We start from the raw sequence: 118,328 nt of genomic DNA on the forward strand, positions 1-118,328 counted from the left end.
GGTACCTGTCTGTGAGGTTTACTTACTATTCTATACAATTTATCCACTAGATCAGGACATAATAAATCTGTATCAGTATTTATTAATTCATCTTTGCTTCCTAATTACATTTATTGTAACCTGGAAGTGTTATTTCATAATGTAGGCATTTTTAGGCAGTCTATGATGTTTTGACAGAAACTGAAACTGACTTTACACAAAAAAGTAAAAAAAAATCTCATTGTCTTCAGTTTCTTACGGAATATGGGTGGTGAGTCAAGCCACTTGAGGAAAAACATCATTACAGCTATTTTTGAAGAAAAAAAAAATTCTTAAACTTGAGACCATAAACCATTAAAAGGGAACCTTATTTTATTCCTAACTGGGCAAATACCAGGGGAGTTAGTTAGATGGTTAGCAAGTGAGGCTGGACAGACCCAAGACACTTCAGAGATACTGTCCTCGATTTAAGAGCCCAAAGATTGGGGTTGATAATGAGTCATACTGGGTGTGTGTGTGTGTGTGTGTGTGTGTGTGTGTGTGTGCGTGTGTGCGTGCGTGCATGTGTGCGGGATGCACCACGGGTGAAGATCCAGGAGGAGTTAATTCCATCACATCTGGTCATATCATACATCCCCTGAGATATCAGCCAAACAGAGAGCCCTAAGAAGGGGAGGGATGGGAGTCTAGGCGATGCACAAGGGAAAGAGGGAGAGTCATGTGGAGAAGGCAATAAGGAGACGAAGAGGAGAGGAGGACCAAACAAAATCTCGACAAGTGAGCAGAGCGATGGAGGGCTGAGGAGTGAAGAGTGAGCTGAAGGGACAGTCTCTTATGAAAGCTCACAGAGAAGCTGAGTAAGGAGAGGAAGGATAGGAAGCTGAAGAGGAGAGGAGAGGAGAGGAGAGGAGAGGAGAGGAGAGGAGAGGAGAGGAGAGGAGAGGAGAGGAGAGTGAGAGAGAGGAGGGAGAGTGATGTAGCAGTTGTTCATTAGTGGGGATGTGTTAAGGACTGGAAGACTGGAGTGAGAGGAGAGACGGTGGAATGGTGAGTTTCACGGACACTGACTAATGAGAGGAGAAGAGGTGGAGGAGAGTCAAGGAGGAAGAGGAAGAGGGAGGGGAGGAGGCTGGAGGTGAGCAGAGCGAAACTGCCACACTGTGTCACTGTAGGGGGAGGGTGGGGGGAGGGGAAGCCAAGAATTTGCACGTACACACACACACACACACCCACACACATGCATGCATGCACGCACACACACACGCAGCTGAAATTGAAGGCGACGTGACAGAGACCGCAAGACAGAAAAGAAGAGACTGAGAGACACACACATGCACAGGAGGAGGGGTGAGGATGGAGATGAAGATGAGGAAGGAGGAAGAGTCATCATTGAGGAAGTGGGGTGAGGGGGGCTCGGGGAGGGAGTGAGGGGAGAGGGAAGGAAAGGGAAAAGGAAATAGGCTTTAGGGGATAGGAGGGAGGTAGGGGGAGAAGTGGAGGAGGAAGGAGAGACAAAAAAAAATCAAGCACAGACAGAGGAGATGAGAGAGGAGACGAGAAAGAAAATGAAGAAGAGAGGAGAGGAAAGGGGGGAGAAGAGAGGAGAGTGGAGGAGGGGAGTGGGGGGAGAGGAAAGGAGGGGGAAGTGAAAGGCAAGGGGGGAAGGATAGAGGGAAGGAGAAGAGAAGAGAAGAGAAGAGAAGAGAAGAGAAGAGAAGAGAAGAGAAGAGAAGAGGAAAATTAGGGCGGATATTAAAGGAGGTGGATGGAGCGATGGGGAGAAATTACTGGAGGAGGAGAGGTGAGGGGAGTCAGGGAAATTACATGAATAATAGAAATGGAGGAGGCTCAGGCAGAAGGAGGAGAATATACATAGCAAGCTGGGAATGGTGGGAATAAAGAGGAGCTGGGAATCAGAGGAGGTGATGATGCCACAGGGAAAGTAAAGAGAAAGCTCTCTGGGTCTGCTACTAGTCAGCAGTCACTTGTGAAGGTAAAGGCAGCGTGTGTTCGTGTGTGTGTGTGTGTGTGCGCTTGTGTGCGTCTGTCTGCGTGAGCGCAAGGCATGGGGCTTGTGGTCATTGCCAGCATCAGGTGTGTGAAACCAGTGAAACGTTTCTTATTCTGCTCACACACACACACACACACACACACACACACACACACACACACACACACACACACACACACACACACACACACACACACACACAACGCGGGCGGGCGCACACATACACACACACACACACACACACACATCCACCTGTACAGCTACAAAAAATGCGCACACGACGACACAACTCTCTCCCAAACAGTTGAAATAAAATAAAACTACACCGATGGAGGTTCATATGAGTGGGTTGGTGCACAAAGTCACGCACGTCCATCGTGGACACACACACTCACCCTTCATGCAATTGTGCCCCACTCTCCTGCCCTTTTCTCCACCATGCATACATCAGTACAAGTCTGGACAGCCTGCCTCAGCACAGAGATGCACAGTTGACGAATCCCTCCGCTGACACACTGGCAAGTAGTCCTTAATTTATTGGATTTTGATAGATAGCAGATTAAGAGAGTAAAATCAATATTACGTGCCTGATCAAGTCTAGGTTTATCCTCGGGGATATGATTCCAACGGAATTCATTGTTGAAGAACACCCGGGGAGGGTTGAAAATGTAGGTTTTTACGTGCTGGTTCCCCGCAAAAGTCTTTTGGATGGACTTGGTGGTTAAAAAGCCAGCTGACTAGGCCATTTGTCAAATAAAATTCATTGCGATGGAGAAGAAAATTCTGGAGAATAGTCAATAGTTTAGGGGGACTACTTTTCGTCAATCCAAACGGCTCTCTGGTTGGGAGAGGCGAACGCATCGCAGCGGATGTCCACCACACTTCTCTCTGGGTGTTGTCCGTCTCTCCGGCACACACACACACTCACACACACATACACACACACACACGGCTGCTTCCATCTATCCATGCTGCTCACTTCATTGTACTGACCGAGCTCATCAATTAGACAGGGATAAAGCCGCTTTGGATGCAGTAATTGTATTTCGGCTCTCGGAAGAGGACCCTTAAACGCTGACAGAGGCGCGGATAAGTTTTGAGTTCGGACCGGTGGCGAGGAACGGAACACGCAGGTACGGCGCGAATGTTATCTCGACTTTCAACTATTGACGTTACTAAATGTAACGCGAGGGTACTAGCCGCAAGCTAACCGGCTAACGTTAGCATCCCAACGTTCAACTAGGGGTCGACTTCCAATAGCGCTCCGTCGCGGGGGTTTGGGAGGGGGGGGGCAAGAGGTCGTTACGGTTTGCTCTCGCCCGGCGCCCAGAAACCGCTTCGGCCGTTGAAACCGCAACCGTTTGGTCTACAATTGTCCCGAGTGGAGTTCTTGAACCCGGAGAGCGAGTTTCTTACTCCTTTCTTAGTCCTTGCCTGCAGCAGCCGCAGCGTCTGGAGTAACAGCAACGTAAGCGAGGAGAAAACAAAAGGACTTTTGAGTCTGACACATCACACAGATCACTACTGGGGAAACTGTTGGAAATTATACTTTATCTTTTAAGAGTGGCTGCAGGAGTGGTGGTAGTGGTGGTGTGGGGGGAAATGCCCGCCTCCCCACGCGTCTGACTTTTAATATTGGACTAATTAACATAATGATTCCCCACTTAAAGAAAATAAAGGATCACAAAGGGTCACTTCGCGAAAGTCTTGATGTCTGTTTGGTTTCCCAGTGTGTCCCATCGGCCGACAAAAATAGAGAAATAATATAGAGGCTGATTAGTAACTGATCATTGTGTAAAATAGACATTTCGTTTTAAAAATGCGACCCAGAAACCCCAGCGAAGAGAGTTGGATCAGACTATGAATTAAAAATGCACACACAACGCCCAATGGATACATTAGAAAGCAGTATAACGGGGTTGCATTAATAACAGATAGCGTCGGAAGGGTTAAACCATGACCGACGTTATCTAATAATAGTGTTTTAGGAGCTAAAAAGTTGTTTCTTGTTGTAAGGGGTGAATATGGGTTACTAAGTGGATGATTGAAGAACAATTCCTGCAACAGCAGTGCCTGCCAAGTTGGATAAATAAGTGATGTGCCCGTATTTTGCATAATAGGCGTTTAAAGAATCGGCTGAGACCGAGGCTACCCCGGCGGCGTCAGAGGCTACCACCTCCTCCCGAACTCTTCCTCGGAAGTGAGTCGGGCGGCATCGAAGCCTGTGCGGCTCGTCCTCCTTTGTTTGCCACTTATCCGCTCTTTAACTGACGAGAAACCGCGAAGGATGGAAGCGACGCGCCGGAGGCTCGGACGGCGCCGGTTTGCGTAAAAAGTGCGTAAAAAGAGGGGTCGTCGGGTGGAGGGGGGGGTGTGCCGGTGACAGACAAAGACCCCCAGGGAGCCTCGGACACTCACATTGTCCGCCGGAATTGTTAGGAACGGTCGTGCCACTTGTGTGCGTGGGGGGTGGGGGGGGTGTCCCGTCGACACCCCCCCACCCCCCAGATCCCCCCCCCGCGGCCAAACGGGAGATCTGTAACGGGCGCAGCCGGCGGAGAGAAGTTGGAGGCGCCCGCCTGTCACAGCACATCCCTCCGCGTCACCGCTTTGTTCGAGAGGGGACTCTGGGAAAGTGAGTCAAGTCGCAGCCGGGACACGGCGGGTGTGCGCATGCGCCCCGCACAGGTGTCTTTGTTTGGGGACCGCGACGCCTCCGTGGAAGAGAAAGTGAGGGGTCCTTGTTCCTGCTGAGAGGAGCCCTGTGTCCTTGGCTGACCGTCTCGTCTTTTGTGCTGCTGTGGTACTCACTGACCGACTAGAGAGTACGTGTGTGTATGATAGAGTCTTGTCTGTATAATAACATAGCAAAAAAGTAAAAAAAAAAATGAAATGAGAGGCTAGGCGCTCCTGTCATCCAATGCCGCTTCATCCTGTGCGGGAGCCGAGGGGCAGGTCCTTTGCATTTTGTAAAAGACAGAAGCTGCCAAGTTCTCGAGAGAACCTTGATAGAATGGATGCTTTACCACTGGGGATTGTTGAGGCCATTGCCGTTATTGAATCTGTTTACCTGTTGAAGCCCCTATTGATCCCCGATTAGTTGCCGGAGTGGCAAAGAATAGGTCTGCACACGTTTTTGCCATCGGTGCAAGTGTGGGTTATCCCCTGACGGGACTTCTGAGGTCTGATAACGCTTATTGGATCGGCGACTCTGGTTTCCCCCGACGGAGTACATTTGTCATTGTGGTTAGTGTGCAATAAAAAAAAAGACTAAATAGTTTGAGTTCATACTACAGCAACGCTGTTCCTGTTAAAACAGGATTCCAAACAGTTCAAAATTTAAAACAGGTAAAAGCACTGAAGAGGGCACTGAAGAAAGAAGTTTAAGGAGTGCGGGTTTGCAAACAGCAAGGTGACAAAAATGATATATGGAACCGTACAAATACTTGATATGTGATCAGATACCACACAACATCCCATAATTCAGTCCAGATGGTAACTTTGGCCTTTCATTTTTCAATGACAAAATGCAAAGTAAGGCTGACCAGTTCTGGATTATTGGGACTGCACCAAACTGCAAAGAAACCCAATATATTGTGCTTTGGGAAGGATATTGCTTGAGACCAAGGTGAATACTACAGATGGAATAGAAGTGATGACAAAAGTGTATTTCGAGCATAATTGATTATCTTGTCCCAGCAGATACGTCAGTCGACGGACAGCTTTTAGAGAAACATACTGTGTTGGGAAGCAAGTCACCTGGAACCAGCCTGCTCGGAAGTCTTATATGACGGTTGTGCAATAAGTCCTTCCTTCAAGAGGGTCGCATCGTACTTTCTTTATTGAAATGGTGTTTATTCATTTCAATGCTCACCTTTTTTAATGCTGGACAGGGTCAGTGGGAGAAGTGGCTCCAACATTTCACAATTCAATTTTTAGGCAAATGAACAACAAAGCTGTTACTGCAGTCACAAAATCTGACATCATATTAAAGCACCATTGGAAACATTGATAATAATATTCCAATGTCTTCCTCCTTTAATGATTTTGGATTCATACTATAATGTTTGATGATGGTGGTGACATATTTGGAAGATCCCGAGTGATTATTTCCTGGGGGCAATGATCAAGATGTTGGAAGTGTTTGTGAGTTGGTGGTAAATACAAAATCTTGCAGTTTGAATGATAAAGGCTATTGAAGACAATAATTAGGGGGTGTGTTATGACATCTTTCTCACCTTATCTCTAACCGAGCCGCTACCAATGCAAGATTATTTTGGTCTGCAGGATGAGATGATGCCGGGATAATGAGTAGGTCAGGGAGTGTGTCTTCAAGTGTGAACGAGTTCTCCTACAGTAAACCTGTGTTTGAACTGAGCTCAGTGGAAAATAATAATGGGAATTCTTCCAAAGCAGCAGCATAATGAGCTAGTCTACTTTTTACTAGAGCGTATAGGGCTCATAAGGTTTCAAGTGAAACCTAATTGCAGTCAACTTATTATTGATAGTTTTCACCAATTTCATTCACAGTTGTATTTGAAATTCTGCTAGTTCCGAGGCTGACACAAGAGCAAATTGTTCACGGGTGCGGTTGCATGAGAAATCTTATATTCAATGTGTGTGTGTGTGTGTGTGTGTGTGTGTGTGTGTGTGTGTGTGTGTGTGTGTGTGTGTGTGTGTGTGTGTGTGTGTGTGTGTGTTTTAGCCATGCCCTCAGTGATGGAGCGCTCGGGGGCCGGGGTCCTGTCCAGGAGCAGAGCCAAGACTGTAACCAATGGCAACAGCCAACCACATTCTGAGGAAGAGAGCAGTGATGAAGAGCATGCTCATGGTATTCACACACAAACCAACATACACTTTCTTTAATGGGGAAATTAATGTATTTGTTTTGGCCAGACACTTTCACCTTCTATCTCAACTAACTGATCCTGACTGCTACCCTAACCTCAAAACTGAGTCTTTATCCTCAAACGTATAAACTCATGGACATTCAACACTTTGGCATCAAAATCTCCATCAGTCCCTACAAGTGCAGAGGACTTCGACACACAAACACTGTTCATTACTTAAAAGGACCTTACACTAATGCTTGGTACTGGACCAGAGGCCGTTTTCGGGACAGATTTGGCCCTAGCGAAGGGGGTGGGGGGGACGATTCAAGGCTGGTCTGAGCAGATTATTGCCAAAATGGCCCAGACGTGTGATGGCTTTATACAAATAACTTAATGTCACTGGCTGGAACAGAGATGCCTCGTAATAATGAGCAAAAACCTGCATCAGCCACAGAGAACATGATGACACCAACCGAATGTGCTTTGTTTCCCAACATGTTGGAGACACAGATGTTCATTTCATCCTGCCTCTCTGTTGTGCAAAAGTGTAAAAACCAAGCTAATCGCGTCTTCTTGGTCATGATTTTGTTCCTGATTTCACTACCACACATAGCGGTGGGAGCGGGGGAGGGCTCCTGCAAGATAAAAAGTGGACAGAAGGTTCACTCCAAAACCATGACTAGTTTAGTGCTGTTCTCTCGACTACATGTCCTCTAACCGCTCACCGATGATGATATTTTTTTCCAAATTAATTGTATTGTACCCCCTTCTGCAGGCTTGTCTTTAAACCAGGCCACACCCCCATATGTAATAGCTCCATATATCTGGGTTGGCTGCTCAGACATCCGACCTGCAAAGTGAACTCAGTGTACATGCACCAACTGTGTGGGGACTTCGCAGCAGCTGCTCTAGGAGCATTCATTGCACTGCTGCAGTGCTTCCTTATTTCCTGCATCACCCCCTCCCTTGTTCCTCCATCCCCTTCCCACACTCTTCCATCTTTGTCATCCTCTGCCCACATTCATGAGGTTCACTTTCAACAAGCCAACCTTATGAACAACCCATCATTTTCATCTCCATCTCTTTTCACTCCTCCAGTCGTCACTCCATGTTTTTCATCCATCTATCTGATTTTGTGTTTTAGCAAGTGTCTAACATGCCTCCTTTTTGCCATCCAATTTTCTGTTCTTTTGCTGTTCCACTTCCTGTCTCTCTCCACCCCATGTCTTACCATCTTCTCCAGTTTCTATCATCCTCCTCTCCTCCCTTCCTGTCCTCTGTCCCTGAGGAAACCGTAATCTGTCTCTCCCTCCTCCTCCTCCTCTTCCTCATTTGCCCTCCTCCTCATCTCATTCCTCCACTCTTCACTGTTTGCCGTCGTACCTTGTACACGCTTTTATCTTTCTGTCTTTTATATAGTAATTATTTAATGTCTGGCATCCGTGATTGCACTTCTTTCTGTCTGTTTGTGATGTAAAAAATGCTACCCTGATAAAGTCATCTGCATAATTATATGTAAACGCTATTTTTGTTGAATCTCTGTTTAAAAAAAAAAAAAAAAGTTACTGGTTGTTTGCTTTGATAATACGATTTATAATGTCCTGGATCGACCAAATTAAAAAATCCCTAAATGTTTACAACCAGGATACGAACCCCATGGAGGTTTTGTTCCCCGGCTCGTTTTATACAAATGACCAGGTACCGCCTGTGTTTCAGGAGAATGGCACTGTTTGGAGATTTTGCTGATGGATCAATAAACAGCAGTTGCCCGCAGAGGCAGGAAGAATATGTTTGATAGCAATTTAGTCAACAGTGTCAGCACTATGTTTCAGTGAAACCCCGTTGTTTGACATCAAGGACACATGTTTTTTTTTTTTAAACGACATAATCGCAAGTAGTAGTTGGCCAAAAAAAAAAAAAAAAATCCACAGTCTATAGGTTATAATCGACCAAGTAAGACAGTCAACGGTCATTGGCCTGTTAAATCCTTTGAATGCTACAACTGTGTGGCAATTAGCTAAACATCTGGTTACATTCTTTGACCTGGGCACGCTGCAGGCCGCCTCTCCCCCGGTCGACGGGAAGAGCAGATGATTGTCTACGTTGTTATACTGATCACATCTCATGGGTTGCCCTGTAACATCCGTGCCGAGAGGGTTCCTACCTATGCAAATATCAGCGTTAGTGAAACACTGTATTTGGCCGAGTTTCCCAAAACCATGTGCTGTGTTTCCGCATATAAAGGCTCTTGGTAGAAAAGTTGTTTACATATGAGGATAGTTCTGATCAATATGTGTAGACTATGAGTGGACCCGCAAAGGCGCCATGACACGACAAGATATTGCTGTGTGAGGAAAAACCCACTTAGTGTGCAGCACTTGTTTACCAATTGTTAATGGAAAAGGAGAAACTTCTGTCAATATCAACTATTTAGCATGATAATGCCTTTTTTTGTGAAAATGCTGATTATTTGTCTTTCCATATCTCACTATTGACGACGTTGTCCAAATCCTTACATCTATATTCGTCCATGCAGTTCTGCAGCTTGAAATAGTGACCCCACCCAGCCCCCTCCATCTATCCCTTTAGGAAATTAAAACCCTTGTTTGTCTTGTGTCTGTCTCCTCAGATAGCATGATCCGAGTGGGAGGAGACTATCAAGCCCAGATCCCGGAGTTCAAACCAGGTAAGCGGGTGGGGGTTGGGGGACAGAAAAGCGGAAGAGGTTGAATGCTGGAAAACCAAGGTCTCTGCTCTCGACATCAATATGATTGAGAAAAAGACACGGGGCAAACATTTCACTGCCCATGATCGTCATTGATGAGATGAGCAGGGCAGCAGAAATGAAAGGCAGGAGAGATTTTCTGGGAGGCCAGAATTCCCTGTCAAACTAAAGCTAGATGTTTCGTGATGAATAATTTGTGCTGATGCTGTGACCCCTTTTCACCGTGCTGACACATCTTCAGTTTGGTGTCAAGACATCGTTGAAAAAAGCCCTAAAATATTTAAACCCCTTTATTTTATTTATCACAACAGCTTTAATAAATACCTCCCAATAATTTCACTTTGAATATTCCTAGTTTGACATGGTATGTCAGATCAGAAACAGCCAGCTTGCCAGAAGCATTTTTTTTCTGTCCTCCCAGTAGTTTGGTTTTAAGAGGTATAAAGATTCTGAAGTGTGGTTTAGTTATAACTTTTCACTTTTCCTAACCTCACACTGTGCTGGGGCCTAGTTTGGGAATGGCTTTTTTCCCTTCTTCTTCCCCCTTGTTCTCCTTGTTCTCCTTTCGTTTTCTTGAAATTTCCCCAGTGTGGGACGATTAAAGGAATATTCAATTCAATCCAATCACAGCCTCTCCTGTTATCTCTTCCCTCAGACAGTCCTGCCCGCCACAGTGAGAAGGACCAGAGGAGCATGTTGGTCTGGTGTCCCAACAATCAACTCTCGGATGCAATGCGTAAGCCGCACGCACACACACTCACACACACAGACATAAACACCAGGTCGGCCAACGTGGCGGTTCGATTCTCGGTTTTTTGGTTCAGCCCGTCGACGCCCCATTTGCTCCCCATGGTCTGATTGGCGCCTTTGCATAGCAGCTCTGCCACCATCGGTGTGTGAGCACGTGTGTGTGTGAGCGTGTGAAATCTAGAGCAAAGTGCTTTAAAAGCACCTCTGTGAGTGGAGACCGTTTTCCATTTCCACACATCCAGCTCTCATCCTTGAACCTGAACTTCTCTCTCCCTTTTTCTTTTTGGTTCTTTCAATGGATCCGCCTGTCCTGCCCTCCCAGTGGATGAGTACATCTTGATGGCGAAAGAGAAACACGGATACAACATGGAGCAGGTACAGGAGGCGGCAGCTGGTATTGTTGTCCCGACACTTTCCCGATGTAGATATTAACACTTGAACTTCAGCCTCTTAGAGTCAGTTGGCCAAACCTAGAAAGAGCAGGAAAGATACAAGGACCGCGGCCTCATTAAACCGTCAAAATTATGTAAGAAATAATCGAAGTTGTGGAATCTGCCTGCTCCTTTTCAACCACCTCTAATTGAGCGGGGTGAACACAACTTTTTATGTTTTTTTCAATTAATTGTAGTATTACTTTTCCTCACCGGTTGCCATCATTCAAACCCATATTTGCTTACATCTAGGCTCTGGGGATGCTTTTGTGGCACAAACACGATGTGGAGCGTTCGCTGGCAGACCTGGCTAACTTCACTCCCTTCCCGGACGAATGGACCGTCGAGGACAAGGTGCTATTTGAGCAAGCCTTCAGCTTCCACGGCAAGAGCTTCCATCGCATTCAGCAGATGGTGAGGGGCGGGACGCACCCGAACACGCACATTATGGTTTACATGTTCAATAACAAGCACGAGACTGCTCTTGTGTTTCTGTGAAGCTTCCCGACAAACTGATCTCCAGTCTGGTGAAGTACTACTACAGCTGGAAGAAAACCAGAACCAGGACCTCGGTCATGGATCGACAGGCCAGGAGGTTAGTCAGCAAGAGAGAGAAAGATGACAGGTATGAAGAGACCCCAGCGGCAGATGGTGAACTTTGAAGGGAGGGAACACTTTAACCTGAACTGCTCTGGTTTCCACCTGCAGTAACGATGAGATTGAGGAGGGAGACCCAGGCAGTGATAGTGACTTTGAGCTGGACGCCAAGAAAGAGGTGAGCAAGATCAAACTCTGAAGGGGTGGTTTTCAATGAAAGGAGCATCTAATTATTGTTATACATGCGAAAAGAATGATGGCGTGTCTGGGTCCCGACAGGCCGTGAAGCAGAACCCGAGCAGCACTAGCTCTGACAAGGTGACCCCCGGTCGCTCGGGGCCGGTGAAGAAGGAAAATATCGGCGCTCAGTACCGCCACCACCCGCTCCGCGCACGCCGCCGACCCCCCAAAGGCATGCACCTCGACCAGGGCGACATCACATCCCTGTCTGCCTCTCACGATTCCGGAGTGCTGACGATAAGGCAGCTGGACACACAGCTGGTGTCACTCAAGCGGCAGGTACCGTCCCCCCCCCCCCTCCCTCCCTGCAGCTAGGAGCATCTTCCCTCCCCAGAACATGCACATCCTGGGACTGTGTGTTTTGAGGCGCTCAGCCGCTCCCCGATCATTAGGTCAACCCGACTGACTGCGTCCTGCAGAGGGCCAGTGTGACCAGCCGCTCAGTAAACACTCCGCCCTCCTCCCATCTCTCTCAGGTCCAGAGTCTGAAGCAGAATAACAGTAGTGTGAAACATGGCCTGAACGAAGGTGTCGACACTCTGAGACCCACCGAGGTAACTTTGTTGCTCTTTTGTGCGCGACCTCCATCCTTTCCTCCTAGATCTCACTTCTTCACTACCCTGACTTCATCCCATCTTTCTCTGGACTGTATTTTCTATTCGGTGTCATATCCAAAGAGGTCATCAACAATGCTTTGAGTGTGTGAACTCGTACTTTCATCGACGTTAATTTTTGCAGTTATTAGCCAACGTATTTTTGCTATCGTCTGAATGTTACATTTCATTCCTTTTCACGAAAAGTGCTCCTTGTTATTCAGATCAAATGAAATGATTGACATATCAGGTGCCGCAGGAAAGGTGTGCGTGCGTGTTTTGTCTGGCCACAAACCTAAAGGGTGAGCTGACAAGGCTATTGACAGGCAGAAGCCACCTCAACAGACAATCACAGCTCATTTTATTTCTCTATTAGCCAGCGAGAAAGAAATATCGAGCTTCATCCAATATTAAAAATATTCACATTGAAACTCTGACAGTGAAAACATGTAGCTACATGTAGACCTAATGAATCAAGAGACCAAAAAAAAAAAAAAACAGCAACCACAACAGGCCTGAGAGCACCCTCGGGAAGCAATGGGTTGAAGCTGTTTCCAGCCAGATGACGCCGGAAACCGAGCGAGGAAACTCAGCTGCATCATCCTGCATCCCGTTGCAGTGTGGACGGCATCAGGCCCGCAGGACGGCTTTCCAACTGAAAGCGCGTGTCCGTGTTGCTGCGGCAGGAGTGTGTGCGCAAGGCCAAGCGTTGCAAAGGCATTCGGGCTAAGTGTTAGAGTTCAGCGCTTCTTAAAATACTTCTCCCGAGGTTGACGGTTCTGCGCATTGTCACTGTCACCTTTCTCACCCCCCTTCCTCTTTTCTTCCCACATAACTCTCACTAATCCCCCTCCTTCAGCCCGCCCCCAAGATGAACTCCCGCTGGACCACAGAGGAGCAGCTCCTCGCTGTGCAGGGTGAGCGACATCTTTATCCCTCCTCCCTCCCGCTCTGCCTCCTCCCATCCCCGCCCCCACCTCTGCTCTCCCCTGCAGGGCTGTCGGCGGAGCAGGATGCTCCAACGCCATTTTACTGGCCAGATACTTTAAATGAATGGCTGACGAGTGAGTGAGTGAGAATGTGATGGAGGTCCGAAGATGTAGCGCGTCTTTTAAAAAGTCCAGCTCCCAGAGCCTTCCTCACAGGATGCAGCAGAAACCAGATATCAAATGGGCTGGAAAACCAGCGAAAGAAAAGCTGTTTTTTTCTTATCTAATCAAGGAAAATTTCCCCGTCAAGGAGGCATTTAGTTCCTGTTGCTAAGGATGCAGATGTCCTGTTATGACCAACACATTTTGCTGTAATTTCAGTTTCAATCTTTTCGCGGGTCAGCTGGTGTTATCAAGTGTCACACGCATGAAAGGCGCTTCTCCGATTGACCAAAAACAGAGATGGTTTAAGAGCTCTTGGAGTGACGCTGCTCACCGGGGTCACTCCGGCGTGATCCGTGTGCTGTCCTCAGAGCGACTCTAAAAACTCGTTTGCCAGTTTAAATCAGGGCAAGCCCACCGAGCACCGACTCCCCAACTTCTGAAGGTCATCTGACCGTGGAGACTAACCGCATCGTGTTCTTCGCCCGCAGCTATCCGACGCTACGGGAAAGACTTCGCTGCCATCGCTGAGGTGATCGGGACCAAGACACCTGCACAAGTAAAGAGTGTGTGTGTGTGTGCGTGTGCGTGTGCGTGTTAGACCTCTGTGTGACCTTTACCCTCTCAGCGGCTCATTTCTCAGATTCCGTGTTGAACGACTTACCGTACGTCACTCTACAACCTCTCTTTCTCCAGCTCTCACATCTGTCCTGGAAAACAATACAACACTGTCTTTTCTAGCCCCCCCACAATCACACACACACACACACGACTACTTTATCCCACCGCTGACACACAAACTGAACGGAAAACCAAACCCCTCTCTCTCTCCCCCCCCGCCCGGTGCAGGTGAGCTCCTTCTTCGTGAGCTACCGCCGCAGGTTCAATCTGGACGAGATCCTGCGGGAGTGGGCGGCAGAGCAGGTGGCGTGCAGCCGCGACCAGAGGGACCCCAGGAGGAGCGAGGAGGTGACAGCCGCTGCCGAGGGAGGCGCTGAGGAAGACGAGGTGATCCTCCGCGGGGGGGTGCGCGTGTAGATCGGCGGGACCTCGGCAGCGGAGGGATGCCGAAAATGAATCCCAGCGGTCTCATGTATTGCGTCGGTGTGATGAAGCGGCAGAGTCTTCCTCTCCTAAATGGAGACAAATAAATGGCTGCCACCAGTGTCAGAATGTGTGTTGGTTAAACCGGTTCTGTCCCGGTTCCCTCACACCTGCCGGGGCTCGTCTAAAGGCAGCCAGCTGGTCTTGTTTCCCCCCCTGTTGCCAGGTAACCAGGTTAACAAGGCGCTAACCAACACGCCGCCAATTAGAACGTGTCAGTGACCTGATGGGTGGTTGAACCGGTCGGAGCCGGTTGCCGCGGAGGTCCAAACTCAACTGGAAGGGAGCCTCGCTTCCAAGGTTATCCACGTGTTCGATGACATCCCGGCTCATTTGCATGAAGTTGAGCGCCGCTCCGTCACGGCGTGACCGGCGCTCTTCACCAAATCCGCCGCTGTGAAACTGAAGATCCTGAGAGTCGATGGCTTGCCTTTGTTTGCCGCCGTTCGTGACGTGACCCAGGAGTGATCCAGGTGACTGGAGCAGATGAAATCTTCACATCCTCTTCGTCTTTCTCCCCCCCCCGCCCCCCTCCCCTTCAGGTCAAAATGGAGGACTCCCCTTCAGACGCTGCAGGCAGCTCCTCTCCCCCCTCCTCCACCCAGACTCCCTCCTCCCTCTCCCAGCCGCCGCCGCTGCTGCGCCCAGCGCCTCCCTCGGCCCCTCCCAGCCTGCTCCGCCAACCTCCCCCGCTGCAGACTCGCCCACTCCAGAATCGGACGCCCCACAATCACCCCCCTCCCCCGCTCATCCGGCCCGCCGTGACCTCCTCCTCCTCCTCCTCCTCCTCGGGAGGCAGCCTTCGAGCTTCCCCTCCTAGCTCCTCCTCCACCACCTCGCAGATGCCGCCGTCATTGGTGGGGCTCAAAGTAGAGCAGCCCACCCCGCACTGATACGCGCACACAGGTTTACATGCACACACACGCTTGCACACACACACACACACACACACACAAAAAAGCTTTCCCGGGACCATCACACATCACTCGACCTGTCCTGATCCCTCAACACACTCAGGTCCCGACCCTCAACAGTGACTTCACAGCTCCCAAAATATGTCAGGAAGAGTGTTTCACTCAAATATAGCTGTAGTCACACCTACCTCCAGAGACACGCACACACACACACGCACACACACACACACAGACACTACAAATAGTTAAGAACTTAAAACCAACACTAGCTGCACACACCCTCCCCAACAAACAAAAAAACAAACAAAAAGACACTGGATTTTCTGGCTGTTGAGGAACACTACAACCACAGAGAGCAGACCCACCTGCTCGTCTCCATAGCAACTGCTGAACATCTGGACTGCGGGAGGAATGTGGTGAAACACGCTCGCCCTGTGTATTTATGCTGTAGTTCCGCAGGGCAGGTACGGAGTCATCCAGACAGCCTGCAGAAAAATAAAGGAATGGAAGAAGAGACAGATGGAGGAGCTGCGAGCGGAGAGGCCGCTTCCTCATCCGCAGCTACGCTTTAGACCGGACACATGAAGAGCAGCCGGCCGCTGCTTTTGGCAGAGCGAGCGGCGAAGCTCGCTGCGGTTTTATTCGTTGAGGCCAAGGCCTCAGAACATGGACAAAAAATGGAATTAAAAGGAAAAGGGCAAGATTTTTACCCCCCCCCCTCTCCTGTCATAGCCATGTGTTCTAGTATAAATTGAAGTGGAGATTTCGTTTGGACTGGCCCCACGGAGGCCAGCTCTAGGGTAGGCAGGTAGCCGTAGTTTAGATTCTGTGTTCCTTCAGAGAAGAGGGGCCTTTTTAAAACCAATAACTGGACTGTTTTTTGTCTGTAGTCTGCTGAAGCGCCGCGGCCGGACGCCGACGCTGAAGCGGGGAGAATCTCCACAGAGCGGCTCAACCAAACTTTTTAAAACATGATTTTGCATAGTGAAAATATGACTCATGACTTTTTTTTTTTTTTTGCCAAAGTCATTGTTGCTTTAAAAGCACAGTTTCCACTGTTCCACACACTTCTGATGCAGGAAACTAAAAATAAGCTGTTTTCAGGTTATTTGTAGTAAATCTGAAGTGTTTCATTTGCCGGCATGTCAGTCGTTTTAAATATGTGACAGTGAGTTAAACTGAGAATCAGCCAGAGGAAGGGGTGAGAGGTTTTTTTTTGTTTTTTTTTTAAAAAAGGCGGTGGGGGAATCTGTATCTTTTTACCACATGAAATGCTGCATCAAGCCTCTAGGAGCAGGTTCCCTTCAGTTTTCAAATAAAAATCACTCCACCTCATGAACGCTTTGCTCTGCCGGACACTCGTTGCCTCAGGAGGGGGCAGATGCAGGATCAGTGCTTTGAACGGAGGTGACGTCAGCACTTCGCGGCAGCCTGCCTTTTTGACTTTGCTTGGACTTTTGTTTTTGTTTGGAGAATGTATTCCTCCAAAACCTGCTCGTGTGTCCTGTATGTGAGAAGTTGTTTACATTGTGGAAAGTTGTTTTTCTTTGAATTTTTTTTTTTTTTTTAGAATAAAGACATGACCAAATAGCATCTTACTTATTCAATAGGGAGTATGGATCTTTTCATTTCAGAGCCCAGGATGTGAGACTTGAGTAGCTATGAAATATTGAGCAGAGCGACAGACAAGAAGCCCCCCTCACCGAGCATCAGCTGCTCCCGTACGTAGAGAGGTTTGAAAACACCATCTGGTGAATCCCAACAGTTAGGATCACCTGCAGACCCCACATTCGACCAACTTGACTATGAACTGAGAACAAGACCTTCTTACCTGGGACCCGAGGAGAAAGCCATATCAGAATGATTAAACTGCCTGAGACCACAGTAAAATAAAGTTTAAAACATAACAGCTTGCATCTTGAAACCAAGACGTTTACAGCGGTAAATGAGTCCATCGAGAAGTTGGGCGACCACCTTTGACCTCATCTTCATCGTCAACCTCCCTGCTCGAGACGTCACGACGACACCAACGAGACAAAGCTCTGCGTGCTGAAAGGGAACAACCGAGAGAATATGATATTTAGGACACTTTAGAACAGACATGCTTCCACCAGCACTGTCGGTCTGATGAAATGAAAGTTTGACTGCTGAGCAAACAGCAGGAAAATGGATGAAATGAAATTAGTTAATTCGCAGACGGTATTTCTTGGCTAAATGAACTGCTAATCTCGTTAGCAAGGAGTGGGAGGTAATAGAGCATATATACTGTTAATAGTTCTATAGATGTGAAAATCCATGCATGCACCCATGTACATGTACACACACTCAAAATCATTTCATATCTCATGATGAAAAACCTGAACTGCTGAAAGCCATGCGATTTTGTTAAAACTTTTTTTTTTTTTTTGCTTTTATTCACGAGGCGGACTTTCATTATATCATTGTTTTTATTACTATCATTGTAATTTTTCATCATTTTGTCTTTGCACAAAAAAAAACAAAAACATACATTTTCAGGAGTTGCTGACCCCCTCCCGACCCCAAACCCACCACTACAGTTACAGTTTGCTCAAAACACATTTAAAATCAATGTAAATTACAGCAATGTTAAACAAAATAACGTAAGATAAAATCAACCCTGAAAGAGAGAATATAACAGCAACAGCCAGAATAATAATTAGAATCCGATACCCAGCACCTGAATACAATGATCAACTCGGAAAGGAAAATCTGACGTATTAAAAACTGAAAGAAAATAAAAATAAAAACGACAGTGTGTCATTGTGAAAGAAAGAAACGTGTTAACCAGCAGACATTTTGCCAACCCTTTTCTCTGACCCCAGTGTGTGTATGTGTATGTTGTATGTGTGTGCGCATGTGTGTTTTGCGTTGACAAACTGGAGCATCACGAAAGAGAGAAGAAAGGAGGCATCTTCTGGTTTGTGGTTTTGGGGTTGTCGTAGTTTTGTTTTTGAACGTGTGCTCTGCTGGGAGACCCGACAAGTTCGTCTCTTGTCTCGTCGTCTGTTGCTGCTTCAAGCCGCCCTCGCATCGGTAAGGCTGTTTCAAATAAAATTAAAAGAATTAATAAAAAGAAAAAAAAAACGAACAGACGATAAAAACAACAAAAAAAAAAGGCCAAAAATAAAGGAGCAGTAGTCGTCACCACCACCATCAACATCATTAAATACACCAACAACTCCTCCACTTGGGGACTCTGTGTGTGTGTTTGTGTGTGTGTGTTTTTGAGTGTGTGTGAGTGTGTGTGCGCGTGCGCACGAGAAAGGTGCACTACACCAAAAAGGCAGCAATGATATGATCCAACATGCTCCTCCCACTCCCCCAATCTACAAAAACAAAATCCCCTGTTCTTCACAAACCTGATGTCGGGGAAAAAAAATGACAAAAATACATTGTCAAATCGAAGAGAAAAATACTTCGCCATTCGTTGTCGTCGATTCTAGTTTGTTTATTTTTTCCTTTTTAATTAATTTTTCTCTCCCTTTTCAGTGAACTTTCAGGCAACATACGCACACGGATGTGTTGCCACACCTCGGCTGTGTGTCCACTCTTTGGGAACATGGTTACCGGTTGAGGACGTGGGGGATGTGAGGGAGGAGAGCGTGGGTCTGGGGTTGACACGTGGAAGGTGAAGGCGCCATGGCAACCGAGAAACCCCGGAAGGAGGAAGGGGAGAAAGAAAAAAAAATAAAACACTTGTGTGCTGACGTGTGCGACAACTCTGAAGAAAAGGCAACATCAAATCAAACCCCCCACCCACCCACCCACACACACACAACACACACACCTCTCCGTCCCACAGTCGCTCCTGCGCTCTGACACGCCCCCCCACTCTAGTGCACGACTCTTTAAAAGCCATAAAACCAGAGAAAAGGAAACTGGTTTGTTACAAAGGTCGAGTCTCACTGGGCCTCCAACTGGGCAGCCAGAAGAGAACGAAAATGAAGAAACGACGAAAGAAAGGAAAGGAGTGAGGAGGGGAGGAACGATGGATGTGTTTGTGCTGAGTTCATCTGTGGCAGGAGGAGGATGGGCAAGGGGTGGTGTGCATAAAGAGGTGGTTAGTGAGTGTGTGTGTGTGTGTGTGTGTGCGCGTGTGTGTGTGTGTGTGTGTGTGAGAGAGGAGGAGAAAAATATGTGCGCGTTTGTGTTTGTGAGGAGGAAGGACTTGGTGCATCTAGGTGCAAGTTCATCTCAGGAGAGAGAGGGCGGGTGGAGGCGGCAGGTGGAGAAGGCGTCCTTTACTGACAGGGTTCCACATCTGTCTGTAGTGTGCGTGTGTGTGTGTGTGTGTGTGTGTGTGTGTGTGTGTGTGTGTGTGTGTGTGTGTGTGTGTGTATCTGGGAACCAAGGCTCTGGCTCAGTTGGGAGTCCATTCAGTTTGGGAGGAGAATCAGAACAATTCAATTCAAAACTCCATTGACTTTTCCAGCAAAATAAGGCTCCACATTCGGTTTCTGTCCGTCAATGACGAGTTTCTTTCCCTCCATCTCCGTCTCCTTCCCCCCTCTCTCTCTGTCTCTCTCTCCGACTCACTTTCCCTCCGTCCCGAAGGAGCTGGCAGCAGAACTGTGCGCAGAAAAGGAATAAATAGCGAGGGAGTGCCGGGAGTGGTCAGAGGGTGTGACTCCAACGGAGCAGAGTGGGTCAGACATGCAGAAGAGTGGAACGTCTAGGGAGAAGGTGAGAAAACGAGAGAGGGGGAGGAGGGTCGGGGGGGAGAAAAAGAAAAAGAAAAAAAGAAAGGAGGAACCCCTGGAGGGAGAGAGAAGACCTTCGGAGTTTAGGAACTGCAGGAACAAAAACCTCAAAAGGAAAGGTCTAGTCTCTTAGCCCTACTTCAAATCTTTGTCCGGAACAAATCGAGATTTCCAACGTGATCCCGCCCCCCCGTCCGCTTTTACCGTCCCGCTCTTGCCCTCCTCACCCCTCGCCGCCTCGCCTCTCCGCCACCGCCGCGCTCACAGCTTGAGCTCGTTGGCGATTTTCGAGGCAATGTTCTTGAAGGCGATGGACGTGCCCGAGATCCGCTTGAAGCGCACGCCGTTGAGGGAGAGCCGCGGCAGCTTGCACACCTCCATCTCCCACTGGACGAAGTCGTCGCGGCCCGGGCTGCCCGACACGCACAGCAGCATGTAGCGCTCCCGCAGCTCGTACTCGCAGCCGTTGGAGTCGAGCACCTTGCGGATCTCCCGCATCATCTCCAGGGGCTCCATGGACGACGTGGTCTTCATGGACCAGGTGAAGCGCAGCGAGCGTGGCTTGGCCGACTCCTTCTGGCCAGCGATGGCGGGGGGCGTGCCGGTGCCTCCTGGTGGCCACAGAGAAAGAGGATTCTTTTATTATGAAATGAGACGGCTTCAATGAAGTGGTCCCGTGAAATCCAGCACGGTGAACAAACGAAAAGGAGAGACGGTTAGCAAATCAAAACAAAGATGAGACTGGATTTGTTGGTGTATCAAACATGAAAATGATTATTTGCGATCAGTACTGTCTATGGAGCTACTCGGTCATCCAGGTGGTTGTTCATCCTGGTCAAGATCTGTTTTGTGGCAACTGGACTTGAATTTCTTTCACGGATGATGTTTTCGCCTCTCGTCCAAGGTTTCTTCCCTCTGACTAAGTAGTTGAGAAAACTAAGGTGTGAGGGGACTGAAGAAGCCTCGGACAAGAGGTGAAGAAAGGGAAGAAAAACATTTTTGAATCTCCATACCATCAAATATTTTGTTTTGAAAGGCCGGGTCCAAAAAGATGGCAGACGCCACACTGATATCCAGCTATTTATGCAAAAACCTTGACTTTGCAGCCAATCTGGAAAAGGACAGATAACCGACCCCCCCCTCCTTACATCTCCCCAGAAACAGACCAGACGAGAGCGTGCGCATCCTGGTGTCACAGACCCAAAGGGTCACACCGATCGTCTGCATTGCCAGATAAGACTGACTGTTTTCCGGCCAATCGCAACTTCAAACCCGCACTGTCACTCAAAAATTGCTCCCAATTTTTCTAAAAAAAACAAACAAAAAAACAAAAAAAAACCACAGAGTGTTCAACAAGCAGCCCAACGCGGCAACGCCACCCGGCTTCGGCTACGTGTTCCAACTGCCGGGACATACCCGTGTTGCCAGATCCCGGCGACGAGTTGTTCTCGTCGTTGTTGGAGGAGGACGAGAGGACGCCCCCGGACGTCTTCTCAGACTTGTCCACCGTGCTGCTCAGCATGGACCTGGGTGGGCGGGGGTGTGAGGGTGGAGCGGGAGAAATGTGGACACGAGAGACAGGTGAGTGGAGGGGGGGAGGGGGGAGAAAAGGAATTAATCAGAGGTTGGACAAAAAGACAGGAAGAGGAGGGAGGATGGATTGAGAGGAAGAGCGAGATGAGATGATGAGTGTGGAGATGAATGAAGACACATACACACAAATAAATTAGGTACCCCTGTGTGTGTTTGTGTGTGTGTACACCTTTCAAAAGTCAATTTTGTACATGTCTGTGTGTGTGTCTGTGTGTTATGCAATAGGTTTTATGTCTACTCGCACACAAAGACACATTTGGGTACAAATAAAATCTGATTTTGCCACTCGCTCTCTCTCTCTCTCTCTCTCTCTCACGCTCACACTCTCTCTCAAACACTCACACACGCACGCACAGACGGACGCATACACACACACCACATGCACTGATCTCTGCACCAGGATTCTCCGGGATGCTACCATTCACTGCTTCTCTCCCCACCTGATTGATCAAGCTGTTATCACCATCACCAATCACATCCCAACTCGCCTTCCCTCCCCCTCCCCAGCATGTCACAACAAGCTCGACTACTGATTGGCTCCAGCTACTGATTGGCAGGCGGTGCTTAGTAGTCTGGGCTCTGTATTTTTTTAAATTTTTTTTCCAGTCTGTTCTGTTTCTCACCTGCTCCCCTCATCCCGACCCTCTCCCTCATACGGACTCCTCGAGAAAAATCAACACAAGTTTAGTCTTTTTGGGGGGCTTGGGAGGACACACACACATACATACATACACACACACACACACACGCGCTCTCCGCTGACACGGACAGGAAATCGGATTTCGCCACGCCAGCATCGCAGTGCCAGCATCGCCACGTCCGGTCCCCACTATCAGCCTACATTTGCACTTCGTTCTATGGACTACAGAGCCCACAATGTAACAATGCATTGTGGGCTCTGTGAAATCAAATTCCGAAGGTGAAAACGTTTTCCTTTCTGGATTGGAAAGAACAGAAATGGGTGGTGAATGGCAAAAAAAAATTAACAAACAAAAACAAAAACATGCGACAGGACGGAACTTAAAGGAAATGGATTTCAACTGAACACAGAGGTGGAGGAGACCGGCGTGGGGCTGCTGGCACTGAGAGGGCGGGTCCTGCAGCTCAAGGAGGTTAGGAGCGGGCCGTGACCACAGCGCTGGGTTAAAACCGTTAACAGTAACACTGAGGCTTTATATGGATCTACACACACATACACATACACGCTGTTTAAGACATACATTCATCCTTGGGAGAACAAAAAGCAGTGACTACCACCTTGAAGACACAGAGATACGCCCTGCCATGCTAGCAGACAGGATGACACAAAGACACATGAACGGGCGCAGACAGGCAGACAGACGAACACAGACGGACGGACGATGACATCACAAGACGTGCAGACGATGAAGGGTAACGAAACGTCACATCGGGGCACATTCCGAATTTGCACGATTGATATTTACTGAAGTCAATACCTCCTGCAAAAGAAAGATGGTTAAAAAAAAAATGATACATGGGGTTGGGGGGGTGGGCTTTGATTGGACATATAGTTGGAGGACGGGACAGTATTGTGAAAACCGTCGGTAGTTGGGGCGAAATGATCAAATGAACCAGAGCCATTTTGCATGTTGGGTGGGACTTTGTTGAACGTGATGGGATGCAAAATGGCTACATTAAGTGATCGTGTCCAAATCCATCGGACTTTGATGATGGGGCGGGCCTTGCCATCCTCACATTATGCTGGGAGTTATGAACACACAGCAGTTACATGTTGTGACCAGCAGGTGGCGCAATGACCCAGATAAAGAAGGGGCATCGCTTCTGTCTGCTGGTAAAACAAAATAGAAGCAGTCGACACATGGGGGGGCCATACACACCCACACACACACACCAGCCTTTTAACACCAGGGTGTGTGTGTGTGTGTGTGTGTGTGTGTTGAAAACGTTGAAATAAGTAAATAGAGACTTGTGTGGATACAAATGCACACACATACATACACACTTGCTTGCACACACGTACACGGATATGGGTTCCCACTTTACTCAAGAGTTTATTTTCCAGCAGTGGCCCAGCAGGACACTCCTGCTTCAGTCCTTACGTCAATTCAGAGGAAATATAATTTCCTTCTGAGTTATTTATTGAATTAGATATTATATAATGTTCAAATAAGCAGGTGGATTCTTCATTTAAAGATCATATTAAGAAATGCTGAGGTCAGTCAGATAAAAGAAATGTGGAGTTCCTCCTCCCTAAATGGAACAACTCTTATTTTCTTGAGATTGTCATCGCGGCCCTGTGGTTGAATATTCCGGGTTTGGCCCCGCCTTCTCGCAGAATGCCAATCAGGATTGGCTCCATCCCTTTCTCCCTCCCTCCCTCCTCAATTTTCAGTTTTAAATTATGATACAGTGCAGACTGGAGGAAAGTTTCCCAAGACTGGAAACTTGGTGAACCGCTTTCCAGGTTTTCCGGGACATTTGGGAACCCAGACACGTGAGGTGTCTTCCATTCCGCGCCTGCGTGTGCACGCCTGTGTGCGTGTGTGTGTGTGTGTGTGTGTGTGTGTTGTGTGTTGTGTGTGTGTGTGTGCGTGCGTGCGTCCGTCTGTGTGTGTGTGTGTTTGCGTTTGTACATGTGTTAATACAGGTATTTTTTTTTTCCAGCCAGACAGGGTCAAAGCCATCCAGTTGTGCAGCTGCTGCTGTTACAGAGCGATCAGAGAGGAAAAGTGCAGCCTCTGGAAAAGAAAGCAGCCTGAGAAACACGGCGGCCCTGTCCCTCATGGCTCCTCCCGTCCTCGCCACCTCCGATAGCGTCTACCGACTTCAGTCGGTTACATTTCCATCTACCCGCTGGGATCAATGGAAAGTACTTCCTCCTCTATGGCTAAGACAACTCGGGTCATTTACAGAGCAGAAGGGTGAGATGGGTGATGGTTTGGTGGGTGACGTTAGGCTGGTTAGGAACGTGGCTATTACTATGTCTTTTGAAAAAGTTAATTATAAGCTAATGATATAAGGAGACTGCAGTTCAGGACCATGGATTGGTAGATGTACTTGAATCTGATGTTCAGGAGGGTAAAGGGTTAGGAGTTGGGTAAAAGTAGTTTGATATATTAAGCGATTCAGTGTCACTCTAAGTCGGGGGGTTCAAGGGGGGGGCGTTCTCACACAAACTACCTGGCAAATAAGTGGAGGATGAGGGCGTGAGAATGGGAGGGAGGAGGAAGGAGGGGTGAGATTATTACTGTGTTGTGTGAGGATGGTGTGAGTTGAGTGAGTGGGTCAGTGAGGAGGAACGTTAGTAAAAAATAAAATAAAATTATATACGCATATATATACGCATGTGTGTGTATATATATATATATATATATATATATATATATATGGGGGGGAAATGGGCCAAAACACGGCACTCAAAACCAGGAGGCTCAAAAAAGGGGGCCAACCACAGAAAAGAGGAGGAGTAAAGATGAGGCTCAAGGCATGGGGTGGGGGAGGATTTCAACAAAAAAAGCTGCACGAAACACCATAAAGGAGGGAAATATATATACATATATATATAAATATATACATATCTATCTATATATATATGTATGCAAAATATATATGAATAAGAGAAAATACGAATATATAAACAAAGGGATTATATTCAATGTTGGGGATATTGCCTACCTTCTTGGAAACCTGAACGAGAGATTTCTACAAAAACAAAAGAGGGATAAAGAAAGAAAGAGAAAAAAAAACGTATGTATAAAACTTATATATCACTATTTCTTTGACCACCTTCCTGTAAAAGATATGATGCCCCTTTGCAGCAAAGCAGTCAGGAAAAAAACAAACAAACAAACAAACAAATCAGCCTGACGAGAGAAGCAGCAGGCACACTGGAAAAAAAACAAAACAAAAAAAAACGTTTAAAAAAAAAAAAAAAAAAAAAAAAAAAAAAAAAAAGAAGGAAAAATAAATAAATCAGCACCCCTGTCGCTTTGAATGCACATTCCGCTTCATTGTGGGAAATATTGGTGTGGATGTGTGAACAGACCGACACATGAAAGGGGCTTCCGTCAAGCCGAACACAGGTCACCCCCGAACCAAACCCCTCCTCCCCAACCCCAGAATGAGAAGAAGTTCTCCTCCTTCTCTCACAAACCTCTGCAGCCGGTCCTGGAAGGAAGCCTCTGACAGATGAACATTCACAAAATATACAGACACACACACACACACAGATGGATAAATATATGACATACACACATACATTCACATATATACACACACAGAGGAGCATTTCAGGGGAAAAAAAGGAAATCACAGGTTAATAAATACAAATATATTTCAACACACAAGGAGAAAGTGAATAAACACACGCACACACCCACGCACACACGAGTGTGAAGGACAGAGAAAACATCCCTCTCTCCGGATCAGGCAGGAAAACGCTGTTGTGAGGTTATGTGATACGCTAACGGAACACACAGTTTTGGTGCGCGGACGTTTGCATGTGAGTGCATGCACATACACACAGTAGAACTGTGCGAATGCAACACAATCCCCCCCCTACCCAACAACCTCAACTTCCTACCAGTATGACAACTTGAAATGTGTGTGTGTTGCTGTCTGCGTGTGTCAAGGTGTCCCCACTTGTGGTATTTATAGTTGTGGGGGGAGAAAGTGATATCTCCGGTGTAACCATGGATACTGTCGCCACGGAGTTACAGTATCTCTGAGTGGGAGGCCTGGAGAGTGGCTGCTCTTGTACTTCCACCTCCTACACAGGCAGGCACGCACCCATGCACGCGGCCATGAAACTTCATCATTCAATCCTTTAGAAACTAAAAATAAAGCATGTATTCCTGTGTTGTCCTGTGACCCCCATCCTGATTACCCCTCTGGTCAATGACAGCCGACCTGTCAGTCGCGGACCTCGGGGCTCTACATTCTTCCACTGCCCTCTTCTAACTCGCTCATTCCCGCCTCCAGGCCATCGCCTCCTGTCACTTCCTTCTCCCTCAAATCCAACTGCGGCTTTTTCTCCTTTTGCGTTCTCAACTTCGCTACAATGATCACTCTGTCAACCTTTACTGCCTTTTCGATTAAAACGAGACACGTCCCGAGAGGACATTTTTTGAAACGGAAGAGGGTTTTCGTCTCAGTCTATATGGGTCGACAAATTCTTAGGAGAATGTGTTTTCTGAGCAAGGAGCAACACTGCTTGTTACTAATCCATTACTGCCAACATCTGGATTAGATGACTTCACATAGTGTCCTGGTGTGTCTAAACTCTGGGAGTGGGCAAAAAGAGAAAACAAAATAAACTTGTCAGGTCTTCAAATAGATATACTACAATATAGTTGGTATTAGGTCGCTGTAACATAAGTGTTTTTAAACACCAAAGTCTTGCTCTTTTTTCATTCAATTCTGTATTTGCTGAAGGCGAAAATTTGCCATTATGAATGAACTTTTACAGCCTGGATATAAATACTGTGTCACAGAAAGAATGTTTCAATATCAGTCATTGATACCCATACTGATATGTGGCCCTAATAAATGTAAATATCGCTCCTTTTCTAGGAATGATTGTTGTTGACACTGTTTGCTCAGGCTTCCTGGAGCTAAGGGGAAAGAGAATCAACAGGGAGCAGTTTAAGAAACATAAACCCTGTTATTTCACCGTTGCGTCACTGTGAGTACACTGCGCACAAAAACTCTTATTTCGCTCTATTCAGTATGAACTTCCATAGGAAGAAATCCAGCCCATTCACAGAAGTAACACATCAACTCTGAATAAATAACTTCCCCTTCCAACAAAAACAAATGATAAAAAATATACATTAGGACTTTAAGAAGTTGAAAGAGCTTTGAGCACAACCAGGTACCCATGAGAGCAGTTCCACAACCGTCTGTAACAGAGGAAACCGGACCAAACGTGGTAGCGAAAACCAAAATTACTCCTCAGTCACCGCTGCAGCAAACAAAATTATAGAGCAGGCAGACTCTCTCCCTTCCTCTCCCTTTCTACTCTCAGCAGAGTTACAGATCAGCGAGAGTTTAGTGATAGGGGTGAGATGAGAACAGCCCCTTTAAAGGAATACTCGGAAACCAAGTGATGACATAGGCAAACAGTACAGTAGGTGGTTCCTGGGAGGAAATGAGTACATGAAATGACTTGTAACATAAACCTAGTTATTTTCTGCTCTGGCTGAAACCTCAATATTCAGAAAAAGCTTCAAACTGAACTGGAGTCGCTGCACAAGTTGCCATCCGGACGCCAGCCCCGGGCTGCCAGTCACTGTGCTTTTCCACATTTTATATTTTGAGCCTCTCTGTCATCCGCCTGTGTTCGCCATCACTCACCTGCGTACAAACTTTGATGTGAACTTGCTGAAAATGCCCGTGGCACCATGTGTCCTCCGGGCCTGGCTGTTTCCATGAGACAGTGACGGGGACGCTGGGCCGCCCGGGTAGGCAGAGCCCTGCTGGTCCCGGGCGCCTCGCTGCTGGCCGGCGTGGAACGTGCTGCGGATGCCCACCCCTCGGGAGAAGTTGGTCCGGTCCGACACCGCTGCGCTGCTGATGTTGTGTGCAGATGGGGAGGCACCAGGTGCCCGCTGAGGTGGAGCACTATGAGGGATGTGTGAAGGAAGGGAAGCGGAAAATGTAGGGGGTGAGGGGAGTGGAGGGGGTGATTCAGAGGACAGAAAGGTATTAAAACAGAGAAGAAAAAGTGAGGCAAGAAGAGATTGTAGAAGCGTGAGATGTTAAAGGGACAAGAGAGGCAGAGGAGGTGTAAATGAAAAGGGTGAAGGATATAGGAAAATGGAGGTGAGTGTGAGGGAGCAGATGAGAAGAGGAGGGGGAGATAAGAATGAAAAAGGAGTTGAGGGGAGGACACAAGAATTAGAGAACCCCTAAAGTATAAAACTTGTCCTGATTTGCCACCAATCTCAGTGCCAGGGTCACACAATCATCCATTTCTATTTGCTGTCTGTTCGCTCTGATGTTTCACATAATCCCACAAGTCAGTCGAGTCAATATTTCAGGCCTCATCTGGTCAGTGACATACACGCACACTTAATCCTCTTAATCTCAACTGGTGGGGGGGGGGGGGGCACGAAGCATTGCAAACTTCCAGCTTGCAGACACAAACAAAGACACAACTATTTGGGAGGGGTGGAGGGGGTTGAATCTTCTGTGGTACTAAGAGGTGCTAACCCACCTGTAGTGGGTGAACCCCCCCCCCAGACACACACACACACACACACACACGAAAAGACACGTAAAAGGAAGAGAAATGTTACAAAAATAAACTAAACAAAAACAGTTTATTGAAAGGGGCAGGACTGAGATCCTGAATAAGACACAATAGGTGTAGGAGGAACAAGGTACTGCTATACTAACATTATACTTTCTTGAGTGTGTACACAGGATGTGTGCTAGTACATCACTCAAAACACCTTCAGGCAAAATGTTTAAAAGCCTAAAGAACTTTCCTTTACCTCCTACTCTAAGCGCTTGCGACCTATTTTCCAAATATAATTCTTAACAATAAACTTTGCCTCATTTCAATTTTTTTTTTCTCTAAGTTACTATTTTTATTTTAAAAAAGCATTTTTGGCTTTTGATAGATTCTTGTTCTCCAATATTAACGTTATTCATCACTTTCTCGTTACTTTTCTTATTACAAGTAATGTCTTACATTTTTAATGGATTTTAAAGTTGATCTCGCCAAATTTTAGGGTCTTCCAAGGGTATTTCAATCAACTTTTAATCCATTCATCATGATTTGTTGTTTTTCAGGCCTTTGTTTAAGACCTTATTTCAAGATCAATTAGTCAGTCTCCAAATCAAGATTTAATCTTTCAGTTTCTGACCTGGGAATGCGAGGGTGTCTTTGCTTTTTGTAAAAGTTCGATGAGTTCCTCGTAAGTTTTCAACCAATGGCAAGGTGGTATGCAGTTTTTTCAGGTTTTCAGGGACTTGTCATGAGGAGTCTCCCATTTTGTCATGCTTCACATGACAGCATTTGATTTAATTGTTGACGGCAAATGTGAATAAAACAAAGGGACACTTTCTGTAATAAGGCATTATTAGTTTGAGGAAGACAGAAGTGACAATGTGGTCGTCACATCGTCAAATAATAGAAAGTTCTTGGATTAAAAAAAAATCCTTGCAGGTTAGTGAGTGTCATGGTGGGCGGTAAGATATGTGAATTCGTGAAAAAAAATCACAATAAACCATGAGGAAAACATCAGAACCAGGAGTTTCAGGCAACCCTTCAATGTGTGAAAATATTCCAACTGTGTAACTTAGCTTCATGCACACAGAAACACAGAACCGACTACCAGAGCAAAGGTCAGGGGAAGGCTGGAGGGTTCTTGGGGACTGGTTACATGAGGGTGAAACAATGAAATTACAAAATGAGTAAATAATCAGCTAAAATTTGAAGGAACCAAATAAAAGCTATCAAACGATATTAGCCTACTTTTGTTTAAATTTTAAACAACCAAATCGAAACGGTTTAAGCAGTTTAAAATCATGATATAGTACGGTTTTATGAAAGTGATTTTGGATATATGAGCCTATTAGAACTATAAAAAAAAGTCTGCTGGATGCTCCGAGTGTTAGAGATGCTTTGACTGAGTCGGATGGAAGGGAAACCAGGATTGTGCGGTTTCATGATGCAGTTGATGTGTCTCCATCACTGCACATGAAAACCCATTGCGTGGGAACACGGGTTGCTATTAGACAACACTTGAAGGGGAATGGCAACAAGGGGGACAGGCCTGATAATAAGAAAAAAAAAAACACAACAATGGATGGGACTATGTTCTGAGTAAAAGGTGCCTAGTCCTCACTCAGGGTACAGTCTACGTGTTGGAGTGGTACCTTCTCTCCAGCGTTCCCAACCAGGTTCTGAATGGCCCAAGCTCACTGCTGAACGACGCATGCAACAAAACGAGACTTAAACATGGAACAGACAAAACCACATACAGCCAGAGGGCCACCTTGACATTTGCTTGGTTGGAGGTTTAGTCTGACATTTGTAGCCCCCCCACCCCTGCATTAGCCAACTGCCACAAACCGGGTGGGGGCCTCTGTGCGAGTACTGTATCGTTTCGGCCTCACATACTGTTTGAGTTGCTATGATACAGTCCTGCTTGAGTGGGGTGGGGAGACTGGAACACAAGTTATCAAAGTGGCCCTTGAAACAGACAAATCTTGAGCAAGCAGAAAAGCTAGCCAACAGATCAACACACAAGAAAAAATGAAGAAAACAGAGGTTGGAAGACATGTCACTAGATGTTTGAGTCATGCGGTTAGTCCTTTTCATTCATCAGACACGGGGAGGGGGGTTAGTGGCTTATGGAAAGGCAGGGTTTTCCATGCAACATCACAACGAACACATTCCAGATGTATGAAAAGCACAAAAGCCATAAGAGACGTTGGACTGTGGAATGGAAGACCATCTAAAATTGACTACCAGGAGCCAGGAATCCTTCATAAACAAGATGGAGTACAATATAGAAATATCTGCAATGGAATGGGGGCATTTCATTCACAAATTTCCAAAGTAACATGCGGGGACAAACACTAGTATGCTTGGGTTTTTTCTGGTTCTCCCCAGGGCACCTGTGTCTGCAGAATCTACTGATTCTTCCATCATGCATTGCATGTCTCAGGTGGACAGCTAATTTAGGCTCAGATAGGGTAGACAACAGTTTAGTCACTTGGTCAATACACCAAATTAGGAAGGTACCTGTTAGACTATGAGCATATTGTTTCTAGGACAAGGCTTTATATTTTTATATAGTTTTATTCAAATGGTTTAATGAATCCCCCCAAAATAGACTTATAAACATTTTATTTAAAAGCAACACATAATTTAAAGGGGTGATGATGGTAATAGTCTCTCGAAGGTTTAAGAGAACGGCCTGCTGACTTACACAGTCAAGCAAGTTGAGGAGGATAAAACTGGTTTGTAAATTAGCATAAAATAAATATTCGGGGAAAAAACCCCAACAGATTTTTGTTTTTATATTTTGAAAATACACTCTTGACGTGATCAGTGATGATCACGATTTGTGAGACAATATTCTATGTGTATGGATTGATTATTTGTAAGTTAGATGTCAGGTTAAAGCAGCTAAACAGGATGAACACATTTGACATTCCAGGGTCTCCTAATTCAATTCAGCTTCTCAGCTAAATGCCAGAAGAAGATAAAGGGCTGAGTTGGTCTGTTGAAAAAATAACATAAATAATAAATTAAGAAACATAAAATAATATATAAATAAAAAATTAAATACAAAATAATTGAAAATTATTTTAAAAATGTCAATAAATGTGGGAAAAGAATTTAAGTCTGGCGTAGGTTTAAGTTCTTGCAGGTATACATTAACATGATAAAAATCTAACAAAACACCTAAACACACAAGATGCAACAGTTTCTGAGAAAGGTCAGTTTGAGCAACATGCTGAATTTTTAATTTTACTTATACTCCTCAATTTTTCATCAAAGACTGCTGAAGCACATCTTTCAAGCTCTCCAGGAAGTAGGCCTGGACGACTCGGGCAATTTCTTGCAGAGTCAAAACAACTTCTTGATGCTTTTCTTGCTGATTCTGGGGCAAATTTCTCAACAATTTTCAAGCATTGCTGGTAACGCCTAAACAAGTGTGAAGACAGTAAAGAGAAGTTGAAATGAGCAGAACAACTGAATCAATAAAATTAAACAAATAAATTAAAAAATAAAAAAGATTTGTCTGGTTTAGATCATGGTCTCATAGTAAAATGAAGGTTTAAAAGTATTTGATAGAAGAAAAACCACTGCATTATTGCAATTCAAAGCTTTTTGATATACCATCAATATCTTTGCCAGCCCTGGTAGGAAGCAGAGTTTACCTGTTTGGCAATTTAAGAACATGAGAGTTAAATCAATAAATATCTCTCCGAAAACTGGACAGGTTCCCGCTCATTGGACTTCTAGGGCCAAGCAAACCTGTTCTTCTTGTTCAGATGCTCACACTCCTCTGGACCTTGGGTTAATGGGAGGTTTGACAGTGACTGATTGAACGACGAGAATGTGTGTAAGCTTTGACACAAGGAGTGCTTGCCAGCACAGATTTTTTTTTCCAAGCTCTACTATCTACTTCCTGATTGTTGCTTAGTAACCAGCAAATCCATGACAGCTGGTCATGGACGGCTCACCATGGTGATGTGATAGTGGTGAACATTTACAGGTAAATGGCGCTGTAAAAATACCCTCAGTCTCTTCATTTGTAACCTGCAGATACAATAATATACCTTCACTTCCTGTTTCCAAGAAACTGAAGACCTGTTTGAAACTAAAATATGTACAGCTTAATAGTGCTTATACAAACAAATTATTTTGACATCAAAACTCAAATGTCATATCACAAGATGACTCAAAGACAACTATTGGTCACAATATTAATCCAGTTGTCTTTGCAGTGCTTGTGTTTAGAGAGTGGGAGGGAGGTACATGCACTGTCTCGAGAAGGCAGTGCTAACAAATCTAATCATCCTTTCTTCATCTCTCTTCTTTCCACTGAAATCTTACAGTAGGAAGTGTGTGCTTGGTGGCTGTGAGTATTTATCCGGTTGTGTTTGTACATCTGTGTGTGAGAGAGAGACTTGCCTTGGCCGTGGTGCATGCAGGTCAGAGGGGCATGGATGATTGGAGGAAGACAGGGACTTGTGGTGGCGGGGACGCGAAGAGGAGGAGGAGGAGAGGACGGCAGCGGCTGAGGCAGTGGAGGCTCGGGAGCCTGGAGTGTTTAGGCTGGGAGGGAGGAGGGGAACAAGAGGAGGGCCCCACCCGACACACCCACACGTGCACACAAGACATCACACGGGTACACGCACGAACACACACACACACACACACACACACACACACACACACACACACACACACACACACACACACACACACACACACACACACACACACACACACACACACACACACACACACACACACACACACACACACACACACACACACACACACACACGCAGCGGGCAGGGTTCGTGTGTGGGTGGGTAGGGAGTTGAGGTTGAGCATGTTAGAAGCAGCACTTATAAAACACCATGAGGGGGGCTTGGGGGTGGGATCGGGGAAGGGTATAGAGAAGATAGAGGAGCAAGAGGACAGAGGAACAACAGGAAGCAGATATGGAAAAGGGAAAGGTGGCCTTTCCTTCTCATCTCACCACGAAAGCCAATCGCAATCAATGCCTGGTCGCTGTCTCAACTTGCTTTCTTTTTATTTGTCACAAAAGGCATAACGATATTCTCTGCTTTAACACACTGAGCAGCTGAGGAATTAGCAGCTGAGGAATTCCAACTCAAGAGGACCAAGTCAACTTACTAACCTCACAGAATTAAACAAAGGCAAAATTTAGAAACTCTTTTCCTACATCTGCCTCCATCTAACCTTCTCCTCTGCTCCCTCTTCTCTCATGCCGACTAACTTAATATCCTCTTTCTCTCCATCCATAAATCTCCTTTTTAGTTTTCCTTGCCTTGCAGTTCCAACTACCTGGATTTTCACTTTCCCTCCGCTCTGCATGTCCAAACCATCCCAGTCTGACTATCTCCAGAACATCTAACATGTGCTGTACCCTCAGAGTCATTATTGAGCAAAATTTTGAAAATAATCATTGTAAATTTATCTGTTGGGTTTGATTGCTGAACTAAGAAAGTGACCAACAGCCATTGTACTTGAAATTTGAAAAACAGCAAAAGTGTTAATTAATTAGGAAATACGTACTAATCAAGCAAGGATGATTCTTGATGAGGAAAAATTAAAAAGATTTACTATTCAATTTTCAGAAACCAGACTTGAGATAATGATATACCACTTGGCCTCATTTTTGTCCGTCAATTTTCGATTTCTGAGTAATCATCCATCAAATGTGAAATGTAATATGTCTGCTGGTCACAGGGCGACCCCGGGCACTCCAAATCAGCACCAAAATAAGTCATGTGGTATTATCTTTCCAGCAAGAGCATGGGAGTTTTACAGGTCTGACCTGTGTGGTGAATCCTACTCAACACTTCCTCACTCAGCCTTCCTGTCCTCTACCGCAAAACGCACAACACTGCAAGATTTGGAGCACAGCACATGTTATTGAGTAACTTCCAACATCTACAGCCTTTTTCTGGATTCTCTTTCCATCTGTAAGGTGAACATGGATCATAAAGCTACTGGGCAACTAACTTACTGACTTTCCGCGAGCAGTGAGAGATGGCGGAAAGTGGTTCCAGACAACACAGAAGAGAGAGGGACAGCTCAAGTGAAAGCGGAGGAGCAATAAAAGAGAGCCATTAATAGAGGTCAACAAAACAGCTGCTTATTGCACAGAAAACCATCATGTAGCTCAGAAAATCTCTCTCTGTCTCTCTCTCTCTCTCAGGAATTTAAAGAACTAGTGATGGAAAAATAACCAGCGGACAAGCCATTCTGTGGCAAGAGTTGTGGAGCATGTGCGACATGCATGTTTAAGCTTGTGCCCGTCTCAACACATTCAAATGTGTATGGCCTCAGAGTGTAGTGTGGTGTGTGTGTGTGTGTGTGTGTGTGTGTGTGTGTGTGCGCACGCATACGTGCGTGGCTATTTTTGTGTACGTTTAAGCCTATTAAGAGGCCAGCACAGGGACTATATGGTGCCACTAAGAGTTAATATTCCATCACAAGTCACCTTAATCTCCTTAGAGAGAGGGTAGAAAATAAAGAAAAGAGCAGAAAGATTAATATAAAGACAAGGAGGAAAAGTGAAGCTGGAAAAAGAAAAGAAAAGAAAAAGGAGAGCGCCAGGAAAATCTTTTTAGATCCAGAGGGAGAAGAACTCAGACGCAGATAAAAAGAACACCAAACAGAGGAAATTAGGGAAGAAAATGGCAGAAAGAGGGAAAAAAAGGGTGGTTTGGGTGGGGGTGGGGGGTTGTAACAAGTAAAAAAGCCCAAACTTCAAAGCATTAATGATGATCAAGTAAAGTAACTTATAAATCAAAGCAGGTAATGACCACTATGTTAGCAGAGACCCACAGTACTTAAAAAAAAAAGGCAATGCTGTCCCAAATGACCACTTTGTTACCACGTTTGGCCCTCAGACAGGCGGACACATGAATACAGTTTAAAAACATGTGTATTCTATGCATTTATATTAAATCAAATAATTTATGGCAAAGTTATGGGAACAAGGGGGTCATTTAAGGCCATAATGAACAAGTTATAAAGCAGTAATGATAATGAACATCGTGTCACAGTGAGGATTATGGTTTGGCTTAATGTTTGATGGGAAAGTCACACAAAGCGTTTGCCTAGTAAGCATGAGTGAAAGGTTTGCGCGCAAGTACTGCGTCTTTGCAAAACCACCAGCATCAAAGCGTGGCTAAACTTGAAGACGTCGAGTGGTGATAAAATGTCCATCAACTACAACATGGAAGGCACACTGTTTTGTCTCGTTTTTTGAGGGATATGTTTCCCATTGGACTGTTATGACCTGGGGAAATATCCATATCCAATGAGAGGGAAAAAAAGGGATACTCAATTCCAAGCAAATTGAAGGAGTATGCTTCATTATTTTTGATGTTTTTAGGTCAAAAATAATGGCACTGTGAGGAGGTGGATGCCAAGCTGAGTGTGCGTGTGTGTCTGTGCGTGCGTGCGCGAATGTCCATCGGTCCTGCCTCTGCTCTGACTGGAAGCCCTCCATCAGACCATCTCGGGTAATCTGTAATCTACTGGATGTTTGGCCTAAATTCCCAGGAGAGCCTTATTTCCGTGTCCAGGAGGGCTCCCCCCACCCTGGGAGAGATCTACAGGCCTCCTTGCGCCAGCTGGCAACACTCTGGAGGGTACCAGCCAAGGTCTGGGGCTCAGTCACCAAGACAGCTGTGGGACAGCTTCATTCACAAACCATGGCGTGAGTGTGTCTGTATGACCGGTCTGTTAGTAAGGAAGCAGCACTGCAGTGCAGCTCCTTAAGTAGCCCATGCTGACAGATTGCGTGTCTGTGTGTGTGTGTGTGTGTGTGTGTGCATGTGCCTGTGAAATAAGTGTGCACTTGCACTTGTTGCTTCTTTTGAAAATCACACTCCTGTGAATGTGTGCGGATGTTTTGCGATTGTGTGTCGATGTACCTGTCCTTGCCGTTCTGGATGCCCTGGCCCAGCGTAGCTCTCTCGGTCAGAGGAGAGTTCCGACTACGACCCGTGCCAGTGGACAGGATGCTATTCTGAAATGAGACAAGCAAAGAAATGAAATAAATAAATATAAAAAGGAGGAAGACAGAGTTAGGAGCAGTGATTGCTCAATAATTGTTTTTACAAATATGTGATGGGTACAGATATTTTTCCAAAAACCATGACCATGATATTATACTCTCTCAACAACCCTGGAATTTGTTGGTGACAAATAAACAAATTAGTGACAAGTTACCAAAAGTGTCCAGGTTTTAATCCAGAAGGAATATTCAAAAGAGAAAAAAAAAAACTTATAAAAAATGGAAAGAAGAACAGAATTATAAGCAAATGTCTAAAAATGTGCCATTTATAAATGGAAAATGTATATCTAAAAAGTCAAATCAATAATATGGAGCCTGACACCCTTTATTGCCTATCACGCATATAATTACTCATACCTTAGTATATGTTTCTATCCCTGTATCTATATAATAAATATGAATTTTGAGTGTTTTTTTTCTTCAAACATCAAACTGTCCTCGACAGATTGACCATCACTTTCAACTGAAGTTAGGACTTGTTACGTAATGGAATCTGGCGTCAGCAAGAGCCATAGAAAAATAAAATGACAGAAGTCTGTCCGCCCTTTAAAGGTGTGACAGCGGCATGAGATAACTTTAACATCGTTTGTACTTGTAGGACAGGTCTTAACAGGCAACTGAAACACCACTGGAAGTTCAAGACAATTAACATATTACACAAAGGTCTGGGAAAATAACGTGTCAGATATTACAAATAAAAAGAGTTAAACCACAGTGTGACGAAGAACATTTTACCTCTAGTTTCATCTCAATCTGTTTGAGATATCCCTATATAACCTATCAGGAAGCCTTTCACAACCAGGCCAAAATTTATAGAGCATCACTGGCCAATCTTCTAAAAATCCAATCTCATAAATGATGATATTTGACATCTATCCATAAACTGCCCAGCCCAACTTCACACCATCGTAGATGGGCAGCATTTGCTAGTGGTTCAAAGTTAATAAAGAGATAAAACTATTTGATATCTTTTACAAATGTTAAAATAAAATGTACATTGTGACAAGTTTGGAAACAAGACACAGCTGCCTGAAAACAGTACAGATGGCCCAGCATGAGCTCATTAACAACCCTGTCATGGTTTTATGGCGTTCTATTCTAATTAATGAGCAACTTTTTGAGCTTTGGACTGCAACTCGAGATTTCCATGTGTCTTTTTCTGAAACTTTCGAGATGGTTATATATCTTCTGGGGACACAATATGTAATTTGTGTGTCGAAGATGAGGGAAGCGCGATCAACGGGCATGTGAGATTTGTGCAACTGTCGGAGCTAAAAGTGTGATAATGTGATCAATGGGGTGTTTGGTCTCACGGTGGAAGGAGTGGCGCTCTTCTTGCGGTCAGAGGAGACAAGAGGGCTGGCCGGGACCTTGGTTGTGGAGCTGCCTGATGAACCTTTCCTACCAGAATCCTCTGCCCCAATCCGGTTGTCTCCCTGACCCCCCCTCTTTGAGTAGGAGGAGCCTAAAAAAGGGATGAAAATTCATCAGACAGAGCATGGCTCACAGAACTTGAAAACTTTGACATCTCTATCACAGACTTCTCACAATGCACATCTTCTACTCCGCCTCACATTTTCCTATCATCACTGTAAATTTAAAATGGGAAAATTATCTTTCCTGCATCCGGGCCTTGATTTATCATTTCGCCGTTTAATGGTGACAGGCTTTACCATGACTTGATATTTAGTTTCAAATCCTTTCAATGGCGAGAATTTTTCAGATGTCAGATAACAAAAATCAGTTGTAATAGCTTCATTCCCATAATAAACTTTTTTTATTACGCTACAAATAATACTACAAATCTTGTAAGTATTGGATTCAAAATCAGCTTTCGATTTACCTTTTTGGATGAAAGACTTTGAGCATAGACATTATGACTGTAATGAATTTCATTTTTGATTTCTCCTTCCGCATCATTCAGCTTCTTCTTCCCTTTCTAATTAACACATGCATCATCAACCCCTTGAGCTTTTGCCCCAACACACACACCAATCTCACCCTGGTCAGTAGCTCTGCGGTTCTGAGGCTTCTGGTTGGATGACACACTGCGCTGTACCTTATAAAGAGCAGACGAGACACCGCAGTCATTGTGTGTTCTATTTGGGTTGACACACGTTGGGATAGCGAAGGGGGACATGTGTTCATGTCATTTGCTGATCTACGGCCCCTCTAAAACAGGCTGCTGACCACTAAAAAATTGTATGCATCACGGATGAGGCCACAGTAGCCAAAATGCACAAAAGTGCAAAAACATAGAAGTGATGTGATTCCCAGGGTGACTCTGCCAGCACACTCGTGTCTCTGGCTTTGGCCGAATTACATGAGCAGATCTGTGTTCTCATTGTACCTTATGGGGCGGGGAAGATGCGTTTATGTTGCTTACATCGCTTCCAGGTCGGGGCTTGATACAACCCTCATCCAGCTGAGGAGAAAGAGAGAAACAGAAAAGAAAAAAATATTATCAGATGGTTTCCATCTTTTGAACCTACAGACAAACTAAGTAAGAAACAGCTTAGACTAAAACACATTTTAATTGAAATGCTATTAGAATCCTGAATTGTTTTGAACAAAACAACCAGAAACTCATTAGATGCTGACATGCTTCAAAAACCAACTGAAGTGTTGCTGAGGAAAAAATGGTACAAAGTGGTTTATACAAACTTACCAAAGAACTGTCAAAAACAAACACTAAGATATTTCCATGACACTAATGAGTGTCTGACTGTAAAATCATGAATCCACATCCATACTGCCAATGGCTTTTAATCAAAACCTTTATAGTCAATGAAAAATGTGGCACGAAAGATGACAAATGTAAGCAAATGTGGTGTGTGTGTGTGTGTTCGAGTGTGTGTGTATTAAAAACAATGCATGAACCTCAGAGTTCTTGTAGTCCAGTAGCAGGTAGGTAGCCATCACATCATTGTACTTCTGGTGCACCAGCGAGTCCTGGATCTCCTCTTGAGAGAATCCCATCTGAAGCATGATGTCTACAGACACAGCAGATTTCCAGTTTATAACAGTGTTTTCCATACACTTGTACATGGAAAGTGTGGATAAGACAAATATGTTTTCATATTTTTGAGTGATTTTGTGCCCACCTGTCCTCCTGGGGTCCTTGTAATCTGGTTGTGGTTCGATGTAGGGTTTGAGCTCCTCCTCCTCATAGCCCACATTCATCCATCGGTCCCTCATTATCTGCTGCTAGGAGCAAGTTGGACCGGGAGAGGAGAGATTTCATATTCAGTACATATGAGAAGTGCACCGTGACTATGAAGTGTCACAAAAAGGCACTCAGATGAAGTGTGCAGGGTAAAGCTATAGGACAAATTGTATCTAGCGCTGGCTGCATAGATATGTTGGTCTCATTGCCTGGGAAAGAAGGGATGGAATGCAAGAGAAGCAGGTCTGAATGTTAACTACTACTCTTCCCTGAAGCAAATCATCTGTCTCCATCTAACTCTCTCCTCTACATCCATATCTGAATGCTGACACGAAACCCTAAGTGCACCTGTATTTTTAATGGGTTACTGAGCACTTAGAGGTAAAGAACACCTTGTTCATGCCTATTATACAGGGTTTTCATTTGAAGCCTGAGAATGCATTTGCAATGGGATCTCATCTGTCTGCTTTATAAACAAATGAACCAGTCCCTTTTTCCAGACCTTTACCTAAAGCTGTCCTCCTTGTGATGTATTTTAATGCCTGGTCTTACTAAAACAATGGCTACAGGTGGATTTACGAGTTGCTGTTGTATACATTTTGAGTACTCGGAATGATACAGACCAATAATTATTGGGACAACTCTGAATACAAACGAGGCAACTGGTTCGTGCCAAACTAACAGGTATGCTCTAGCCATTTTAAAAGCACTTCACGCAAGGACTACAAACTCTGTGTCTTGTACGTGCATATGAGTGTATTTGTGTAGAGGGTAGGGGTAGCAGAGTGGGTTCAGGCAGGGATTATGTAACAATTATCAGGTAAAGACTATCCTAGGGACATGAGAACCATGTAAATGACCTGATAAATGGCCACTTTATATAATAAAACATATTGATATTTTTAACCTTTTTTTTATTCCCATTGAGTAATCAGCTATTTGTTCCGCATTTGTTACTGTACCTCCAGGCTGCCTCTTTTGGAGGGGTTTAGGATGAGGAACTTCTTCAGCAAGTTCTCACAGTCAGTCGACATGTAGAAGGGAATCCTGTACTTGCCTCGCAAAACGCGCTCTCTAAGTTCCTGGGGATAGACAGCGGCATGGAAAAAAAAAAAAAAAAAAAATCAGCCCCATGCTCACAATACCTTGTTTCTTTAGATTCCATCACGCAGCAGTAACCCTTTAGAACTTGTTCCAGTTTTCCTAAAGCCTTACCAAACGCGGAGGGACAATGATTGATGAATTTAATAAGGACGGACTTGGATAGTTTTATTGACAGTGGTCTGTTTTACTTCAAGGATAAAGGAAAGTGTTCAGACACTTGCGCTGTCAAAGTTTACAATTCAGGTTTAAAAAAAAGGAAAAAAAAAAAAAAGTATATAATTGTGCGGAATAGCTGAAACCTATGTGCAGTTACTAAGTATTCTTCTCACCTCAATCCGCATCATCTAACCCAAATCTATTATTAGCCATTGTAGCAATTCAAAGTTTAAGGCTGATGTTTTGAAAGTCCCTGGGATTTTAAATTATGCTGACTCACTTTAATTTCTTTTTACAGAATGATAGGACACACAAGTGGTGAGAGGAGTCGTAGGTGCAACAAAGCTCTCAGACTGAGCTGATCTGTGGATGTTGTGGTTACATTATATGAGCATTAACCACTAAGCCACTGGGATGAACAACATTAAGTTTTAATGGCGTGTCACATAAATCATTAACCTCCACAATATCGGCCATTCGACTGGAAAGCTTATTAATTATAATCTACTCAGACATAGGGAGAATGGAACCCGTAGTGATAATATTTTATATAATAGTAGAGACAAACTTGGTGATCACAAAGCAGTCAGCATTACAATCATTCATCAAAATCCAGAAATAGCCAAATATTACTATTAAATAATCACTTCTCCAAAACGCTGGGAGTTGCGTGTTTGACATATTCAGAGGGCATCAATTTGACTGGCACAGGTGAAATGAAATAATAAAAAAAGGGAGAACAGCATAGGTCCAATCTGCTGCAGAAGTGACATGGGTGTTTAAAACCCTCAACTGAACGGATGCTTGTGAAAAGACACTCAATAAATCTCGATGCTTCACAGGAATTATAATATCAAGATGATCATATTCAATACCATGTCGCCCACCTAAAACGCGTCTGCACTTCCAGAGTGAGTCATGAGGGTTCTAACTAAAGGCAAGTGTGGTGTGAATAATTCAGAGGCAGCATTACACCTCTTGATTGAACACTGAATAGTTGGCAGGTTTGGATGCCTGTTGGTGAATCACACCAATGAAATCCTTCTTAAAAAGATACCACTGTTGGATTGGCCCACATTAAAATTGCTCTTTTTCCACATGGACTCTGCAATCTGTGCAGGACAAAAACCAGCAATGACTACCCACACAATACAGACAACTCTTCCCGTCGAGCCCCAAGCAAACAAACACATGCACACACACTCTCTGACCTTGAGATTCTGTCCATCGAATGGCAGAGAGCCGCTGACCAGTGTATAGAGGATAACCCCAAGGCTCCAGACATCCACCTCCGGCCCATCGTACTTCTTTCCCTGGAAGAGCTCGGGGGCAGCGTAGGGTGGGGAACCGCAGAATGTGTCCAGCTTGCTCCCCAGAGTAAACTCATTACTGAAACCAAAGTCTGCTATCTTGATGTTCATGTCGGCATCCAGAAGCAGATTCTCTGCCTGGAGACAGATAGAATGGAGGAAAAGCAAGGAAAGGACAAGAGAGGGAACAGGATTGCAATGCAGGGAGGTTGGGGAAAGAAATCAGAAGTTGGAAAGCCTGATTAAAAAAACAGTACTGAAATATGAGAATTTATATTTCCTTGATTAGCCTGCCAAGAAAGGAAACACAAGTACTTCAGATTCACTTTGATTGATGTGGTAATGGGACTTAGATTTCTTTTCCCTCACATGCAAAGTTTTTCCACGTTCTTCAACCTCACCACAATCCAACCCCCATCCCATCCAGCGCCAGCACCACCCTGAAAATGGTCTAAATGAATTTGTAGCCACTCTCAAGGCCCCCCAAGATAGAGGAATGCAACATTGAGGACACGATTCCAACTTGTTTGCCAGGGGAAAGACCTTGTCAGATAGGACAACAGGTTACAAAGTGACAGCCAGAGGCACAATGTGAAGATATGCACAACAGGCAAAGTGGGCTACCACAGTTTATTCTCTAGATGTATCCAAATCGAGCCTGTAAGTAAAGAGGCTGGGGTTGCTTAGGAACAGGTGCACTCTTCTTTCCACTTGCTCTAAATAGTCTGCGGCTTCCGTGTGTCGGAGCATCTAGAAAACTGACATCATCTGGAGGATCTGGCCTTGGTTGGCATGCTGGCCCCTCTATATTTCACAATCTATTGTGAATAAGCTCCCCCTTTAAATAGTCTGAAACAATTAAGCAAGACTTTTGATGACGTTTGCTTAATGAACTTTAAGGGAAAAAGAGGCATAACAATAGTAAACCTCAAACCACAACAGTTTTTCACCCTGGGAAATGAACAAAGAACTTAATTTTAGCCTTGTTGTGAAATGCCAGCTCATCAATATTTCTACTGCTTTAGAGGGCCCAGCAGAGTTAAGCCGGCGTGGGATTTTACTTTGAAATCCACCAACATGAAGTGATTAGGATAATACAGGATATAGGACAGTTCACAATACAATCATTAGTACAGCCTGTCCTGTAAAAAATTAATGAATCATTCTGCTACTCCTAAACGTCAAGCCCCTCCTTGCCTGTGGGTGTGAAAATGTTTCACAAAGAATCTTTCTGGAAGCAAAATTTGGCAGCAACTGTGAAAGTGAAGCATATTTGTTGTAAATTGCAATCATGATAATGTCCTCTCTCTAGGTCTGCCTGAGAGTGCGGTAAGAGGATTTAATCCCCTTCGTAATACCAACTACAACAGCAAAAAAAACTGACCTAGAGACACCGGATCAGCGTGTCGATAGTTTGGCATCGGTACCAATGAATGAGTTGGGCACCGAGCAAAGTAAATATACAACAAAAAAAAGAATTTGAGAAAAAAAAGAGGCACATGGTAAGTGTCCCCTTGTGTACAACCTCTGCAGCGCCCATTCATATGGATGTTTTATCTCAATTAGAGAGAGAGAGAGAGAGAGAAAGAGAGCGAGAGAGAGAGAGAGAGAGGGAGGAGCATCAGAACTGACACACTCACACGATGATGCACTTTGGCAATCAGTGTAAATCAATCTTGTGTGTGTGTGTGTGTGTGTGTGTGTGTGTGTGTGTGTGTCTGTCTGTTCTCACCTTGAGGTCTCTGTGTACTATACACTTCTGATGGCAATACTGCACCGCTGACACAATCTGGAGAGTAGGAAAAAGGAGGGAGGGCAAAAACCAGGGAAGGGTTGGAGGAGAGCGAGAGGGCCGAGAGATAAACAGGGTTAAACAAGTCAGACGAAGAGGATTCATCATTACAATTTAATTAGGAAGCAAACATTAAACCTGCGCTCCAGACCGCAACTATTTAGTCTCTAAATTTGGAGGCAGTGTGACTTAAATTTGAAACTAACAGCGCCGTGCAACCACCCGCTGTTGGAAGCCGTGGGATATAGAACCAGGCGCAGTATGTAAGTGCCCCCCCTCCTCCCCATGCTGTAATGAATGGAGAAAAAGTACTCTCACAGTCCTCTGTTGTACTCTGCTGTCAGGGATGTGCACTGTGTGCACTGATGTGCACTATGACTTCGACCACACACTGTTCGTTTCCTCATACATAACACGTGCAAACAAGGCACTGTTGATTTCAGAGCTTGGCGAGAAAAAAAAAAATTAATGATTCTGAAAAGGCCCTATTTTGCAGTCAAATTAGCGCTGACTTGTCAAAATCACAATTGTTGACGTCACAGCAAATCAATGATACCAATCCAATTTTCTTTGAAGCGTTGAAATATAAACAGATGACATACTTACCTTTAAGTCCACATTCAATCTGTTTATTACCTTAAAACATATTACAAACAGAAAAGTTTTGCCTTTGCAGTTGTATCTAATCACCCGAGTTGGCCTGTTTTCGCACAGTCTGTGGAAATTATTGCAATTAACAAAACTTTATAGAAAATGAAAACCTACAGCAGTGGTTTATGTGGAACCATATTCATTGCAGTTGCAGCTACATGAACAGGCCTACACACCCAAAAAGGACATTTCATCTGACACACACCTGTCTGAATTTGGCACGGGCTTCTTTCTCCTTCATTCTTCCATGGGCCACCAAGTAATCAAAGACCTCTCCTGGGAGAGGAGGGATGTAAAGAGGGCAGATTTAGGGTCGAAACCTGACACCGGTCTCCTTAAAAATCACAACATTGGGTCAAAGGGACATTAAATCATAAAACCGGAGTTGGTAGGGAAAAAACGAACAACACAAAGTCCTTTTAATATTGCCATCATTTTTATGTCTTCTTTTTATAGCCTTCGATTACACAGAAATTAAGTGTCATTGTCACATCACTTTGTTTCTAAAGTTGATGCAGAACTATAACAGACATTACTTTTACTCTGTTTTACCTTTGGCTCTTGCCAACAATGTACCGATAGCCACAGGGCCAAACCTGATTATGATGTCAAAAGGTTTCTTATACCTGCGGACTGTGGCAGTGAGCAAAAACCAAAAAAAGGCGGTATATTTTACTAACAGCTGATGGCTAGGGATTACATGGCCTGTGCTTGGAGTGAGAACCATTTGATCCTAAAATCCAGGAATGCCAAACCTCATGGGTAATTATTTCACCAGAACACACTTACCTCCACTCGCGTACTCCATTACCAGGTACAAAGTCTTCTCTGTTTCTATCACCTCAAAGAGCTTGACTGGAGGTGGAGAGAGACAAGTAAAGATGTGGGATTGGGGATGAAGCAAAGTGTGGTGTGATGGAGCAGGTGAGAGAATAAGTAGGGAATGGGGGAATGATGGCCAAATATGTAGCCAGGAAAGGAACAGTGACGCAAAAAATAAATAAAAAGGTGATTATTGTGGTTCAGTCTTTGAGCTTGACGTCTGTCTGTCTGTGTCTGTCTGTCTGTGTCTGTCTGTGTCTATCTGTCTGTGTCTGTCTGTGTCTGTCTGTCTGTGTCTGTCTGTGTCTGTCTGTGTCTGTCTGTCTGTAAGAGTTGAAACCAGAGAGTGTATAACAATATGAATTTGACATATGGATATTATTTATATGTCACACTCACCTATGTTGGGGTGATTCAGCATCTTCATGATCCTCACCTCACGGAAGAGCTGAGAAACGAGGTGCACACATGATCAACTCCTCATAGGTGGTGGTGTACTTAGGTTGCATGTTTTTTGGGCCTGGGACTTTGATGTAAATCATGATATCTACTTCAGCTTGTAAATTTTTGTAAAGAATGTCTCAAGAAAATAAAAATAAAAAAAACATTGTATTTAACATAACCTATCCTACCTTGGTAATTGTTAATCATTTGCTAGTAATCCCCAGGCCATTTCCTTGTAACTCCTGAACAAGAGTTCGTGCAGATTTCTACAAATTACTTTGATGATTGCTAAATCTTAAAAGGTTTCTTACTTATTTTCATCCGGTTTATAGATTTATTTTTAAGATACGTCTAGGTGACGTTACTCTAGGCTGGGAAATGTCAATAACAAAAACCAAGATTTTTTCTAAAAGATTATGTATGTCTGTAGAGATGAAATTACTTGCTTGATGAACATGTTTGGCATTATAAAAACTCATGATACTTTATAACAGAGGATATTTGATGTTTCCATGTTGACAAGGCACCTATGTTCTTATGCAATAGTGTTTGATTTTGCACATTCTGGCTGATACGTTCCTCTGGGCGCACAATAGCCCATGTCACTGCAAGGTTAAGAATTCATGATCAATATTTAGAGTATGTAGAAAACCTACAATCTACTACATTCTCATCCTGTCTAAAACCACGAGCATCCATTTAATAGGAGCACAAGTTCCACAAACACGCAGGGAGATCTAGCCCTGTGAGACTCCATATCCTTCTTCAGTGAAATTCTCAAGGTCAAAATGGGCTCAGTGAATATCGATGCTGACATGCAAACGAGACCGTTAAATATATACAGTATATGGAATCCAGACTCCAACTGAAGACATGCTTTGTGGATATTTTAATTTATTCACACTTGAATTCAAGTTTACTGCCATGAAACAATTTAGGGAGTGAGTGTTACTTTTGTCCATTATATTGTATGTGTTGACAAAAATTGTCAGTAAAGTATAAATTCATCCTGACTCTTTCAACAGTCAGTTATCCTCACTTTATTGACAGGGCTGAGATTTCCACCTTTGTGGAAATGTAAAAGACCGTATCTAATTCAACTCTGTCAGGGGGTGAGAGTGTTGACAGATATTGCTGGATTTATGTGGCAATCCTGTCAGGAGTTTTTGTAATTTGTCTGATGCAAGCATACATGGGTAAAGTGTGTGTCAGTGGACAGACCCCACCCTGCCACGATCAAAGGAAGTAATTGCAGCTTTTTTCCTGTAATTAAAACTCTCTAAAAACTAGACCACTTCAGAAAGATAGAGGGAGGGAAGAAAGGAGGAAGGGAAAGAACGACGAGTCTAAAAGTGAAAGGAGAAAGGATGCCATTTCAATGACCTCAAAGAAGTGGGATACATATGAATGAATTTGGAATTTTCTGTTGGTGTCAGTGTTTGTGCAAGGGAGAATTTGACCCACCTTCTGCAAACTGGAGGAGTTGAGCTGTGTCTTATCAATAATCTTTACAGCCACCTAGAAGTAAAACGAGACTTTATAGTTACATTTTTCTGCTTTTTTTGTATTTGATGCATCTCATATACACACACAAACATGCAGTATCAGGCCTGTCTATATTGTCAAATAAACACAATGTTGTCATTTTGAAAAAAAAAATTCACACACACACACACACACACACACACACACACACACACACACACACACACACACACACACACACACACACACACACACACACACACACACACACACACACACACACACACACACACACACACACACACAATGTTGGAGTCTTAGAGCAGTAAGTGAAATCACAATCACAGCAGGGAGCAGTTGCATAATAGGGCAGAGACACACACAAACAGCTGAGGCATGGCTTATACCAATGCTATATTGAATTCTATAATTCATAATCCAACAGTGGAGACCAGCATGGGAGAAGAATAGATAAGACTAAAAAGAAGGAGAAAGAGACAGGTGGCAGAAATAAGGAGGTGTGAAGTTGAGGAAGAAAATCATGTCGGTGAAAATGAATGGTCTCTTTCCGGGCAAAAGGAGAGGGAGGTTCCCTGGTCTCTCCTGTTTCTGTTTTTAAATGTCAACTGTTAAACAGCTTTCCACTCCTTTTTCTGGTTGTGCTTGTCTTCTGAGTCCTTCGTGCCCTCTGACTCTCCCTTGTTTTTGCTGTTTGTTTGTGTGCGTGTGCGCGTGTGTATGTGCGTGCGTGCAGGCATACACACACGCGCGTGCCAGCAAGTCACATGGAGTGTTATCAGGGTGTCAGGCACAGAGCTGTCACACATTGACAGAGCCCGCCCACCTCACTCCCTCAGACCAGGATTTGACTTGCCTGAGCTGAGGACCGGGCCCAGCATGGGCTCAGCGCAGATAAATCTTTTCCCTTAAAGGGCCAGACGGCTATGTTACATCACAACTGGAATTCAAACTAAGCAACAGACGTTTGGGCTTTTCTGTTCACGCAGACAATGGCGATCTAATCTTCCACAGCAGATGTACTGTCTTCCAAAGCCATGAGAGCCCCAAATCAGACCAAACCCGCTGCGTGTCACAGTATGAGCCCTACCAATCCTCATCAACAAGGAGGCCTGATTAACATTCAGAAATGAGAAACATTGGCAGTGGCTTTCAACTTATTGTGACTAATTAAAATAATTCAGGCTTCAAATATTGTCATCTGCAGATGTAAGACCATGGACAGAAAAGACATAGCCTTATAAATTCGATTGCTTGCCTAAAACAATGCTATGAACCCTCGGGGCAACATGGCCTGGGCGGTAAGAGCGGTCAACTTGGAACCAAGCAGTCCTGGTTTGATTCCCAAGCTCCTCTTTGTCTGAGTATTGAACCCCTGCCACCCCCAGCAATGCTGTGGCTGTCCACTGCTCATGGTTACTCCATGACGGGTTAAATGTGGCAATATATGGTAATGTTGATGCAAGCTGGTTCTCTGCTACTTGCTGTTGAGGCCCACTGAGATTTAGGTGCAAGAGTTACTATCTAGCAGAGCCCCCTAATGAACTTTTGAAAGAGCACATGTAAAAAACCCTCCGACGGCGGATGGATGGGCACTGCAGGAGAGTAGTTGAAGACACTTTAATAGATGTGAAGGCGACCTCCTTCTCTGTGCTTTTATTACACATGGTTTCAAAGGTAGGTCTTCAGTTTAGGTGAGTGCTGCAATGGTTTTAGAGGTAAGGCTGACACAAGTATGGCAATATGACTTTGCTGCATTGAAAATCATTAATGCAGACAAAATGAGCAGTCATAGCCAGCTACAGATTAATACTTATAATCAAAAAGACAGCATGTTTGCATTTATGCCTACCTCTTTTCCTGTGAGGACGTGTCGTGCCAGTTTGACCTTGGCGAAGTTGCCCTTGCCGATGGTTTTCAGCAACCGATAGTTACCAATATGTGGCTGGTCATCTGATGTGGTTGTGGCAACGGAGTTCCGACATCGTGGCATGCTGGAGCGGCCAGATGATGACTTGGAGTCCTACAGAAAAGAAAGGGCGACATTAGCATGAGGACGATTTACTTATAACCAGTAACTAAAACTAGAAAACATCACAGTGAAAACACAAAATCTTTCCAACGCATGACCAACAAATATTTTACAGCTAAGAGGAACTACATCTACTCAGTGACTTTAATTTGAACTCATTCTGGTGGTCTCATCAGAGCTGGACCCATTACTCAGTGATTATTCAGCATTCATGTAGAATGTATATAAACCAGAGTGGTTGTATGGAGTAACACTGCTGCATCTTATGCCAGACAGTAGGTCATTTGAGTCACACACACCCCCACAAAAAGAAAACAAAACCTTGCTGTGCTGGCAAGTTTTGCATGGTTGGCAATCGCTATTGGGTTTCAACTCCAGGAAAGGGTCACAACAATTTTGTGTGTGTGTGTGTGTGTGTGTGTGTGTGTGAGTGAGTGAGGTGAGTGAGTGAGTGTGTGAGAGAGTGAGAGAGAGAGATCTGAGAGGACAGGTGACAGGGATCAGGGTCAGGGCAGAGGACGACTGGCTCCAGGGTGATAAGACGCAAACACACACATGCAGACTGACACAACCACCAATGCATGGACACCAGCGTGCACACTCGTGCCCACCAACACGGCAGCAGGTAGACAAAAATGCATTACGGATACAGAACAGCACAAATCACACACACTGCTGAGATACTTGACACCTATGAGAGAGATGGGACAGAGAAATTCACACTGCTGGTGTGGAAAGAATAAGTTCCAACAAGTCATTTCTTTGTCTTGTTCTCTGCGTTCCACCCTCACTGGTAATTTTATTCACCCAGTTCTCTCTTGCTTCAACAAATACGAGGCTTGTCGGTCGATTTCCTTTTCCTTACTCTTACTGCCTCTTTTACATTACCTAAGTTCAAGGGAAATGGGGATAGCCACGATTATTTCATTGTTTCTGTTACTTGCTCTAAGTGGTATGATGTCTATATCTCAAAGACTTCCCATCCCCACACACACAGCCCCCATGCTGACGTGCGACATGTAATAGGGCCAGATTAAGATTTAAAATAGGTGGAGGAAGTGGGATTAAAATGTAATGACACTAGCATCAAATCATCCATACGTGGGGTGGAATAAATGGCTTTTATTTTTAGATCCTGTGGAAGAGAGGGAGACGGAAACATACAATGTCAAACATGGATGTGACACTGTTTAAGACACTGACTCGCGATGTGACTGTTCAGACAAGTTATTGGTCATCCAACTGCAACTGACATGTTGCGCTTTGGATTAATTGGGGGCTAATTCATTAATTGATTAATTAATTGGGGGGGCTTTCAAAGTACAAACTTGCATTGAACAAAAAAACTCTGAATCTTTATCAATCTTTCTCAGCAAATGATAACTCATATCGTGATTTTAGTTTGAATTTGGGTCACTCTATAAGCAATTCCTCACACCTCTACTTCTGTTATTACCTTGATGAATATAACATGAAGAGATTTTACCTCTGACTGAATTGTATCAATGGGATAAAGCACCCTTTAACAAAGTACCTTGGGCTTTAAAAAATAAATACTTTCCCTCTCTGCACCAGTTGTTGTTATTTTGCTGTTCATGTGAGACTTTCAACCTTCTTTATTAAGGTTCGGGATTAAGAGGCAGATTTCTGACAAACCTTAGTGGTCCAACTGCAGAACAGGGGAATTTAAAGGTGAAAGAATTAAGTGTCGCTGAGCAACAAAACCAAGAAAGTGCACATACACAATACAATTTCCAGTGTGATATTTCTTCATACACACTGGGAGAAAAAATCCACACTGCTTGTCCGCCTTCTAGACACTGACACACTTAGAAAACAGTTGTTCCCAAAACGGTGTATGTTGGGAAAAATCTCATTATTTCATTGCTGCACACACCTTAAATGAGCAGGAACTAACGCTGTATGGTCAACATTGTCTGGCTTCCTGCATGACCCAATTTCTAATGTATATGTAAAGGTACAGCTGCCCATGACAACAGAGACAATGACAACACAAATGGTCGCACCTTTCCGATCAAAAGGAAACTATAATGTGGGTCAGAAAAGAAAAAGACTCCTCCGGGATGTAACACAGGAGCTGAGTTGTGGTATAATATTGCTTGAAAAACTATCAAGGTTACAGAATCTAATAATCTAAGAAAACCATTTGTGGTTCCCAGTATCTCATACAGTGAAATGCGCTGCTTGCAAGAATACCAACCACTTCCACTGGTATGATGTCCATGATCTTGATACTGTTCTGAGATTTCTGTTAAGACAACACAGTACTCTTGTCCTCATTCCCATGCTTATATTGACAGACCACAGAAAAACTTAATGAGTCAAACAGAAACACTGCAGAATCATAGAACCAGGCTGATATTTGACATGAAATTCTGACCATTATAAGCCGCATTTATTAAATATTTTGTTCTTTTTTTTCCAATGGTCAGATGTAATGTGAAGTCTGGATCAGCTGTCACACTTCAGACAGACACCCTACATTTAGCAAACGATTGTTCTATGTCTGTGACTCTTATTACTTCATTCACTGCTGACATCTAACATGTGCCTTAAGGTAATTTATTTCACATTTTGTATGGTTTACTTGGATATGAAGCAGCAGAGAAAAATATTAAAATATTGAGTTCTGGGAAATAAGCCTATCATCACTGGCTAGCTGAATTTTGGGAGAACACTGTTGTCCAAGCATTCATTTAATGGACTGACAGAGCAGAACTAAAAATCTCTGGCAACAGCAGACAAGACAGGCCAATCAAAACACAACCGTAGCACTGAAAAAAGGCAAAGCGCTGTGGAGCTGATGAGTACAGTGCCATAAGAGCACCAGTGAAGGTGTAAGAAGCAAGATGCCGAGCGAGATGTGTCTTTGGGTAATGTTTAGGACTGAGCATGGTTATTACAGGGGCCCCTTCATTTCTAAAATACATATTAGGGGTACAAAGCTACCTGAAAACTAGCTACCTACTTGAAAACCATGCCAGTATGCCATCGTTAAAAGACATGCCCAGGAGCAATGTTGAGTGGTGGTATTGGTAGGTGGCAGAGCATAACAATTATTCATAGCGTATGGAACCTGACATTTAAAACATTTAAGTGTGACATAAACATGAGGGATTCACCTGTTCTTGTTTAAAAAAACAAACCAAAAAAAACATTGCTAGTGTTCACTTTAGGGCCATGAGTTGGTGCTATCAGGAAAAAAAAAGTTGATCATAAACAAAAGACTTAACAACTGGTCATTGAGTGGTAGCTGTCAGTCTCATAACAAGGGGAAAAGACAAAGTGCAATAACAGGATCTCTCAGCAATGATTCATGCTGCAATGTGGCCTTATTAAAGATTCTCTAGGTGTGGTCAATCTTTTAAAGATTCATATCTGTTCAGAAATGTTAACAGTACAAGTCTGACAATATTGATAGTGTTTTAAAGTGTTATCGCCGCGTACTGTCCAGACACCACATAAAGAGCACTGTGCAAAGTACAGTAAATAAGAATTCAAGTGTGCTGCCTCTTAGCTATTTCCCTCTTCCACAGTCCCCCGCTCTTTAAGCTTCCTTCTCTCCTATCCTCTTTCATGTCTGACTATTTTTGTCTTCTGATTCTTCCCTCATTTTTGGGCAGCTGCAGGCAAAGCAAAACTCCCTCCCCCAAGCACACATGCATGCACACGCACGCACGAAGGCACGCACGCACGCACACATGCACACACACACAGAACTACCTCTCCCCTTGGCCGCAATTTGAAACATGTTGGAAGACAAAAAAAGTGGCATTGTTTTGTTCCCACACTCAATGAGTCAGGGCTACTACCTCAGAAACAGCTTGTCTGGAGCTTAGCGCAGAATGAGAGCAACCAGCTAAAAAGGTGATCCCATTTTACATGTTCACATGAGTTTGAGAGAGGCTGTTGAGTTTCATGCTGAATGTTCATTTTATCTGATGTCTGCAAATGACATTCACACCAGATGAGGGGGAATTCTCATGGCAGATGAGATGGATGAGGTATAGGTAGCAAAGTGGAAACACGTGGCGTGAAAGACACAAATATAGCTCGTCACATGAGAACGTTTACTGCTTCCGATGACACCTAATTGGAGTGGTTTATGTAAAGAGCTCAACAGCCATTGTGAATGGAGTGAATCAGAGAACTTCAATAGCAGTTATTGTGGAAATGGTGCTGTTTATTCAAGATCACAGACTTGGTTATGAACAATTGAATAAGGAGCAAATTCTCTGCAGAGGTCTAAACATAACTTGTGTTTTCCTGGTGTAAATTTTTCCCTTTTTCATAAAGTATAATTTCAGATTGGATTTTGGAAGATGACGAGCCGGTTGCAGTATAAGCCTCTCTTTATCAGTCTTTGTGGTCTACGGTATGGGGAGTCCACTGGCATGCTCTAAGAAGCACATCCCCACTCACACATCCAAGAAAGTAACTCCCTGACAAGATGTTTGCTGCTAAGAGCCTTTGACTGCCAGGCTCAAAATACAATCATGTGCACAGAAGCAAAACATAACACAGCAAGGCATTAATGCTAATCCAACATTGCAAAGGCTATGTTTTGACTCCAGCCTCATTATCACTACCCTTTACTGGTCCTAGAGTCCTTGTAAGAAACTGCTGAGACTTCACCAAACGGACCTCTATATGGGGCATATCAGACACTATATTAGAAAAAAGATGAAAACAACCAAGGATAAACAAAATCACATTAAAATATAGAAAGAGAGTTTGGCAGTATTTCCTACATTTTCTATCCAATTTGATGGCCAGAAGAAATTATTATACTTTTTGCTACAAGAAAGACCTATCAAAATCAATGTTTACTAATCAGTATGTCTGCGTTATGTGTTTAACAATATGCACGTCTGTTCATTACGGGTTATAAAAACCCTGGGACAATCTATAATACAAAATTAAATGAAATAGCTTAATTTTCTGCTGTGAAATTAAACATTTTTAGTGATGGTTCAAGTGGTTTTGCAGATAATGACAATTTAAAATATGTCATTACCAATTAAATGTAATTACACAGTTTCTTTTCATTAGACATCATTATCTGCAAATTCACCATTCTATGGATTCATGTCTGATAACTTGAGCAGAAAGTTAAAAACAGAAGATAATTGCTGAAATATACTATGTGTGTGTGTGTGGGGGGGGGGGGGGGGGCAAGTAATTGATGAGACAAATATTGGGCTCGATATCAGCGTACGGATGGAGTGAGTGAGCTTACAACCAAAATAAAGGTATACATAGAAGCTAAAATTCTAGTTAATGTGAGGACAAATAGGACACCACTGCCAAATAACTATTGTGCTTCATAGCAAAGCAAATAGTGAAAAATGTACACTCAAGATTCAGTTTACATCAGGTGACTTCTAATTCTAACACAGCCAAAACAGCCATAAATCAGAGTGCATATCAGATGTGGAATAACTTCACTGTTTTCCCAAACAAGTGAATGTAATCTGATCTGAACATAATCAGGGAGCAACTGTCTACAAACGTAATTTACTCCAATGGGTTCACAGCTTTAACGGTAACCAAACATTAGGCTGTTTTGTGCAAGCTCGTTTTTATTTATCCTTTATTCCTGATCTTTGCCTTAGCTAATTATCAATTTACTGGTTATGGTCTTTAAATCAAGCAATTTGTGTAAGTGTTGTGGCTACTATCCTCTAATATCAATGATGTCCACGCTAATACAGTAAATAGTTAAAAGGTTATTCTGTGTGTTTTTAATAAAGACAAAAAGTGAAGAGCTTAGCATTATTCCTATTTCTGTATAACAGACCAGTCCCAACACATTTTAAGATGAGGAGAAATTAGGTGGCCCTTGCTTCCCAATTCGTTATCTTGTTTTGAACACAATGGGCGACGATGTTTCATGCCTGAAACAAATAGAAAAGTTCTTAAAAAAAAAAAAAACATACGTAAACAAAAAATATTTTTTCAAATGGGACTATTGGAACCATTCATGTCAAAGAAGGGTAGCTTGTGAAAAAAACATCAAGGTTGACTTTTTTTGATATGTCTTTCATGATATTTAAACTAACCACAGGGCAAAGGCTATGAAAATAATTCAAGTGTTCTTCAGTTAATTCGCCTAAACTTAAATTCTTTAGCTTTTACCTGATTATCCTCCATTGATACCGTTGTCTAAATGTGTCAAACACACAAGCTTGACTCACATTTAATCATCTTTTTTAAATTTACGCAACTTGTAACCAGAGCTGCTATAAAACCTATTAAAAATAAGACATAAATCAATTATCTTTATTAATCCCTGTGGGGAAATTCGGTCTCTGCAATTAACCCATCATGGATTACCATGAGCAGTAGGCTGCCGTCCATTAGCGCCAGGGGAGCAGTTAGGGGTTCAGGGTCTTGCTCGACAACACTTCAACAGACTAGGAGGAGCCGGGAATCGAACCAAGAACCGAACCAAGAAAGTTCAGTGACGATTGCTCTACCTCCTGCACCAACCAACCCCAAAGCATAATCTTCATCAGCAGTCACATACGAGCAGGGTTACACTCCTCGCCCCTCAACACACACTAATGCACTTACACTCGATAAGGGTCTGGAAAAACATCAGATCCTGGTGACAGGCCACTGATGCAAAACCAGCATTATTCATACTAGTTTCCATCCGTTTTGGAGCAGAAGTAATGGAGCCAACTCTTGTGCTAACGTGCCTCCACTAACACCGCCTTGATGTTGTCAGTCCTTTGTTCAGCTGGGCATCAATGCTGAGTTGAATTGTTTTTATTTCTATTATTGGAAATTTTACATTTTATAAGTTTGCTAATCTGCTAAAAGTAACCCCTAATGCCTGATTGGTTCTTCAACTACTGGTACATGTTGTGTATTTAAATATGTGTTTTTGTTCAACTGCTAGTATGAATGGCTAAGGGGTAAGACACTGGTACAGCATCTGCCAGCTTGCATATACTTTGCTATGCAAGACAATGCAAGACTATACTGTGCAATAGAATAATTATAAAACCTTTAACTGTATATACTTTGATCAGAAAACAGTTTGGAGATCAACAGCAAAAAATACAAATAAAAACTAACTTCAGTTACAGCACAGACATCAGGTTTCTTACCTTCAGTATTTATATCATAAGGGCAGCCTTTGGAAAAAATACTGAGCCAGCGACATCTGATTTATAGAGTTGTATTTTTCTTCCAGAGTCATCTCTTTCACTTGATATTTGAGGAGGACGACGCACTCATATGCTTTCAGCGTATTACAAAACAGTTTTTGCTTTGATGTGACTGTGAAGATCTCTTGTGCTGCCAAGTGTTTGCAACCCGTTGTCCTACATAACTTGCAGAATGAGGTTTTCTACCCATTGTGTGACTCTTGGAATCCAAACCACATCCATATAATGTTAGTTGGAGGTCAAGCCATATTGACATGTCTAACAGCTCATGCATAAAACAGACACTCTTGCATTTACATGCTATGTCTCTGTTCTTGTAGGACTAGAGCAGCATCACAACAGCGTTGAGTTTCTATGTCAACAAAACCTAACAACAGTAAGGTCATTGTTGTGGCAAAGTTGTGAAATCTTAGAGACTTCCATTGAGTGTAATCTGCTTTCCAAAAGGACATTTAAAGGATTCTCTGGTGTAGGCTGGTGACAACTAGACAACCTGGCCTAACCTGAGCTAACACAGTCAATAGTGTCAAATGCTACAGCTCAGACAATTTACACCAGTTATACCATCATGGATCCTTTCAATAAACATTATACACGAAGCAGTGCGCAACAGATGTGACCCCATTTAGGCCTTGAAATACAATATTCCAAACTACCAATATTTGATACAGAACACTCCAATGTTCAGAATACAATCACAATAGACCTTAATACACTTGAACAAGCAGGTTGGAGCTGGATATACAACAAATCCACATTTAATAGCTCCTGTATTTTACAGAAAATTGTGTGTGGGAGAGCACGCACACACCTCATTTGGTCGTGATGGCTGTGTTGCCATGGAGATTTGTCGCTTGCTGAATCCTGCCCCCTATTGCAATGTTAGTTTGCATTTCTTTCATCCCTTCATTTCCAACAGCTCCCTCCCTCCGCTCTGCCTCTTCTATTCATGTTTACGTTTCTATTTATAATTCACTTTAACACAGAGATGACTTTCCAGGAAAAATAAATAACAAAGGACATCGTTTGTTGTTCTGAGACAGGAGCATGTTGTGAACAGTAGCCAAGTCTTTAAATTAAGTTATTTATTACTGATTACCAGTTCCACATGATTAAAGTAACTACTGTTGAATACTCACAATATTTCTTTTGTTTAATCCATAAAAAAACATGTCACGTATCTAGCATAAAATAGATGGATAACAACGTTATCTATTTTACAATTTAAGTTTTACCATAATGTAATCCTGACATGGAAGCTGCAACAGCTCCTGTGGCTGCCTCTACAAACTGGAACAGCCTGCCAATTACAAAGTAATCCCTCCAAGAAATAACTACTGGAGAGCTCATGCAAAATAAACACTCTAATGAGAGGGAAAATTAAAAAAGGACCCATGTTTAGAACCCTGCCAAATGCCCGGCTGAAATGCTACTGCACCTGTTTGACAGTTTTCTAGTTCAAGTCAGAGAAAAAAGACAGAAGAATTGGACCAAGATCTGGTGTCTTTGTAATTATTACCCTGACACAGGATGCTATAAAATGAATATCAGTCCAACAGAGTATATTTCTTCACTCATCATCCTCATTTGAGTTGAAAAGGTTTCTTTCAAATGTATAAAATAGGCCCATTCTGGAACAATTTTGCTTGTACAACATTTACCTCTTTTGTGGAAAAAAAAACAAAAAAACACTGTATTCATACAAACGTGTGTACTTTGTATGTATGTACATACAAAGATTTGAGAAATTGTCTTAACCTAACAACTGGCATACATTGTGTGTAAGGGTCCATGTGTTAGTTTATGATGGTATTTCGTTGATGTATATCACTTTGACAACAGGACTGGATTCACAAAGCACAGGACATCAATTAAGTTGAAGCCCTATAAAATAATAGACTGGCAGTTGTAAAACTCCTTGGTAGAGACAAAGCAGAACTTCATTTCATCATGCCTTTGTTTCAATATTCCCTTATGTAACCTCACTGCACTTGTAATTTGAGAGTTGAAGTTCTTGAACTTTTTCTGGTTATCATTTACTTCAAGCAAAACAGCACAGAGAAAACCAAGGTTATCTGTTGATGGTATATTATAGCTGGACTAGAACTACATATGTCCCAGACTAAACATCTGTGCTATTTGTAATTTCTTCAAGTACTCACTATTGGCTTATTGCAGTGCTGTTTGGTTTCATAAAGCCACAACAACTACACAAGACAATAGCTTAGTGAATGCCTTCCTTGAACGCTCCTTCGTGAGCACTGTTCATCTCCTACAGGCTAAGGCCTAACTGGCTAGTGGGTAAATAAAATGCCCATGTGCTTGCTATAGAAATACACCAAATAGATATATTACACTTGAGAAAGGAACTTTATCACAGTGGTGCCATAGTGGGTTTACTGTCAACGCAGTGTTTTGAGTAATCTGCTGAACTGGATTACCCCAACTTCCTGTGTGTGTGTGTGTGTGTGTGTGTGTGGGGGGGGGGGGGGGGGGGGGCCAAAGTAATTCAGAGCCCCTCTTTATTCTGCTCATGGTGTCGCAGTTGGGACAAACAGCACAGCATTTCCTTGTGCGCCTTCATTCTGCTGCTATTCAAAACTGTGTGAGTGTGTGAGTATATGTTAAGAGGAAAGGCTGTGCACGTGAACTGCCAGAGTAAACAGGTCTGTGTAGCTTTTAGACAGCATTTGCTTTGACAAGCTGCTGCACACATTTACCAATGAAAGGATAGGCCACTTTGTCTGAAACAAAAATTGTGTGGCATAAAATGGTTCAGGCATAACATTTTCACCTGCCAACTAAACCAATAGAAATTGGATGAGCTACATAACGTTTGTTTTATTTCTAGATTTAATGTTATTGTGGTATCAGAAGTCTGGTATGCCCATTTGTAGAGGTTCAAAAGAAAATATTTCCGACACAGTAGAGAATGATAGCTCAAAATAAGATTGTGGTGCAGAGTAGAAACTCAAAATTGCATCTTTGTTCTATTTATGACACAGTGGTTTTTCTGATTGGGGTGTAATTAGCTCAAATTACAGCGAGCTCCTCCTTATAAATACAGAATTTACTTATTAAACAGTTTCTAAACTAAATCCAAATTATGAAACACCCGTTATAGCCAGAATTTAGAAATGTAACTGCATTGTGTTTTCTCCATCTCAAAGAGATAAAAGGACATTAACTGTCACTGACGTGTACCTGAAGTCCAATCTATGATTTTTTGTTTCTTCAGCTAATTACTTTTAGGGTACTCTTCTCTGTATTTCAGTATTTTTCTGACTGCTAAAGACTTGCAAATGATTCAGTAATTATCCTGTCATTTTGGAAACATTTAAATCTAGAATACATACTTCTGTAACTGATTAAGAAAAAACATAACTATTTTGACAGCTAACGACTCATTTAATTTTCTACACTCAAACGTAACAAAGTTACAATCATTTATACAATGATTTGCAATGATCATTAATACAAAATCAGAGCATTATTTAAGGTTTGTGACAGAAGAGTCCTCCGTCAAAGCTCCGACCCGGATGTTGTAAGACTCCATGTTTCCAAGGAGTGAGTGCTTTAGATTTCAGGAAATCCCAATGTATAGTGTCAGTGTTAGCTCTACAAACTAAAGGATGACAATCTTAGGGACAGGACCAGTCTCTCAGCAACTTATTATTACAGTTTCCTCTAGATAGTAAAATGTTAATAGTGTGGTCTTTAAAATCAAATACAATCAAGGGGCCAGTCTCAATCAAAAAGCCAATCCAAGCCACAGATAGATAAATTATGAAGAATGACACACAAGGAGACAATCAATTGAGTTGCCACATACAAGTCTCAAATAGCAGGAAGTGTGGGCTGACTGCTCCCATGTCATCTTGGGAGGTGCACAGTAGGGAGGAAGTTCAATTTAAGTTGTAAATAAATTCCACAGACCAAAATTTCCAAGATCAATAAAACATTTCTGAAAAATTTGCTCCACTAAAGCAAAAATTCAGCTAACAAGCAATATCAATAGCTTAAACTTTGGCGTCTTGTTAGATTTTCAATAGATTTTCAATCAACACATGAAAAATTCACACTAAGTGAAAACCACATGTCTGTCCACAGTCAAATATCCAATAGTGGGATCGGGAAAAGAAAGTGACTGAAATGTCTCATTTAACCCAATGAAAACACATGTACAATCGCTATATGAGCATTATTAAACAACTCATATTTCACATGTAACTGCTGCAAGTTCCCTGCTGCAGGATGAATCAAGAAAAACAAGCAATGTGAAAATTTCCCATAAAAAACCTCTCAAACCCTTCTTGGATTTTGCACATTTGATATCCGGAGCGAATCCACGCCGGGACGACAAGCTGAGTTGATGACAAAGCATTAAGACAAATCCATACTCCTGACACTTAAATGACATCAAGCTCTTGTAAAACACAGGTCGACAGTTAGTTGCCACACCTTTCACTCTGCTCAACTGGACTGGCTTGTTTCGGGCTGTTCTGTCAGACAATCCGACATACACAGACAAAGCCATGAACTTCCTTGCATTGTTGGCTAAACACCTGTTTGTCCTATATTGCAGTGTTTGATGGACCTCCAGGTCTATATGGCTAACAGAGCTCATTAAATCACACATTAGTCCCCGTCTGCTGTATACATATGAAGGTGAGGAGAAATGGATGTGATGGCGCGAGTAATCTAGTACGTGTTTGAGGCAGGTCCTCTGTTGCTAGGGCCCTGGCTTGCTTCGTCTTTCTCTTCTGCCTAGTGACTGCTCTGGTGAGACGAGAGGCATAATTTATGGTTTCCTGGGCGTAACGGCGCGCACATGCATGCATGAGTGTGTGATATAGATTTCAGCACAATGACTCATTCAAGGGGAGCATGAATTAAGGAATAAAAAAAAAGCTGAGTAGGAATGATTAAAATACATTTTCACCAACATACCTGTGTCAGTGTGAGTGTACATACGCACAGACACAGACACACACACACACACACATACATTCTCTCTTTGGTTTGGTTTATCACATATTTGCATTATTTCCATCTCAACATTTTGCGAAGAGGTTCTCTGCTAAAGGTCTCACACTTTACTGTGTCAAGTGAAATGCATCAAATCAAATAGTGCTCTTTGATTTAACTCCTTTTTCAAGCTACCTATTACAATTTTCTTGTTTTCAAATAGAGGTAGTAGTTTTTCCAAGAGCACTTTGGGAAAGAACAAGGTGAAAGATTTCATTTTGTCTACCATATGACCATACATAAACACACACTATCAAAATAAAACACATAATTAGTTTGCACATTACTATGCAGTTAAATTATGCCGCATGTTTTTTTTTTAATCACTTACAAATTAGGGCAATGTCGGCAAGAAACAATATAAGATTTTCATTCTTTGTGTAATACTCATGATGCCTAAGATATCGCCTTTACTGAAAAGATCATGCAAACACAAAAAGTGACCTTCAAGAGTGTCACCATGTGAATGTGATAATCTGATGTGTCCTCTAGAGTTTTCCACCAGGATGAGCCTGGTACACAAACAAGTATGAGTACAACCAGGCTGCTGTCTAAATGAACAATAAATAAGTAAAAACAACTATTTCTTCTGTCTTCCTCAGGATGACAGGAATGCTTTTGGAAAACATTTACATTTCCCTGTTTTATCAGCATTAATTTCTACATTGCAGTGACACCGGGAGTTTGATTTAGCAATCCAGCTTTAATGTACATCAGCCCAACACAAAAGACACAGAAGAGAGAAGGCCTCATCTGTTTGGCTGTTTACATTACAAAGAGTCAAGAACACACTTTGCTCAGTCAAAGCACATGATCAGAAAGCAGAAGAACAGCAGCATAAGCTCCTTTCACTCAACCTCGCCACTGACCACACACAACACCAAGGCTACAATGTCGAGATGGCATTGTTTAGTTTACAACTATACACACGTTTCATGAACCTCATTATGACTTCAATTCAATTTATTCCTTATCTTTGCTGCGTATCCAAAATTTTTTCCTCAGCAGCATGTGAATTTTTTCCGTTTCTCTCTGTAGATTTGCAAACTCTCCGACACAAACTCCCACCTTGAGTCAACTTGATTAAAATATGCTGTGCCACACAATAGCAAAAAGAAGGAAAAAAAAATCATAGCCTAGTTCATTCCAGGTTGCCAGTGAAAAGGGGGAAGGGAGAGACAAAGCTCTCAGATATAATAAGTTTTGTCAAAAACTGATTTTAAAATTTTGTTTTTTTAGGTATTGTAATATAATGAAGTTCTGTGAACTCATACGTACATCCTTCATGGATCTGCTACAATGGTTCAGCTAGCTAGCTGTTTGTTTAGTTTTTAGTTTTTTTATGGTGTGCCGATTAATTCAGCTCAGTGAACTGACCCAAAAAGTGCTTTCAGTCCATCAACACTACGTAATGTCACCATTAAAAATAAAAGAGCTCTGGGGTGGTTGTATTCTTTATGCGATTTCATCAGTGAGGTAAGGACCCACTGGGACTCAGTTTTACCATCATACCAGGTGCCTATCTTGTATGTAACTAACCAAACAATGAGAGTGAATGAAGTAACAAGTGTAGAGCCAGACCTGTATTTCTAGCCCCAGCAGCCTTTTCAGACATTGGCACTTCGATTTCCTGTTTTACAATGTTTCCTCATGATCCTCACACAATCAAGAGATCATGTCTGGGGAAGTGCACAAAGAGCACAAACAATAGAAAAGGTGAACTCCATTAATCAAAAAAATTTGCTACACTATCTGTTAGTAGCAACTGACAATAGCTATCCTTTTACCAGAGTGTTCGTGAAAAGCCCAAGACATATTGTGACAGAACTATACTGATAGTTAAGTTCCTTTTAAAAAAAAAGGAAGGAATAAAGACATTCAAAATATCCACCAGGATGTTGCTATACCACCATTCTCAAAGTACAGAAAACCTTAGTGTGTGTCTTGACGTAAAGTGATCATTTTTTTATTTTTTTCTCATTCTGTCACAGTCTATCAACTAGTAGGATTCTCTGAGCTATGATGCTACAAAATAAAACTTGATCTTTTCAGGCAACTTTTAATGAAATATTCCTAGACAGGCTATTAAGAGGTACATTATATTTGTGAAATGGAGATGTTAATATAACTGTTCCTGAAGCTGAGAACAGTTTCATGAATTTTTGAACTGCTTTTCCATATAAAGTTGCCATACCAAAGTGACCAAGACAATGTGAAAGGGAATATCCTTCACTACTTGTGTGGAAATAATAATAAAAGCCAAATAAATTATATACAATATGTTTCATTCACAAATTTTCAATTTTTATGATAAGATAATGATAATTTTCCTTGAATACAATTTATCAAACAGACTGGCCAGGCTTAAAAGAGAACATGCTCCTTTTTTGTTCACGGCAAGTCTGTGGTCTAGTCATACTTTACATGTAAAGTGTCATGAGAAAACTGTTTTGATATGACAAACATCTGACCTGAATTTATGTGGTCTGAAGAAAATATTTTTTTTATTTCAAATACTGGGGGTGGTCATCCTTATACATGGACAGCTACACATCTCCTTACAGATCAGAATTTCTATCACAAAGACTTTTTTATCATCACAACACAGCTTTGCAGCGAATGACAGCAGGTCCATAGTGTTGTTCTAAATCTAGAAGCTCTGAATAAAAGTATCCTGCACAAACAAAATTCATTAAATCTCTCCATCATTATAGTTAATTTCTAGACCAAGTATTATAGAAATCACCAAGGGAGCTCTTATTTAATGAAAAGCAAAGACATACAATAATCTCCAAAGGTAGCTAGACTTGGTTGACAGGGCTTTTTGTATTGTGACAGCCAGGGACATTTCCATCATAAATTCTTTGAAAGTTAACTTCCACTGCTGCTTGACATCCTCATATGGTTTAAGTGGATCAAGACATTGGTGTTGTTCCTTGGGGCCTAATAACAGAAAAACTGGCATGCTTTGCTTGTACGTTCCACATCCTTGTCTAACAACAGTGGACTGGGATGGATGCAGGCAGTGAGGCAGTGATGTGTTGCATACTGACATAAATGAGTCAAAAGTACAGCCTGGACCAGAAAAACAAGGTTTCTGGTGGTCAAGAAGCAATATTTTCTGTAGGACAGATTCACTCCAGTTGGAGTGGACTTTGGACTGTTCAACTTGGACATTTTATACAACCTAAAAAAAGCACACAAGAGGACAATAACAACAAAAGCAGCAGCAGAGGCAACCTCAATGGGGAAATATGGCCTCTGACAACCATTAACTAACATTTATGAGGACAGTCATGCACAGAAAAGCCAGCCAATCTGTCCAGCCAAGTTAATTAATTAACAATCAGGCTTATAGTACCTAAAATAGATTAGACATTTTATTCCAAAAGAGACTGAATATACCTGACAGAACAGAAAAATCTGATCAAAATGCACACTGGGATCTCAAATCCTCTTAGATCAACCCTCAGCCAGTCCTTATGTCCATTGCGGCTCTGTCCTGTCTCTTGAGACCTGACACCAAAGGCTCTCTATACATGGCATTTTAAACGGACTGTTTGTGTACAAGTATTCATCTGTGACCTTTTACCCACAAACCTCATTAATTAATTTGCCATGACCTCACACATTTCTTTTAAACTCCCGAGTTCTTACTGGGTGCTCAAGGATGAGCAAGTGAATATATATATATATATATATACATATATATATATATATATATATCGAGAGAGAGAGGGGGGGGGGCAAATAAACATATAAACATGCAATGGCTGAATGCGTAGGCCTATGCTGTTCATACTTGGGTACAAAAAGCAAAACAGGAAGCTCAAATTGCAAATTGAGGTTTATAAGACCACACTTTGCCTCCGTATAAAGGACAATATAACACAATATAAGTACCACGATACATGAGTAAAAAGTCAGCAATGTCAATCAATGTGAGTACATCTTTAACAGCACAACACTGCACACCACTGCAAGCACAAAATAGGGAATGAATTATGAGGATACAAGAGCAATTCCAAAGAATCACATCTGGGCACGTTCTATTGGATTGGCAATGGCCAAAAAAAAAAAAACGCTGATCCGTGTAAAATCCTACCAACACTCTATGGAGTGTTGTAGAACTCCACCTGCTGAAGCATCACTGTTCTTTTTAAGGATAACAGGTCTTTAGTGTGTATCCCATTCACAATGCACTAATTCTCTGAGCTCCTTCTCCCACAATCGCTTACAAGAATGAATTTTTACCTAAATCCTATCAATAACTTAGGCATCTGGATCGCTCAGGCAGAGTAAGTTGTATCACATAAAATAATCTACAGCTGTTACGTCCTCAGCAGTAATACTTAAAGATGACATCTAAGTGAACAGAAACATTGCATTTGATTTGCAATTGAAACTCGTACATTATCAACTTCATTGTCGCTGACCTCAGTCCCAAGTTCAGGTATAGCCATGTAAGGGTGTGTGTGTGTTAAAATGACTGTAACAACAGTCATCTACTAGCGTTTTCTTCAAGTAAGAAGCAAACAGACATACCAAATATATATATATATATATACATATATATTGAATCTTGAAAACATGGATGGATCTATTGAATTCAGCTACCGATAGGTTTTTCTTTTTGCAGCCAGGAGCAGATCTAAACAGTGGTCAGCTTTTGAAGCCCAGGTTGGACTGCAGGTGTTTCAGGCTGAAAGTTTGAAAGTTGGTATACATACATAAAAAATTAAAAAGGGGCAAAGATTTTGTGACAGTTCATTCTGGAATTACGTGTGATGTGCCATTACCTTACAGCAGAGTTGTGTTATCAGTTTTTTTTGTAACTGTACATTTGAACTTTATTCTTCCTCCTAATTTGGGCTATTTGAGTTGATACACTCAAAGAAGGATAAGGAACCAAAAACAAGCCCACATGCCAAATAATGACAGCAGCAGCATTCATGCACCTGACAAAGTAAGCCAACAAAAACATTTGCACATTTCCTGACATTATGCACTAGCTACAGAGTCAACATGTAAACACCTGTCAATGTTTAAGTACACAAATGCACATTTATTCAACAGATACTCATAACAAAATTGACACTGGAATAGGCTGTCCTGGTAGTAATAGTCAGGGTTGGAACAGGACAAACTTTATTCATGTGGTTAACTTGTAGGATCCTATGGTGACTGGGCATTATTCATAGTGGGTTGAGAACCCCTCTTGTCCCAGAATATGGGAAGAGCATGCATGGGTTCTTTTTTTTCTGAAGACCCTCACTCCATCAATGTAGCGAACCCAAACACAAACATTTCAGCCAAACATCTGTAAATACCAAGGGGAAACCATGGGAACCACAACAAAGGGCAACAACTTTAAATCCGCCATTGTGTCAGAGGTGGTCGTGAGTCCTTCTAATGATCAGAATTGTTCCTTGTGATAGTAAATAAGTAACTTGTGCATTTGTATGGAAGCCCTTTTAAATACATTGCAGGGATATACTAATTTGCAACAATAAAACCCCTTAGTGTTCAATCTGTTATATTCTCGGGAACCAATATTTTACTGTCTCATACTTAATTCTTATGGATGACAGATACAGCAAATCAATACGCCAAAGTCCCTCAGTGTGGTTGACCACAAGACATCGAGGGGTAACTTGTTGACATGTTTTATTTTGTACTGCAGAAGGTGAAAATGGTGAAATGTCATGTAGGAGGACATGCCTCTACACATAGACTAAATAGAACCCTAAATTTGTTTCTATTTTGCTAAGAGTGGGAAATCCAGTGAGTGCGTGGGCAACCTTGTGAATCACTGCTGTGTGGCAAAGAAAACATAGAGAAAAGACAGAGACCAGCGGACAGTTTGGAAGGCCAGACAAGGCCTCTCTCAAAAAAACAAAAGAGATGGCCACTAATGGAGAGCTAGAAGTCAGATGACATTTGTGGCAACATTTAAGAATGATACTAGTGTGTCTTACCTGCCCGGTCGAATTCTCAATTACTTGCACCAGAGGGGGCCTTGTTGACATTTTTGAAAGACGTGGGAGTTGCAAAAAATGGAGCGTTGAATCAGCAGCAACTCTTCAATGTCTTTTGTGCATTTATATTCGAGTAATGACGGCAATGAGGATGGGACAGGTCAATCTCCAAACAGCTGCCCAGTGCTAGCCAGCTAGCAACACGTCAGATAGCCCGTGAATCAACAAGTTGAATCCCACATCGGCGGCTAGCCAAGTTAGCTAGCTAGGAACTAGCTAGCAGTAATCGCACGTCCCATGTTGGCCAACAAGCACAAAATACGAAAAGGGTAAATGTCCTCTTTAGCTCCTGCGTTGGGGTGAAAACATTCAGTTTCCAGTTGTTACCATTCAGTAGCGTCGAATGCGACCAAGGAGCTAACAGCCTGATGCTTTGACGTATCGGCCAGCTCACGACTGTGGCTAGCTGGAAGAAAAGTTAGGCAATAGTTGTATTGAACAAGACAAGGTTCAATTAGGTGGCTAGCATGCTAACCAGCGAGACTGCTACGGTTGAATATTTTCCAACTGTAACCAAAATTGACATTAATTCGTCGTCCACTTGGGTGTTGTTTTTGTGGCGCGGTCCGTAGTCCTTTCCTTTCGCTTTTTTTATGACGAATATGTTTCCTTTCAGATTTGAAAGCAGGTCCGGGTGTAGAAACTTTCAGGCCAAAGTTATCCCCGGCGAGGATCCGACCTTTGCAACACGCTCAAAACTCTTCAAAATGTTCCTGGGGAGATATCCAAGTCAGGGTATCCAAAAAAATAAAAGCAGCCCCATGTAATGCGGTAACATGGCAGATGATTCTTAATGTGTGCGCTAGCTAACAGGCTGAGCGATATTAGCCCATGTAGCTAGCTAATTTAGGGTTTCTTTTCGAAGCCAAGCTAACGCGCTAGCCTGTGCCCCGGTGGCTGCAGCGGCACTGGCTGCCACTGGGCAGCCCACGAAACTCAAAATCCACGGAAATCACCGGCGCTCTTCCCTCTGTTGCGTGATTGGAATAAGGTCGTTCACCAGTGCTGCACTGCAGTGTGGCGATATACCACTCCGTCCTGTTGATACCGCGTCCCCGTCTATTCCAATGACCGGCCGACTGAAGAGGTTTTTATTCAACTTGTAAAATCCATCAACGGCGAACTGTTTTTTCGTTCGGAGGTGCCTGTCACGGGCGACGGGGGAGAGAGGCGAGGAGCTGCGCCCGATTGCAGTCTATGCGCACGATCCTGCCCTGATACCGGAACAAGCTCGCAGCAACATGGCTGCTTGCACCACGACTGAAAGAGGAGGGCTGGTTGGAGGGAGGGAGGGAGGGGGGGGTTCGTGCTCCTGTTCGGCTACACTCGGCCCTTTCCGGATCGTGAACTGGTGTCCGCCAATCCCCCAGGTATACGAACAGCAGGTGCATCGCTTGTATGGACGGGATGTTGTTTTTAATCATTATAGTTCACTGATGTCCAAGTCGGACATCGGACAATTCCATTCGGAGTTCGAATTTTATGACGCAAAATAATTTATCGAAAACTTTTGAGCGATTTAATCTTGCCGGGTTGATAAGTTTCTTACTCAACCCCAGGTGATGCCCTCATGAACTGGACCCTTAAAATGATTGCATTGCTTCTCAACACCGAGTCACCGAGGATGGTTCAAAATGTTTACTTTTCGTACGAATAAACAGCAATTTTGTATTTTGTCTCACAGTGATTAATAGAAAAGTCAACTATCAGATACATTGACATTGATGTCCAACTCAGTCACATCTGCATAACTGGAGCATAGACAACAAAACAAACAAAACAAAAAAACAACTACTTCCTTTTTTCATCACCCCTGCAGAGTCAGGTTACAAAATTAAGCATAATTTCTATCACAAGGTATCGTAATTTCCTGCAAACGAAGCAGGACTCCTTGTTTCTTTATCAAATTTTGCATTACCTCAAGATGAAACTCCTCATATGATTTTCATCCTACTTGAGACTGAGATATCACGCCACTCTCTGTAAATCATTATCAGCCTTGTTACTCTGTTTGATCTGGAGTTGAGTCATGATGCCATATAATTGTTCTTTCTTTTTCACTTTGACTCTTTGGCATCGTAGCTGTAAAATCATAAATATGAAAAGTGTGATTTGTAGTTCCATGCTATGTGAGATGCTGGCAGCTGGTCTGGACATTTTCAAGTTACTTAGCAACAGCCATTGACTTGGAGAGGGGAAAAAATATGGCTGCTGTTGGAAATACCAGTATCAGAATTCACGTCAGTTAATGTTCCCTATTTTACACAATGAGAGGATGTTATGGAGAGAATAAAATGAAATAAGGAAATGAAGAGTGTTTGCTGGTAATGGATGGGAATTTATCCAGCTGGCACGGTCTCCCAATGAATCAAGACCAAATCACATCAGTGAAGGTAAGAACAAACTCAAGATACAAACACCTCTGTTGGTACATAACAATATGTCCGTATTATTAATAGCCTTGTTTCTATACCGGACAACGAGAAACAAATGTGACTTATCAGGTCACACTTACACCAGTCTGAGTGACTTGGCAGGACATGGCCTCTCCTCCCCCCCCTCCACTGTTCTGGAGCAAGGCCAGCATGGTGGCGGACGGCCGAGGAGTGGATGTCACTCCGCTGTTTTACACCTTCTCTTTCAAGCCGGTCCTTACGGAAAGATGTCTCAATCAGTTGTGAAAATTTCCCATATGAAACAAACACAGATGAACTCGGTGACTCCACATTTCTGAGGAGGTTCTGTGGTTTCCCTAGGTCAGCGCAGGGCCTTCTGTGGAAAAGTCTGCTTTATAGCCTCATCTGCAGGATAGTTTCTAGTATTGCAGGCTCAGGAAAGGTGAGGTCGTTGGAGGCAGATGCACATGGAGAAACACTGAAAGAGGCCTTTTTTGAATGTAGTTGGTAGTGTTTATTTAGACCACCTGATGCTGAGCGTTGAATGAATAAATATGATAATGAGCTTGATCAAATTCAGACAGAGTCAAGGGATTTTCACTCGTGGTTCATATTATGAGTCTGTACGGTTAAAACTGCAATGTTATATTTGTGATACCGGTCACCACATTGTCCATCAGCCTTCTCTATCTCAGGTATTTTGTAATATCATAAGTGAATATTTTGCCCTCTGCATTATGAACCCATTATTTAGTGCAATTGCAGATATTTTAACATTCTCGTGCATCATAAGGCAGTAAATAAAAAACTTCCATTTACTTTCATTCACTCAATCAACCGGAAACTTGAATCCTTCCTCATTTCTCAATCCCAGGTGACCCAGCTCATTTTCTTTGGCTGGAACATGGCTTCAACATGTTTTATTTATTTTTTGGTGACCTCATCTTCCAATTTGGCTACTCCCCTCAAGGGTCCCCACAACCAATCTTCTTCCTCCATCCAACCCTCTCCTCTGCTTCCTTTTCTCTCACATCAACTAACCCCATGTACTCTTTCACTAAATCCATAAACCTTCCCTCTGGTCTTCCTCTAGTCCTCCTGCCTTGCAGCTCCAAACTCAGCATCCATCTTAGTAAGATCTTCACTATTCCTCTTCTGTCCATGTCCAATCAATCTCAGTTTGACTTTATCTTCAGAACATCTAACATGTGCTGTCCGTCTGATAGACTCATTCCTGATCCTTTCCATCCTCCTCACTCCCGTAAAGAACCTCTACAGCTTCGTCACTGCTGTCTCCAGCTCTGCCTCTGGTCTTTTCTTCAGTGTCTTTAAACTACACAACATGTCTGGTCTCACCAGAATCTTCCAAAACCTTTCCTTTCACCCTGTTCCCTTCAGGGGTCACCAAAGCGAATCAACTTTCTCCATCTAACCCTATTCTCTGTATCCTCCTCTCTCACACCAACTACCTTCATATCATCTCTCACTACGTACATAAATCTTCTCTTTGGTCTTCCTCTAGACCCCCTGCCTGGCAGCTCCAATTCCGGCATCCGTTGAACAATATATTCACAATCCCTCCTCTTTACATGACCAAGCCATCTCAGTCTGGCTTCTCTGACCTTTTCTCCAAGGCATCTTACATGCTGTTCCTCTGATAGACTCATTCTTGATCCTATCCATCGTGGTCACTCCCAAAGAGAACCATAGCATCTTCATCTTTGCGACTTATAGCTCTGCCTCTTGTCTTTTCGTCATTGTAACTGTTCCTAGGCCATACAGCATCGCTGGTCTCACCACTGTCTTGTCCACCTTTCTTTTTATTCTGGCTGATAGTCTTCTATCGCATAGCACCCCTGACACTATTCTCCACTTGTTCCAACCTCCTTGAACCCAACTCTTCACCTTTTTTACACACTCTCTGTTGCTCTTGATTGTTGACCCCAAGTACCTGAAATCCTCCAACTTCTTGATCTCCACTCCATCTGGGTTCCTCTTACTCTCACACATATACTTTGTCTTGCTGTGACTAACTTTCATTCCTCTCCTTTCCAGAGCATACCTCCACCTCTCTAGATTTCCTCAACCTGTTCTCTGCTCTCACCACAGATCACAATGTCATTACAAACATCATGGTCCATGGAGATCCCTGTCGAACCTCATCTGTCAGCCTGTCCTTCACCACTGCAAACAAGAAGGGACTCAGAGCTGATCCCTGATAAAGTCCCACCTCCACCTTGAACTTCTCTGTTACCCCTACAGCACACCTCACCCCTGTCTCACAGCTAGCATACATGTCCTGCACCAGTCTAACATACTTCTCTACAACTCTAGACTTCCTCATACAATACCAGAGTTCCTCTCTTGGCACCCTGTCATATGCTTTTTCTACACTTTACAAAAACGCAATGCAGCTCCCTCTGGGCTTCTCAGTACCTCTCTATTAGCATTCTCAAAGCAAATACTGCATCTGTAGTGCTCCTTCTAGGCATGATGCCATACTCCTGTTCACAAATGCTGACTTCTGCTCTCAGTCTAGCTTCCACTACTCTTTTCCATAACTTCATTGTATGGCTCATCAACTTTACCACTCTATAGTTTCTGCACTTCCCCCTTATTCTTAAGAGGGCACCATCACACTTCATCTCCATTCCTCATGCATCTTCTCACTCTCTAAGATCCTGTTGAATAATTGAGCCAGAAACTCTACCGCTACCTCTCCTAGACACTTACATACCTCCACAGGTATATCATTAGGACCCACTGCCTTTCCATTCTTCATCCTCTTCAATGCCTTTCTCACTTCACTTTTATTAATCTCTGCTACTTATGTGGCCTACAATAGTCACTTCTACTACCCTTGCCTCTATTTCATTTTCCTCATTCATCAGCTCTTCAGTGTACTCCTTCCATATTCCCATCACTCTTCTAGCATCTATCAGTACAATGCCCTCTCTATCCTTAATCACCCAGACCTGCTGTACATCCTTTCCATCTCTATCTCTCCATTTCACCAACCTGGATAGATCACTCTCTCCCTCCTTACTGTCCAACCGAGCAGACATTGTACGCCCTCTATTTTGCCTTTGCTACCTTTATCTTTACCTTACGTTGTATCTCCCTGTACTCCTGTCTGTTCTCTTCAGTCCTCTCAGTGTCCCACTTCACATTTGCTAACTGCTTTCTCTTTACACATTCCTGCACTTCCTCATTCCACCACCAAGTCTCCTTACCTACTATCCTTCCAGATGACACACCAAATACTCTCCTAACAGTCTCCATGATAACATTAGCTGTCATTGTCCAATGATCTGGAAGCTCTTCCTGACCATCCACAGCCTTCCTCAACTCCTCCCTGAAAACCATGCAGCACGCCTCCCTTTTCAGCTTCCACCACTTTGTCCTCTGCTCTGCCTTTGTCCGCTTGATCTTCCTTGTCACCAGAGTCATCCTACAAACCAGCATGCTATGCTGTCTGGCTACACTCACCTACAACTATTTCGCAGTCACTGATCTCTTTCAGGTTACCTTGTCTATACAAGATGTAGTCTACCTGCGTGCTCCTGCCTCCGCTCTTACAAGTTACCCTATGTTCCTGTCTTTCCTTGGAAAAAAGTGTTCACTACAGCCATTTCAATCCTTTTTGCAAAGTCTACCACCATCTGTCCCGTTGTGTTCCTATCCTGTGTACCAAATCTTGCCATCACTTCTTCATCCCCTCTATTGCCTGTACCAACATGCCCATTGAAGTCTGCACCAATTACCACTTTCTCGTCTCTGGGGATATTCTGCATCACTTCATCTAACTCATTTAAGAACTTCTCCTTCTCTAAGTCACATCCCACCTGCGGGGCATAGCCACTAACAACATTGAGCATCACACCTTCAATTTCGAGTTTCAGACTCATATGTCTATCGACATTATTTTCACCTCCAGAGCGTTCCTAACAAACTCCTCCTTCAAGATAACTCCTACTCCATTTCTCTTCCTGTCAGTACCATGATAGTCTACCTTGAAACCTAAGCTTCTAGCCTTACTACCTTTCCACCTGGTCTACTGGACACACAGTATATCCACCTTCCTTCTCTGCATCGTGTCGACAACTCTGCCTTTTCCTGTCATAGTCCCGATATTCAAAGTCCCTACTCTCGGTCCCAGACTCTTGCCTTTCCTCTTCTCTCTCTGCTTCCACATAGCCTTCCTCCTCTCCTTCTTCAACCCATGGTAGTCCCAATTTCCACTGGTACCCTGTAGGTCATCTGTACCAATGGCGGTCGTTGTTAACCCGGGCCTCGACCGATCCGGTATAAGGTTTTTAAGTTTTAATCGCATGTTTGGTTTTGGCTAAAAGTTTTACGCCAGATGCCCTTCCTGATGTAACCCTCTGCATTTATCCGGGCTTGGGACTGGCTCAGGAAGACACTGGGCTGTACTGCCCTGAGGCTGCATATCCTTAATTCTGTCTGATATTCTTTAATCACTCCTGACACATTTCTCCAACCTTTCCAACCTGCTGGCACATGTTTCTTCACCTCTTCTCAAACCTCTCAATTGCCCTGGACTGTTGACCCCGAGTTCTTCAAATCTTCCACCTTTATTATCTCCACTCCCTGTCACTTCACCGCTGCACTTGGATTCCTCTCATTCACACACAGATTCTGTCTTGCTTCAGCTAACCTTCATTCTGCTCCTCTCTCAAGACTTCTGCTCCCTGCTCTCACTGCAGATCACAATGTCATCTGCAAACATCACAGTCTATTGCGATTCCAGTCTAACCTCATCTGTCGGTTTGTCCATCACCACAACAAACAAAAAAGGGTGACTCTTACTCGGTAGTAGCTGGAGTCAAAATGACATTCTTCTCTGGTGACTGAGACTCAACACACTCCTCTTCAGTGATTCCCTCTCAACTTAAACTCCAGATAGATGGACTTTTACACACACCTGGTAACCCCATCTATGTCCCACCCAGCAAATGTGCTTTAATAAACTGTAATAAACTAAGTTGGGTGTAAATTGAATTGAAATCAGGTCTTAGATGTCAAATGTCTCTGTCTATCTCATAGTGAAGACACTGTAGACAAACAACCCAGATATTCAACAAATATGAATATGAATGTGAGTCCTTTAAATACTGTGGGGGGGAAAATATATAATTTAGCTGAAATACTCTGCGTTGGCAGAGAATTAACACACGAGTGGGAGGTTGTAATAGTGTTGCTGTTTAATTGTGGCTGACTTGAGGGTATTTTATATTACAGGAGATAAATAAACGTGTGGATCCTTTTATCTCGACTCCTCTCAGGAGCCGGAGAGACTGTGACAGACCGGTACTATTATTCTTGTCTTTACCTGCATTTTGGCCTTGGGTTTATTGCTTTGAAGCCTTGTTGTCATCTGAATGAATGGACACATGAAGGAGCCGGCTGTCAGACGCTGAAAAGTCCACAGAAAGACGCTCAGAGCGACACACATGCATGTGAAAGCACACATAGGTGACAAGGAAACATCTACTGAAAAAATATTTCATTCTTTATTATCAACACATTGCAGAGTCTCTTCAGAAAATTGGAATACTTGAAAGGCATTTAATTTTTTTGGTTTCAAAGTTGATTATCTTCTATGTAAAGTAAGCGTTCATGCTCAGTAAGGCGATCTTTCACAAAAGAAATCCATTGAACTGATCACAGTTTGGTGGTACAATAATTAATGCGGCCACCTCACAGGAAGAGGATCCTGGTTCAATTCCGGCAGGGGAAATTGCTGTGTTGAGTCTCCACTCCATGTTCCCCCTGTGTCTGCATATGTTTCCTCCCACAGTCCAAAATCATTCAGGAGATCCATTAGAGACCCTACATTGCCACTGTGAATTAGACAGTGAACGGTTGTATGCCTCTATAGGATGTAAAAATTTGAAGGTGAATGGATGTCAATAGGATGTGTGAGAGAGTGAGTCTCAATGTATTGCATCTGTGCAGTGATCTGCGCATCATACTTGGCAGATTTTCCAGTTCAAGATAGAAACATGCATTAAAAAGAATTTTAGCATCTTGGTCAGGGAAAACATCTGGTTGATGGTTAAACTTCCGTTTCATAAGCAGTAGCTGTTGTTGGCTACAGCCACGCCACACGAGCCTGCAATACAACTAATTGTTCCCACTCAATTCCAGGTAGAAAATAAAAATAAAATTCCTTGCACCCCAAACCACACCCACAAAAAACCCCACCAAACCCCAAAATCATACAGAAAACAAGCATCAACATAAACCTCAACAGTCGTGAATCACTACAGTATTGATATATTTCATTACTTTTTGAAGCCTAGATTTTTGTTTGTGAGAACAATTTCTCTTTACCGAGTTGGCTGGATAGACTGAAATGCAGCGTTATTTTTTTCTTCTCATGAATTCTTGTGTCCAGTTTACATGGTGATACAGTACATTTAAACACAAATCAATTGAAAAATATATTTAGCGCATAAAGTCCATGCACGCACGCCCACAATGATCCCGAGCAGGTGAACGGAGACAAACACCTGTGTAGGTGGACCAGAGGTGCATGTGGCCTTTAGAGGTATTGATCTGCAACGAGAAGGGGGGGTGTTATTGCATCCAGTGATATTTTGAGCTCTCCGGTAAAGTAAATGGTATGGCCGACTTTCTGACACATCTGTCTTCTCTCTTGCGCAAAAACTTTTAGTCAGCCGTGGAGGCCCCCGCTTTTCGCAGCTCCTCCACAACTGTGAGAGATTAGGAGCATTTGGGATTAAGAACCCTGTTATGTGCCTGCTTGGCTGAGCTTTTGTAACACTGACTCTGCATGTTATGGGTGTTTCTGCTACAAAAGAATTTCATTACCGATATTACAAGAGTGACCGATTTTAATGAATCAGTGCGAGAGGGTGCAAAAATATAGCAACAATACGCTTGTTAACGCCATTTTTTAAACTAATTATTTCTGGGGAAATGTAGTATAACAAGTATGTCCAACAATTTGCAGTTACAGTAGGAGAAAATATCCTTGATCTTTTATGAGATCATCTACAGCCACCTTTGAAGATGACATCATGTGCTTACCTGATGTGGGCCAGGAAAACAGCCAAAGCATGAGTAAGCCAGACTAAAAAAGTTACACACGTGTAAAAGGAGTTACAAATGGGTTCAGAGTTTATCTTCGTCTGGCGCTTGATTTATGGACATTAGAGAACAGAAGACATCGATCACAAGTAAATTTCTCTGCAAAGTTTGACAGTACTTGGGTGCAAATAGGAGAGAAGCGCGGGAATGTAATTCATTTCTAGCTTTGAAGTCAAATGAGAAAAACAGGCTGTGACTGGTGATAAGAACATTTTATTGTAGGTCCTGAAGACATTAGTCATGACTCAGACTTATAACAATCACAAACATATATTTCACCTCTGGAAGCTTTAATTGTTTATTTAAAAAAAATTGTTTCTTCTTATTAACTTTGTCATCTCGTTAAAAGTTAACTAATATTCCTGTGATGCATTATATGGTTTTATATGTATAAAATAAATGCATTTTACACACATGCGCACACACACACACACACACACACACACACAACATCCAACTCTAAAATCTTCATGACCAAAGCAACTAAAGGAAAACACACATAAGACCAGAAAAAAAACTGCAGAAATAAATATGAGAAAAGTGTGTGTGTTCCAAAGGCTTAAACAGCATATGCAGCGCCTCTTTAAACACAGGTCAGCAGCTCTTCCACAGAGACGGTCCTCACGTCAGAGTAGAAGTTGCCTTCGTTGTCTCCTCCTCCGAACACGATCAGAGTTGTCCCGACTGAGTCCGTTTCCACATCCTCCTCGTCCTCCTGTGACAGGCGGCAGCCGCCGACCATCTCCATGGCGATGATAGAGTGTCCCGCCCTGGGGACGGAGAGCTGAGGGAGCGTCACCTCCGTCCAGCTGTTGCTGTCTGACATCGCCAGAGACAGAGAAGTCTTTGTTGAGACTTTTATGTGAATCTTGGACAAAACTTTGTATGTAAGATCTGATTTGATGAGGCCCCGCGTCAATCGAAAGCCACCTCTCACCTGTGTCAAAGATGAAGGTGTCGCTGAGAGCGCTTCTGCCATTGTAGCCACCGTGGATCAGAAACTTGGTGTGTGAGAGAACAGCACTACCGTGCCAGCTGAAACATAACCAGGTGATCAACACCTGAATGATATAAACTGTATATACTTTTTTAGTTGTTGCCTTTAGTTATTGAATGGCTTATTAGTAATTTTCAAGAGGAAATTCAATAAAATTTCAATTAAAATCATGGGAAAATCCTCAATTAAACTGGCAATTAGCCACATTTAGAAAACTGTAAACCCCTAAGTTCAGCGAAAAAAGAACTGTAATGTGAGGTCTTAGAAATAGAGACACAGTCTACTGATTTGAATGATATACTCTAATTTCTGGACTATTGAGCACACCTCAATATAAGCCGCATCGGCTAGCCGATCGCTATCTCGGGCTTCCTCCTGCGCACTAAAACCGTCAAAGTCGGCTTCCTCGGTGTCGGAGTTGAACGGACTCAGAATTTCACGGTCATTTCATCGGTCCGATGTGATGAGGATAAATGTTTTAGCGGCGTGAAGCTCGTTAGCTACCCCCCCCCCCCCCCCCCCCCCCCCGTGTCAGATTACTTTAAAAAGTGTGATTTACCTTCTCATCATCTGACAGGATTGCCAGTATTCTACTTCAAGAAAGCTAGAAACAGGCCTGGGACTATTTTCTAGAATTTGTAAACTTTATCTTGTTGGAGTCGTACCTCCGAGGAGAGGGCGCCTTCCCAGTTGTCTTTATGGCGGAAAACTCCATCAGACCTGAGCAGAGTAAAAGAAGATGAGCATTGTGGAGTTCTGCATCACTGTGTGTCCACTCGGGAGGTGATGGCGGCTCACCGAGGTCAAGCATGTACATGTCGTTGTAGCACACAGGTGTGTCCCATCCTCCAAACATGTAGATCTTCCTCTCCTGCATCACACATGCCGAGTGTCTGGCGTAGCAGATGGGAGTTAAACAAAGGACAATAAGGCGAATGAGCTTGCACGCAATGACGCCAGCTTACCCTGAACGGGGGGAGGGTTTGTCGCCGGTGACGATGGGCTGGTACCAGATCGAGAGGTGGGGGTCGAAGATGTACAGGGAGTCGCTGCAGCCATCGGGTTCAGGGTGCGGGCGAGGAAACACCCCGCCGAGCACGAAGAGCTCCCCCCGGAACAAGCTGCAACTGTGGTACGCCAGAGGGGGCACCTTCCCTTGGGCCTGACAAAGACCAGGGAAGGAGAATGAAAACACAACCGAGAGTATGTTTTAAACAAAGTGAAAACACATACACACCTCTACCATGCTCCACTTCCAGCTCTGGGTATCGAGGATGTGAACGTCGTTGAACCACTTGTTGTTTTTAGATCCACCAAACACAAAGATTCGCTTGGAGTCGGGATCGTAGACGACCGTGTGGCCGATCCTGGCCTCCGGGGTCGGACCTTCTGCCAGAGTCTCGGCAGCCACCCAGGACAGGTCCTCTGTCGGACAGGGAGCACCGGCTCAAACATGCATCACAAAACACCCGTCTGGATTGTCGCTGGATTAATGAAACTGACCGGTGCAGAGTTTCCACATGGGATCTTTGCAAAAGTGCATCCTGGCTCCTTGTCCTCCAATTAGAATGGCTGTCTGAGTGTCAATGGGACACAGAGTCTGACCCCAGCGAGCGGACGGGGCCAACAGTGGGCCTATAAGCAGACCAGAGCTTCAACAGTCACAGGTTGAGATATTTTCAACAAAGACATCCAAGTCTTCTCAAAAGTTGGAAGTCATCCTGCAGACGAGGATTTCGACGGGCAGAAACTGTTTTAATATCATGCTGCCCTTTCCCGCTGTAACTGACAGCAGGTTGGAGTGTGTGGAACTCAAAGTTTCTGATGCTCCACAAGGGGCTACATTTGGGAAGTACATTAGTGATTGTGATCACTCAAAAATGCAGACCTGATATGTGATGGCAGGGGAGAAACCTGACAGTTGGGGAGGAAACTATAACCAGCGAATGGGGAAAATGCCCCCCCCCCCCCCCCCCCCCCAAAAAAAAAAGAAATAGTACCATGGGATTTGGTGTTGTGCGGTTGTGTGTTAGAGGTGTTTGTTCAAAATCTGTCCGAGTCCTGCCCAACAGACAGGCAAACTTAAACACTCAATTTTGTAAAGCGAGCCAGCAAGGAGAGTTCAAAAACATGTAACGAAAATGCAAACCCATGAATAGAGCAGCCAATCTGGGTTATGATGTTCCTGCTCAGACTCACCAGAGAGAGTGGGAGTCTTGGCCGGCCTCCTCTTTGTCCTGGCTGCACTCCGAGGAGGCGTTCTTCCTACAACCCCTTGCGCCTCTCCAGCACCATTAGCTTGAGAGAGAAAAGAGAAAAAGGACATTTGTGGGAACAGACACCTCCACACTATGCCACAGAGCGTCTTAAATAGATGCCTGTGCAGTTTTTGGCGTTGAGATCCAGGAAGACACGTAACGTCTTCATATCGTCTCCTGATTTTGATATGGTCCGCCTCACCTCCTTTCATCTTGACTGCATCTCCTTTGCCAGTAAAGAGCTTCTGGTTGCCTTTGCCTTGACCTCTGACCTTTTGAACTGGTGTGGTCTTCTCTTGGCTTCCATTCGGACAAACGTTTTCCTCATCTGGCTCCTCGTCTGCCACCCGCTTCCTCTTGCTGTTGGGGTCTCGGGAGGCAGGGGGAGCCACCGAATCCTGGGTGACAGAGGAGAGTATGTTTAATCCTCATGAGAGAAGCGACTAATAAATCTTTAACTATGACATTGGAACAAGATGGAACATATTAGATAATCCTGCTTCTGTGAGTGGCCTGGATAACCTAGAATGATTTGCAGAAGATCTGTATCCTGGAACGCTTTTTTGGTTTTTAGTGCCAAAACAAACAAATTATTAAAAACAACATTATGAAAGTATTGGAGAAAGTCAATCAATTCAGCTGGAACTATCTTCACATGAAATTCTGTATCTTAAGATTTGCACAGCAATGTTATTTTGACAAATATGTTACCTTTGGAGTATATTCTTTGATGACTAGGACTAGTTCTGGTTCAGCCTTTCCCTGAGGAAAAAAACATGAGGAACTGATTGAGCTTTTTTAAAGCAAACTTTTACTTTTTTTTATCGTGATGCCACAAATGTATTCACTAAATTCTACAAAAATAGAGCAAATAGAGCACGCATATATGTCTTCAATTATATAATGAAAAATTTACTGAATAGGCCAATTTCATTGGATTTTAAATCTCTTTAAAGCTTTAAGTTTACCAAGTTCCCTCCCTCCAGGGTGATACGCAGCACGACGTTGTGTGTCCACGTCTCCTCCTCCCACTGCTCCCACGAAAGACATCTGTTGGGGCGTGGGGGGCACCATAAGCAAGTGTTCAGTTCTGCAACCGTTTAAATATGAATGCATCGCGAGTCTCACCAAGGAGACCCGCCTGCAACCACACCGTTTTGTTTTGAGTCGAAGTCAACCTACTTGTTGTAAGGCGTCAGTTTGCCGATGGTGATGGGGACGCGGTCACAGTCGTCCAGCTCCGCGCTGACGCAGGTCCTCTCGCCCCACGGGCCGCTGCTGAACAGCACCACCTGGCGGACGCAGGGTGGAACTGCAACAAACACCCTGCTCGCCCCCTCGGCGCTGAAAGCGAACACCGTACAGTGAACATCAGCCTGCTTCGTTGTTCTAATAATGGCGACTATAAACACAAAATACGGCGGGGAGGCTGAAAACTCTTGCTTTCGCGCAATATGCGCGTCAACAGAGGGTTTTAGAATGAACGAAACTGATTAAGACTTGATTATTTTAACGCATTCCCTACAGGCTGTTTAACCACAGTGGCGCGTTAAGTAGGGGGGCCGCCGACATACCTCATCAGCTTTTGCGGCGGCGCGTTCACTCCGAACACCCCGTAAACTCCAAATTCATCCATTTTGGCGTTCAACTGTAGTCACGGCTGCTTTAGTTAAACGAGCGTTATTTTATTTCGACTCTGTAATGCGTGTTAAAAACAAGGACATTTTAGTCGCGCCCCTCAGAACATCTCCCGCCACCGGTTTCCAAACTCCGCGCAACCTCCGGGTTCGAGCGTAGGGGCGCTTGATTTGTTAATGAGCGTGTCTGGACGGGCGGGAGCTTTTACGCTCATGGAAAGGAGCAGTGGAGCGGGTCACCCCACACAATTCAGCTCCCGGTACATTCATCGAGTACACTTGTAATTTCGAGCCAATCAACAACCTGCATTCGGGTGCCGCTTGAACTAAGTGACATTCCATTGACACCCGTCCAACGCCTCGTCTCATTCGCTGTATTTCTTACAATGTAACAGAAAAAAAATCTTACAATTTAGCTATTTTCTTTTCTGTCTCAATTTTTTCAAATGACCAAAGAAATAAACATTTTCATGCTTTTTTTCCCCGAGCGATAGCAAGCAAACACTATGCTCCCGCACAAACTAACAGTACATCTACAGCTCGTGTTTTGCAATTGAAACTGATGCCCAAAAAACGCGTATTGAGATCAAAATAGAGGCTTATTTTCATTAATTTTTATGCACTTATTTTTTCATCTCAAAAAGAAGCATTAAAGGCTTTTAATCCGTGACTCGTAGACATTTATTACGATTAATTATTATGTTCACACATGACTGAATAAGATTAAAGTGGCACCATATTCATTTTCTAACGCTGTTCAACCCTAATTTCTTCAGAGAAACACACCTCATCGGAATGTAAATAAGTGACGATGAAATCAAACAAAAATCCCAACATTTGAAGTTGTTTAAAAATCGAAGCTGCGTGTTTTTGAATGTACCCCACAAACCGGCTGCCATGTTCTGCCTCGAAAAGCATTATGGGATAGGATGCCGGTACAACGCTTCTCGAAGGACCTGCAAAGATGATGGTAAGTGTGCTAGCCTACGTCAACAAACTCAAACATACAATCCGTGTCCATCCCTAAGTTTGGCAACGAGGAATTATATCAGGATCAGCTCCCACTGAAATCGCAACTCCCTAGTAATCTTTTGAAGTTGGTATTTTGTCCGATAGATTTTTAAAAAATATTTATTCCCAACGCAGACTTTGTTAGCATCGCAGGGCATCATATGGGCGTATACGATGCTAACCGCGATTCCTTGTCACTACTCTAGCTATTGTTTCCTCATATTCGTCACTTTGAAGTGCAAAATAATAAGTTATTTCATACAGTTACGTTTTAATATGCATCACTACTTATATTAATATTTAGTTCTCGAATCCGCTACACCGTGTCCCCTCTTAGTGTTGTTAGCTGCAAAGTGTAGTCATCCAGCACCAAAGCTAACAGTCTGTCGTTAGTTTACCATTTAACGGACGCCAGGAGACGATAAACTCCCAAGTCCATGAAATAGCGAATGTTTTCAGATTTCAATATTTTTAAAAAAGTAAGGTCTTGTTAATCTGATGAAGAATTGAAACCTGCATACGGAATTAACTGAGTCACTGTTCACAGAAATATTGCAATATATGTTTCTGGCGTGCTTTTTAGCGTCACAATGGTCCAACCTGCATAGTACTCACTATTGTTATCAATAATTTGATGTTAACAGATTTTTATCATTCATTCCATTAAAACAAAACATCTTCACCTGTCAAAGAAGATGAGCCTGTGTCTACATCTGGTGAAATTGGACATGTGTATATATATATATATATATATATATATATATATATATATATATATATATACACACACACAAACACACACCTTAGAGCCTGACAGGTTTGCACATCATCTTACTTTTATGTCAAAACACACAAATTCACTGCTGGAGGAGCAGAACGAAGGCATTTGTGCTTTACATGGTGATAATGTCTAAGCATTACTCTTAGTAGGGGTATGTGACATAATTGGTCATTTGAGGCCAGATTACTTGATTACTTTTTATTTACTACTGCATTCCTTTTGTCCACCAGCCCACACCTGTTATCCTGCTGAAGGAGGGGACAGACACGTCTCAGGGCATTCCTCAGCTCATAAGCAACATAAATGCCTGCCAGGTATGTCAATTGGTCCTTTACTGTATTTTTACTGTGTGTGGCATGATAGTTAAGCTTTATATTTTTTATTTTCCAGGTCATATCCGAGGCTGTCAGGACCACCCTGGGCCCCCGAGGAAGGGACAAACTTATGGTGGACAGCAGAGGTAAAGGAGTAGGCGAGTGGTCCAGAATGGGATTGATTATTAAGCACTTTATTTAAAATGTATTCATTTTTTCCCCAGGTAAAGCCACAATCTCAAATGATGGAGCCACTATACTCAAGCTGCTGGATGTTGTCCACCCTGCTGCCAAGACCCTGGTGGACATTGGCCGATCCCAAGATGCTGAGGTAAGATGTTTTCTTGAATTTTTTTTTTTTTTTTTTTGAATAATGGGAGTATGTTTCCAGAATTAAACCAAGTAGAATGGTCTCTGTTAGAATATCAATAGAGGTTTTCATACGTTTCTCTTGCCCTGTACATATTCCAGGTTGGGGATGGCACCACCTCTGTCACTTTGCTGGCAGCAGAGTTCCTGAAGCAAGTGAAGGCTTACGTGGAGGAGGGTCTCCACCCTCAGACCATCATTAGAGCATTCCGCACAGCCACCAGCCTTGCTGTCAACAAGATCAAGGAAATTGCTGTTCCTGTTAAGAAAGATGACAAGCAGTAAGTGTTAATGTTATGTGATTGTTTTGTCATCATATAGCTTTCCACGTACATCCTTAATTTAATCATTCTTTTTCCCTCTTAGAGAGCAAAGGGAGCTGTTGGAGAAGTGCGCCGCCACAGCGCTAAACTCCAAGCTGATCGCAGGTCAGAAGGATTTCTTCTCCAAGATGGTAGTGGATGCCGTCATGTCGTTGGATGAGCTGCTGTCTCTGAAGATGATCGGCATTAAGAAAGTCCAAGGAGGAGCACTTGAGGTTGGAATTCTTCCTTGTTCCAAAAATGTTCCTTTGTTTTTCAATGTTTCTTTTTTTCACATATTGGTTGTTGCTTTGCATTTATAAAGGACTCCCAGTTGATTTCTGGAGTTGCATTCAAGAAGACCTTCTCATACGCTGGGTTTGAGATGCAGCCTAAATGCTATGAGAATCCAAAGATTGCATTGCTCAATGTTGAGCTGGAGCTGAAGGCTGAGAAGGATAATGCTGAAGTACGAATGAAGTCTGTGGAGGTACGAAGTTCACCAAAACAGGATTGATAAGTGCTTCAAGTATTCTGTAATTCTCTCAAACCTTAATCCCTGGTCATTCACCTCTGTCCGCAGGACTACCAGGCCATTGTGGACGCAGAATGGAACATCCTTTATGACAAACTGGAGAAAATCTACAAGTCGGGAGCCAAGGTGGTTTTGTCCAAGTTACCAATCGGAGATGTGGCCACCCAGTACTTTGCGGACAGAGACTTGTTCTGTGCTGGCCGGGTTCAAGAGGAGGACCTGAAGAGGACCATGATGGTAGGAGACTTGATGACCTGTTGTCACAACTTCTATTGATGTTGAACATGTATTTTACAGAATTACTGAAAATGACCTTAGGGCCCGGATAAATGTATCAATAAACTGTTGATGTCATTTTCTTCCTGTCCAAATGCTCAGGCCATGATAAGAATCTTGATGCAAGCATTGTGCATAATATAGCAGAATTCAGTTTTGACTACATTTCTATTTGACCTTGTCTTCTGGTAAACATGTGAAGATAATTCTGGGATTTGATGCTGATGGGAAAGGAACAGGGAGAAATTGATTCTAATGTGATCTCCAGGCCTGTGGGGGCTCCATCCAGACTTCAGTGGGTGCCATGACAGATGACGTCCTGGGACATTGTGAACTCTTTGAGGAAGTCCAGGTTGGGGGAGAAAGGTCAGAAGGATGAGTCATGTATAATCTGCTGCTTTTCTCTCATCTTTCTCAGAGAATAATTAATGACTATTAATATGTTTGTAGGTACAACTTCTTTAAGGGCTGTCCCAAGGCCAAGACCTGCACTATCATCCTGAGGGGTGGAGCTGAACAGTTTACAGAGGAGACAGAGAGGTCGCTGCATGATGCCATCATGATTGTTCGCAGAGCCATAAAGGTCAGCTTGTTTTATACAGTTGTTTACCAAGAAGTTTTCAATTACCTGTGAATATTTTGTAATTGTTGTCCAGTCACTTTGGCTACTTGCTACAGTAATAGTTTTAAAGAATAGACAAAAAGCAGTGTCAGTGGTGACAGTTGTACATATATATGCTCAAAATATGGCAAAAAAAAACAGATTTTGATTTCAGCAGATTCTCAATCCTGCAAGATCTCCTGTCTCATGAGTCACAGGATTAACATGGAGTCCTTTCACACATATCTTGATATCATCTTGAGGGATTTTTTTGGTTACATAGAAAGTAAAGTAATGTAAAAAAACACAGCTGTCATAGGTGTAATTCCAGTCTGATCTGCTGCCGACCTATCTTTGCATCTTTATGCTGATTTGGTCAAACTTCGTTCCAGAATGACTCCGTTGTGGCAGGCGGTGGAGCTCTGGAGATGGAGCTGTCCAAGTATCTGCGTGACTATTCCAGGACCATTCCTGGAAAGCAGCAGCTGTTGATTGGTGCATATGCAAAAGCACTGGAGGTCATCCCCAGGCAGCTTTGTGACAACGCTGGCTTTGATGCTACAAACATCTTGAACAAACTGCGGGCCAAACACGCACAGGTAAAGAGTCCCTTGGAGTAATTGCTGCAAAAGCATGTTGAGAACCTTTATTTTTGAAGTTGTATTAATCCGAAATTGAACCAACCTTGTGCTGCAGGGCGGAATGTGGTACGGGGTGGACATCAACAATGAGGATATTGCTGACAACTTCGTCTCCTGTGTCTGGGAGCCGTCAATTGTGCGGATCAACGCTTTGACGGCAGCCTCGGAGGCAGCCTGCCTCATCCTGTCGGTGGATGAAACCATCAAGAATCCCCGCAGCACTGTGGACGGTCCCCCAGGGGGCGCTGGCAGAGGCAGAGGCCGTGGGAGACCCCATGCCCATTAAAGCTAAATGCTAAACTGTCATTAAAACCCGAATGTACAAGGATTTGTATCGTAACACCCAGGATGCATTTAAACAGAAATGCAGAAAACAACTGTGTTGAAATGTAGCTTGATTTAAATTGTGGACTGTTCAGAAACCAGTCAAACGTGTAACAGAAGGCAGGTGTTTGAGGAGGAAGTTCAGCTTAGTATTCCAAGACATGACTATTTGGACTTTTTCAGAAATAATCTGTTATCTTTAAACCTGTAAGGTCTTGTGTTCCAGCAGCAGGTGTACTTTTCATTGTATTTGACCTATCCGGCACTATGCCTCTCTGCCGCTCTTGACTGACATGTTAGTGAAAGCAACCCCTGCCCCCCTTTGTTTGGATTCATCACTCGCGCCCAACATGATCCAGTTCTTAAAAGCTGACGTGATAAAGCCTTGCTGTCATTTCAGATCCTGTTCTGTGTTTTCCTACATACCTAATGGAGAAAAAAAAGCACTGAAGCGTCCACTGGTCGTGCTGTGTGAACTTATTTATTGGATCATTCTTACAATAAATTCACAGCTGAACATTTTGACTGTTCATTTGTGTACAAACACTTGCAGACGACTGCAAACCATTTACATTTCCCGAAACATGTCATACAGCAATAGCGAACCTGGTAATGTCATTAAAACTACTCTGTATCTCAAGACCCTGTTGTCATAAAAAAGTATTTACAAAGGGAAAATGCCCCAACACAGGTTTTAGGAATTACAGGGATGAGTCACAAATCAAGGATATCGCTTCTGTCCTCTGTCAATAATCCACCCTTCTACACTGGTAGTTGCTCAGATGTGGAAGTTTCAAATGGAATGACTTTTCCCTTCCCTAAAGCGAGACTTGGAGGAGGTCTCTTCCTCTCCAGCAACATCTTATTTCCAGAACACTCATTTTTCCTTTTACATATATAAAATAACATGAGAACAAACATTTTGATAATCACAGTTTACAAGGTTAGATACATGCACTCATGATGAAAGCTAAAGCTGAGGTTAAAAAAGGCGACATTTGTATTGGCCTCACTTCACAATTTCTTCTGAACTTTCCCTTTACAATAAATTATGATTTTTTTTTTTACAACCCAATCACTAACCTTTTAACCTGTGCAGGTCCAAGTTTCATCACAGGAAGGCTCTCTGAAACTGGTTCCATTGCTTCTCACTGCACACTGTGGTCGCTCAGACATTAATGGGCGATTTGCATTTTAAATGCTGAACATTCTTCTACTCACCTGTCACGTTTTTAAGTCAAATTTCCTCACATTGAGCAGTCTGATGCATTTCATGCAGCCAAAGCTTCTCCAAACTGGTGGTTCACCCCTTTAACCATGAGGGGAGCACTCTCACATTAAAGCCCAGGTAGTATTAACTTCTAATTCAAGTGCTAAGAAGAAGAAATTGTCGGAAAAACAGAAATGGAGAGATAGCAGGAAAATAGAAGCATTATATATATTTAGTGGTGAACATTTGACAGTCTCAGTCCAGGTAGTTTGACGTGGGTTCCATACCTTTTTTTTGTGACACAAGAATTTCATGTGTTTCCTAAAGATTGCCTTCACAGGAAAAAAGTTTGTTTAATTCCTTTTGCCCTGTGCAGAGAGGGCACCTTACTTGTCTGAAGTGAGACGGTCTGGCGTTTAGCTATGAAAATATCCCCGTACCCGTTGGTAGAAATGGTACAGAAAAATCCCCGGGGTCATAGAAATATACTAGTCAGTTTTTAACAAGATTACAAACAATACATGGAGGCCACTCTCCGGAAGTACCGCTTTTTCTAAAATGGTCATCGCTTATATCAGTTTTTTTTCCCCGTGTTTCTCCAGTTCCCAATGCGCCTCAGTTGGAGAGGAAGTCTATGGAAGCCCGAACAGAGCGGTTGGACATCATGTCAAGAGCTGTGACCTTTATCTCCGTATCTCCGAACTGCATGGTCGCTCTGATTTCTCTCCTCTCCGGGCCTCCTGCTCCTCCTACCGCACCCGGTGGCGGTAACGCCTCCGGCAGGTCTAGGATAATCGTCCCGCACTTCCTGACCCCGGGATCAGAGATGTACGTGATGTCATCTGTGGTGCTGCAGTAGATGTTGATGATGATCTTGCGTTGACCCAAGCGAGCGGGGGTGTAGCTCCGCCTCACCACCTCACCCAGAGCCACCGACTGGTCCACAGAAACAAAGCGGTCCAGGATGTCGGTGCACCATTCGCGTCCATCCTTGATGAGGAGTTTGTCCCGAGGATGGCGTCCCTCCACGAATCGGTTCAGAACCCCCACGCCATAAGTCAGGGGGCATCGCCGCACTCTCACCTGTGGAGTAAAAGATTATTACCTCGCACCTTTACAGCAAATCAGGAGCAGGCATCAAACCCGATGATCATCGAACAATTAAAAGGAGAACAATGAGATGAAATCCATTCTTCGGTCATTCAAGTCTGACTTGAGGGATCGGACTGGACTTCTTGCAGACCAGGGGATTGAGACAGTCGTCTTTGCTCACCACCGTGGGGTCCAGCCCGAACAGCACGGCGCCCTTGAGTATGGTCAGACCCACGTCATGTGGGATGATGATGCGGCACAGCCGACCCAGAGCTTTCTGGACCGCCCTCTGCAACATGGGCGACTCGGCGAAGCCGCCGACGAGAAAGAGGAAACGCACCCCGCGCACCTCGGGCTTGGCCATCAGCTCTTCTGCGGGGGGCAATTGAAATGAAAATATTAAAATATGGAAGAATGAGATGGAGGAGACGTTTACAATTTCTTATTTGCACTTCTTAAATGGAGCTCTTTTAAGTGATGTTTTGTTTAATAGTGATCCAGCAAGGCTAAATGCATCAAAACAAATCCCTTGGGGGGGAGGGAGGGGATCCAACACACAGCTGGAATGTGCCTGATCGAAACCAGACACCTTCCATTCGCCAGCTTCATTCTGCCACGGCTGGAAAAAAAGCAAATACTCGGCGGTCGTCTCGCAGATGGAGTCAAAGAGGCCGTTATGATCGGCGTTTGTTTTGTTTGGCCTCATCGTGGTTGAAAAAGAATGCACATTTTTAGCATTGAATTAGTTTATCCTTTTACATGGTCAGAGCCTACTGCGAGCGCAAGCAAAAACCCCAGGCTTGGAACGATGCAGTTTGGCCGACCCTGAAATTCGTGGAAGTCACCAGGTGAAAAGACCACGAATCAAAACGAACCCTGTTTCCATCTCGGCGACGTGAAGCTGCGCAAAGAACATGCGTATTTGATCAGTTTTCAAGTCCTGCACCTCTGCACAGTCTTTCAGCCTCTCTCAGGTCATTATTTTACTTTTGGTTTACAGTTACAGGCTCCTTGGCATCACCCCTGAGCCGCAAAAGGCAGCTGTGCTCCAAAACTGCAGGAGCTTTTCCAGTAACCCCAGCGTACTCGACCAACCTGAGCAAAAATGGAGTTAACATGCTCTTTCCCACAGCCAATCACAGAGCAAAACAATGTGAATTTTGGACTGGGATGTGAGTTATTGAAAATAGAGAATATTCATTCTCCTGGTTGTGTAAGAAGCCGAATGGCAAACGAATTGGCCTCTTAGGCTTTGTAAAGCAACTCTGCTGAACGTCAGACGCGTTTGACCTCTGGTTTGACCTAACCAGCCCCCAGTCCAGTATCTTTTATGATTCCACTTTGGCCATTCTTGTAAACCAATGGATTGCAAGGTTGCTGAAACCTCCCAGATTTTTAATGCTGAACTCGAGAATTGACATTACTGTGACAATTAAGCTCGGGGGTGTCATGGATCCCGATATCATTGACGTAATAAAGAAGTGAATATCGAGTGTATATGATGTGATGCATCACATGTTTTATATGTTTAAGAAATACATGTAATCTTAAAAAAAAAAATCTCAAAATCTAAAAAGAAGTTTCCGTAAAGAAATAACACAAAAATTGCACAAGTTATTGTGATTATTAATTGCTTCCAGATGTTTCCATATGGGAAAGGGATCATCAATACTGTAAAGCCACGGTTTTTAATGTGATAAACTGATATATTAATCTATTTCTATATAATTTGATATTTGAGTGATTTAGTTTGGATTTATTTTCTTAATTTTTAGATATGTGCATATGTGTGTGTGTGTGTGTGTGTGAGTCTGCGTATCACTCACCAATGTGCTTGACAATGTTGACAATAGTGGGCTGGAAGAGCTCGTTCATGGCCTCCTGGGTGAGTCGCAGCATTCCCTGCGATGACCATTTTACTATGTTCATACTGACACACATGCACACACACACACGTGCGCACGTACGCACACAGGGACAGAATTTGTAATTAAGCCGCTTGCACGGTGCTGTATCACTCCTCTCGCAAACATAAAACCAACAAACTCGTCCATCAGCCGTCACTTACTTGCTCCTCCGCAGGGCGGCCTCCACGCTCTGCCCCCTGTGTCTCTTATAGTAGTCGATGAAAGAAAAGGGCAGAGAAATGTTGAGGGCGTTGGCCCTGCCCGGCGCCGCCGTCCGCTTCCTCGCCTCGAAGGCGATGGTGAGGTCCACCCAGGCCGCCGGCCTTTTGGCTTTGAAGCTCTGGATGAAGTCGTCACCGAAGATCTGGCACAGCATGGCTTCGAAGGCGAGGTCGACACCCACGGCGCCGTACGGACCACCTGCGGCGCAGACCAGACCAGAAGTCGGGAATCTGTCGGGGATCTGGCCGTTTTTGTGTTTATACCATCTGAGAAGCGGACCGTGACCTCGTCCGCTGCCTGCTGGTATTTTTGTTTGACTACAATGCTAGGATTAGCTCACCGTGCGCCGAAACCGTCAGACAGCGACTGAAGCAAATAACAGGTTATTGAAACGTCCGCGGTGACACGGACAAAAAATTACTATCCTTACAGCCTGATTGTACGGTTTCAAAAGTGACGGCTGTTAAATTACAAGTTTGATTATTGATTGATTGATTTGAAGTCCCCCTGCTTCTTCCTGGAGTTTGGTTCCTTGTGGCTCTACAAGACAGGGAGAAATAATAGCAAGTATGGTCGCAGGCGGGAATTGTCATGTGAAGCGTCCGTCAAAGAACATTTCTATTGTCAAGGCAAAAATGGCCTGTTCTTTATTATAGCAAATGAGCTCGAACCCAAATAAGTGCTTTTTGTGACCGATAAACAAGATAAACGAGTATTACGTGAAGTCTGGGAGGTGTTACCACACTTAACACACAGGCACCTTTGCCATCTATTTTAATATTGATAATTACTGCATACAACATTCTCTTCCATATTGCCATATTGTTCTTCTAAATGGCGTTTTAAATTGCATGCCTTTGATTTGGATGTAGTTTCTCAGCTTTGTGTGCATATCCTCCTTTCTTTAATGCTTATACCGTTTTAATATGAGTGGGAGCAGTCACATCCTTCATGTTCACATCTTCTCCCCCATTAAAGATATTAATTTATCATTTCAGCTAATTTATGCCTGTCTGTCTCAATCCTCATACTCCCCCCTGTATCTATCACACTTCTATCTCTCTATCTATCTTTCCATCTCTCTGTCCTTCTCTCTGAGAAAAACTTCACAATTTCCTTTGGAAGAAATAAAGTAATTCTTATTCTTATTCTTATTCTTATTCTTATTCTTATTCTTATTCTTATTCTTATTCTCTCTACTCCAACTGGTCGAGGCAGAATGCCGCCCCACATTGAGCTGGGATCCGTCCTAGGTTCCTGCACTAGTAATTGCCAGTGTTTCCTCGTCGCTATCGCCACTGTCGCTCCTGGAGGGACTGTTATGTTTCCGTCAATCATTTTAAAGAGTGTTGTCTAGACCTGCTCTCCATGGAAAAGCGCCATCAGACAATTGTGTTGTGATTTAAATACAATATAAAATATGAGTTGCCTTGTTGAATTACAATACTGTGCAGAGCCATTTCTCAACAGCGATCAGCTGCATTTCCCTGAGGTTATGCCTGAATGCTTGGCACATGGAGACCTGAGAATCTTTGCCCAGGCTCAGGCAAGACTGCTCCTTAGAGCTGATCTTCAAGTCGTACCACAGATTCTTAACTGCCTCGAGGTCTGGGTTAGAGGGTTAGACGGGGCCGTTCCGAGACATTGAAACGTTTCCTCTTTAACCGCTGGAGTGTTGCTTCACCAGCGTTGCCCTGCTGGAAGCCCCGGTCTTGATCCAACACTGATATCAGGTTTTCCTCAAGAATTTTTTTCATCCCCCCCAATCCATTACCAGTCTGATCGCTCACACACACAACCATGGTGGTGTTCTTCAGGGTATAGCTTTACATCCGGCATGGGGGCTTTATCCAAAATTTGCATCTGCCATTGTGACCCTGAGTGGGTAAATACCAATGTCAATATTTTGTGTCAATCCATTGAATTGTTTTGAAACTGAATAGGATAAGTGACAAATAGTGTGGCGCATTTTGAGAAACTCATTATTATACACGGCTTAGAGGTTCGACCTCACAGTAAGAAGGACGAAGGTCACTGGTTCATGTCCATGTTCTCCCCGTGTCTGCGTGGGTTGCACTGCATTCTCCGGTTTCCTCCCACAGTCTAAAAACATGTAGGAGGTTATCTGAGGACTCTAAATTGGCCATATATGTGAATGACATGGGTAGAAGTCTTTATACGTGGCCTTGTGATGGCCTGGCGACTGGCTCCGGGTGAACCTCACCGCTCCAGCACCCCCACAACCCTGAGTGCAGGATAAGCGGTGTGGATAATAAATGAATGAATATGATACCCGAAGTTGTCTATGGTTGATGGTTTCACTGCAAATGATTTAAAATGACACCAGCTCAGGCTACGTAAAGCTTCGCGGAAGTGGAAAAAATCCGTACCTGAAGCTTTGTAGAGTTCTTTGAGCGTTCCCTGCGGCTGCTCGATCTGATGGACGGTCAGGTCGACGGTTCCACCGCCGCAGTCAGCGACGATATATCTGTCCCCTGCAGGAAGAGGGAACAAATAAACACCCGGGAATTTTATGAGCTCTGGGGATTTAGACGAACTTCTCTGTTTGACTGCAGGGCCAGGAAATATCTGACATACACTGAGAACATGATGTCTTTCCTTAATTTTCCAGGAGGAAATTGTTGCTGATAATATGGGATGTCAGTGAGATGTTTTAAGCAGCATGTATCTGTGTTTGTGTGTATGTGTGTATGTGTGTGTGTGTGTGTATATGTGTGTGTGTTTGTGTGTGTGCCCATGAGGGGCTTCAATCAGCAGCCTCTCAAACATAAACAGCCTTCAAGCATTTGTGATTGCCCTCCCCGTGTGTGTGTGTGTGTGTGTGTATGTGTGTATGTGTGTGTGTGTATGTGTGTGTGTGTTTATGATACGACCAGTGATAAGGGGCTGCTTTTGGCTCAGGCTCAGCTCACCAAAAAACAAGCGCCGAAGACAGATGTATAACTTTAGGAGTGGGGGATAACAAAAGAAGCAGTGAGGAATAGCCAACTTCTAAAAGGGATGTAGAGAAAATTTGAGAGAAGGAAACGTCTGCTCTTCAGGTTTAATCACTACGAGTAGCACGCTGTCCCACTGGCTGGATCCTTCCTCTGTGTGTGTGTGTGTGTGTGTGTGTGTGTGTATGAACAGGAAAAGGAGTAGAAAAGGTCAGCAGGGACGCGTGGCATGTCACGGCTCACCAGAGAGAAAAAGCTGTGCATGAAACTGGCGAAGGGAGTGACTTTAATTTGGGGCAAAATGTTGCCAGACTGGAATATGAAAAGCCATGATATTGATTATCTGAAAATGAGAAAGTAAGAATCCATAAATCTTTATATAACTTTTGTTATATAGAATCCTGTATTCACCTTCCATAATATATATATGAAATCAACAGCACAAACTATGACACACATAGATGGGGTATCCTCTTGAAGAAAACGTAATTGGAGGATTTAATGTGAAATGCGGCTCTGACCTATTTAATAAAGTGTCAAAGGAACTTTATTAAATTCTGCATACTTTCAAATTAACATGTTTTTTTTTAATGAGAAACCAGGCTGAAGTGAACAAGAGCCAAATGGAGAAAATTTGAGGTATTAAGAGAAAAGTGGAACAGATGGAGGGGTTGTGGGACTTATTCTCTCACCCGTTGTCTCGGGGGTCAAAGGTCAAATTCATCAATATCTCTGGAATTGATGGCTCTCTCCATCTGTCTCACACACACACACACACACATACACAAACACACACACACACACACTCTTACCAGTCTGCAGTTCTGACCACAGTTCTCCAGTTCCACTCTCTACCAGGAAGGTCCTGCTGTGTCTGGATCTCCTCAACTGCTCCCGTGCTGCAAATGCAAACGCACGCATGCACACACACACCCACACACACACACACACACACACACACACACACACATACACACACACCCACACCCACACACACACACACACACACACACACACACACACATACAACTAAGTAAAGACAGGCACCAAAAGTCATTATTTTAGACTGATTTTCCATCGATTGTTCTCTTTTAGCATTGTACAATTATAAACACATACATTTTAGTAGAGACGCTTATCTTATGCTGTCAATTATATAGAACTTGTGGGTCTGACAGTCATTGGAGGCTTTTGATGAAGGTAAGTAAGTTCCAACTTCTTCTAACTGTCCAAGGGCCTGCTGATGGTCTTGCTTGAGCAATATCACCTTTCACATATTTTGGATAAATGAAATGTTGCAGAAGGGAACATGTTGCGATTACGGGTTGGTTTTATGAATGAGCCAAAACCGAAAATCAACAAACTAACTTTTTCAGCTCAAACTCTCTATATCTTAAAATGGAGTGGCCTTGAGGATGATTTATATGCCGTCTCTGGATATGTTACATCTCTTAAGACCTAGAGGCAAAATTTTAGGACTCTGTTCCCAGGCTCGGTGTTCTGAGAAGTTATTTTGCCCGCTGATGTAATTCGAGTAAAGGCCAATACGACAAATATACCAGTTTGAGAAAATTTGGGTTTTTCGGGCTTCGGTCCAGTCTTGTAAATAAACAATACGAGGTAATTCTCACATTGCTTCTGGGGATTAAACAGAAATGAAGCCCTCATACATCTGTCTCCAGGTTTGGGGCAAAGCAGGGGACACCAGGGGCCCCGGCAGAAAATTCTCCAACACCCCCCGCTTTTAAATAAAGTTATTCGCTGGGGCTTTTATGAATCCGTGGGGCCCTGAAAGCCATCAACGCCTTTCACCACCTAACACTGCCTTTCCTGTGCTCCACCTCTTTTGTCTTCTCGCACACACCGCGGCGAAGACCCTCCAGCCAATGACCAATGAAACTGCACTCCAAGGAGCCTGTTGCAGTCTAAATTAAATACTTACTGGTTAGTTAAGATAAAAAAAGGATTCATTACCTGAAAAGATTTGACAAGTAACAACCGAGTAATCTGTTTTTTACAAAAACACATGTGCGTTGTTTGACGTTGTTACAAGATAAGATGGGCGAATCTCAAACATGTCAACATCTTTCTGCTCGCTCTTGACACGCGGGCCAAGAAAAGCAGACCTGCTCAAATGCAACCGATGTAGAAACAGACAACAGGTAGTTTGACTGAGAAGAAACGTGGAGGAGGGAGTCACAAAAAGAGACATTAGGGTCCAAAATTCAAGATGAATGGCCAAATATTAAAGAGGTGTGGGGGGGAAATCTAAATTCTAATATATCTGTCGTTTGATGAATTTAGTTCTCCTGCGTAGATTAAGAGTTTTAACCAAGTTCCCTTGAACGCCACATGCCTTACTGGCCAAAAAAACGAGAGACGGAGGAAGTAGATGTGTGGAAGGATAAGAACATTGTTATCAGATTATTATGAGTCCAAGAACAGACTTTTTTACTTAAAAAAACCTACGGGATCTAGAAAGCAAGTCTTTTGCAATTATTTTCAGAGCGCTGAGTGACGCAAGAGGTAATGGATTTAGGTCTGTGTGTGTGTGTGTGTGTTTGTGTGTGTGTGTGGGTGTGTGTACATTGTAAATGATGCTGAACAAAAAACACCACAATCATACAGCCCCCTTGATTTCAACCGCGTGTGTGAGTTTGTGTATGAGTCCAACTCGGGTCTGGAAACGATTTGCAGCGATGAACACACACAAACGATGAAACAGCAGAAAAAAAAATGTGTGTGTGTGAGTGTGTGTGTGTTAATGACTCCCCACTGCTGTCTTTGGAGACAAAATAAGGTTAAAGAAAAGCTAAAGATAGTAAAATCCAGGAATGCCTGTGTGTTTGCCTATGTGTGTGTGTGTGTGTGTGTGTGTGTGTGCATGCAATTATTTCTCCCTGTGTGGTGGGTGGGCCTCAGAGCGTACACCAGCGCGGAGAGACGGCCGGAGTATAAACAGCGGGAAGAACAGGGGTAGAAAAAATGAAAGTCGGTGAAGGAGAGAGAGTCACGGCGCAGGAGGGGGTGAGATCATAGTCTCACTGCACCTTGTTCCAATTACAATATCCTGCGTCCAGTGTGTGTGCGCCTCAGTGTATGAGCTATGTATGTGAAAGTGCATGTCACTGACGGGACATGGAATCGGAACGGGGGGATTTTGGATGACACATTCTGAGCTATGTGTCAATCATTTTCCCGGGGAGAGAAAAACAATCAACACCATTTCTCTCTACCCTAGTTTGTGTGTGCGTGGGAACACACAAGAATCCCTGGCAACAGCGTGAGACAATAATACACGGTTGACTTCTGTCAGCTGTCTAAATGTGATGATCACATTTGTTTTCATGATGGAAAGAGAAGGAGGAAGAGGAGGACGAGGATGGATGACTAGCATATAAATCAACCTCTTGGTCGCTGAACATGCGGTTGTTAAGGCTTGCTGCATTTTCAGTTGGTCCATTCGTCAGTTTTGGCGGTGTCAGCGGTCGCATTGCAAGATAGCGGTCACACAAGCTGACTATCTTTGGTTACAACATGGTAATATGACCATCTGAGTGGGACAGAAGGCGTGAATTAGTTTTGTGAATTGACAACAAAACGTCATCCTCACAGTCACCTCACATATGTACTATTAGTAGAAAAGTGAATCCTGGTTGTTTAAAAGCCCTCTGTAAACTTTAATAACAGATGTATTGCATGTTGGTGTGTTGCAATACCTGTTGAAATATGAAATATCTTCCTGTCGATGCATTGCTTGTAATACTCACCACTGGCAACCGGAAAAACCACCGTAGGACTCGTTTGCTTAATAATACACAGCTAATTGCTCTTAGTTGTTTAGCCTGATTGCTTTCTCCACTCATCTTTGGACTTTTGTGGTCTGTTTCGACACAGCTTCCCTCACACACACACACACACACACACACACACACACACACACAAATTTGCTCTGAAGCAAAGCCACAGAAATATCTGAAGTCTTTACCCAAGTGCTCTTCTTACCCCCCAAAACACACAAAACCCTTGTAAAGGCCACAATTCCCACATGAATTCGAGGAACAACTGTTTCTGGGAACGCAGTGTGGTCTCTAACTTGTTTTAATGACAAAGGTTACATGACAACACACACACACACACACACACACACACACACACACACACACGCTCCTTCCGCCTGTTCTACCTTGCCTGAAGCTGGAATCGAAGGGGCGGGATCCATCCATATCCAAGCCATTTGTGATTGGCTGGAGGCTCAGGTCAATCACCTGGTGAAGGCGGAGCTTCCGGCAGTAAATGGATGCTGCCTCTGGTTCGAGAGCGATGAGGAGCTGCTCTGGACAGTCAGGGGATATCAGACCGGCCTGCAGGCAGATGGGACAAAGAAGCAGGGACAGACGTACGCAAATGGAGAACATTATTTTCTGATGAAAGTTGCAAGTCTTTCATGCACACATAAAAATAAGATATCAAGCTTAGTCTTAGAGAGTTGTAAAAACCTGACTACCTCAATACAGAATAATCCCCTTGTCCCTGGAATTCTAACCTGAGCACTCTTTTCTCTGCCATCATTCCAAAACAGCTATTTTCATACTTAACTGAGAAGACTTGGCCTCCGGTAGCCAGCTGAGGCTTTCAGACAATCTTATATTCTGGACTGTTGTGGACACACAGAATATAGTGTGGAGCACATTATACATGTCTACTTACACAGTGGTGGTGGAAGTATTTTGGGGAAAAAGAATCAAAATGTCAGGCTTGAATTCTAATTGAACTGCTCAAAATCTTCTTTTTACATGCACATGTACCATGAATTGAGTTGAATATAAAGTCATTCACATTTTATAAATGATATCAAATAAGCCCTTTCAGATCATTGTTTAATTTGTTATCTGAAAATTGAAAAAAAAAACTTTCAGATTTTTATAAAAATCTATTTCAAAATAATAAAAAAAATGAGACTTCACACAAATGTATTTGTGATATTTTGTTGAGCAACAAAGAGAAATAAAGAAAAAAGAACTGTATAGAAGCGGGCAAAACATACACACACAAACGCTAACGCACGCACACCCATGCACACGCACACGCACACATGCATGCTGGAGGACAGCTGTACAACATAAACATAGTGGAAGGAAGATAAACACAGGCTAAAAGGTTGAAGAGCGGAGCGACACTGACAGTAGAGCTATTCTGTTGGGATACAGGACGGAGGAGAGTGTGCGTTGGTCCCTGCGTATTGGAAGTGGAGCTTAGTGTCAGTGATGTGTGTGTGTATGTGTGTGTGTGTGTATGAATCTGTGCCGGGGTTTGGGTGGGGTTCTGGTCCCGACTTCCTGTGTTTGTATGCCGGTCTCTCTCATTGTTCACGCCTGATGACATCATCCCTTTGCAGGAAGCACACACACCCGACAACCTCGAGCCAACCAGCCAACACATGGTGTGTATATACAGTATGTGTGCATATGTGTGTCTGTGTGTGTGTGTGTGTGTGTGTGTGTCCACTTTGCCATTACTCCAATGATTAAATGGGATGTAGCAGATGATAGTTAACAAACTGACCCATGTGTCTGTGAGTGAAGCGACTTCTTGCAATGTAGGAATTTATCCTCCTTTCAGGGCTAAGGCAGATCTGCATATTGTAAATGAATCATTTTTTACAATGACCATTGGTTGAAGGTCAGGTTAAGATGTGTGCATGCCTTTGGTGTGTTTGTGCACGGTTGATGGATTGTGTGCGTGTGCAATTCTATGAGCATTCAACCGATAAGGAGAATAAGGGAAGCGTGACATTTAGAATAAAAGGTTACACGGTCTTTCCCTCCTCTACTGCATGTGTTTGAACAATTAGACAGACGCACACACACATAAGCCCTCACGTGCGCACCCACGCATGCACGCATGTCCGCATGCACGAACAGATCCCTTTATTCCCAGTGATGTACAATATGATAGGACCCCCTGCTGCTTTACTGTTCCCTAGTTGTTGGAAAACACAGTTGTTTGACTATTTGTGCGTGTGTGCGTGTGTGTGTGTGTGTGTGTGTGTGTGCATGTTTGTGTGTGTGTGGCAGGAGATTTGTGCAGCGATCTTCTATGCTGGGGAAAATCAATCAGGCAGCCTTTATCTCTATCATACACTGCTTTTCTCTCCATCTCAATGTTCTTTCTCTCCTTTCTGTGTGTGTCACACACACACACACACACACACACACACACACGCACACACACAACCACACACACACACACACACACACACACGCACACATACGCACAAACTAACTTATCCTCTGCTTCATGACATCTGGTTTTTGATCCCAAGTTGGGAAAATCACAGAAATATCTGCCACGGAGTAAAGGACCTTTCAATAGGTTTTCTCAAAGATTTATGCTGATTTACATGCCTTTTCACAGATTTTTATCTTTACTCAGGATCCTTGCGGGTGATATAACTCCCTAATTGTACACCAGCATTGAAAGTTTTTGCTCATACCAGGTGGATGAGAAAATGACTGATATTCCCTCTGGCGATCATGACACGGGTGCATATTGCTTGTGTTGTCATCCGGTCCTGAGATAATCGTCATTTAGATTTGAAATCAATGATTCAGATCGATGACAGACAGCAAGTGGCCTTCTCATTAGTCTCACCAGGTATGCAGCCTCTCTCATGAACTGCTTGGCAGGCTGTCTCCACACAGCAGGGACGGTGATCACCCATCTGATCTCCTCCCCTTCCAGAACCGATGACGACTGGTCCTTCACCTCCTGTGGCGCGACCCAACGCAACATCTTGGTGCTTTCATGTAAATAACTTTATAAGATTTCACGTTTGAAATGTTCCATCGCTCCCTTTTTTTTTTTTTTTTTTTTTTTAATCCAGCCGACTGCCACTTCTGTTCAGGCTTTGGCAGGGACAGCAAAAGAGTTATTTTATTTAAATAACAGTTTGTGGGTTTGCAACAACGAAACCATGTAGTTGAGGTTTATTTTACGTCGTGGTGAGACAAGGAGTCTACAGATGGCAGCGCGAAAATAAATTATGTCTATGCCGCATGCTTTTTTTGCCATGGTAAACAAATGTTAAGCCGACACAGTCCATCGTCGCATATTATGGGATAACGTTGACCGATCAGAAGATGAAGCCAGTAAGACGAGAGGCAAAATCATCTTCTCTTCAAAGACAAAAGCGCATACCTTTATACCTTCCTGTATAATGTTATACCAAGTGTATAATAAGAACCTAAAAGGCACCATGATGTTGTCATTCAAGTAAGGCCTTTCAAATGTACCTTCAGCGCGTGCTCCCTGAAGAATCGCAGGGCGTGAGCGAACACCTCAATGGCGCGGACCCTTCGACCGTTGACGGCCTCCAGTTCGGTCTCCATGGTGAGATCCTGTGTCAAACACAGACAGGAATGCTTTAACAATCTCACAAGATGGGACAATTTTTCTCGTGTTGCTATTTTAGCTTTGAGACCAAAAATCATGGACGGAATTAGATGTTCTTGTTGAAGCTCCAAGCGTCTTACACTTTCCATAATGTCAATTGATAAAACTTGCTTTTCGGGTATGAGCTCAAATTGAATCCACCTCTTATTGTAAAATTCGAAGTCAGAAAAGCTATCAAGTGGTGAAAGTTAATGACATCACTAATGATGACATCATCATCTTCGCGTCTCGATGTTCTGAGGGCCACGCGCTCTTACGCTGGTACTGTGGATCTTCATCTTGAATTTATCAAAGTAGAGCCAGTGTCTGGCCTCCTCTGGATCGAGGTCGTGGTAGAAGTCCCGTGCTGCAAAGCCAAAACTGTGGAACCGTAAATCAGGAGTCAGGAGGAGACATGTAGGACTCTTCTGATTGGCTACACCGGGGTCTCCACCTTCCCAGCGCCTGCGTGGAACAGACATGGATGTTAGAAATGAATGCAAAAATTAAAACCGATTTAATAACCCTGCGTGGGTAGAAAACACACACAAACACACACACACGCTTACTTCATCACGTGTATGGCTTCTGAGTCCTGTGTAAAGCTGAAAGCGTAGCCGCTGGAGGTCGTCCCAAAGTCTATCGCCACGACAACTGAGAAGGGACAGGCCATCCTGGGCCTGACATCCACCCTCTGAGGGACACACAGAATGTAAGAGTGTGTGTGAAAGCTTTGCACAACATATCATCATTTTATTTACTGCTTATTCTCCTGCATTTCTGTTTTTATTAAACAATTAATAGTGCTGTATACTATCTTTGCCCATATTTAACAATTAATAAGCCAGATACGAAGCATTTTCATGCCGCCATTGTATGTGACCTTAAGCCTTAATATGCTTTGGTCTGCATACACTTTATACAGTATATGAGAAATGGTCCTTTTTCCCACACTTCATAACACTTGCATTACAATCTATGTACCATAGAATGGTCCATTTATAAATTAACGTGTGAATGACTGCAATCTTGGAGTCTTATTTTTGCTTAAGTTATGAAGCGGATGCTTCTGGTGAGCATTTTACTTCTGGACTTCTGTACTCCAAGTTTTTCTTTATTAGTTGGGAAAATAACCACTTTGCCTTTTTATTGTAGCTAATCTTGTAGCTGTTGGGTTCCTACTTGAAGTGTGCTCCTCACTCCCAGTCATGAGTCAAATCGTCATTATAAACCACTAATAACACTTCTGGAGTGGATGTGGGTTTAAAGAGCCTGTTCAGCAGCTCTATATAAAGAAAGATAAGTACAAGAGGAAAGGGTGTGTAGTAGTGTCTGTGGTGTGTGTGTTTGTGTGTGTGTGTGTTGCGAGTTACCGGTGAGGGTGAAGGTGTAAGGGGAGTGATACTGCAGTCATTCCTAGAAGTGGCTGGTGAAGATGGCGCAGATAAATCATCACCTGGGAAATAAATCAAAAGCAACATTTAACCGACATAAAACGCCGAGTGGAGGGCACGTAAACTATTTAAACATGATTATGTTGGAAAACGGCCACACGTCCTCCCCTGGAAAATGAAGAGAAATGCCAAAAAAGCATTTGAGGTGATATGCAGACGTAGGAAACTCTTATCACGAGGAAATAGCAGGTTCCATAATAACATACATGTAAAATACACTTTCTTCAACATTAGTGCATTTTGGGGTGTGAGATTTCTAAAACATGAGATTGAACGATTATAAACAGGAATGAGCGGAATGTGACGTGAGTTGAATTCCTAAGTGGGAGAGGGACATGGAGAGGTCAGTGTGTTCATACTGCAAAAGATAAAGAGACCTGGATCAGTCATAAGGTCTCCGTTGCTATGGTTATTTACCGTAAGGGGGACTCACCTGGTACCTGCAGGCTATTGAGGTCTGCCTGCACCATGTCAGCCATCTTTACAGGAGCCAGGGTCTGTAGAGCAGAGAGTTGTTAAAAAATTGTGAATATAGCTTAAGAATCAATGTTGTGACTATTAGTGCTGCATTGTAATATCTAGCTCAGGGGCAGGGAATTATTTTGGCTGGCGGGCCACATTTCTTATTTAATTTTTATGCGCGGGCCAACTAGGTATCACGTAAATTGAGCAAAATGAAAATTGCAGTTTAAATATTTACATTTTTTTGACATTTTGATTCAACTTTAAAATAATTCATTATCATATAAATGTACCAACATTATTTGGTATTTAATCATCCATAAAAAATGAAACAAAAGGAAAAAATAAGGAGTTTCTAAATCTAATATTGATTACAAATAATAAAATATTCATGGAAAGTAGTTTGGCAGGCCGGATAAAAAAGCAAAATGGGCCACAAAATGCCCAGGTCTGATCCAGCTACATAGTCGTGCGATGTGGCCGTCACTCAAATTTATGCAACTAAACCAAAAACGTAAGGTTTCACAAAAGATGATCATCACTTAGGCTGAAATTTCATGAAACTTTTGACCACATGCAAGGTTCATTCATTCATGCATTCATTCATTCATTCACTATCTATACCATTTAATCCTCCACTAGGAGTGCTGGAGCCGATTCCAGCTGTAGTTGGACGAGGGAAGGACTTCACCCTTGACCGGCTGCCAGTCAATCAGACAGGCACATATCGTCACTTTCTTAAAATAATTCATTTTTTGATTGCCTTAATCAACTCCAACTCCTAAATCAACTCCTTTCCCATCTGTTTAAAGCGACTTATTCCAACTGATGCCAGCTGCTCTCTTACTTTTAGTTTTCATTGTTACCACTTTATAACTGTTATTGTTTTAATTTTTGTGTTTTTCATTTAAATGTATATTTGGTGTATATGTATATGCCTATATGGTGTCCTTGAGTGACGTGTAAGTTGTGTTGTGCCTAAATAAAATGTATTATTATTATTATTATTATTATTATTGTTGTTGTTGTTGTTGTTATTTATTCAACACATAGTTCAATTTTTGCGTTGTTTGAAAAACCTGGAAAACTGACTTAGACAACATATGACCCTTCACACATAGAGACCACCACTCACTCTCTCACTCAGCATACAGAGACAAACAACCATCCATTTACAATTTCTCCCATAATAAAGAGACATTAAATCATTCACTCTTGTTCATACGTCTGGGCAATTCAGGGTCTCCAATTAACCAGAGAACCCACAAAGACACAGGGAGAACATACAAATTGCATACAGAAAGGCCCTGTCGGAATCAAACCAAGGACCTCCTTGCTGTGAGGCAGAAGTGCTAACCACTGCACCGTCCTGCAACATTAAGGGTTTTAAATTTCACAATATAGAAAAACAAGGGCTGAGATGCAAATCATGACGAGGAAAAATTAGCCGTGAACAAATCCGTGCTCTTGTTTGCTCATTCAGTTTTCCTGGTTATATTCAATGCTTGAAAACCAGCCATAAGTCATCAAAAAAATAATACATATGTGTTTCACTCCGGGAGACGCGCCTTGAAATTCATGCAGAAAAATCAGTGCACCAGAAAAAGATGGGAAGGTGACCGTGGAGGGGAGCGGGACACACCCCAGGCCTCCTTTCCCTGTGACTGTCACGCTTTACATTTGCACCAGCTGCTCTGAGGACCAGACGAATAATAAAACTTGGAAGTTTCAATTCATGGGCTGGAGTTTTTTTTTGTGTTTTTTTTTTACATTTCTTTTTACCAAAACAACGTGAATTCTCTGGGTCGAACAGATGGAAGCTGGGGTGATGAATGTTAGTCGATTGGTAATCACTGCCAGATTTAATATTCGCTTGTGTACATTTTGGTGAGTAAAAAAAAGGAATAGTGAAAGTCTGTGAGTGGTTAAAAAAATTTAACCAAGGAGTGTTTGTTTGCACAATCCTCATTAATGAGAAGCCTGTGCAGAGATGGTATCACCCTGTGCTCGAATCTGCTCTGTGTCTTTGTCTTTCGCATGGGAGTCATTGATTGCATTAGAAATCAAAAGAGTCAAATGAAACAAATGTGGCGCTTTAAATGTTCCTTTGTGCCGTTGTGTGTACTTGCATGTGTGCGTGTGTGCAATAACTTTGCTTGACATCCTTTATTCACGGACATCTGCATGCATTTACACAAGCATTTGCCTGAAACATATGACTGTAATGCATGTTTGGTACATGTGTCACTGGCCTTCCTCCTCTTGCTCTTGATATTTGGCGATAAAATCAGAGAAATCTCCATTTGCATATTTCAAGCAGGAGATCATCGACTTTAATTCCCTCGAGAGGAGGCTATACATTACTGGCAGGTGGTACTGTACTTTATGTTCAATACACATTTGGCAAAAAAAGATTTTTTTTGAATGTTTGTTTGTCATCATGCATTTATTTGCAAAATCCAAATACATGCAGGTGCTATCTGGCCACATGTCATATCAGATTTAAATACTTTTACATTTTAATTCAACTTGACTGGTTTACATTCATCATGTCCTGGGAAGGTTTTGCACTTTTTGTTTTCCATTCACAATTATGGTTGTCATGACTTAAAATGATCCCCAGGTGAGAAACATAATGCATTTGTTAGTTTTTTTTTAACAGAGAACCTTGAATAATATGGAAAATAACATTTTTATACCGACTTAAAGTGTAGAACCAGAGTGGGATTTTTTGCAGGGGGGATCCCTGCAAAGCATTATGGCTAAATAATCACTTTACCTCACTTTTATAGATGTTTGAATCCATCAGAACTACTTGACAACTGATTGAGGGTCAAATGCGACATCTGAAGACAGGTTTCTATGGCAATGGTAAATGTGAACTTACCTCTTTCAGTCCCACTGCAACACTGTACTTTTGTCCCTCCTTGTCCCACTCCTGGCTGAACCAAAGAACAAGGATGCTTCTTCTTGGAATCTTATGTTGAAGTTGTAAAGACGCTGGCTAACAGGCGGATCCTGTCAGCAGGAGTGCGCCCGCTCAGGAGCGTCCGGAGAAGAAATTAACTGCACTTTTGTCTTTGGTTCTTTTAGGAAAAATCCCTGTTTTTTTTTTTCCTGAGGAAAAACTCTGCAGCTGAGCTCAACCCCTCTCTCCTTCGCTCTCACTCCACCCTGCACTGGAAAGCCTTGAGAGTAACAGGAGTGGGAGGACTGTGACAGCGCACGGGGGGGGCCTTTGGGATGTGTGTGTGTGTGTGTATGTGTGTGTATGTGTGTGTGGGGGTGGTGGTGGGGTTACCTCCCTGTGAAATGTACTGGAGAGTGCGTTCCTGTGCAGATGGTGAATCCCATCATCTCCTCATCTTGGCCTTTCTCCCCTCCCACTCCTCTGAATCTTCCTCTGTTTAATTAGCTCTTCCTGTTGTCTCCCACGCCTCTCCCTTCAGCTCGTCCCCTTTTTCAAACATTTCCTTCACTTTGTTTTCCATGTTTCTTTCTTGCTTTCCCTGCCCCATCTTGGACATATTCATGTTCAAAAGCAGGAAAAAGCCAGGTGTATCTAGTTACCTTGGAACAACGGATCAGTGTTTTGGGTTTCTTCATCCTATCATCTACCAAAACATGATATTTTGGGAGGTTTGCTACGAAGCTACAAGTGTTTTGCTGCACTTCCATGGAAATCAGTTAAAAGTTTGAATCACGGACAAATGCTTTTCGTTTTATTCCTGCCTGACTTTTGAGTGCTTTCTTATGCACACACATTTATGTCAACATCTACGCTGCAGGGATCTGATTTCTCCCCGCTAGAGCTGTGATTGAAAGCATACATTAACCACCAGGCTGTATGTGTATGTATGTATGTGTGTGTGTGTGTGCGTGCGTCTTTGTGTTTGTATGAAGCATGTACGTGCACGCTCTTTCTCGCACACGCACACACACGCACATGCACGCACGCACACACGCACACACACACACACACACACACTGAGACTAGCTGGCCCCACTCCCAATTGGGCAAAGGAAGTCAGACCTTTTCAGTATGTGAAAGAAAGGGCTCTTGCACACACACACATACACACACATACGCACACACATGCATGCACACACTCTAATTCGATTTTGAAGTATGACATGCCAAGGAGACTGAGTGAGTGTGCGTGAGTTTCTGCGGGTACTTCTTTGTTAACTCCTGGGGATCGTTTGAGGTATAAACAATTTGTCAAGACCACGGTACTTTTGGGAGCGATGCCTGTTTTCAGGTCCAGGTCAAGGGTTCATCCTGCAGTGTGAGTAAAGGTAACACAAAGATTGAAATTTTACACCAACTGTTAAGCTACAGGATCAGTAACAATGGAAATCAATGCGATGTCCTACTAAGAATGGCTGTACAAAATACATGCGTGTGTGTGCATGTGTCTGATTGTGAGTGTGTGTGTATCTGGAAGCCATTACCTGGCATGTCTCCACTCGCTGCCCAAAAACCGAAAGGGGCCCCATATGGATCCTGCCATCATCTTTCTGGCTCGCTGTTGTTCTGACTCCCTCCTCGTTTCTGTACAGACTCATTGTTGTTCCTCTTTGTATGCATCTTAATAACGCCCTTATATATGTAGATTACTTTATTTATTTACAAACATTGTAGCTGTGCGGCAGACTTTTTGGATGTTTTATAGAGGTGCGCATGACAGCCCTTTCGAGTGACCAGCTGCCCCGAAATCAGTTCACTCAAACGGGAAGCCATGATCCAACCTGCCATAAAACGATGAATTACATACGCTATCACTGTCTTGGTCCAAATCCATCCTTGGAGGTCTAGACGCAGGAAGCCCAACCCAGGAAGTGATGGAGTCAGGTGACAGGAAGGAACCCTTGTGAAGCATTCCTCTCATGAATTCCACATTATCTCTGGGACCCCTGAAGTCCTCGAGCAACGGAAACACACCCATGAGATGCACACCCATAGGACACACACACACACACACACACACACACACACACGCACGCTCACATTGCAAGAAACTGGTCTTCCTGCAGGTCCTGGAAATAGCACATAATGTCAATTGTGGCAGGATTGAGAGCCCATTACTTGAGATAGCCAAGCAGCTATCATCGGAAAAGAAACCTTCTATGGGTATTTTAATTACTGATACCTCGGCGATGGCCGCAGACAGAACCATAACACACATTATAACGGTTTTAGAAATGTCGAGGCAGAATCTGCTGACTACTCCTCCTCTTGATTAAAGATCTGGGATGCTGAGCATTGCTCTTTGGGCTCCTCAGGTGTGGGTGTCCTGCATCGCCGTCATCACTCTGGATGGCATGAATTAAAACGAAAACGCCCGTTGTATTTATTTTGCCTTTATTTATCTGTGAAATTCCATTGAGATCCAAAATTTTGAAAAAATATTGACAAGTAGCAAGCAGACCAAAAAAGTCAGAAAACATTAAGATGCAGAATGTATAAAAACTATTCAGGATCAACTTACAACTATATCAAGATCAGGCTATTTGTGATCTAGGAGTCCTCATTAAGCCTTTCAACTATTTTCATAAAGTATTGGTTATGTAAGCAGCCAAAAGTTGGTCTTCTGTCATTTATTTTGTGTGAAGTAGCAGCGTCTGCACATCACCTTTCATAATTGTTTTTGGAAAATATTTTTATAATGGTGGGCGGTTAGCACTTATATCTCACAGCATGAATGAATAAACCAAAGAATATCTTACAAAAAAATTCTAGACAACAATAATACGATTATTATTTTTCAAGGTTCAAGGCCCAAGGCCCTTTATTTGTCTTCCTGAGGAGAAACTGGCCTTGGAGCAAGGGACAGCTGCATGCATGAATACAAACAATCATACATCAGCATCACATAAAAACACCACATACTACATTGCATTAGCGCAATATACCTTTTCATCCTCAAATTTGCATGTTTTAATAATTATTGTTTGATGCTTTCAGAGGAACCTCACGCAGAAATGGGGAGAACCTGGTGAATGAAAAGCCCAATTGAACCAGGGTACATGTGGTGAGGGGGAAGCTATAACAACTGTGCCAAAGTGCAGTTTCTACACTATTACCAATATTCATTTATATATCTACACCTCCCTATTTCATGTAATGCTGCACTGTATGTAACAATATGTAGCCTTAAAGGCGACTTAAGATGGCTGTGTATGAAAATACCGCCTATGGCCTTGCCGAGAAACCGGTTCCAGCTTTAAGCCTGGCACACATAAGATCTTATTTTTGATTGTGAAAGTGAATATGGACCAGGAGTGAGGTAACACATTTTGGACAATCTTCCCCTTAGGTTTCCAGAACAGATGATAATGTTTTAAATGTGTTACATGTGCTTTAAATCAATTCATATTGGTTTCTGGCAACTTCCCTGCGCGTAAACAACCTATATATGAGCTCTGCTAATGCTCTGACTACAGCTGCATCTCACTAGAGCGGGGAAAAAACACATTTAACAAGGTGTGCCAGGCAGCTAACAACAATAACAACAGCCACACCAATCAATATAAAATTAAAACTACAAAGCATGAACACAGAAATAAATTCTGAGACGTTAGAAGATCCACAAACAGGCTGCAGAGAGCGATACCGCTGGCAATTGCAGGTGCGGCAATAAAATGTGCAATTGGTCTGTTAGTCATCCAGCATATTGACGAGTCCGTCCAGATCATTTGGTGGAGTTGCCTGCAAACAGTCGAAATTGTATTTCCAGAATTAAGCTCTGCAAGACAAACCACTCCAAACATTTGGAACAGACGAGGACTGAGACCCAACACTACCACAAAATAAGATGTAATTATGCTTGTCAAAAAAACATACAGAGTTGGTAACATGGGCGCTATCACCGAGAAAATCTGCAAGATGCCGGAGTTTCTCTGCTCATACCTGCCACTTACATGAAAATGCATCACCCTGCTCACTATGGAATAAAATGAACACCAGGTGACAGCTTGACTAGGTGATCTCGCGTCTGGTTTAAGGTATCTCTGTGTAGGTAAGTCCAGCCACATATGTTATAATGAAGGAGTGAGTTGTGACATCTTTGGGATCTGCAGCCTTGGGTGTGACGATCCCCTCACTGGAGACAGTGTGTAAAACACTGTAATGTAACACAGAGGACTTAAAATATCGCTGATTTTCAAAATGCACTGGCAGCTAGAACTACACTAGGGTGATAAGCAGTGTGCAATTGGTATGATCTGGATACAGGACTGTCTCAGAAAATTAGAATATTGTGATAAAGTCCTTTATCTTCTGTAATGCGGTTACGAAAACAAAAATGTCATACATTCTGGATTCATTACAAATCAACTGAAATATTGCAAGCCTTTTCTTATTTTAATAATGCTGATTATGGCTTACATCTTAAGAAAACTCAAAAATCTTATCTCAAAATATTTGAATATTATGAAAAAGTAATTTTTGTTTTTTGAATCGCATTACAGGAGATACAGAACTTTATCACAATATTCAAATTTTTTGAGACAGTCCTATACATACAAACATACACACACACACATACACCTAAGAGGGGGCAGCATGGATGCCACATGATGCCAAATGCATCTGGTTGTGACAGACAATTTAACAATTTTCTGTGAGTTTGAATTATCCAGACTTGAGCAATTAAATGCTGATGAAGTGTGTGTAAAGTCTGGTTTCTATCTAATTGGGGCATTTTTATAAAATAAAAACTTTTTTACTTTTAATACTTTAATACTGACAGAGGCACTCTGTAAAAAGGAGCACAGGCAATGTGTTGGCATGAGGAGCATATAAATGCTGATACTCGAATACCCCAGTATTGTTTGGGTCCTGCAGAAGTATAAAAATTATATTAATGGCATTAAAATCTCAGAATATAGTTTGATAGTTTGAAGCTCGGTACCTACTCTAATGCATAACTTTGTTTTTGTAACTTCACCTCAGCACACATTTCCTCCTTTTCACTCTGTGACAATAAATACAAAATGAGTCCTAAAAAAAAGAAATACAAACTATGTTCAATAATCTTCACATTTTTTCTTAACCTTTGTTTCTTCAGGCCTCACAGCAGCAGGTGCCAGATGTGCCCTAAGATGATGGACCACATCAGTAACTTCATGTCACCGATTTCACCTACGGGGAGCAACCAGGGTGGATATTGACCCATTTCTAAAAAAAGAAGTTGGAAATAATGATCTATGAGGGCGACACGGTGGCACAATGGTTTGCGCTTTGGCCTCACAGCACCAAGGAACCCAGTTGGATTCCTACAAGGGGACCTTTCTGTATGGAGTTTGCATGTTCTCCCCGTGTCTGTGTGGGATTCCTCCCACAGTCAAAAAACATGCAGGTTAATTGGAAAAAATTTGGGAAAACTGCCCCAAATAAACGAGTGAGTAAATGGTTGTTTGTCCGGGATGTACCTTGGACAGCTGGAATAGGCTCCACCATCCCACGCGACCCTGAGAGCTGGATAAGTGGAAGAAGATGAATGGATGGATAATTATCTGTGACATAATGCTTTGGCTCTAATAATGTTAATGGGGGTTCATTTCTGTTCAAGCAAAGCAAAGCTTTGATCTAGACTTTTAACCTTCTCTTGATACAGACTATATACGCCAACTCTAACTTAACCAGTTCACCGTATCTCAGCAATTGTTCTGTATCTGTATCTGTTTAAATTAATGCAAAAACCACTTAATATTTCTCCCACTGTGGCAAAGGGAAGCACGTAGGCGTTATATTAATTTTGGTAATCAAAGCGGACGGAGAATAAATTAAAGCTCAATATCCACGGCTGTGAGACGCAGAGGGATTAAAAACGATGAAATGAAGTTTGATAGAAAAGGAAACTTTATTTCTTTATTTCTTGATTTGAAATCCAAACATTGAAAAACAAACTGAAATCCTCCACTTAAAACACCAACGCATTTAGTCATTGTAAATCCCCAACTAACAACCGCCTTTTCCTCTGGAAGTACACAGGGACGATTTTTACCAGACCAGATATAAAACGGAATCATTTTATAACATTTGATATTTTTGATTAGCTGGATCACTGCCCCTGGGCTTTTTCATTTCAATATAAAGAAGAAACATACAAACAGAAGCCTCTTGTATCACATTAGAAAACCCCCGTGGACATTTGGAAGGTCTTAGATGCACTTTGGATGTTTATGTGAGCCTTAGTTATGCAAATAAACCTCCCCTGAGTTGGTATCATAGGCTAGAAAAGCAGTTGTGAAATTGTCTTGCACAATTACTGTGAGACTTTCCGCGTAATTTTCAAGTCTACATGGAGCCAAAATTCTGTATATGTGAGGGCCGAAGTGCAGAAGACACAGGGGACCCATTAGATGGAGAGTGAAGTTGTAATATCGGCGTGTACTGTGTGGTTCCTTGTTTTTTTTTCAAGCTTCCTGGAACAAATTTGGAGCAGGAACATATTCCTGCATTCACCAGTGTTCCAGTTAATATTAAACACACCGTGGCTTGATGGTGAATGAGAGCAGGACTTCGGTCTGCAGACCTGCACGTGAAGGAATACTGTTTGGGTGTAGAAAATAATAAAACCGGTATTGTGCAGCGGAGAGTGCACGCGTGTGTGTCCGTGTGCTAACGTGCCACTTCCTGTCCATGTGCACAAGGGTGTGTTGTGTGTTCTCCTGTGTGCACATTTATGTGAACATTTGTGCCCTTATGAGAAGCATGGCTGTCAGTCTAAGCCGCAGGAAGGGCTAGGGTTCAAGACACATGCACACGGGAATACGCACACACACACACACACACACACACACACACACGTGTGTGTGTCCAGATATTAAACATGACTCCCCTTTGACATAAAGTCTGGGCCATTGTATAATAAAAAAGAGAGACAGAGTAACGGTACAGGAAGGGAATTCATGATTTATGATTCAATGGCTGAGACACAGGGTGAGAATTATAGTGGAGGGGGCCTTGAGGGAGGGAGAAGAGGGAGGTGTGACAAAACATGTAAGGAGGCTTGGAGTGCGTTGAGAGACGCGTTTACTGTACATGCATGATATTAGGATCCTCTGGGATCCAAAACAATCAGCCCCAAAAGAAAAAAAACAACAGTGCTATCTGATCCCCCCTATCTTGTGACTCGATTAGTGGCTTAATATTAGACTTATTTTCCCGCGGGGGGACAGTCTGTCCTGGGCTCAGAGCCACAGGTGCTACGAGAAGTTTGACTCTAGGGTGAGACTGAGGAAAACTTTATTTATTTATAGAAGCAACAAATCTTTTTTTTTCAAATAACATTGAATGGTTTCAGATAATACACATGCAGTATTTTCTTTGAGAATGTTGGTACAGAAGCACAGGGAAGGTAAGAGGGAGTTGCATTGTGTCTTTGTATATCTTGAAAAAGCAAATGACAAGGAGGCAAGAGATGAGCTCTGGTTTTGTAAAGAAGTCTGGAATGTCAGAGATGTATGTTGGACCGGTGCAGGACATGTATGAGAGCTGTAAAACAGGGGTGGGGTGTGACAGAGGTGTTCAAGGTGGAGGTACGACTACATCATAGATAAGCTCTGAGCCCTTCCTTGTTCGTTACGGTGATGGACTGACTGACAGATGAGGTGAGACATGAATGTCCATGAACCGTGATGTTTGCAGATGACATAGTGATCTGCAGTGAGAGCAGGGAACAGGAGGAGGAAAATCTGGAGAGGTGGAGGAATCTGGGTAGAAGGATGCTGAGGTTGTAACTGCAGTTCCAAACTCTTGCCCGGAAGTCCAGAGGAAGATCAGAGAAAAGATTTATGGATGGAGGGAAAGAGGACTTGAAGTTAGTCTGTGTGAGAGATAAGGATGCAGAGGAGAGGGTTAGATGGAGGAAGTTGATTGGCTACGGGGAGTCCTGAAGGGGGGAGCAAAATGGAAGAGAAGAAGATTGCATGGTTTTTGAATACAAATCTTTTAAATACAACACGTTGATGATCACTAGCTTTCTGATCATTTCTATTCCACCCTTAGGTACCATTTTTATCCATCAATCCATCTTCCCCCGATTATCCAGTCGGGTCACGGGGGCAGCAGCCGGAGCAGTGAGGCCCAGACTTCCCTCTCCCCCGCCATATGGTCCAACTCTTCTGGGGCGATCCCAAGGCGTTCCCAGGCCAGCCTAGAGACATAGTCTCTAGACATGGGGGTGTGAACGTAGATCGACCAGTAAATTAAGAGCTTCGCCTTTTTGCTCAGCTCCCTCTTCACCACGACAGAGTCCACATCGCTGCAGACGCTGCACCGATCCGCCTGTCGATCTCTTGCTCCATCCTTCCCACACTCTTGAACAAGAACCTGAGATATTTGAGCTCCTCAACTTGGGGTAGAGCCTCTTCCCCGACCCGGAGTGGGCATTCCACCTGTTTCCGGTAGAGCACCATGGTCTCGGATTTGGAGGTGCTGATCCTCATCCTGACCACCTTGCACATGGCTGCGAACCGTCCCTAATGAAGCCAACAGAACCACATAATCTGCAAAAAGAATACACTTGATCTTGCAGCCACCAAAACCGGATCCCCTCGATGCCCTGGCTGCACCAAGAAATTCTGTCCATAAAGGTTAAGAATAGAATTGGTGACAAAGGGCAGCCCTGGCGGGGTCCAACTCTCGCCGGAAATGAATTTGACTAACAACCGGCTATGTGGACCAAACCCTAACAGCGATCATACAGGGACCGAACAGCCCGTATAATGGGGTTCGGTACCTCATGCTCACATAACCCCCCCCCCTCCAACAGGATTGCCCCTGAGACATGGTCGAATGCCTTCTCCAGGTCCACAAAACACATGTAGACTGGTTGGGCAAAATCCCATGACCCCTCGAGGACCCTGCCGAGGGTATATAGAGCTGGTCCACTGTTCCACGACCAAAAAGGCCTGATAGGACTCCTTCTTCAGTTTGGCATCCCTCACCATTGGAGTCCACCAGCGGTTCGAGGGTTGCCGCCTCAATAGGCGCCGACCGCCTTACGGTTGCAGTTCCAGTCTGCCACCTTGACAATGGACGCATGGAACATGGCCCATTCGGACTCAATGTCCCCCGCCTCACTGGTTGTAGTTCTGCCGGATGTGGAAGTTGAAACTCCTTCTTACAGGGGACTCTGCTAGACGTTCCCAGCACAAGCTCACGTGTTTGCGTCTGCCAGGTCTGGCATTTTTTTTAAATGTCTCAGTTAATTTTTGATCATTTTAATTGATTTTTTTGAATATTTTCTCCACAAAGATTGTTTCATGATTCATTGTTGTATTGCACTCTGTGTTCTCCGGCCCAGTTCTACAGCAATGTAGAATTGTGCGGTGCTTGTTTTGTGTAGAATAAACTGCACACAAGACGGGGCCGTAATCTCAACCAGAGATTAACTCAATTCTCATGCTGCGGCCTCAGAAAGGAAACATCTATCGAAAAATACCAAAAAAAATGAAAAGAACAATGAGCATGATCTTGGTGTTGTGAAATGCAAAACCTTCAACTACTAAAGTTAGCTTTTACAATAGGAACCATCTACAATCCACCAGTAAAATAGGAAACGTGTGTGTGTGTGTGTGTGTGATCATGGAAAATAAACTGACAACTGATGTTTTAGTGACTCACTAAATATGAAAATTCATAATTTTAAATGCTGTTGTTCATTAGATTTTTGAATATTTTGGTCAGGTCTTGCTAAATTTTAGATCATGATGAACCTTTAGATTATATTGGCTATTTCTCCTATAGATCTATAATAATATAATTTTACATAGTTTTCAAATAAAGTATTGTTTTTGTATATTAATGCATATCGTAATTAAGATTCACCTCAAGAGACAGAGGTGAGGAGGAGATCGAGGCAGGACAAGAGGGGATTCAAATGTTTTATGTTTGCCCCTAGTCCTTTATATGATTTGATTGGACTCTCACACGTACACACGCAGCAAAACGACCAACAGTGCATGTTAAGGGCGTCCTCTGCTGTAAGTGTAAGATATTGCGTCGCCTGGTTGACTGCAGTTGTTTCCTCGTCAGCCGCAGAAATGATGCCGCTTCAAACTTCCAGGGAAATATATTCTAAAACTGATTTCCAGCATTCTCATTTTCAGGAAAGGTTGCATCACACTGACAAAATATACCAAAATATATTGTTCTAATGATTGTTTTTATTTTTTTTTTGAGCTTCCAATAATCGTCCCTAAGACACAAGATATGGGCTCAAGATATGCATGAGTGTAAACTTTATATTTATAATTGCTTTCACCGGACAACTGTCAGCTTCAGACATTCCATAAAACAAATGAGACATCCACTTTTAGTGTTTATGTTTATGACGATGACAAAATGATGCTCAATGTACAAGTGTATAATTTGTAATTAACATTTTATTACTTATCTTAGTCATATTTATTGTACTTATTTTCGTTTCCATTTTTTTCCCGTAATTATTTTATATTTCTTTATTTTCTGGAATATTGTCAAAATATAACTAATATCCCGAAACTATTACTTGTGGTTTTTAAGTAAAATGATTTGTGAAATTCATCCCATTCAGCACCTGGGAAACTGACAACTCTTTGTTATATTAATTCAGCAATCTATATTGAGTATGAAAGTAAAAAATATTTTACTTGTATACTTGCTAACTTGCATTGATTAAAAGATATTTTCAATGTTTGTATCTTTACATTATGTGTATAATTATGTATGATATTGATGTTAAACCCTTAATGGCTGCACAAAAACAAATAAGACCAGTTTCGTAATCAGTTCTTTTAACATATAATTTGCTGTTATATTGAAGATGATTCCTACTCGTTCTCGGAATAATCTTTCTTTTCAAAGTAGCCTTTCAGACAGCTGACTCCCTTGTCAT

General features: G+C 43.1%; 5 protein-coding genes across 17 annotated transcripts; 2 read left to right on the plus strand and 3 right to left on the minus strand.

The window, feature by feature from the left end:
- Positions 1-2,972: 2,972 nt before the first annotated feature.
- On the plus strand, positions 2,973-16,855 carry rcor2 (REST corepressor 2). 2 transcript variants are annotated; one of them, XM_086165226.1, is made up of 14 exons: positions 2,973-3,123; positions 6,696-6,821; positions 9,452-9,508; positions 10,203-10,283; positions 10,620-10,672; positions 10,981-11,142; positions 11,229-11,353; positions 11,437-11,503; positions 11,578-11,844; positions 12,042-12,119; positions 13,018-13,075; positions 13,741-13,808; positions 14,099-14,257; positions 14,896-16,855. In XM_086165226.1, exons 2-14 carry the CDS (start codon positions 6,698-6,700, stop codon positions 15,244-15,246), a joined length of 1,650 nt encoding a protein of 549 aa, XP_086021352.1. In that variant the 5' UTR covers positions 2,973-3,123; positions 6,696-6,697; the 3' UTR covers positions 15,247-16,855. The 2 variants fall into 2 exon arrangements, with proteins under 2 accessions (XP_086021352.1, XP_086021354.1); XM_086165228.1 differs by having other exon boundaries at positions 11,605-11,844.
- A 2,451-nt stretch (positions 16,856-19,306) lies between these two features.
- mark2b (MAP/microtubule affinity-regulating kinase 2b) lies at positions 19,307-69,323 on the minus strand. 11 transcript variants are annotated; one of them, XM_086165220.1, is made up of 21 exons: positions 68,063-69,323; positions 49,678-49,848; positions 47,787-47,840; positions 46,278-46,326; positions 45,846-45,911; positions 45,262-45,332; positions 44,346-44,402; positions 42,515-42,751; positions 41,006-41,125; positions 39,982-40,081; positions 39,758-39,870; positions 39,264-39,302; positions 38,879-38,936; positions 38,191-38,342; positions 36,735-36,829; positions 33,223-33,366; positions 27,918-28,184; positions 25,239-25,265; positions 22,205-22,243; positions 21,405-21,514; positions 19,996-20,599 (listed from the first exon to the last, which is right to left on the minus strand). In XM_086165220.1, the coding sequence occupies exons 1-21, from the start codon at positions 68,111-68,113 to the stop codon at positions 20,250-20,252; spliced, it is 2,370 nt and encodes a 789-aa protein (XP_086021346.1). In that variant the 5' UTR covers positions 68,114-69,323; the 3' UTR covers positions 19,996-20,249. The 11 variants fall into 11 exon arrangements, with proteins under 11 accessions (XP_086021349.1, XP_086021348.1, XP_086021346.1 ...); XM_086165216.1 differs by having other exon boundaries at positions 39,228-39,302; XM_086165219.1 differs by having other exon boundaries at positions 39,982-40,084.
- An 8,531-nt stretch (positions 69,324-77,854) lies between these two features.
- krcp (kelch repeat-containing protein) lies at positions 77,855-82,696 on the minus strand. Its single transcript, XM_086165774.1, has 13 exons — positions 82,485-82,696; positions 82,093-82,254; positions 81,879-81,960; positions 81,622-81,672; positions 81,113-81,308; positions 80,852-80,950; positions 80,156-80,287; positions 79,890-80,077; positions 79,618-79,814; positions 79,451-79,545; positions 79,318-79,372; positions 78,593-78,690; positions 77,855-78,474 (listed from the first exon to the last, which is right to left on the minus strand). The coding sequence occupies exons 1-13, from the start codon at positions 82,544-82,546 to the stop codon at positions 78,239-78,241; spliced, it is 1,653 nt and encodes a 550-aa protein (XP_086021900.1). The 5' UTR covers positions 82,547-82,696; the 3' UTR covers positions 77,855-78,238.
- A 765-nt stretch (positions 82,697-83,461) lies between these two features.
- On the plus strand, positions 83,462-88,218 carry cct7 (chaperonin containing TCP1, subunit 7 (eta)). Its single transcript, XM_086165231.1, has 12 exons — positions 83,462-83,517; positions 84,570-84,653; positions 84,730-84,799; positions 84,878-84,984; positions 85,125-85,303; positions 85,389-85,560; positions 85,650-85,814; positions 85,908-86,096; positions 86,404-86,501; positions 86,586-86,718; positions 87,129-87,335; positions 87,433-88,218. Exons 1-12 carry the CDS (start codon positions 83,512-83,514, stop codon positions 87,661-87,663), a joined length of 1,641 nt encoding a protein of 546 aa, XP_086021357.1. The 5' UTR covers positions 83,462-83,511; the 3' UTR covers positions 87,664-88,218.
- On the minus strand, positions 88,167-107,620 carry hspa12b (heat shock protein family A (Hsp70) member 12B). Of its 2 annotated transcripts, XM_086165229.1 has the most exons (14): positions 107,327-107,620; positions 104,411-104,474; positions 103,897-103,979; positions 103,093-103,217; positions 102,802-102,988; positions 102,385-102,489; positions 101,744-101,860; positions 99,276-99,453; positions 95,902-95,988; positions 94,523-94,627; positions 92,072-92,330; positions 91,830-91,933; positions 90,185-90,375; positions 88,167-89,994 (listed from the first exon to the last, which is right to left on the minus strand). In XM_086165229.1, the coding sequence occupies exons 2-14, from the start codon at positions 104,454-104,456 to the stop codon at positions 89,527-89,529; spliced, it is 2,055 nt and encodes a 684-aa protein (XP_086021355.1). In that variant the 5' UTR covers positions 104,457-104,474; positions 107,327-107,620; the 3' UTR covers positions 88,167-89,526. The 2 variants fall into 2 exon arrangements, with proteins under 2 accessions (XP_086021355.1, XP_086021356.1); XM_086165230.1 differs by lacking the exon at positions 101,744-101,860.
- Positions 107,621-118,328: the final 10,708 nt, after the last annotated feature.

Source organism: Fistularia commersonii, chromosome 19, assembly GCF_037954325.1.
Source record: "Fistularia commersonii isolate RoL2024-O1a breed Wild chromosome 19, RoL_Fcom_v1.0, whole genome shotgun sequence".
Classification (NCBI taxonomy): domain Eukaryota; kingdom Metazoa; phylum Chordata; class Actinopteri; order Syngnathiformes; family Fistulariidae; genus Fistularia; species Fistularia commersonii.

Coding starts and splice junctions, on each gene's coding strand:
- krcp (XM_086165774.1), bottom strand. CDS start 82,546: ATGGATGAATTTGGAGTTTACGGGGTGTTCGGAGTGAACGCGCCGCCG. Junction 79,546..79,617: donor AAACCCTCCCCCCGTTCAGG/GTAAGCTGGCGT, acceptor CTGCTACGCCAG/ACACTCGGCATGTGTGATGC. Junction 78,691..79,317: donor AAGGCGCCCTCTCCTCGGAG/GTACGACTCCAA, acceptor GTTATGTTTCAG/CTGGCACGGTAGTGCTGTTC.
- mark2b (XM_086165215.1), bottom strand. CDS start 68,113: ATGTCAACAAGGCCCCCTCTGGTGCAAGTAATTGAGAATTCGACCGGG. Junction 44,403..45,261: donor CCCGTGCCAAATTCAGACAG/GTGTGTGTCAGA, acceptor CCTACTCTCCAG/ATTGTGTCAGCGGTGCAGTA. Junction 41,126..42,514: donor TCGATGGACAGAATCTCAAG/GTCAGAGAGTGT, acceptor GTCTATCCCCAG/GAACTTAGAGAGCGCGTTTT.
- rcor2 (XM_086165226.1), top strand. CDS start 6,698: ATGCCCTCAGTGATGGAGCGCTCGGGGGCCGGGGTCCTGTCCAGGAGC. Junction 11,354..11,436: donor AAGAGAGAGAAAGATGACAG/GTATGAAGAGAC, acceptor TTCCACCTGCAG/TAACGATGAGATTGAGGAGG. Junction 13,076..13,740: donor GCAGCTCCTCGCTGTGCAGG/GTGAGCGACATC, acceptor CTTCGCCCGCAG/CTATCCGACGCTACGGGAAA.
- cct7 (XM_086165231.1), top strand. Junction 84,800..84,877: donor ACTTATGGTGGACAGCAGAG/GTAAAGGAGTAG, acceptor TTTTTTCCCCAG/GTAAAGCCACAATCTCAAAT. Junction 86,719..87,128: donor TTGTTCGCAGAGCCATAAAG/GTCAGCTTGTTT, acceptor ACTTCGTTCCAG/AATGACTCCGTTGTGGCAGG.
- hspa12b (XM_086165229.1), bottom strand. CDS start 104,456: ATGGCTGACATGGTGCAGGCAGACCTCAATAGCCTGCAGGTACCAG. Junction 103,218..103,896: donor TTACACCTTCACCCTCACCG/GTAACTCGCAAC, acceptor TGTGTCCCTCAG/AGGGTGGATGTCAGGCCCAG. Junction 94,628..95,901: donor GTGGTCAGAACTGCAGACTG/GTAAGAGTGTGT, acceptor CTCTTCCTGCAG/GGGACAGATATATCGTCGCT.